Consider the following 139,107-nt stretch of genomic DNA (forward strand, 5'->3'; position numbering starts at 1 on the left):
GGGCCAGCATGGAACCCAGCCCCCACTCTTAATAAGCCTGCAGCCTGGATGCAGAAAACCAAATAAGTACACAGCCTAGTCCCCAAATGGAAGAGCCGATGGGCAGGAGCACTCAGGCCCAGGGGTCAGAACTAACCCAAAGAGAAGCAGGTGCTGTCCTGTGGGGAATGCAGGAAGCTCTGGCCAGGCCATGTCTGGCCTCATCCCAGGCTGGCTCATTGCAGGGAGGTGTAGGCCACCTTGCCATCAGGCTGTGGGGAGCACAGCAGCAGTGTCTTCCTCACACTGGTCCTTAAGCGGCCCACAGAGACCAGATCCTGCAGTGGGATGGGGTTCTCGGCAGCCCAGCACTGTACAATGTAGTGCGCGCGGCAACGCAGCAGATCACATACAGGACAGGGAGGCTCGAGAGTGTCCCATGGCAGCGGACAGGGTCGGGCTAGTATACACCCTGCCTGGCTCATTTTGCAACTCGCCACTGATACTCTGAAACCTACACCCTCACGCCAAGCTATTCCACAGCTGAAAACAAAACTCTTGATTCCTCAACTCAAACATAATACAGTTACCACTAGTGAATCTTTTGTTGTTAATATAGGGTCTCACTATGTAGCCCAGCCTGACTTCAAACTCTCGGCAATCTTACATGAATCTCCTAAATTTGGAACTCCAGGCATGTGCCACCACACCTGGCTCACACTTGGTTGCGCTGTGTCTACCCTATACCTGGAAAGCGGTGCTTGTCCTGGGGTCTGTGTGTGTTTCATGAGGACTCAGGGACAGAAGCACTGCTAGTGACAGCCTGCATGCTGCACCCATGAAGGAAAGAGCTGGACAGCCAGGAGGGCTCGTGAATCTGAGAGTCTCCAGCCTCTTAAACCCCAAGAGTTGGGAGCAGGAACACAGAGGCTTAGCCTTACAGTGAGCGACAGACTGCCAACCCATCTCATGGAAGTGCAAGGCTCATGCCACCTGCAGCTTCCCATGGCTCCTGAGTGCCCAGGGAAACTCCCCATCCAGGGTCACAGAGAAAATCCCCACTATATGCCCCAGGCTCAAACATGAAGTTATAAAGGCTGGAGCCCAGGTCATGTGAGAAAAGCTCTTGCTGTTTTATTTGCAAAGGCCAAGGCCAGAGGTGCGGCAGTGACACTCCTCTGGGACAGGGTTGTGGGGTCCAGCCACCCTAACACTGTGTCTTTGACCTGGCTGGATCCCTGCCATGTCATGGTAACACCACCCAGTCTAGTTGATGGCATACACTTTGGGGGAATCATAGTAAGCTTGGGTCATGTAGTTCTCATTCCTCAGGGGCCACCAGCGGTCAGGGTGGTAGGTGGCCTGGTAGGCATGGCTGGATGCAACTGAACAGTGCCAGGCTCCGGTCAGTGGTCTCTGAGGGTAGGCAAAACCTCAGCTTATCCAGCAGGTGGCCTGGCCAGAAGGCGTTGGGATGGGTTCGCTGGAGACCCCCATGTCTCCTCGCCTTCAGCTTCCTGGAAAAAAAGAAAGACATGAGACGTCACCTGGACAGAACAGGCTGGCTCCTTGTTATCTGTGACCTGTGGGCAGTGAGCATGGGACACTTCTCTCAGGACCACTTCCCTAGCCAGAACCCAGGGCCATGGGCCTGACCCAGCAGCTGTCTCTGAACCCCAGGCTTGAGAGTACATCCCAGATTATCACTGTGTCAGGCCACACTTACCCTGGAGCCACAGCCGTCCCATGGAGAGGCCAGAGGGTGTCATGGGATTCACCAGATTCACCCCTGCACTGAGGTTTGCACTCCTCACTCCCTCCTTCGCCTCTTGTGCTGGGCTCTGAGCCCTGTCCCCACCCCCCATCCTGATGCTGCTGCCAACCTGGTAACCTCCTGGGTCTCTTTAGAGGGTGTCCTCCTGCTGTCCAGTGGTGCCTTCCTGATGGGAAGGAAGAGGGGTACCATTAGGAGCAGGTTGGGGTGTGGAGCCCTGGGAGCAGAGATTAGGCCACCTTGCCATCAGGCTGAAGGGAGCACAGCAGTGAGTGCCCGCCTGTGCCCGAGCCTACTTCTGGCTTCAAAGGTTCTTTGCTTTCTTCTGTGACTCTTGGGTGGAACCTGGGCTGCTCAGACACCAGGTAGATGTTGCCCAGCTGCATCCTGAGCCTTGGCCTTGACTAAGCAGCCAGAGCACAGTGTCCATCCTGGACTTCACCTCTCTGTCCTCCTCAGGAGGACACAGTCCTGTCCTGGACCTGCCCACCTCCGGGTTCAAAGAACCCAGGCAGGCACCATGGCAGAGAGGTGGTCACAAGGACAGAGGCCCTTGAGTCACCACCATTGAGCACCTGCCTAGCTTTTCCAGACCAGTGCCTCCTGCCAGCGTGGACCAGCACAGGGATACAGCACATGTCCCTTATCCAGCTCTCGCTGTGCTAAGTATTACAAGGACGTGGCAGGAAAGAGCTTGATGTCACTGGCTGCATTTTATATCTGTCTCCCTTAGTACCCTCAGTTCTTTTCTTTTCTTGTTCTTTTAGTTTTGGTTTTTCAGACAGGGTTCACTTTGTAGCCCAGGCAGACCCTGAACTCACTGTGTAGCCCACACTGGCCTTGAATTCAGGTGACTCCTGCCTCAACCTCCTGAGTGCTGGGTGATGCCCAGCTCCTCCCCTGTAGTTTCTAACTCTGCCTGGTGCTCTTGATGACTCATCCCTTGTCCTATAAGTCTCTTCCACGATAGGCATCAGTGAACCTTCTCAAATCCCACCAGTGCTATTTATCCGAGGCATTGCTGAGGCCCGGGAACAGAGTGGCCTATCCATCCACCTGACACCTATGTCACGCAGCCCCATTCAGTCGCTCTATGCATTAGGAACAGGTCCAGTGGTGCTACCCACTTGGAAGATGATGATTTGGGCCAGAGGAGGGTAGTAGGGCTGGAAAGGACTATCCCCACCCACAGTTAGGACCATGACTGTGGACCTAGACTAGGGCCGGGAGCGTGGCTGTGTGTTGCTGAGGTTAGTGGCCCCGAGCTAAGACATGTGCCATGGTGGGAGGTGCTGGGGCCACCATTCCAGATGACCAGTGGGGGCAACAAGCAGATAAAGGTCGCCAAGTGGCCAGTATCCCAGCCAGAGCAGAAGGGACAGTGGTGAGTGGGCAGTGGCACTAGGACACAAGGATACTCAGCTTGTTACTCTTCTGGGGCCCCAGATTTGGGTCTTGCATCTGTTGTTTGGCCAGGTGTGGGGCCAGGGCCCTCCAGTCTGAGTAGAAGCCACCAGGCTGCCGGATGGGGCGCACTTGGGTATCCTGCAGGACGATCTTGTCCCCTGGGTACAGCAGTGCTGTGGGCATCAAGAGGACAGGCTCATTGAACCCAAGACTCTGTTCCTGGACTTTGGAGTTGGTGGGGACTGTCTTATTAATAAATTCACATTTTTGCTAAAAATATTTTTCTTCCTTATAGCTGTGAAATGTCCTTTTGGTTTTCCCTAAATTACTTTTTCAATAATAGTGTTTGTATGGATTTAAGGGGTACCGTATTCTCCCCACTCCCCCAGACAGGATCTCACTGTGTAGCCCAAGTTGGCCTGGTGATCCTCCTGCCTCAGCCTCCTGAGTGCTGGGGCGGCAGATGTGTGCCTCCACACCATGCTGCATCAGTGATTTTGGGGGCAGTTATTCCTACCAGATCAGCTTCTCAAAGACAGAGAACCAGGCCCTTAGCTACATGCTCTGGAGTGGGCTCAGGGCCCTGAGTATCTGGCCGCCTCCCTGCTTCCTCCTTACCTCGGGTGAGGACATCCTCTGTCACTGGCAGCCCTGAGGCCGCGCACTGCCTCCCACAGCGCAAGTAGAGCAGGAAGCCATCCCTGCGCGCTGCATCCAGCAGTTCCTGGCTCTCGCCAGGCACCGTGGACGGCAGGCAGTGCTGGTCCATGTGCCAGTCCCCACTGCGCACCAGGCGGCAGCTCTCCGTGTACTGGATGGAGGGGATGGGGAGCTGCGGGGAGACAAGGCGGGCTCTCAGAGGGGCTCCTCTTGGGCCTCCACCACCTCCCCTTCCTCCTTCCCTTTTGTGTGGTACTGAGGAAGCCCAGGCTTTCTACCACAGAGCTATATAGCCCTAGACTTTTCTGGTTTTAGGTTTTCATTTTCAGACAAAACTTCACTAAGAACCTCCTGCCTCAGTCTCTCAAATAGTTAGAATTACAGGCATGTGATACCATGACCAGCTCAGTTTTTTTTTTCTTTTTTAAAACAAGGACCAAAAAATCTATTTTAAAACTTCTCACACCAAATCAGCAAGGTGCAGCCTACAGGTCAAACCTTACCTGTCACATGCTCTCCTAAATCAGTTTGTATGGGATTGCAGCATTGTGGCTGTGTACATGCGGTCCACAACAGAGCCTAGCACTTGCAACAGAGACCAGGTGGCCTGCAAAGCCCGATGTTTAGTTTGGTTTTGTGCAGTTGGTGCAGGACAAACCCAGGGCTTTGAGCCAGCCCAGCCCTTCTGTGATCTGTGCACTGTGGAGCCATGTGCCAGGTTCCAGCTGTGAAAAAGGTGCAGCCCTGGTCTCAGGACAAGATGTCCTAATTAAAGAACACCAGCTAGACATGGTAGCACATGCCCATCATCCCAGCACTCAGGAGGCTGAAGCAGGAGGATCACCAAGAGTTTGAGGCCAGCCCGGGCTACATAATGAGTTTAAGGCCAACCTGAACTGCATAAGAAGCCCCTGTCTCAACCAAACCAAAAGTAGGAAAGTCCTGATTAAAGAACAGGCTGGGGAGGGGGGTGGATTCAGCACTTTCTGAGTCTGATCATCTTCCATATCCCAAACCCTGGTGGGGCCAGATGTCCCTGTCACAGGGATGCAGCCCCTCCTACGGTCCCGGCTGTCACCTTGAGCTGCCGCCTGCGCTCGCGATAGTGCTTGCCTACATCTTCCATTTCCTCCAGTGTCAGGGGCCGGGCCTCGGAGGGCACAGGGACCTCGGGCACCGTGAGTAGGTCCTTCTTGTATGGCTGCAGAGACACTGAGCTCTGTGCCTGGATGGAACCTGGAGTTGGAGGGAAGAGACACAGGCCAGAGGGACACAGGGGCAGTGGCTAGTGTTCTGTCCCGCACCTTTGGGTATGTTCCCCACCACCTGCCCCATCCATCTGGCCACCCTATCTTCCACTGGCACTTGCAGCTTCCTATCTTTGGCCTCCACAGAGTGTCCCATACACCTGGGAAGCCCTGGCCACCACCCACTACTCCTTCCATCCAGTGGTCTTCAGGAACTTTCTGCACATGAGACACCCTTGGCTTGGTACCTGCAACCAGGGGCTTTGGCCAGTTCCTGCTATGTTCCCAGTCTCCAGAAGTGTATCTGGAACATAGTGGGTACTCAACTATCTCCCAATAAGCCAGGAGTGTGGTGCATGCCTGTAATCCCAGCACTTGAGAGGCTGAGGCAGAACAATCACAAGTTTGAGCCCAACATAGGCAGTTTAGTGACATAGTGAGATCCCGTATCAAAAAACAAACAAACAAAGAAAGCATCAGAGCACACATAGTCATGCAAAGGACTCCAAAACAATACTTGGCTTTGAACTTGTGGGTTTTTGAGACAAGATCCCATTATGTAGCACAGGGTGGCCTCAAACTCACAGTGATCTCCTGTTTCAGCCTCCCAAGTGCTTGGATGAGAGGCATGGAGATTTATAGGACAAGCCATAATGAGCCTGGATGTGAAAACCTTCTGGGAAGTGGGCCAAGGGTGCTGCCTGCCTCTCCTCAGAGGCCACTCCAAGGTGATCACAGAGCTCCTGCTGGGAACCATGAGCTCCAGAGTCCTGTCTCCACTTCATTTGTGAGTGAGCCCCTCTAGCACAAGGAGCCCCTTAGGGAGGGCAAGGAGCCTCCAACAAGTCCAAGGTTAAATTCCTGTTAGTCTGACCGATGTGGGCAGAGCAACATGCATTTCATCTAGAAAAGCAAAAATGAACCAGGCGTGGTGGCACACACCTGTAATCCCAGCACTCAGGGGGCTGAGGCAGGAGGATCATTGTGAGTTCAAGACCAACCTGGGCTACAAAGTATGAACTGTATACTAAGACCTTGTCTCAAAAAGACAAAAAAAAAAAAAAAAAAAAAAGCAAAGATGTGCTTGTGCTGGGGACAGAGCTAGAATGGATGGTGAAATAGGAACGTGCTGCACCCTGTGCTGGCACTTCACCCTCAGAGCATTTGTGAGCCCATTTCTAACATGCCACTGTGCTGGGTCTGGGTAGGAGACGCTCCATAAGCACATGGCTTGCAGATGAGACTTGAGCTATGAACAACCTGTACAACGGTACACGGTAGCCCCTGTTCTTATAGACCTGACAGGAGAACACCAAGCCAGGAGGCTACAAATGCATTCCGATTCTGTCTCTGAACAGGAAATGCTTGCTAGCTCTTTATCCATAACATGTAAATTAATAGTAAGAAGGCCTCAGACCACATGCTGGGCACGTGTAGGCCAGGGCGGCAAAAGGACGCACCCTTGTATGTGGTAGGCGGTGTGCTTCTTCTCAGCTGGGCTAGAGACCACTGCTTGTAGGTGATAGCCAGTGACTCTACGGTGATTTCGTGCTGCTTCCCGAGGGAGCTCAGGTAGATCACCACATCCTCTATCTCCTGATGCTTCATGGGGACTCCCACCTGGAGAGGACAGAAACCACCAAGCCAAAGTTCCCATTTGCCCCAGGCTGGCTGTCCTGGCCCCATCTCCAGCACCCGCTTCACCCTCCACCTTTGTACTGGTAGTTCCCTTCTTCTGCCTACAAAGTCCTATCCGTCCTTCACAGCCCAGGGCAGATTTGCCGCCATCTTTACAGTCAGTCATTGGCTCTCACCCCACTGCCTACAGATCTCAGCGCTGATAAGGGTTATACCACATGTCTATCCTCTTTGCCCACAAGGAGCATCTAAACCTCCCCTACCTACAGTGAAGTATGTAGTTTCAGATAAACTCTACACTTCATTTCTCTAAGCAACTCTGAGATATATGTTTGTCAATGATACTGACCCTGAAGGAAGAAAAGCCTGCAGAGGATTGAACTGCATCCTTCTGTTTCTTTAGACCAGAATCATTGCCCCCTGGGCTTTCCCTAAGAAAGTTCAGGATTTAATATTTCATCTTGCCAGGCATGGTGGCTCATACCTGTAATCCCAGCACTCGGGAGGCTGAGGCAAGAGGATCACTGTGAGTTCGAGACTAGCCTAGGCTACAAAGTGAGCTCAAGGCCAGCCTGAACTGCATAACAAGACCCTGTCTCAAAAGGACAAAAAAAAAAAAAATTTCATCTTTTTAGCTGTGTTGGTCAAAGACTATTTTGTTGTTGTTGTTTGAAGTGTAGAGTGTTGTTCATGTCTCTAAACATCCTAAAAAGTGTGAAAACTGCTAATTTTTTCAAAGAATCATCCAGGAATATACTTATTTGTATTTGTGGTGGTGGAGATCAAACCCAGGGCCTTGCACATATTACGTAAATCCTCTACCACTGAGTTAAAACCTGCAGCCAGAAAACATGATTTAAAGTTGCAAAACACTAGGCACCAGCTTCTGAAAAAGGTTTTTAAAAGTATTTTGTATTCAAAATATATGAAACGTTAATTCATCTCAATTAGGGACTCGTAAGCTTCTTTTTTTTTTTTGAGCAGACTTTTTTTTATTTAAAGAGAAAAAAGAAAGGACATAAAAAAACAAAGCAGTAAAAGGGTACAAGTAATACAGAATTTCAAGAAAAAAAATACAGTAAGAAATCACTAGTTAATAGGTTACATATTGTCTTCCTAGAAACAGTTGTCCAAATTATAAAATTAAAGCATGTAAAGTGGACATTCATACAGTGATATTGGAGACAGTTCCGTTCAGTGATCCAACAAAAGCTCCATAATATGGTTTTCCATCCTACACACTCAAACATACCTGTGGTTATATGCCTTATTACCCTTATCCACCTTCCTTTCCTCTCTTTTTTACAATAACAATTACACTTTTTGGGTTTTATTACTCCCACAGTTCTTATTACTTTTTTTGAAGAGAATAAAACCAAACGTGACTAAGCAAAACAGAGTCAATTAGAACAGAAGAATGGGATAGTACATGATGCAAAAATAGAATACCAGGTGATAAAAGTGGTTACCATTATGCCTCTTGCTATTTTTAAATTGAGTTGCCTATATCATCAGGTCTAATATAATTGATCAAAACAGTACAGAACAAGACCAATAAAACCTACACTGGAGACCTTACAGGACTTCAAAAGAAGATAATAGTCAAACCATAATGGGCATCATAGTACATCTTATTGCCTTCAAAGTGGTTGCCTATACCCTCAAACTTGATACTATCAAACAAAATAGAATATAGAATAATCAGACGGAACAAGATGGGGAGAGCAATACTGGGGTTCAAATCAGGTTAATAGGAAAACAAAAAAGTTACTATAATATGTCCCGCTATTTTTTAATTTATCTTCCCCTTAATTAAAAAAATGAGAGAAAATAGATTAATTTTAAAAAAGGGTGGAGATTGAGATAAAAGAGGACATTGTAACAGAACAACACAAGTCAGAACCGAACATTTTAAGCATCATTGTGTTTCACCACCAGATAATCTAACATAATAGTAGTCGCCATAGTGCCTCTTTCCTTGAATTATTTGAGTGTAACTTCGTATGCTATAGCATCAAGCATATCAAGACAGTGTGAAGCCACTCAAGAGAATGAAAGAATTACAGGGTATTTAGAACCAGTTAATAGAAAACAAACAACAGTTTCTATATTATCTCTTTGCCTATAAAAATTTTGTTTATACTATTGCATATAGTGAAATAGTAAGATACAACATGTTAAAACCAGTGGAAACATATGTACCACAGCTTGATGAGACTTCAAAACAAGATGATATTAAATCAGCACTAGCTTTTATGTTGTGTTGTTTTCTTCAAAATAGCTATTCGTACTATCACAGATACTAAAATCGAACAACCCAGGTTAAAACCATTGCAATTAATGAGTGAAAACATTATATGGCTTCAAAGCAATATGACTGGGAATCATGATTACAACATACTCGTAAGCTTCTTAAATAAAAGACTATAGTGAGTATTTCAGGGTCCTTTAATTTGTATTTTTATTCATGCCTATTTGTAGTGCACAGAGATTATAGTCATCAAGAGGGAGCTGGTGTGTGGTCATAGAAATATTTTCCATTTATGAGCCATGCACTCTCCCCCTGAAGCATGAAAATAACTGCAGATAATACGAAGATGACTATGGGCTGTGTTCCAATAAAACTTTTTTTAAAAAAAAAAGAACAGGAGGCAGGTTATGCAGAGCACCTGAGATGTAGTTTGCAGACACCCCGCTGGGCCCTGGGAGAAACATTCTATACCTGTCTGGGCAAAGAGAGGCACTACTTGCCATCTGTGACTTTTCCTTGTTCTCTTTCCTGTGGTACTGGGGCTGTATGTGTGTGTGGCAAAGGGATGTGGCAGATGTGACAGCAGGGCTGGATTGCCAACTTCACTTCTCAATGGATTTACCTCATCTGGAGGAGGCAGGATAATAATGTTGTGGGCTCAGCACCAGGCCTGACACAGGTTCTGGGTCAGATGTGAGACTCCTGTGTGAGTGACCCTCAGTGACCGCCAGCACTGGTCTGAGGGGTCAAGGGGACTCCCCGGGAAGCTGAGTGGTTTTAGGGTTTGCTCTGCAAATCCAGCACTCACTGCTGTGCCGTGGATGGGGACATGCCCTGCCCAGTCCTGTGCAAAATGGTTCTGGGGTCCAATTTGGCCACAGGTCCCCCACATTTTCTAATGTATGTCACATTGGTAATCTGAGCTCTGGGTCTACTCTTTGCTGCCCCAGAAGCCAGGGAGGAGATGGAGGGACAGCGGGGTGCAGGACAGCCAGGGACAGGGTGCTCACCGCCCTCAGCGCATTGAGGAACTCCTCTCGGGAGACTCTCTGCTGTGTGCCGTGGCCCTTGGAAAACAGCTCCAGCACCTGGATCTTGCGGCCACGCAGGTAGGCATACAGGGCTGACAGGGCCGGGGGCTTGGGCAGCCGCAGCTGGGGCACCTCTCGCCAAAGGACTCCTTTCTGGAAGAGGTAGGGAGGGGTTGGTAGGGAGCAGCCACAGAGTCAGACAAAGAGATGTGGGGAAAGGCTGGCAGCTGGGAGCCCAGGATGGAGAACATAGAAGGCACTTGCATGGGTACCTATCATGGCTGCTGAGCACACAGTGCTGCCCCTTGGAGCAGGTGTTGCTCAAGGAAACAAGCCCAGAAAACTTGAGCTGACATCACACTCAGCACATCTGTCCCAGGGACCAGTAGGGCCTACAGGCCCCGGTGTCTTATGAGCCCAAGACACACCCACCCTGGAGCTCGGGAAGTCCAGCCTCCTGGCCTCTACTCGCTTTTTTTGAGACAGGGTCTTGTTTTGTAGTTTGGGGTGGTTTTGAAATCACTGTGTAACCCAGGCTGGCCTCAAACTTGAAGCAATATTTCTGCCTCAGCCTCCTGAGTGCTAGGATTGTAGATGTGTCTACCACACCCAGCCAGACCTGTGTTTAACTCAGGTTACCTTCCTCTGATGTCAGCTTTCCCAGAACAAGAGAGGTTTCAGACTTCTGCATAACAAGATGTCCCAGAAAGCTGAGGAATGGGTCCTGGCCTCTGTGACACTGTGTCTGTGGTTGGGACAAACCTTTGGTCTCCTTTGCCCTTATCCATCACAGGCAGGTCTTCCTTTTGCTCCCAGCTCCCAAACCATGATCCTCACATGGCCCAGGTGCATGACCCCTGTGCCTCACAATGCAGACTTCCAGGAATGTCTCTCCTGGGATGACTTTAAGGTTTGTCCATGGCCAGTCTGGACAGGAGGGAGCAGACCATCCTGCCCTGGAAAAGCTGTAGATGACTATGGCTCTGGGCCAACATCATAAGGCTCTGAGCCACAGTCACCCAGCTAAGCTGCTCCCAGGTTTCTAAGCCTCAGAAACAGCTGTGTGCAACAATAAATATTTGTTGCAGGGGATATAGCACAGCAGCACAAGCACCTCATTGATAAGTGTGAGGTTGTAAGTTCAATCCCCAGTACAAAAAAAAGCAAACAATAAATATTTATTGCTTTCAGTCATTATTGTGGGATATTTGGCTTTTGTTGGGGGGGTGGTATTGGGAATCAAACCCAGGACTGCACTAAGTTAAATCCCTGGCCCACTGTGGGGTATTTGTTACGCAGCAGTAGCTGACAAGTATACCTCCCTGTTCAGGCTTCCATTTGCTCCTCTGTGAAAGGGAAAGAAGCATCCCCATCCTGACCAAACCACAAGAACAAAAGGATGAAGCATGTTTAAACCTGCAGTGTGATACTTGCCCAGTGGGACCACTCACCTTGGTGGCTGTGGTGACCTCTGCCTGGCTCATGATCTGGACCTCTCGCTCCTTATGAAGCATGCGCAGGACTTTGGCCTCTAAGGGCGAGATGCTGGGCTTGTTCTCCAGCCACCGTGCCACATCATCCAGGGCCTCCAGCTCCTTCCGCAGCCTTGCCCTCTGGTGAAGCCAGGCCACTCTGTCCTCCAGTGGCCCAGGACTGTCCCCAAGGTCCAGGCCTCTGAAGCTGGGGACAGGTGGTGGGGGTGGTGGGGGCTGGGGCATTAGGTCCACAGGTGCCTGTCCCTGCCGGGGCCTGCCCTGGGCAGGCACAATGAAGATCCGCCGGCGGCTCTGTGGCAGACGGAAGTTCTGCTTGAACTGCTTGAAGCAGTGAGCAATGACAGGTTCAGGATCAAAGGTGGGGACCACACTGGCGCTGCCGTTCTCCTTCAGAGTCTCAGGCTGGCAGAACCCTTGGGAGAAGATGGGTAAGGTAAGCTCCTTCCTGGAAGAGGATGGAAAGGAGCCAGGAAGGGAAGCATTTTGGCACCAGGCTAGGCATCAGGGCCCAGTCCCCAGCTGGACTCTGTCATGGCCATCTAACATGACTGGCACTCCCAACAGTGGGCACCAAGGTAAGGGCTTTGTACATCTCCTTAATTGAATCCTCCTCACCTCCATCCCCCAGTACTTATTTTTTAAGAACTGAATCTCACTGTGTACTTCAGGCTGGCCAATCTCCTACCTCTGGCAGCTCATAGCTTGTAGTCAACTGCCTGCCTCAGTCTCCCAAGTGCTGGGATTACAGCTGAGTGCCACCATGCCTGATGCAGTCCCCAGTGCTCTTATCAGCAATCAGAAGAATCTTGTCTACTCTGTCTGATCACTCCGACAGCCCTATTCTTGGAGTGCAGAGGCTTTGGGGCCAGAAAGCTCTGCCATGAGTCCAAGCCTCCAGCTCCCCGGTTGCATGTGCTGGCTCAAGTCACTTTCCTCTCTTATGTCAGTTTCTTCATCTGTAAAGGGGACATCATGAAGGGACTTTCCTACTGGGCAGTGGGGATGTTTAGAATCAGTCAACTTATTTGTGACTTTGTATGTAAGAAATGTGCTACTGATAGCTGAGTACTGTGGCATACATACCTATAATCCCAGCACTTGTGAGGCAGAGACAGAAGGATCAGGGAGAGTTTGAAGCCAACCTGGGCTACAAGAGTGCATTCAAGGCCTGCCTGGACTACGTGGTGAGACTCTCAAAAAACCAAAACAATGAAAGTGGTTTTAAAACAAGAAGAGACATTCAACAGCACTGGTCATTCGAGAGATGCAAATTAAAACAACAGTGAGATTTCACCTCACCCCAGAAAGAATGGCTAGTATTAAGAAATCAACCAATAACAAATGCTGGAGAGACTGTGGGGGAAAAGGAACCCTTCTTTTCTGTTGGTGGGAATGCAGGCTGATGCAGCCACTGTGGAAATCAGTGTGGAGATTCCTCAAAAAACTAAGATTGGGGACTGGGGATTTAGCTCAGCGGCATAAGCGCCTGCCTTGCAAGCAGGCAGTCGTGAGTTCGATCCCTGGTACCGATAAAAATGAAAAAAAGAAAAAAAAAGATGAAAAAACTAAGATTGGAGGTCCCATTCAACCCAGCTATTCCCTTTCTGGGTATCTTCCCAAAAGAATTAAAAACATCATACCACAGTGATATATGTGCACCCATGTCTATAGCAGCAGTTTATAATAGCCAGATCTTGGAAACAACCTAAATGCCCATCCGCTGAAGAATGGATAAAATGATGTGGTGTCTTAGATACTTTTTACTCATCACTGAGACAAAATACCTGACACCCAAAGTTAGGGAAGGAAAGGTTTATTTCTTACAGTTCTTGGAGGTTTCAGGCCATACTCAGTTGGCTCTAAGGCAGTGTGGTATTGCGAGGCTGTAGTTCATGGTGGCTGCAAACAGCAAGGCAAGAACCAGAAAGAGAGAGGGACACACCTTCCTCCCACCATGGGATCCTGGCTCCACCCCTAGGTGGGTGTAGCACTCACACCACCAATCGGAGCACTAGACAATGAATCAATCACAAATGCTATATTTGGTGGAGTCTACAATTCTGAGTCTTGGAGACCCCTGACATAAACCATAAAGTGGTATTTCTATATAATGGAATACTATTTAGCCATAAAGAATGATGAACTGGACATTTTTATAGGTAAATGAATGTACTTTGAGGTCATAATTATTAGTGAAATAAATATGTCATGTATGTATACACATATTGCTTCATTAGTATGATAAGGAATAAAAGATGTATTTTGTCCCAGAGAGAATGACTTCAGCCAAGCAACAACTCAGGCCACATCTGCCTTTAACTAACCCACTGTGAACCATTTTTAATTGACTTTTGAATGTTTTTAAGAAATTTTTTGGTATGCTCCAAGGTTTGGGTTTTTTGCATGTGGATATCCAGTTGTTCCAGTATATTTACTGAGAGTACAATCTATCTCCACTTAATTGCTTTTGCTTTTGCCAGAAATCAATTGTCTGTTATGTGAGTATCTATTTTGGGACTTTGTATTGGTACTTTAGTGGTTTGTCTATCTTGACATCAATGCTGTTTTGTCATGATTGGTGTAACTTTGTGATAAGTTGTGGGGATTGGGGAGGGTTGGCGCTCTAATTTTATCAAAGTTGTTTAGACTATTGTCTTTTCTATTTTTACAGAAACTTAAGAATTAAATTTTAATCTTTATGAAAAATGATATTGGCAGTTTGATATGGGATTGTGTTTTCTGATCTTTATTATTTTCTTCTATTCATTTTTTGTTTTATTCCTTTTATTTTTAATTTCTCAAGGGAAGATATGAGGATATTTGATTACTTTCTTCTTTTCTAATAAATGTACTTGGTATTAAAAAATAAAAAGTAGACACATAGTATTGCTAGTGAAAATATCACTGTCCTTTCCATCCTAAAATCAAAGTTCTCATGCTTAAAACCCCTGTAGGTCCACAGGTGCCCCTAGAATGAGGCTCAAATTCCTGTACTGCTCCCTCACCCCTCATCCCCCCACCCCCAGTCTCACAATGCCTTGTATTCTGCTCAGGGTCAGAAGATGATGTGTGCACTCTCACTCCAGGAGTGGCCCCTCATATAACTGCAAGACATACCTTCCTACACCCACTTTAACTAACCCATGTGGCATTTGGTCTTCATCACAGCAGGGCTGGCACTGTGCAGGGTGCAGGCCCAGTCAAGGCTACGTGCTGGCCACAGTGCACTGGACAGACCAAGGGCTAGCAGGGTGACAATGTGCCTTTGGGGGTTGGGTGAGTTTCATGGAGTGGGGGATCAGTGTGGGAGTATGGTGTGGTTTTGGGGACCTTAGGGTCCCTAAGTAGCCCTGCACATTGGGAGCACTGTGGTACTGTGTGTGGTGAAGGAAGAGGTTGGTGGGAATCAGGCTGGCATCACGTCGGATGCCTGATTGAACTCCGACTAGGGTGCTCACATGAGCTGTGCTGCTCATCAGCCTTGCTGTATCCACAGGGCCTGCGAGACCCTCAGCCCATGCTCTTTTTAAATTTTTTGTTTTGAGACAGGGTCTTGGTATGTAGTCCAGGCTGGCTTTGAACTCACTATTACAGCCTCAAACTCCCAATGATCCTCTTGCTTCAGCCTTTTGATATGCCAGGATCACAGGCATGTGCCACCATGCCCAGCTTGTTGTTCTGATCCTGGCCAGAAGTCTTAAAATGTGAAATTTATCTTGTCATCATCACGCATTTGAAATCTATGGCTTCTCTGAGCTCCTAGAATGAGCTCTGCCCCCTGCCCCAGGGCCCTGGACTGTGCCCTCCCTCCACTCTGTTCCCCTCCCCCTGGCTCTAGCTCTTTCCTCCCCTTTCCTGGCTCTCAGTTTTGAATTTTCATGTTTGCTGCATCCCTAAGGACACGCTATACCTTAAGCCTCCCATGGTTGAGTACTTACTGGATGGTCTGGTGCAGGTACAGATGTCACTTGCCCACCCTCTTAGAAGGGCCCCTCCCACATACCTGCCCCCAGGTTTCCTCCCAGCTCTTCCATCCTGGGTAGCTGGCAGGAAGTGAGGTGGCTCCTATAACAACACTGGCTGCCTTCACCTGTCTGGGCACACTGAGACTCCGGTCCTGAGAAGGGGAGAGAGGCACTCAGCTTTGCTTACCCTGCTCAGGTCAGTGACTCCACCCACGATGATACTGGTGGACTTTTCTTCTCTTGTACCCCAGGGACACAGAGCTCTCTGCTTAACACTGTAGGTTCCTAGTTCTGACCCTAGACAATCTCTGGTAATACTCAGAATCTGCCCCCAAAAAACACTTGTTCTCATTTTTTGGTGACAGCCTGCAAGTGTCTGGAGTGATTCTACCATTTTTTGTTTGTTTTTTAAATCAGATCTTGTTAGGCAGTTCAGGCTGGCCTCAGTCTCCCCAGTGCTGGGCATCCACTCTTCCTTGAAACTCTGTCTCAGCTTCCAATTCCCACATCTGCCCGAGTTTCAACCCCCAGATGACCATTCCTGGGCCCCTGCTTTCCCTGGGCTTTCCAGGTCTGCACTACTACTCTCCTCTTTGCTGAGTCACCTCCTGTACTCTCATGAGGCTCGGTCTGCCTGGGATGCCATACCAGTACCTACGATGGGGGAGAGGTACCCATTTTGCACATTTAGTTGCTGCTAGAATGTTCCATTTGGAGAGTGCACAAGACCTCAAACCCAGAGTCAGTGTCAGCCACCAAGCCTGAATTCACCTCTCCCTGTGCAGCATTTGGCCCATTTTCCAGGTCTGTTTTCCATACCTGAGAAAGGTCCCAGCACCCACCAGGACCCCCCTGCTGTTGTGGGATTGCTATATCTGTGCTGCTGGTCCAAGTGGCCCCAGCTCTCTGCTGCCCTCTCAGCCAGTCACAGTGCATCTGGCCTGGGCATTGACCAGAGAGGCCCCAGTGCACCTGGGAATGCTGACCAGGGCTGTGGGGTGTCCTGCTTCTCCACTGCACACTCCAGGCTGAAGCCTTGGCCTAATCTTGCACACCTGATGTCTGACTATTTCCAATTCTGTCCTATCACTTCCACCTGCTTCTCTATCCCGTGCTTTGTAAGATCTTCCTTGATCTGACACTTCCACCCTTGAAACCTCCCTAGCACACTTCCAGCAGTCCCCTGAGTACACTAGGCCACCGCGCCGAGGCCTAAAATGCTCTATCCCCACCTCCTTTTGGCCTGGGAACTCCTTTTTTACCCTGTAAGCTGTGGTGTAAGAGTCTTTTCCAGGAAAATGGAGCTGGTCCTGCATACCCCATGCACTCGGGGCACGGCTCAGTCTTGGGCATGGCCAGCATTGCCCTTGTTGCTGAATTCTGATTATCCATTCATCTCTCCCTGTCACCCCCGAGGCTGCAGTGTGTTGACACCAGTTGGTGTGTGAGGCCTCCACCAACAGAGGGACACAGACTCCCATGTTCCCCAAACCTTTCTCTACACGGGGGATGTTTGGAAACAATGTTGTGGCTTCAAGCAAGACAATGGGCCTGGCGTGGGTATCTTAGAAGCACACATGACCTCCCCAGTTCCCTGATAACGCTTTGCCCGGAGGAAACGGCACAGTGAGAGCTCACTAGCCGCAGGGTCCCCTCTTACTTGTCCTGAACACTCTACAGTCAGGTTGGCCCGGGATCCACTGAGCAACACCAAGCACAGGTGAGTCGTAGACTTTGTAGGACTCGTCCATGGTCTGGGCAGGTGCAGGTGCTATGCATGGCCTAGGCGCCCAGAACGCAGCCCCGATCCTTGAGCCCCGGAATGCAGCGCAACTGCAGCGGGTTGCCCTGGCTACGGACGCCATGCGCTGATTGGCTGAGAGCCGATGACCTAGACCAGGGGCTGAGGTAACCTTGCCTTGAACCGCTGCGCTGGGGGACCGTGTTTTGAGATCCTGGTTTTGTGTGGACCGTGGGATTCCGCAGATCTCCACCACGCAGGCCGTGGTTTTCTTGTGCAAAGCACAGGACCCACCCCTACAGTGGCGGCTGTAGGAACCCGGACAGATGCAGGGAGCCTCAGATTGGAAGGGTAGAACTGTGAAGTTTGAAAGATTCACACCAGGCCACAGGAAGGAAGCGAGCCCAGATGCGCACAACTCAGGGTAACTTTAGAGGCAGTGCTCTGAGGGAGGGGGTGTCTGCTCCACAGTGGGGCTGAGCGCTAGACATATTAGGGTCATAGCGACATCAGCATGCGCGTGGTAAACTCTCCCATGACACCAAGCCCGCTCTACCGTGTGACCTTCAATGCTGGGGACTGAAAGAAAAAGCCTGGTGTGGTGCCGGGCACCACCTCATCAAAAACTGCCTGTGTCAACAACACTCCATAGTAAGGAGGTGGTGACTGGTCACAGTGGCCCAGTAAATTCCACACGGGGCTTCGCATGGTCCCATACCCATGATACATGCAAGAAAACAGCTGTCAGTCCTAGAACCCAGGGCAGGTGGAGAGGAAAGGGGCACCTCGGCCAGGACAGCCTAATGAGACCTGAGCTCTGGTCACAGCTCTGCTGCTGGGGCCACCTGCTGCGTACCCACGTGCGGGGCAGCCACCCCACTGGAGACACGGCCTTGTGGGTGGTCTGCTCTGTACACTTCCCTGTGTGTTCTTGTCCATCATTAACCTGGGAGTTCTCCTTCCAGTGAGTCCCCTTTGCAAAATGCTACTTGGATGCTTGCTGAATGGGGTGACAGGTGTGGAGTCAGGGTGTCTTGGGGAGGGGAGGACAGCTGTGGCATTTTCCTGTTCTCTGGAAGCTAACACTAGTTCAACAACAGAAACCATGCTGAGCCCCCACCCCTCATGCAAATTGATTTTTTCTTTACTCAGGATAAGTTTTGTTTTTGTTTGTTTCCTGGTACAGCGATTGAACTCATAATTTCAAGCTTGTCAGCAGGCACCTGTGCAGCTGAGCTAAATCCCCAGCCCTTTATTTAGGTTTTGTTTTGTTTTGTTTTGTTTTGTTTTGAGACAGGGTCTTACTATGTAGTTCAGGCTGGCCTTGAACTATGTACCCCAGACTGTCTTCCAACTGGCAGCGATCCTCCCAAGTGCTGAAACTACAGGTGTGTGCTACCACACACTGCATATGGTTTAATTTTTAAACAAAACTTTAAACTGGTGATTGGTAATTAAGACTTAATAATTTAGAATTTTTGTTTGCTGAATTCTAAGGTGTTTCAGTGCCTGATCTAGAATATCATAAAACAGGACTGTAATGTAAGTGGCATAAAACACCAGAAGAGACCCTGGTAGAGGATCACAGGTAGATACATCTTCAGCTAGATGCTGGGTCAAGCCCCAGTTCGTAAGAGACAGGGGACAACTGCCAAGGACATAAGATGTCAAAGCAATCTTATTTAGAAGTTGGCTTTAAAAAATTTTTATTGATTTCCTATTTAATCCACTTTGATTTTAAAACCTTTGATTATTCTGCACTTCAGTTTTATGAGTTCCATGAGCAAACCAGAACAGATTTTCAGTGGTTCACTAAGAAACACACTGTGGGTTTTCTTAACATGCGTTGTGGGTGGCTTTTGGTTACCAAGTGTGCTAGAACATGCTTTCTTTTTTAAAGATTTTTTTTGAGCAAGACTGGCCTTGAACTCTTGGCAATTCTCCAGCCTCAGCCTCCCAAGTACTGCAATCACAGGTGTGCACCATCATGGCTAAAGAATATATTTTGTTAAATTAAAATGGGTTGCATCCTTATGAAGGAGATGTCTGCCTTGGGGACAGGAAGGTAAAATTTTATTTTTATATTATACATTAAAATGAAGATCACTAAGTAAGACTCAGTAATTTAGGATTTTGTGATTCTAAAGGAAATCTCTCAGTATTTGAATTATACAATACCTGTAAAAAACGGCAGACTCTGGAATTCTTCATGTAAAAATTGTGTACAATAATACTGTTTTCTATCCAAAGAACAGGAAGTCTAATCTTTAGCAGGGCTGATAGAAATGTGCTCTACATTATTGGTAGTTTAGAAAAGCTTTTTACCTTTCCATCAATTTCAGTGTCAGAAAAGTAATGTGCATTTTTAGAACGGTTATTTAAATCTCAAAGAACATTCTAGAGTCTTCAATAACAGTACCATTGGCACATGGACTGAAGAAGCATGCACCGGCCCCCAGGCTGACTCAGGAAGAAGGCGGCTGGTCTGCTCCACCGAGCTCATAGAAATCAAGGTGCAAAGCAAAGCACAGAACAAGAGTCTGGGGCAGCAAAGGCTTCAGGACAGACTCAGCTTTTCATAATTTTCCCATAGCCAGTCGTGGTACTTGTTCAGCTTGTGGTCTTGAGGGTGCACCTGAAGGAATATGGGGGTCAGAGGACTTAGGTCAGCCAACTAACAATACACTTTCAAAAACTGAAATATACAATGACTTTAAGCCTGCAGGATTCCAGGATGTTTAAAGTATATTTTGCAGTGAGGCAATTGCTCACTTTACAGAGCACTTTGAAATTCAGTGCTGACCAGGCCCTGGCATGCAGGGGGGTCTGGGTTAACATGTGGTTCTGTGGAGGGAAGTTCAGGTGCCTGAGGGTGAGGGTTACTCAGGTTAGCAGGCGCTCTGGGGAAGGAGGACCAGCCCCAGGCTGGGGGCTTCAGCTAAGGAGCTGTGTACCAGCCACCTGCCGCCCTTGAACTGGGAAGAGAACTATAAGTTTTAGTCTTTTGCATCCCAGACAAACATGCTGGAAATGTCACGGCTGGGAGTGGGCCTTACCTGCTTCCACTCATTGACGCAAAAAATCCGGTAAGAGTCATTGCCATATTTGCCGATTCCGTGAAGCTCAATGGGATACTTCCAATGCTTTGTCAGGTACTCATCTGGAGAATACACACCCCACAGGGAGGTTGGCAGAGGGAGGACACCTCCCTTCATACAGTGATGGGGGCAGGATGGAGAGAGATAGGATGCCCTTTGCTATAGTTCAAACCTAGATGTCCCCAAAAAGCCTGTGGCCCTAGGTGGGGCTTTAGGGAGGTGACTGGATCACGTCCACCTACCAAAGAGTATAGAGTTAGAATGTTGTTTGGAGGAGGCATCCCTCAGGGGGCGTGGCCTGGCATGGCCCAACCTCTTTCTGCTCTGCCCTTAGCCTCTGCTTCCTATGTCCAGCACCCTACAATAGTCCTTTGTCCTGTGTCCAGCTTGGGAGCCAGCTGACTATGGCCTAAGACAGCCAAAATATTCCTCTCTTCCTCCAGTTGTGGGTGTCGAGTGCTGTATCTCAGCAACAGCAGACTAAGAGATGTTGACTGTGGTTGTGCTTTTTTCTTGGTTCCAAATACCCTGTACCCACCACTTCCTACAAGGTTTTACACTGCACTCAGCAAAGGTAACATTTTTGAAGGCTAGGCTTTCTGTTTTCCAACCTCTTTCTTACTTCTGACCCCTGGCTGGCCAACAGTGGCTGCCTGGATCAGTGGGAGACTACAGCTGGGCAAGTTGGCTACTATTACATCCCTCTGGTGGGTGAGCTGCATCACTTCTGCTAATGTGGCATCTGAGGACCTGACAGGTAAGGGTGTGGCTTTGAAATAAGAACAGCTGGGTTTTACCTGGGTGTCAAAAGCATACCTGAAAACTTGACAATGGTTTTGGCTCGGAGCTCATAGAGGCCAAGAGGTTTCAGCAGTTCAGACACGTCTCTCCAGTCTGCAGCTCGCGCGACCTCTGCGGAGGGGTACTTCTCCAGAAATTCCCAGAGTACAGGGATCGCCATCTTACCTGAGGTGCAAATGCCAAAGGATGGCAGACTCTGGAGGGCTGCACTGAAGCTGGGGCTTCTCATCTAGAATGCTCATGTGGAGGTGTGGTTTATTTAGTCACTTGGGAGAAGCCACTATTTGAACCATCAGCCACTTCCAGAGTCAGAGACCCATGCAGCACATGCATAAAGAATACTCAGTGAAAAAGGAAATGCTCTTATACAGGACAGAGCCCAGAGAAGCATTAATTAACTGACTTTCCATGAAGACTAATGCTAAAGTGAAGGAAGAGATAACTGTCAAAGTGCCCTTTACTGCTGAAGAGCTGCTGCATTCCATCTGGCTAAACACTCTCACAGGTGCAGAGTCTGAGGGAAAGAAGGCCTTTACTGAGGCCACAGACTGAAAACGACCTTGAACCCCCTCAGTGAAAAAACATCTTCATCACACATCTGGATTAACGACAGTTGAGGATCACCCACAGACCTGAAGTGCGATTCAGAAATATTGTCGCAATGAGGAGCTTCCACGGGTCATGGAACAGTGTCTCTTGGACGAGATTAAAAGGTGACCGAGGTGGGGTCCACTTCTTAAAGGCTTTGCGTCGTGGGGGGCTGAGAGCTAAATAAACACATTGCCTCAGAACTTTGCACACACACCAGACTCGTAGCCTCACCTTCTGCCCAGAAAGGTTACCTCCTCTGTTGTATTTGCTGGAGAAGTACTGGCTGGTCTTCCGCTTTTCTGTGTGTGTTCGTGGGATGCTGTCCTCTGAAAGGGAAGAGCTAAGACTGTAGCCTCTATTTTAGACTAAAGAAATACTCAGGGATGCAATGATTCTAATCATCACAATAATCCAACTACTATTGTAACACATGCAGGGCATTATTCTAAGCACCTAAGCACATTAGGGATCCATTCCATGAATGACCTGAGTGCCCTATTATTTTATCTCCAATTTATCTCCAATTGGCAGAGAAAGTAAGTAAATTGCTCAAGGTCACACAGTTAAAAAGAAAGCCAGGCAGTCTGGCCTGAATCCCTGCCCTGATCAACAAAATTATGTTCTATTCACTCTCTGTGCTTTTTGCTTGTAGTATCAACAACTTGGAAACAGTACAGAGTATTTTAAATTACATACTTGTACAATGTGGTCACTGAAATATTTTTGAGACTGTATCACCAATACTTGCCTATGATATTAATTTTGACCAAAAAAAGCAAGATTCTATATATAATCCTAATTTTATAAAAATGTATACATACATATATGTGTGTACACACATACAGAGAGATTAAGAATGAAACAAACCAAAAATGGTATTATTGGTGAGTGGTAGTTTTTCATATTTTTGTTTTTTTGAGACAAGGTCTCTTGCTCTGTAGTTCAGGCTGGGCTTGAACTCACAACAATCCTCCTGCCTCAGTTGGGATTCCAGGTATGTGCCACTATGCCCAGCTTATTTTTCATACTTCCCAAAACTTCTGCAGTGAACACTTATTTTACTGAAAAAGGGATACAAATAAAACAGAACCTGTAGGAAAGCGTAAGATCTGGACCTGGAACACCACTGCCTACTGGTACGCTGTGCCTGTTGGAAAGCTGCACTGCTAACCTGTCAAGTCTCTTGATGTTGGCAGTTACTACTCCCAGTAGCCACCCCCTCTGAATTTGAATGTCAATAATTCCTTCCACTCCATCATATGAAGTCAACTCTTTCACTTCTCATTTTAGCTTTCAATATTCTTTTTTTTTTTTCTTTTTCCTTTTTATCGGTACCGGGGATTGAACACATGACTGCCTGCTTGCAAGGCAGGTGCTTATGCTGCTGAGCTAAATCCCCAGCCCCAAATTTAAAAGTCATTCCTTTTTTTGTCTTTTTCATTTTTATTGGTACCAGGGATCGAACTCACGACCGCCTGCTTGCAAGGCAGGTGCTTACGCCACTGAGCTAAACTCCCAGCCCCCTAGCTTTCAATATTCTTAACATGAAAAGGAGGACCAGTGAGGGCTCCCATCTCTGCTTTACAGATGAAAAAACTGACTTAGAAATTAAGCAACTTTCCCCAGTGACACTGGGATTGACTGTACCTTGGGATAGGTGACCAGGTCTCCAGAGAAGCTGGTCAGTGTTTTTTGCTGCTCCAGTTTGACCAGTAAAGGCCGAAGGTAAAGACAGAAAATAAAAGAAGCTGCTTTACTAGTTATCTATAACTTTTTCTGTGGGTTCCTATAAGTATTAACTTTTTATTATTAGTTTTCCAGGTTATTAATAGGTAAGGGAACGAGAAAGACTACTATTACTTGTAACCTAAAGATCCATTTTTTTTTTTTTCAATGCTGTGGATTGAACTCAGGGCTTTGCACATGCGAGGTAAGCACTCTATCACCAGGCTATGTCCCTAGCCCTTTACATTTTTTTTTTTCAAATGTTGAAAAGTCAGGCATGGTAGTATGCCTGTAATCCTAGTATCCCAGAGGCTGAGGCACAAGGACAGAATAGAGTTAAGCCAAGCTGGACAGAAACTTGCCCTCAAACTTGAGATCCACCTGCCTCTGTCTCTTCAGTAACTGACAATACAGGTGATATGCTCCATCCTAGCAGGGTATTTCATCTTTTTGGGGGGAGGGGTGGTTTGAGGCAGGGTCTCTATGTAGTACAGTCTGACCTCGAACTCGCAGTGATCCACCGGACTCAGTCTGGGATTACAGGAATGTGCCAACATGCCTGGCCTGCAGGTACTTCATTTTGAGAACCAGACTTCTTTAAGTATAGGATGAATAGAGTACTTTCATCTTAGTTACAAAAGGATGTTTTAATATTTAATTTGCCCATTATACCAACAATATATCTACATAAACCTCAATGCTTTCTGTAAGAAGCTCAAGGACAGACTTGAACTCTTCTACAGTTCCTCAGCAAATACGGCCTTCTGTTAAAGGCAGACAGTTCAGGCAGAGAAGACGTTAAATCTTTGTGGGACTGAGAGCGGGTGTCAGGTCTAGCTCCATGCTCCACCAGTCTGTCCACACTGTTTCCCCACAAGAATTTTAAGTAAAACTGCCATCCTTATTTAAGAGTTATTCATTATATCACAGTGGCATAATGAATAATACAGGGTGCTCAAAAGATCTTTTTATCCATTATTCATCAAGGTATTAGAAAAGCAAAATTGCTATGTGCTAAACTCTGTATTAAGAGCATATTACAAATAATTGATGAACTACACGATTACACTTTTGAATTATTTAGAGCTTTTAGGCCTTTTAGAGAAGCATTACATTATAACAGAAGATAAAAACAACTGTGATATATATGAAATTCAGTTGGAAATCATATAAGCTGTAATAACAGGAGTGATATGACTATTCTCAGTTTACATATAAAAGGAAATTTCCCCAAATTTCTCACAAATTTTTAAATTTTCCCTCAAGTCTTTTGTTTTGCTTTTTTTGAGGCAGGCTCTCACTCTGTAATTCAGGCTGGCCTCAAACATCAATCCTCCTAGCTTAGCCTCTCAAGTGCTGGGATTACAGACATGTACCACCATGCCCAGCTTTTTCTTTTTCGAACAGTACAAGGGATTGAACCCAGGCTCTCTCAACTGAGCTAAACCCCCAGCTATTTTTATTTGTATTTTTTAATCCTAAAACAGGGTCTTACTAAGTCACTACAAATCACTAAATTACCTAGGTTGGACTTGAACCTACAACCCTCTTACCTTGGTCTCCCAGAGTACTGTACAACCATGCCTGGCTCCCTTGAAGCCTTAAATTACTGCTGGAAAGAGGTTGGGAAGCAAAAGTGGTGCTGCTGAGGAGACTGGCTACAGTAGCTGTCACTGGCACAGGAGCTGTCACTGGCACAAGGCTCTTCTTAGCTATAGCCAGTGAAGGCTGATGATCAGTGGAACAGCTCACACGTAAGCTAGGTATTAGAGCCAACTGGGAGCCTATATCTGATATATGACCCTATTTCTTCAGGTAATTTTCTCATTTATGTACAAGCATGAAATACAAGATTTGGGATTGAAGTTCTTTACCACATTTTCTAGCATTATGATGCATCTAATACCTGGATATATTTTCTCAGAAGTCAAGTCTTTACTGCTTTGTGAGCAGCTGCTGTCACCTTCAGAGTCACACTGTAAAATATCAGTATGCAAATGTTCCTTTCTTTCTCCATCTTCTACTTTTGCTCTGATTTCCTCTGATTCTAAAAAGGTCTCCTCATACTTCTCATGTTCCCCTTCTGTGGTTGGACATGATTTGTTTGTGATACCAGATGTTATTTGTTCAAAATAAAACTCTGATCCTGAGCTCAACGATTTTTCTTTTACACGGCTCTTTTCTTCCTCAGTCACACCAAAGGTACTGTGGGTTGTGGTGCCATCAGAAAAGCAGAAAGCTCTATCAAGCTGATTTTCTTGTGCAACAGATGCACTTGTAGCCTCTGCTTTATTAAACACAGATTCTCTTTTTGTATTACTTTGGACAGCATCTGGAAGACTGTTACTGCACTGTTTTCTGTTTCTCTTATTTTGAATTCCTTTCAAAGCAGTCACTTTTCCTTTGAATTTCCTAACCTTCCCAGAGCTAATGTCGTTAATATTTTCTTCTTCTCTCAGAAGCACATGGTTGGAATCAAGGTTAGACAGTCCTCTGCTATCTTGCAACTCCAAAGTACTATTTGGCAGAGGAGAAACATCTGTTTTTTGCCTGCTTCTAGTCCGAATGTTCCAGTTTGAAATGTTACTTTTGTTTTGCTGTTGGGTTGTCAGAGCTGCCATGGTAGAGCCCTTACATCTTGACTTGATGTTCCTTTCAGAACGAACACTAAAATCAAAATCTTCTGGCTGCAGAGCTGTGTCTCCATTTTTGAGAAGATAATTAGCAACTGAACTTTTAGATCTGAACTTCAGTCCCTGTGGGCTAGAAAATATTAAAGGAAACATTGCTAGTAAGAAGCAGTATTTTTAAAAAAGAATCAGTTTCAAATTTCTAATCAATAATCTCCAAGTATTGCCACAGGCATTTGTTATTTGAAAACAAAACAAAACACAAATGGGTATTTTCAAATAGTTTTCCCTATGACACTATAAAATAAATTTATAAATACAACAAGTGCAATTGCACTATTAACCATTCACAGTAGGAAGGACAAATACATGTAATTGTCCCCAAATCACTTGATATAACTAATCAGTGACACTGAAGGATGAATTTGTAAATAGATAAAAAAAGAAGCCAAGATTCTTGCTATGTGTTCCCAATACCTCTCTAGATAGAATTATCTGGTTATACTGTACTTTCCACCTTGCATGCTTACCTAATAAAGTATACATCAAATCTTCCTGCTGTTTTCCCAGATAGCCTCTGTTTCACAATCCTTTCCCATCCATAGAGGACAGGCTTGTGACGTTCTGTCACTGCAGCACCAGCACACTGAGAAGCAATGGGTCCCTGTAGAAGAGCATTACATTCCCTGCTTCCATTTGTCATCACCATTTGTTTTTCATTTTTTTCCACTTTTTCCAAACCTGTTGCAACATCTTCTTCACTGGGGAAACAAAGCATAGGTGATTCAGTCATTGAAACTTATTTTCTTTTGCTTATTCAATTTTGATCCTTGACAGTGCAGTAACCAAATGGAACACTCAGATCAAAATCAGAGAGACTACAGCTAGTATGAAAGAGTGACTTGTGCTATGACAAACTCTTTCTATTCTTAACAGCTACTAGTCCTCTAGCAAGCACTAAAAAGTGTTGGAAATTTCTGCACAACAAAAAGCTCAAGCTACTTGCTAGAAACTTTTTAAGTTAATCATCAAATAGGGCTACTATGAAGATTTCTGGTGCCACTTGCGCTACATTTCAGGCTATGAATTAGCAGTTCAGCTCTTGACCTGTGATCAAAAGAACTGCTTAAGGAGTCAGTGAGTCAATCCCCTTCTGCAGATAGGTGAGGTGACAATTACACATTTTTCTTGAGTGACAGTGTCTATCACCTTCATCAAATCTTGTAACTATCCAAAAGATAAATAATTTCTGCCAAAAATTTTCAAAAATTTCCTTCATTCTTGATCCTCATAACCTTGTAAGGTAGGTAGGATAAGATTTATTGAGAAGATTGAGTGACCAAAAGGTTAAATTAGTTGCAGAACTGACAGCAGAACTTAGCTCTACCAAATCTTGGTCTCATACTTTTTGCCTGGATAGGTATTGAAAACTTTCAATAAGGTATATCTTAATCATCTAACTCAACTTTTTTTTTCTTCCAGTAAGGGAAACTGAGCAAGAGACAGTGACTGACAAGAACCAGAGTCACAGTTTTCTCATAGATTTGAGATTAATTTGGGAGAGCTGTGGGGATCTTATGAATGACACCATTTACTCAGTACTTTCATAACAACAGACCAGGCTAAGATCTAGTTTCTGCCCTTCACAAACTGTGTGTCCAAGAGCAAATTACAGAAGCTATCCAGGTCGCGTTTCTGAATATGTAAAAAGCACTTAATACTTCTTTCAAACTAGGTTTCTCTTGAGGGTTAAATTTTGAAAAATAGGTAAATTACCTCGTATCTGACACAAACAGCATTATGAGCCGCACTATCCTTTTCCGGGGGGCCCCTGGCTGCAGACTCCCACTGTACGTAACCCATAGAGCGATGCCCTGGCTCCGGGGAACCAAGCCCCGACCCTCTTTGCAGATGGGGACTTTGAGGCTATAGGAGCTGTAACTGGCCAGAGATCACGCAGCGGGTATGGGGTTCGGCGCTAGGAGGAGAACCCTCCGTCGTACCTGGGACTCAGACACGCCATGCAAATCGTGGCCTGCGGCGGCGTCCGACCACAGCAGCCGGCGAAGAGGTACCTCGCCCTGGACAAAGAGAGAGGGAGGATGGGAAAACCTCAGTCCAGAGCGCTGAGCTGAATCCAAAACCTGCAGATAGTAAAAGTCCCTGACATCCAGCCCCTCAGCCACTGCAGCCATCTCCCTGGCTCCGCCAATCAAATCTTTCTTCGCAAAGAGCTCCTTCCCGTTCTGACCAATCACACGCGTAGGAATTGCGCTTTGGCCTCCTGGGCTCCCGTTCGTTTGGCGCGTTAGCTCCTTAGTGCGCCCTCCCATTTAGACATGCGCACTTGGAGCAATTGTGGTCTCTCTCATGTGCCTCACTGCGCATGTGCGTTGCCAGGGGTAACCAAAGTGGCTGTTAGCGTGGCGTCTGTTGCTGAGGCGGGAAGGAGGAGGCCGAAGCATAGCAAAAGCGGCTATGAGGGCTGTGCTGACGTGGAGAGATAAAGTGGAGCAGTGGTGAGGAAAGGGGCGGCCCGGGAGGAGAGTGGGGAGTGGGAGGCCGAACCCGGGTAGGGATGGCGGGAGTTCTTTCGGTTGCCAGTGGCAACGGGCCTGCGGCCTAGGCTAAAGGCCCCGCATCCCCAGCTGGAACTTTCGGAGGGAGACTGAGGCTGGGAGCGGAACAAGGGGATGTGCGGAGTTGTAATCACGCGTAATCACTACCCAGTTTGGCTTGCTCTTGCCAGGAATCCATCTGGGCACCTTTCTCCGCTCCACTGTTTCTGCTTGACTGTGTTTGCTCTCCCCATCCAAGTGTCAATCTTACTATTGTTTACTCAGCGTTTTCCTTTACGTTATTGTACTTATTTTCGTTTGAATAAATGACTTCATATTTTGTATCGAAAGTTAACTACTACAAGTGTGAAACGTCAATATCGTTTGCTGTAAGTGTAAAGCTTCAAGCAGAGAGAAGGAAAAGGGTGACACTAAGTTGTAGCTGGATACTGTTGCTAGGAAGTCTTTACATCTCCAAAACTAGAGATTCCCAAATGAGCAGAGAGATGCTTATGGTAGACATTAACCCAATTATTATGGTAGACAAATGAGCAGAGAGATGCTTATGGTAGACATTAACCCATTTATTATGATTCAATGTTATTTAATGTCCTGTTCCATTTTTATCACCCAAGTCTATCATGCAGTGGTGCATTTGAGTAAATGCTGACTTACTAAATTGTTCTCACTTTCAGCTTCATTGTGAAGTCTGCTTTGGCCACAGGGCAAGATACTTGTCTTTCACCCTCTTGTCTTTTGTGATGCTTTGCATAAAGCCTGCCTTTTCCCCTGGTCTCACATTGAGATCTTGAACATCCTTTAAGGCTCCCTCTGCACACAGTTGCTGACTCTGGTGCTCTGCCTGGGAGTAGCTAATGCTGTGTGCTCAGCCCTGGGCTAGAAGGCCAACCCCTTTATCTCACTGTCCCTCCTAGCAGCCCTTTAAGGCAGGTGCTGCAGTTACTTCTATTTTACAGAAGAGGGAGCTGAGGCACAGAGAGGGTGCATAGTTTTGTCCAGATCACACAGTAAGTGATAGAGCCAGACTTCAAACTGAAGTCTTCCTCATCCCAGTACTGTCAGCCACTATGTTAAATCCTTCCCTACCCCTGTGTCACACAGGTGACACACAAATGGCAGTAGGAGTGGGGCAGGTTAGTGAGACCCTGTTTCAAAAATTTAAAAAAGAGGGCTAGGGAATTAGCTCAGTGGCGTAAGCACCTGCCCTGCAAGCACAAGGTCATGAGTTTGATCCCTGCCACCAAAAACAAAAAAAACAAAAACAAAAACAAACAAAAAAACTAAGGTCTTGAAAAATAAAAAAAGACTGGGAGGTGTCTCAGTGCCAAGACCCAGGGTTCCGACCACAGTACTTTTGGTGGGGGATTTACTTCCACAGGGAATTCTCTTTTCCCTTGGAATATTCTTTTGTACCCATTTTGAAACATGTAGCCTTACAAGTATATCCTTAATTTCTACTTAAATTTCTTAAAAGTAAAAAAATATTTTTGCAGTGCTAGCTCCAGGACCTTATACCATCTCCCAGCCCCCAGCTCTGGTGATAGAATCTGAGCAGTTCTTTTCCGTGAAAGCGCTTTTCCTTTTCACTCTGTAGTGGACATGTCCAGAGCGCAAACTGGTGATACACGGTTTCAGAGAGCAGTAGGAATGGCAGAGATGGAGCTCAACAAACTGGAGTGCTTCTGCTCTGCCGGAAGGGCAGCTGCTGCTCCTTCCTGCCAAGCACCACCACACAGGAATTTGGCCTCATGTGCTGAGATCTTCCTGTTTCTACCAGAAGCTAGAAATCTGGATTTTCAGTGTGAAATGTCCTAATTTTTAAATATTAGCACTCAATTGGAAGAAATAAAGTAAAACACCACGTGGGCCAAACAAAACATTTGCTGGCCAAATGCAGCCTGATTTGCTTTGTTTTCAACCCCTGACACAGAATTTTGTTCACTCCTCTCTGTGGTACTTAAAGTCTGTCAAGTATAAAAGTTACTTTTTAATGTTTATCCCAGAAATCTGTAAAACTTTTAAAATAGTGGCCATGTCTTATTTCCAAATGCTTCTAGAGCTTTGTCAAGCCAGTGGTTGTTACTGTTTAGTGCGTGATACATTCATTAGAGATGAATGAATGAGAAGTGAAGGTTGGTTATCTGGTACAATAGAAAGCGGGAGATTCCATAAACTAGCAGTTCTCATGATGATAGGCCTGCTAGGGATTCAGGATGAAACAGAGTGAGATTTTTAAAAGCCATAAAAAATAATAAGCTAAAAAATCCCAGATGTTACCCCTAACCCGATCACTGTCTCCTGGTCTCTACTTTGACTTCCAGGCTAATGTCACAAGGGAGCAGAACTCTCTTTCTTAGGACCTGCTGCTGAAATCTTATTACTCTACTTCTCACAAACTCCTAGGGACTCCCAGTTACCCTCACATCACATTGCACATCCTGCTAGGTGGTCTGCCTGTCCCTCTCCCCTCTACACTTGCTAACATTTCAATTTATGCTTTGGAATCCAGCCAGAGGCTCCATTTTCCTTCCCAAAGATCCTCCCTAAGCACTCTCCACTCTTTTCTGAATCCCCTGCTCCATATTCATTTACTCTGTACAACAGTGCTTGAAGTTGGAATTGTTATCCCATTTACAAACGAAAAATTTGAGATTTGATGAAGCGAATAAAAGGTAATGAATTGGGTGGGAGAGTGTATGCTTGATATCCCTTCACTCTAGGAGGCTGAGGCAATTGAATCATAAGTTTGAGCCCAGCTGGGCAACTTAGTGACCTCGTGACTTAGTGAGACCCTGTCTCAGAGAAAGCAAGCAAGCAAGCAAGCAAACAAACTCTGAAGATGCAGCTCACTGTGAAGACTTTGGACTCACTACTTGTCCTTTCCTCCCAAAAGAACATTAAAGGCAATGGCTGGGGATGTATTTGATGGCAGCATGCTTACCTAGGATGTGTGAGCCCCTGGGTTCTATGCCTAGCTCTTCTCCCTCCAAGAGAAGATTATAAAGCAAGTGAATAGGTAGGACAGGCCACGTAGAGCTCTCACAGAGAGTCACTTGGGCCTTCAGTTTATGGGCAAGAGCGTGACTGAGGCTCTGTCTTCATGCTGGACTCTGATGATTGCCCTCGTGACAATGTTTTTCATAAAAGGGAATGGGAGGAGAAAGCCGACTGCCTGCCTACTTAGCCATCTGGAGGGAATTCTTGTCCAGATGGGGGCGTGAGACTACATGACAAAGTTCTTTTCAGTTTTGGGCTTCTGTGATAGAATGTACAAACGTATATTCTGTGACAGAATGTAATAAAGCCCGAGGACTTCAAGATACAATCTCAGTTGCTTGCAGTTGTGTCCTTTGTGTTTCTGGGTACCTGCCTCGCTCTGGCACTCAGACATACCACGGGAAGCATGGTCATGGCCCTGGAACTGCAGATGTGCATCATCAAGGAGACGTGGTTGAGTCTAAGGTGGGGCGGAGAGAAGGTTGTGTAACCGGAAGTGACTAGATCAGGAAGATTCTGAGAACAGTAAGAGTTTTGGTTGGGGCAAAACAGACATATGTGTTGTATTTTGAGAAGGCAAACCTTAAGAAATTCTTCTGAGAGGAGGAAAGTCAGGCTTTGCCCCGATGAGGCACACAGAAATGCTCTGGTCACCCACACAGATGACCTGGGGGGAAGAGGCCACACAGGGATCCTGCTCATGACCTCAGATGTGTCCAGGTAGACAGGGAGCTATGTACCCCATGCACCTCAGGCTCTGAGGCTGCATAGAGACTGGGGGCTCTGTGAACTATTGGGGGGTATCACTCTGCTGGTGAGGGGTCACTCTCAGGGACCCTAGTCCCCTCTACCTGTCACTCTGCTACCCTGATGTTCCTCAAGATATGAACTGTAATGAAGATGCATTTCCTCCAGATCCAGAGAAAGGAAGCATGGGATCCAGGGGCTTTGGGTCATTACCACCTGAGGGTGGTGAGGAATGCCCAGGGCCAGAGAATGCCCTGCTCTGGAGGGTATGACTGTCACCTTTCTTTCAGGCCCTCTCTGCCTCAATCTCTTTACCCATTTTTGATGTTTTTCTGAGTTAGGGTCTCAGTACAGTTCAGGATACCCTCAAACTTGCAATGATCCTCTTGCCTCAGCCTCCTAAGTGCTGGGATTGCATCTGCACACCATCACTCCCAGGCCTCTCAGTTTCCTCATCTGTAAGGATGGGTGGATGCCACCTGCCTGTTAGTCCAGTGTGAAGTCACAGAGGTTCTGTGACATCATGCAGCTTACTCTCCAGCAGCTCCTAATTGGAGTCTTTGGAGAGTTTATGTTCAGGGGAGCGGCTGTAGCCAAGGAGCCTGTGCTGTGTAGTCTCACTCAGGCAGGCTCAAAGAGTAGTGTTCAGGGATTCAGAGAAGAAAGGTGGCAAAGGCTTAGGTACGGGAAAGAGTATGTTTCAGTTATGCTAGAAAACCAAGTTTCAATGACCTTTTGCACACATGGCCACCACAGCTAATGTATTACATGTTTTTTTTTTTTTAATCTTTTTTGAGGCAGGGTTTCATTATATGGTTCAGGCTGGCCTTGAACTCACTATGTAACCCAAGCTGGCTTTGAACTTACAGTGATTCTCCTGCTTCAGCCTCCCGAGTGCTGGAATTACAAGTACATATTTCAGAATTGCTAAAAGAATAGATTAACATTCTCACTACAATACATAAGTTGCTGCTATCCAAAATAGCACATGCCTGTGATTCCAGTACTCAGAAGGCTGAGGAAGGAAGATCACCACAAGTTAAAGGCTACCATGGGTTACATAAACAAATAACCCAAAAGACAAACGAGGTAGTAGATGTATTTATTTGATTTCCATAAAATACATGTGGATCAAAATATCACATTTACCTCATAAATATATACAGTTATGATTTGTGAATTACAACTTTATATTTTTAAAAATTCTTGAGTAGGTGATGTGATGTCTTGAGTTGGTGTTAGTACTTTTCGTTTTTGTTTTTGGTATGATGTGAAAGCCTTTGCTATTACTTCGTCGCCCATAGAATATGCTAACTGCACTAGTGAAGTCACACAAAGTGTGACTTATTGTGAGGGCTTCAGAGCCTGGCTGTCTGGGTATCAATCCTGGCCCCATCTCCACTTTGTGTTCTGGCAAGTTGTTTAATTTTTCAGCCCCTTGGTTTTTCATCTGCAGAGTAGGTATAGGGCTGTTGTGAGGTTAAGTCAGTTAAAATAGCAAAGCATTTAAGCTGTACACAGCAATGAATGTGCTCAGTAAATGCTGGATGCTGTTGTCATTGAGCCTCATACATAACAGACACCATAATTCAGAGTGTAGGAGGCAGTATGGAGTTGTGGCTGATGAAGCTGAAATAAACTCTTGATCTTTTGCTTGCTGGCTGTGTGACATTGACTGAGGCACTTAACCTCTTTGTCCCGTGGATCCCTGACCTACACAACTAAGTACAAGCTAGGCATGGGGACACATGCCTGTAATCCCAGCACTCCAGGAGGCTAAAGCAGGGAGATGGCACGCCCAATTTAGGCAATTCAGCAACTTAGCAAGACCCTATTTCAAAATAAAAAATACAAAGGGCATGGAGGATAGCTCAGTGTGAAGACCCTGGATTTGATATCCAGTATTGCAAAACAACAGCACCAACAAAGCAGCTGAGTGCCTTTGTCTCCCCTGTACCCAGGGGTTTTGTCCCAGGACTCCCCATGGATGCCAGCACCCAAGATACCAAGATCCCTCACGTAACACGATATAGTGCTTGAGTAGATGATGTGAACCTGTCCTGCACATGTGGATCACGAGATGACTTCTTCTGCCTGACATGGTGTCAGAGACAGTTGTCATGCTGGACTGTCCAGGGAGCAGGGACAGTGTTTGCATGTTCACTATAGGTACAAGCTCCCCCCAGTGTGTCCAGCCCATAGTTGGTTGGGTACATAGATGCAGAGCCTGTACTCTGAACTCAGAGGGCAACTGGAGTCTCTCGTGGAATCACTGTGAGGACAAGACACTGCCGTGTGCCAAGACTTTCACGTGGCCATTGCCAGGTGGGCTCTGAGGACTGTGTGTGAATGGACCTTTAGTTGCTGATAAGCGCTGGGCTGTTTGTCTCATGTTAAGCGTACTACAGACTGTCCGGGTCATGCCACTTAACACAGCTTCCTGGTCACCTGTCAGTGACACTATGCCTGGTGGCCAAGCTTCTTTGTGATGTGACTGAGGCCCATTTCTCTAGCTGATCTCTCCCTCTGCCTGATGTGTCAGTCACATTTAGTTCTCTGTATTCCTTGCCGTCCCCATGTCCACACTTTGTGTGTTCTGTTTTCTGTGCCTGAAAAACTGCGCCTCCTGTCTCTGAGGCTACCCTCCTCACGCACTGTCTACATTGAGACGCTGTTTCTCACACTGTTCCCACCTCTGAGTATACTGCCTTGAACCTGGTAATACCGTGCACGTTTCAGGGCAGCTCCAATTATATTCTCACATTGTTTGTGTTTCACCCAAGCTGAGGTGCTTGATAAAAAAAATGCTGTTGTGTATTTAAATAAGAACGTCAACAAAGCTAAGCTGACCTGCCACCAGGTACAAGACACATTCCAAACCCAAAGACACAAATAAACATGTGCCTTAGACTCAGGATTATGTCTGGGGAAGGCAACCAGATCACACCTTCCCTGACCCTCTGGCATCTGTTGGAGCCTGACCCTGGGAGGTGTTTGGCAGTACCCATGTGGATATGCTTAGCCTGTCTAGTTCCTCTGGGGCATCCCATCTTCACCATTTTCCTGGAAGAGTTAGTTCCCTCAACTGTTGACCTTGGAACCACTTCAGGTGTCTGGCTCCTGGACAAGAAGAAAACAGGACAGAGCCGAGCCCCCCACGGGTCCTGATGGAGTAGGCTGCCGGGTGTGGTGGGTGAATGGAATCTGCCACCAGATGCAGTTTTCAGCCCAGTGCACATGTGGTGTTTCCTAATGGAAATGCAGTTTGCTTTCCTGGCCATTAGCAGACCTCATCGTGTGGGCTTCTAATTGTCTTTTTGTCTTGTCTCCTGTTTAGTATCTATGACCTTGCGTTTAAGCCCGATGGAACTCAACTGATTGTGGCTGCAGGAAACAGATTACTGGTAGGATTTTGTCTGAGTTTCCTTTTTAAGTGCTTTTTTCTCCTCCCTCCTGTAAGTACTCTGAAATTTGAGGCCCCCTCCCCTTTTTTTGAGATAAAAAAAGGCAAGGGCGGAAAAACCAGTCATTACTTTTTAATAGGGAAGGAAATAGGCTATTTAAAACAGGTAAGTAAACTGTCTGTCATCTGGGAACTTGTGAACAATGCCTTCTTTGGAGTCATTCATCTTTCCCTTTTTGCTTTTGCTCACACCCATGAAAGAGTTGAAGATAATTAATCAAAATGTCTTTGAAACAGGGCTGGTGTCAATTTGTATTTTGTCCTTCTGAAAAATGCAAGCAACAGGACTGAAGTCACCCATCCTAGAGAAGCCCCATAGCCCGACCCCAGCCTTTCAGCCCTGGCCCACCTAAGCAATCCCATATGGATGCTGGCCTATTTTTCATATTTTCAAAGGACATGAGTTCCCTCTGAACCAGTCCCAGTGTGCAGAAGTGATCTCCAGAGAACTCTTTCTGTTTGACCTAAAAACCTCTGTGATCGCCTTTCTCCACTCTGTGCCCTTCCTGCTCTCTGCTGTCTCCAGAAAGGCCTACTGCCGGATTTTGAAGGGAGGGGGGCTACATGGTCTTCACACTGCAGTTAAACTGTTCTACAGATTCTTTCCCTCCAAAGGAGTAGCCTGGACTCCCGCTGTCCTCCACAGGTCATCGTCTCCGACATTCTAATGGCTGTGGAGACTTTTGCCTGGATTTCTCAGATGGTGTGGTTTTCACATCTCTACATATTTAGGCATGTTGCACAGCTACAAAATACCCTAAATCTACTTTGCAGCTGGGTTTATACCACTTCTTCCTACTTGTGAGGACCATGGTTCAGGACTAAGACTTTCAAACCCTTAGTTGCAAATCTGAAACATCTCTATGACTTTGATGCTACGATACAGCACTAGCTCTAAAATTTAACTGTGTGGTAAACTGGCCCATTTATGTATGTGGTACTGAGTCTTGAGACCCCTGGCATGCTGGGCAAGTACTTTCTCATTGAACTACACCTCTAGCCCTTATAAAAATTTTATTTTGAAACAGATTTTCCCTAAATTGTCCAGGCTGACCTTGGGCTTATGATCCTCCTGCCACAGCCTGTTGAGTATCTGGATTATAGGTGTGTGTCATAGCTGCCAATATCTTTTTGTATGTGCTGATTTTATTTATGGCAGCCTGCCATGACTGGGCATTTATCCAAATTCATTTATCCATGGAGTGAGTAAGCAAGTCTTTCTTCTCGAGGTTTGGTGGTGTGTTCTTGGTCACACAGCACAGGATCAGGGCTTCCACGTCTTGGTTACCAACATTTAGTCTTAGTCCTTCTAGTTTTGCAGTGTGGTTTTTGATGCAGATTCAGCATGTTAACAAACATTTTGTCATAAAAATAGAAGTCATGGTAACCACCTGCAGGGATTGTATGTGACAAATACCATGGAGATGACGTGTGCTGCTGTTGCTTTATGGCAGGTTTATGAAACCTCTGATGGCACCTTGATTCAACCCCTCAAGGGACATAAAGACACAGTGTACTGCGTGGCCTATGCAAAGGATGGTAAGCAGCTGCTCTTGGTGCCAGGCTCTGCCGTGGCTTCATGACTATACTCTTTTCTCTTTAGCCAGTTCTTGATGATTGTAAAATCCAGCTTGCAGATTGGGTGGTAGCCAGTTTAGATATCAGCTCTGGCAAGTGAGTGATGCCATAGCCCTGATATATAATTCAGGATGGCCTTGAGCTCACTGTGTAGGTTAGGCTGACCTTGAACTTGCAGTGATCCTCCTAACTCAGTCTCCCAAGTACTGGGATTACAGCTGTGTGCTACCTCACATGTCTAAAAATAAAATTTTAAATAAAAAACTAAGGTCCCCCCATCTGTCCTAGGGCCCAAGTCTTTCAAAAATTGACTTTGTGTTGGGTTAATTTAATTCCTGCTTCTTCCACTTGACTCCATGAAAGCAAGGGTAGTGTATCTCACTTTATTTTTTTACTTGTTTATTTTTATGAGTCCATGTTTGCAGTGCATATTGTTTCTATTTCTTGTGTGGAGCTGGGACATGTGCATAACACATCTTAAAACATTTCTTGACCCCTTTCCTTTCCTCCTAACCCCTCCATCTCTTGGTCCCTATTGCTTTTGCAAAAGATCTATCTCCCTACTTCCTGTCATCTGTCTTTTATTTTGTTATTTATATTTTGTGTTTCTCATGTAAGAGAAACCATGAGACATTTAAGCTCGTGTGTCTGATTTATTTCACTTAACATTAAGGTCAAGGTGCATCCATTTTCCTAAAAATGATTCAAGTTCATCCTTCTTTATGGCAATATGGTACTCCACTGTGTGTGGCTACCACATTTTCTTTATCTGTCCATCAGTTGATGGACATGTAGGTCACTTCCAAGGTGTAGCTGTTGTGAGTTGGTATATCTTCATCACTACTCAGCCCTGGCATAGAACAGCACCAGACTGGTCTGGAACCCAATGTCCTGAATCTGGGGCAGGGCACATGTGCCAGTTGGAGGGAACAGAGGGTGGATGCAGCTTGGTGTGAGCTCGAGCTCAGTTTCTACCCAGGCTCATTATGCCTTACAGAACCAGTTTCCTAAGAAATACTCTTGGGAGATGCTAGCTTAAAATAAATGTGAGACTTTTTTTTTTTTAACATTTTCAGGTAAACGCTTTGCTTCTGGATCAGCCGACAAAAGTGTCATCATCTGGACATCAAAACTGGAAGGCATCCTGAAATATTCGTGAGTTTCCACTTAAGGCTTGCCCATCTGGCCCCCACTAAGTGTCATGAGAACCCCAAGTGAGGAAGCATGGAAGAGTTTTCTCTCCAGCATGGACTCAGAATTCAGTGACAGGAGTTGAGGTGGGGCAAGTCCTCTCTATCTGTGGGTTGCCAAGCTCTGGACCTTGGCCAGCAGCATCCAGTGCCCCTCCACTCTGGGTCTTAGTCACTTTCTTCTCATGGAAACATAGCACCCAGCATGTGTAATGTACAGGAAGAAGGGTTTCTTTCTTTTGCTCATGTTTTAGTCCATGGTCAGTGGCTCCCAAGCAGTGGGGCGGCAGGGTGGAGGAGAGCTACTTGTGGCAGGGCAGACCAAAAGCAGAGGGAGGAGGGGGGAGCCCAGAAGGAAGAGCCACCCTTTCAGGCCACTCCAGTGACCCCTTTTCCAGGCAGCCCTACCTCTGAACAGCCAGTCAGATACTGAACTTCTCAGTGATGATCACAGCACCCCACAATGCAGTCTCCTTCCCACATGTGACATTTGAGGGACATTTCGGATCAAACCATCACAGTGGGTCTCTGGGTGCTCCCACCACTCATGACCCTGGCATAGTGTACTTGCTCTGTGTGTCCAGCCCCTCAGCCCATGGGCAGGGAAGGATCTCCAGCACAAGGGCCTGGAACAAGTGGCATCTAAACTGGCGAGAGAAGGATACTGGTGCCTGGGCCTTCACTGGTTCTTCACAGAGGTACTCTCAGTGTATCCCAGGCTTCAGTTCACCAGGCGCCTTCACTGCAGCCTCTGTGACCCCAGTGCCTGCTTGTGGTGACCTGCATCTGTTTTCTCCCAGGCACAATGACTCCATACAGTGTGTCTCCTACAATCCTATCACCCACCAGCTGGCTTCCTGCTCCTCCAGTGACTTTGGTAGGTTCTGGTTCCTGTCCTGAAATAGCTGAGATGCTGCTGCAGATGTGGTGGCTTTGTCCTGAGCTGGATGCTGCCTCTCCTCTCCACTCAGTGGCAAAGGGATAGCTGGACCTTCAGTTTGGTAGGACATCAGGGATGACAGAAAGGGCCCAGGAAGGAAGGGGCAGGAGAGCGGGAGGTTGCAGGCTCATCTACAGAAACAAGCAGCTGTCCTTACCCTTGTGTCCACCATACCCAGTGAATGTCAGGGTCACTTTGTGCAGCATTGTCCTAGCTGTGTGGTGGCAACAGCTGTACTCCAGGGACATTTGGACCCAGAGGCAGTGTCCATTCATCTATTAGGTGTCTATCAGGTGTTAGAGATGAGTAGAAAGCTCTGAGTTTTTGCCATTCACTCCAGGTCGGTGCTGGTGACTGTGTAGAGAGACTGTGGGCCAATGGGACAGCACCTATTAGAGTTTCCATGTCATCCAGCCTCCTGGCTCCCTAGTGCAGATTGGGCAGTATACTGACAGCTGTTAGATACCTTTGATGAGCCAGGCATGTGCTCTGGGTGATGGTGACGACCCTTGTGTTCAATGTTCTGGTGAGGCGTCTAGGCATCTATGGTCCCCTGGGAAGGCTGGGGTCACTCAGCATGGCCAAGCAAGGCTAAGATACTGGGGTCCATGATGGGGAACAGTGCTAAGCATGGGTGGACATACTGGGGAGACCAGTGCTGGACTGGGGAAAAGAACCTTGTCTTGACACTATACCTGGCTGTGCAAAACCTGTGCACTGGGCACCGGTGCCACTCATGCTTCCCTGCTGGGTTGAGCAGATTTGCATGTGTCATGGACATGTGCCTGTCACTGTGGGGTGCTGGGCCAGGGAGTCAGGGTATTCCCTGGAGGGGGCCACAGCAGGTGACCAGTGTGCCACGGAAAGGCCACAGCCAGACAGATCATGTGCTGCAGTGCTAGAGAAGGGAACTGGATCCTTAGCATCATTCATCACTAAGTGCCAGGGGAACTCTGGCTGTGGTATCCTGGTTATGACAGCAAAGTTGTCATGTGTTTGAGACTCAAATCCCAGACAAGTTGGCTGCAGCTTTACCAACCTTTTTTTCCCTTGGAATAATTATAGATTCTCAGGCAGTTGCAAAGATAGTACAGGAAGTCTGTTGTACTCCTCACCTAGTTTCCCCAAGTGGGTGCGTCTTTTTTTTTTTTTTTTTTTTTTTTTTTGGCAGTGCTAGGGATTGTTCAATCCTAGGTTCCTAGGGCTTCTACACTGAGCTACAACCCCAGATCTCCTGCCTCAACCTCCCAGAGTGCTGGGATCACAGGTGTGCTCCACCCTGCCCTCTGGGTTCCATCTGCTATCCTGTTGTACGTATTGGAGACTGGCACGTGTGTGTATGTGATGTCTTGTTATCATGCGTGAAAATCACACCACAGCACCTCAGAGCTGTTCTACCACCACACAGAGTCCTGTGTCCTTCCTCCTATGGTCCCAACCCCTGGTAACCAGGAATCTGTCCCCTTCACCAGTTGGGGGGTTACCTGAATGGAATCATCATATGTCCCTTTAAGGATGGCTTCTCACTCACCCCGAGCTCCTGGAGAGCCCCAAGTCACTGTGTGCTCCCTTGGCTTCTTTCTTTTCGTTGCTGGTAGTATCTACCCCATCTTTCACTGCAGGGCTGTGGTCCCCGGAGCAGAAGTCAGTCAACAAGCACAAGGCCAGCAGTAAGGTTACCTGCTGCAGGTGAGTAGAGGGCTGAGCTTCTCCTGGCTTCACCTTCCTGTCCCCTCTAGACAGACTTGAGCACGGTGCTCCCGCAGTGAGGAGCCCTGGGTGAGCGCCCAGCCACGGCCCTCTCTTTTCTTTTCGGTGGAAAAGACCCAAAAGTACCTTGTTCCTCCAGCAGAGACCCACAGGTCTTACCTTCTTGGGTGATCCACAGCCTTCCCTGCAGTGGTCAGGCTGATCCGGTGCTGGGAAGGGAGCGCTGGCTTTGCCTGGGGAGAAAGTGCAGGCTTTGCTGCCAGACCAGGGTCCAGGCACTGTTGCTGGTGAAGTTTGTGATCTCAGGAAGGTGACTAGATCTTTGACCAGAGCTTGGAGTCCTGATAGCAGCACAGGGCAGGCAACAATGTGCAGGCATGCAGCAGGCACTCTGTAAACAGCAGCTGCTTTTGCTGCTCAGCACTGAGAAAGCTCATAAGTGGCATCTGGGAGCGTTTGCCATGTCTGTTGGCCTGTTGCTGGTAGGGGTGCTCTTGGATTGGGGCCCAGGCAGCAGTGCAGAGCTATGCAGAGAGTAGGGTGGGGTTCAGGAGGGGGGCCCCTGCGCCCTGAGCTCCCTGGGAACCCAGGCACCAGTGGAATGGTAAACCTGTCCTTCTGACTGTGTGTCAGGATTAAGCAGGAAGGATGAAACCTTGGCTGGCTGCTGCTGCCTCCAAACTGGTCTGACTCTGCTTTCCCTCCCCTGCCCTGATCAACACAGCTGGACCAACGATGGGCAGTACCTGGCTGTAGGGATGATGAACGGGGTCATCAGCATCCACAACAAGAATGGTGAGGAGAAGGTGAAGATTGAGCGGCCAGGGGGCTCTTTGTCCCCGATATGGTCCATCTGCTGGAACCCCTCCAGGTACTAGACAGATACCAGGAAGAAGCAGAGTCTTTTCCTTCTTTCCAGGGGCTCCAGAGGTTGAAAGCCTTCTTGCCCTCTTACTGGTCTTTTTGGAACCAGTTTTCCTTTTTTCAATATTGGGTTCAAATGTAAGGCCTTCACGATGAGCTGCATCCCCAGCCCTTTTTAAATTTTTTAGACGGTGTTTCACTAAGTCACCAAGACTGAGCTTGAATTTGCAATCCTTTTGTCTCAGCTTCTGAGAGTGCTGGGATTATAGGGAATGTTACCATGCCTGGCTGTTGTATTTAAGTGGAATTTTTCAAAAAGCCTGTCTTGAATTTTGGAACAAATGTCAACGTTTTAGCTAAGCAGATGAACTATGTGGGCCAAGCCCAAGGTGTGTGTGTGCGTGCCATCATGAGTATCAGTGCATGTGGTGTGCACACAAGAAGCCTGATTCTGTGTGAACTGAGGGCTGAGATCTTTTTTTTTTTTTTTGTCTTTTTCCTTTTTATCGGTACCGGGGATCGAACTCACGACTGCCTGCTTCCAAAGCAGGCGCTTATGCCGCTGAGCTAAACCTCCAGCCCAAGGGCTGAGATCTTTGCTGGGGTCTGTTTTTTGTCTTTTTCCCTTTTCAGGTGTTCCTCCCAAGTCTGGGCAGAGAATGTGCTCAGCTGTTCATATATAGCTTCTTCATGTGCCTTTTTTGTTGCCGTTGCCCAAAAGTTAAATTTAAGTCTACAAATGTCCTCCCAGCCTAGACCCCCACAGTGATTGGCATCTCCTTCTCTGACCTCACATGCATGCTCCTACCTCTACCTGTATGATTATGAGATAGATAAAAGTGCGAAAGGCTCTTTGTGTGATTCCATAACATCACTGAGCCTCAGTATCCCCACCGAGAGTCCTCAGAAGGTCAGTTAAAGGGCTTAGTCCTTTACCAGCCCAGTGTCACTGAGAAGGTGGGTGCTGTCTTATATAGGAGCTTGATGATTCTGCTGCCTTCCCACACCGGGCTATTAAACTTCTTCCTGACACATTTTGTCCAGCTCAGGCTGTACCATGCGTAGCTAATGCTGTCGAAGGCCATTAGCCCAGCCCTGAGTTCCTGCTGTTTGATTTTGTGGCCACAGATGACTCTGTGGCTACAGGCTGCTATTTCTAATTCATGAGAGACAGGATGCCCGCTGCACCTGGTGGTCGCTCTCTTCCAGGCAGGTCCTGGCTCCTTGACAGTTTTGAAGTGAGACCGTTAGTGCAGCTGTGGGGAATGTGACTGTACCCTCCCTTACTATCTGCAACCAATGGGAGAATCCCTGGATGAGCAGAGAGAGCGAGGATGCTGAGGACAGCACCGACAGCAGATATTTTCAGGAACTCTCTTCCACTCTGAAGGCAGCAGTGTATGGTATTCAGGGTAGGGAGGCAGAGGAGGAGGAGCCCACCAACAAGGATGACAACCTGTGAGTGTTCCTAGGAGCCAGACCCCGCCCTGGGAGGGCACACGCTGCTGTTGGGTCCTTGGCCGAGCCCAGCTAAATTGCATCCTGTTCTTCTTGCTTCAGTCAGCATCATAGAGTTAACCTCTTTCCAGTGACATTAGGAATCCTTAGAAAATGTGACTTTTTATGCTGGATGTGGTGGCACATGCCTATAATCTCAGCATTCTGGGAGGCTGAGGCAGGGGAATCACTGGGAGTTTGAGGCTTGCCTGGGTCACATCGTGAGTTCAAGACCAGCCTGGACTGTGTAGTAAGATGCTGTCTCAAAAGAAAAACTTGGTTTTTAATGCCTGTTTGGTATCCATCCATACTTGATTGACTACTCTTCCTTGGTGGACATCTTTCTGGGCCTGTCACCCCACAACATTTGGGACCCTGTTGGGGAGGAAGCTCTTTCCAGCTCCCCTTTTCTCCTCCCTTGCTGAGATGACAGGTGCCATCTCGCTGGGACTACCTGCCCTGTTCTGGAGTCCTGAGGTTTCTTGGAGGGCTGATGGGGTGGGAAAAAAGGTACCTCAATTGGTGCAGCCCTTTTGTTGTTGAACATGAGCTTTGGTTTTGAGAAAGTCCCCTGGCTAGGGTGGAGCAGCCAGCAGCACACATGGCTTGGGCCTGGGCTCAGTACAGTTGCACCATGGTCACCACAGGCCCCTTGCTCACAGCTGCATAATATCCTCTTCTGCGTCAGTGCCAGTGACATTGTCCAGTGCCACTGAGGGCTGCACTTTACAGCTCCTCTGCCTGGGTGTCCATGTGCCTAGAGCCACCATTAGTCACCCTGGCCGCTCTGAAGGCTGCACTTCACAGAGCTGGGCTGGCATGGTGGGTTCAGGCTGGGCATCATTGCTAGGGCCCAACTCCTAGGTGCTGCTCCCCAAAGTGCTCTATCTCAGACCATTGTTGGTTCTCAGAGAGCCCACAAGCCTCTCAAAAATCAGATGCAGCTAGTGACTCCTATAAGACCAGCCTCTTGGGAGGCTGAGGCAGGAGCCCATAGTGAGACTGGCCCAGGCAACTTAGCAAACCCCCACCTCAGAAAAATAAAAGGAAAACAATAGTGCCACTCAAAAGTCATTTCCCACTGTGCCAGGACCCAAACTGTAGGAGAATCTGGTCGTGGATGTCAGTTTTTCACTTTGGGAAAAACACAGTATGTGCCAGCTCCTCCAAGACAGGTGTCCAGGCAGTCACCCACATGTTACAGGACTATGGGGAATACACTCCTAGGCCTGCAGTTTGCTTTTCCTGTGTGTAGTGAGGGGTGCAGTCCCAGCCCCACAAACTCATGATCTGGGAGCCAGGAGACTGCAGGTCCTGAGGGCTGGACTGACTGTGTGTGTGTGGTGGGGGATGGGGGTTGGAGCTGCAGCACTTGGGACCCTGACATTCCAGTCAGGGCTTTCTCTTCCTGTTTGGAAAACCTTTGGGCTGCCCTTATCAGCCTGCAGCCTTGGCCTCTCCTGACCCCTTTTGTCTTCTGTTGATTAGAGAGGAGCACAATGACATCCTGGCTGTAGCTGACTGGGGACAGAAACTTTCCTTCTACCAGCTAAGTGGGAAGCAGGTATGTAGCTCTGCACAAACCCAGTTGCAGTCAAGTCTGTTCTGGGCTGGTTTCCTGCCTGAGATCCATTACTGATTATGCATGGTCACTGTTAGCATGCGCTTATTGAACCTCAACTGTGAGAACAGGTGCTGTGCCAAGTGCTTCCCACAGCTTGTCTCATTTAATTCTTAACAAGTCCTGTGGGGCTGAGGCTTTCATTATCTGTTTTTTATTTTAGTTTTTATTAGTGCATGTTTACATGATGATCACATTCATTGTGGAATACCTACCTTTTAGAAAAGAAGAGACAACATGATATTGGAACAGAAATAGACATGTGGATCAATGGAACAGCATTGAGGATACAGAAGCCTCCACAGATATATTCAGCCATTTGATCTTGAACAAAGGGTCCAAGAGCATAAGGAGGAGGAAAGATAGTGTTGGGGAAACTAGTTTATCTGTTTGTAGAGGGATGAAAGTGGATCCTTATCTCTCACTGTATTCTACATTAAAATCAAAGGATCCAAGATCTAAACATTAAAACATATATTAAACCTTTGGGAAGACAAACTAGGTAAAACATTTGAAGTCATAGGAGTAGGAAAGGATTTTCTAAATGGAACCTCAGTCACACAAGAAATAGCAGCAACAATCAATCAATGGAATTACATGAGACTAAAAAGCTGTATAGCAAAGCATTCAGTCAGCAGAGTGAAGAGAAAGCCCACAGAATAGGAAGAAATTTTTGCTAGCTACTTCTCAGGGGACTAATACCTAGAATATACAAAGAACTCAGAAGAATTAAACCACCTGAAATTAAAGACCCACTCAAGAAATGGGCTAAAATATGAACAGATACTCCACAGAGGAAGAAATACAAATGGCCAACAAGAATATGAAAATATGTTCAGCATTCAGTCATTAGAGAAATGCAAATTGAAACAACACTAAGATTCCATCTTACCCCAGAAAGAATGGCAATCATTAGGAAATCAATAAATGCTGGCAAGGCTGTGGTGAAAAAAGAACCTTCCTGTATTGTTGGTGAGAGTGTAAACTAGTACAACTGTTATGGAAATCAGTATGGAGATTTTTCAAATTAGAAATTCCATAAGGCCTAGATAGCCTTCAGCTAGATATCTTCCCAAAGACACTTGCATACTAATGTTTATAGCAGTACAATTTGTAATAGCCAAATCCTGGAAGCAACCTGCGTAGTTGTCAGCCTGTGACCCTATATAAGCAGAATGTGTTATCTGTATGCAATGGAATACTACTCAGCTATAAAGTATGACAGATTTGAGGTATTTGTCAAAAATAGATGTACCTGGAAAACATAATGTTGAGTGAAATAAATCAGACATTCAAGCTTAAATACCATATGGTATCCCTCATTCGAGTGAGACAGTACAAAGAAGATGATAAAATATGGCTAGAAAGGGACAAGGGGATAGATGTCACCCAGTAGGGAAATGGTCCAAGGGAGGAAGGGGAAATGAGAACTGTGCCATGTTCAGGAGCCTAATAACCCAAATCAGTGCCACGGCATGTGCTAAGACAAATACCAACATCAATAGGTATGAAAAAGGTGATTGGGGAACTAGAGGAAGAGGGAAGGGAAAGGGATAAAAATAGACTGATATATGTACCTGTAAGTACTCTCCAAGATGATTATAAACTGTGTGAATTACAAGCACATCTAATAAAATATAAAAAAAGAAATCTAGAAATAAGGAGAACAAGACCAGAGCAGGGAGAAATTGTGCCCACACAGTGGGAGCATAGAGGATACTGGGCTAAAGTCTAGCTATGACAGGGGTGGGTGCATGCCTGTAATCCCACTTGGCAGGCTGAGGCAAGAGCATCTCTGTGAGTTTGAGTCCAGCCTGAGTTACATAGTGAGTTCAAGGCCAGCCTTGACTACATAGCAAGACCCTGCCTCAAAAAAACCTAAAAAAATAATAAAGTCTAGCTGTGGGCACTGTATACCACTTGGTAGCAGAGCACTGGGCTGACATGTGAAAGGCCCTGGGTTCCATCTGGGCAACGATGCCATCAACAGTCACACACTCCAATAGTGACTTTACCTTCAGGAATTTGCTTCCACTCGTCCTCATGACACTTCTGCCACCTCAGCGTGAAAGAGCTATGGGTGCTCACAGCCTGAGGGTATGCTCTATGGCATGTGGCCTGGTGTGTTGGGGATACTGCTGCATGGGATCCCTGCGAGATCTGGTAGAGGTGACCTTGCAGTAGGGTAGCAGAAGATAGCGAGGTAATGTCTGGGCAGAGGTGACCCATGTCCAGCACAGAGGAAGGAGAGCATGTGATGTGTCATCGAATGCAATGAGGTCCCAGCACCTGTGGTGAAGGACACGGGGAGGAGCAGAGTGGGGTGAAGAGGAGCTGGTGACCCTGCAGGAGCCATGGATGGCAGGAGTGCCACCGTCAGGCCTGTTGCAGGTTCCTAGCTTCCAGGGACATAAATTGTGCTGCAAAGAGTGTGGGAGGTGGGCGTGTGGAGCAGGGAGATGCACCTGCTCTGTGGTGTCCTTTCCCTTACTGCATCTTCATTCCAAAGTCACCACACTGGGTGGAAGGTTTCTGGGACCTGGCCTCACTTTGAGGCCACTTCCTCTACAAATGCTGAGCTACTGCTCATCATTTCTTTGACCACTTTTTATTTGTTTGTGGTACTCAGGATTAAACCCAGGGCCTTTGTGCTGAGCTGTGTCTCCTTTGCACACCCCCATTTAAAATTTATTTTGGGGCAGGGTCTCACTGATGCTGAATTGCTCCGCCTGGGCCTGAACTTGCATTGTTTTGCCTCAGCCTCCCAGAGTGCTGGGATTACAGATGTACACTCATTTCCTTTCTAGCTGAAAGAAGAGAAGACACAGGTGGGTGTGGAGGGTTTACTGAGACCCTTGTTTGAATAATCTGCTATTAAGTTCCCATGGTGTCTGTGGTCATCCGCTTAGTGTGTATGCCTCATCCAGTGATAATTATTGGCATACTTATAAGCAGTGCAGGTGTTGGGTATGAGGCACAGTGTGGACAAATTGCCCGAAAGACTTCTGAGAACAAATAAGTGCACCGCACTGAGGGGCAAGGTCTCATCGCAGTAGTGGGGTTGCCAGGGAAGAGCTCTTTGTGGTGGTATGGACTATGGAAATACTTGCATGCATGTAGGCTGGAGCTTTTGAGCCTCGGTCTGTTGAGATTTAGATCCAGCTTCCCTGGGGTTAGGATGGTGTCCTGTGGCTGAATGTCATCAACTCTGGGAGGGCTTAGAATTGATTATAGGGTGGTATTTGCTAAGATGTGCTTGTGATAGTTTAAATATTGGTAGTATGTAAGAGGATCTAGTGTAGCAACGATTATGAGTGTTTATTGAGGTCCAGGTGTGGTCTTTGGTCCACTTCTCATGGTCACTCTTTAACCCTATGACAAACCCATGGGTAGTGCTGCTGTCATCACCATTCTGTGTGTAAGAAGGACGAGGGAGAGATCTCAGTCACTTGCTTCTGAACACACAGGTCAGCATGTGGCCATGCCTGGTGGGATCTCCAGCAGCTGGGGGCTAGAATCTTGTGTTAGAGTTTCTACCAGATCGGTCTTGTAATGACCACTTCAAACCTGTCATTGAGTAATTAATTTTATATTTCTGATTTTATGTGGAAAGACAGGAAATACTTATGAAGTTGCTTGGTGATGTTGGAATGTGTATGAGAGTCATTACGTTTTCATACTCAAGAGTTCAGAGGGTTTTTGAATCTATATATTTATGTCTTTCACTGAACATGGACAAATTTTTACCTCAGTTCTTCAAATGTTTTTTTCTTCTTCATCCTCTCCCTCCTTTCTGGGATGTCACATACAATGGGGACTCCTTCACGATGGCTCCTTTGTGACAGTTGTGTCCCTTCCCATGTTCTGCCAAGGCCCCCGGGAGACAGGGCTTCAGTGCAGTCTTACAGCTGGAGTTTCCTGAGTCTTTCTCCTGACTGTGCCCATCACAAGCCTGCTGTCATTGTTCCCCCCACGGTGACCACAGCTTGTGGAGACCTCCCCTAGTGCTGCCAGCAGTTGAGCCCTCTCATGTTGTTTTTTTGTTTGTTTCGTCTTGAACATGGCTGGCATCACCGTGCTTCTTGAAGCTCTGGGATTCCACACAGACTCTTCCCATCCTGTCTCCCAAAGTTACATGCAAGCAGTGTGCTTCTGCTGGGAGCTTACATTGCTCAGCTCAAAGCCCAAATTGTGTTTTTGGAGTGGGCAGCAGCTGTCACCTCTGGGAAAGGTTGTAGCTTGGCCAAGCTGTCTGATGTCTGTCACCAGAGGGAAGCTGGCAGGTCCCCAGGGATTCAGCAGAGTTTGCCAGCCTCTCTGTCCAGGGCCTCTCACCACCCTCTGCTGCTGCCTTTGTGCCCATATCCTCTGCCTGCCCAGCATGGTGCCAGTGAACCTCAGTCCTCAGGCCCAGGGCTCTCAGAGAAGACAGGATGCTGCTCCTGTGCTCATGCTCGCCACAGTGGTCACTCACAGGTGCCAGGGTTTGTGGTTGTCACTGTGGGAAAGCCGGGAGCGTGGGAATGCTGAGCTCTGGTCTTCCGTGTCATTGCTCATGAGATTTTTGGTTTCTCTGTTAGATTTCCTAGCATTGCATCAGTGCTAAGGCAACTTGGTTGTCAAGCATTTGAAATTCCTAAAAAGGAAAGGAAGATTGAATATTTAAGGGAATTAACTAAGTTGTAATGGCAGCTGATTATTTAAAGGCTTTATTAATCTGTTCAAAATTGCATTCATTAAAGTCAAAATCAATTAGTTATTCTCTTTTATTTTAGGAAAATATTTGTAAATTGAATTTTAAAACTGAAGAAACTGGGCTCCTAGAGTTTTCTTTAATAGGTTGAATATTGGTTTAATAATATGAATCATAAAGAGCCTTTTATTCTCCCATGAAAGACCCCAGAGGCAACAACAGGAGTTTGGGCTTGGGTGTGGTGTGGATGTGTGGTTGAGACCTGTACACCTAGCAAGGGAGGCATCAAGATGTTTCCTGAAGGAGGGGAGGGGACATATATAGGCCCTGGGTCTGGGACCATATAAAGAACAGACCTGGGAGTCAGGCACTTGTCATTTGCACTGGAGAGGCTGAGACAGGAGGATCACCATGAATTCAAGGGCAGCTTGGCTGCATAGAGAGTTCACAGCCAACTTGGACTAAAAGCAACACTGGAGAGAGAGAGAGAGAGAGACAGCCAGAGACAGAGAGAGAGGGGGAGAAAGAGAGAGAGAGAGAGAGAGAGAGAGAGAGAGAGAGAGAGAGAGAAATGAACCTGTGAGATCATGAGGCAGAAAGAGCACAATACCCCAGGACAGTGTGGGTTCACTGTGGCTGAGCACTAGATGGTGCAGGCAGAGCCCAGGCATGTGACTTTCCTGGTCCAAAATGGAGAAACAGAGACAGCTTGTGGCAAGGACACGTTCATAGCCACACATCTGATAAGAGTTTACATCCAGGTTAAATAAGGAACTGTCCAAATTTAGTCCTAGAACTGGGCATGGTGACACACACCTGTAATCCCAGCACTCAGAAGGCTGAGACTGGAGAATCACTGCAAATTCAAAACCAACCTGGGCTACAAAGTGAGCTCAAGGCCAGCCTGAACTACATAGGGAGACCCTGTCTTCAAAAAGACAAAAAAAAAATTTTAGTCCCAGAAGACAGACAGCCTACTTGATGAATGGGCAAAAGGATCTGTGGCCATAAACAGGAAATGATGCCCAACACCATCAGCCTAGGGAGAAATGAGCCACAGCAAGTTAGTGCTTCCCTCCACAGTGGAGAAAGTAATGTCCCCAGGAAGCTATGTGTGCATACACAGCAGTATACTCACTGAGCAAGTGTGTGGCCCCTTAGAAGTTTAAACAGGAAGTCACCACTCAGCCAGCAGCTCCTAAGGGAAGGGAATAAAGTGCTGATCTAGCTACAATATGGTAAACCACACGTGATAAGTCACATCTAGCATGGCTCTACTGCATGAGATGCCTAGAACAGGCGATCTGCAGACACAGGAAGTAGGCCAGTGGCCACCAGGAATGGTGTTAAAAAGGAATCAGGGCTGTTTGTCCATGGCTGGGATTTCTCGTGGGGCATTTTCAGTGTTCTTTGTGGTAATGATGGTTGCACAGTTATGTGACTATATTGAAAGCTATTTAACTGTCCACTGTATATGGGTGTATTATATATTATATGGCATACATCTCCAAAAAGTTATTATAAGCCAGGTCTGGTGGTGCATAAATGTAGCCACAGATGTCTGGGAAGCTGAGGCAGGAGGATTATTTGTGTGCAGGCCTTTCAGACTACCTGGGCAACACAGTGATACCCTGTCTCAAAAAGAAAAAAAAAAAAAAAGAAAGAAAGAAAGAAACTTTAAAGTTGTTGTAAAGAGAAATAGAATAGGCATGTTTTAAGAATAAAAGATAGTATTTTGGACTAAACTCAGTTTTGTTGGGAGCCGTTGAGTCATAGCCAGGACCACATGGAGAAAGACTCTCGGTCACCAGGTAGCCAAGGAGCGGAGCCCCTCCTGGGCATGGAGATGGCCAAGGGTGGCTGTGGTGTGTGTCAGTTTCAGGTGATCCAGCTGGTGCTCGGTTCCTGTCTCCAGCAGAGCGAGCCCTTGGTAGCTGGTATGTGTGATCAGGGATTCAGAGCCGTCTTCTGCCTGTCTGTTCTCTCTCTCCAGGTTGGGAAGGATCGGCTGCTGAACTTTGACCCCTGTTGCATTAGCTACTTCTCTAAAGGGGAGTATATTTTGCTGGGTGGGTCAGATCGGCAGGTGTCCCTCTTTACCAAGGATGGTGTGCGGCTTGGGACTATTGGTGAGCAGAACTCTTGGGTGTGGACCTGCAGAGAGAAGCCTGATTCCAACTATGTGGTAAGAGGATGCCCAGCTCAATTTCAGGCCACCTGTGTTCCAGACAGCAGGAGGTAGCTGATGGCCCTCTGCCTTACAGGTGACCGGTTGCCAGGATGGCACCATCGCTTTCTACCACCTGATATTCAGCACAGTCCATGGGCTCTATAAGGACCGATATGCCTACAGGGACAGCATGACTGACGTCATTGTGCAGCACCTCATCACTGAGCAGAAAGGTGAGGGATGGAGATGACACACAAGTGATAGGAAACTGTTGGGCCATCTTCTAAGTGGGAAAGGAAATGTCAGTTTCTTTGAGGATATAGTGAAACCAGTGAGGAAGATCCCAACACTATATTTTATAAATAATTTCAAGGAGTGTCTAGACTTCCTTGAGAAAGGGAGACTGACAATGGTGAGGCAGGGCAGGATGGCTGGCTCACATGGACCCTGATGCTCTTGGGTGCAGCCTTTGGAGAGATACCTGGGCCAAGGTGAGCCAGGCTGGTTGGAGGATCTGGGTTCCAAGCCTGGGTTCGAAGGGAGACAACAGTCTCCCTGTGTCACCAGAGAACCATGCTGGCTGGCAAGGAGAGCCCTTGCTTAGGCTATGAGTGCGGCGTGTAGGGGCCAGGCTGGGGTCCATTCTCATAGACTCATCCAGCTGCCTTTGGCCCCTCCTGGGAGCTCCTGTGCTGTAGATTCTGGCTGTGGCAGTGTGGCTTCTGGGATTGCTCAGCAACATCCTTGTGGGACATCTTTCCTACCTGGTCTGCAGGAAGCAGAGTCCCTGTCATTAAGCAAACAGTAGGCTGTGGTCAGAGATGACTAGGCACCCATGTGAGCTTCTGGTTACCAGTGTGCTTTCTTTGCAGAGATTTGAAATTCAGGTTCAGCAAGGGGTTGCTACACTGTTTTCTTTTCCATCCTCAGTCGTGAGCTTTGGACCATAAAGATTGTGTTGTATACAGAGAGTGTGTCGTGTACGAGACTGTGTAATGTGTAGAGATCTTATCATGGACAGAGATCCTGTTGTGTATGGAGACCCTACTGTAAACAGAGGCCCCACTGTGTACCGAATGTGTGTCATGTATAGAGTGTGTGTTGTATGGCTTTGGGCCCCCTACCCAGCCAACTTGCTTGCATATGTTAGGCACTTCATGAAGATGTTTAATGAGTGTCTCACTTTAATTGCCACAGCATTAAGCAAATGATGGCTTTTAATTTCTCCCCCTTCCACCTCACTTAACAACCTTTAGCTAGAGTCAGATTCTTTTCCTCTGACAGTTCGGATTAAATGCAAAGAGCTTGTCAAGAAAATTGCCATTTATAAGAATCGATTAGCTATCCAGCTGCCAGAGAAGATTCTCATCTATGAGCTATATTCTGATGACTTATCGGACATGCGGTACCGGCTGAAGGAGAAGATCCTCAAGAAGTTTGAGTGCAACCTGCTGGTGGTGTGTACCAACCACATCGTCCTCTGCCAGGTGGGTAGTGGTCGAAGGTCCCAGCTTAACCCATCACCTGGGAGCATACCCTTTCAACCAGACCCAGTGACTTTGGGCGGCTTTCATTTTACTGCTGTCTGGCAGAATCAGGCTCTACCAGAAAGATGTGGGCAAGAAGGAAAATGCTTTTTGTGTTGTTACCATTTTGTCCTCTTGGGATTAGATATATTTTAGTGACTAAAGCCCCACAAAATGAAGGTCGATTTTTTGAGAAGTATGTACACATAAACTATTACATCAACTCAGTAAGTAATAGAGCTTTATCTCCTGAGAGGTTTTTTTTTTTGCCCCACAGCAGGTAATGTTCTCACTGTAGAGTCCTAGGAAATTTCTAGGTCAATGTCAAGAGATGTTTGAAAAGACTGAGAAGAGGCTGGTGGAGGTAACCTGGCATCACCTAGGGCTGGTGGAAGTGACAAAATGGAATAGCTGCAGCCATGTAAAATGCTCTAAGATCTGAGAACTTGAGGGGTTGGGGGCACCACAGGTGACAGATGATGTGTGGCATGGGGTGCTAGCTGTAGCCCATGGTGTGTGGAGAGGACACAGTCATAGGAGAGCAGGCAGGTGCTTTCAGCCTCCACAGAGGAGGCCTGGGCACTCACCCTGGGGATTGCTGTCCAGGAGAAGCGGCTGCAGTGCCTGTCCTTCAGTGGTGGGAAGGAGCGTGAGTGGCAGATGGAGTCCCTCATCCGGTACATCAAGGTGATTGGTGGCCCACCAGGCAGAGAAGGGCTCCTGGTGGGCCTGAAGAACGGCCAGGTGAGTGCTTCCCTATCCCCTCACGCTCACCTGGTGATGGAGGACTGGGCTTAGGGGAGGAGGATCTAATTGCTGGAGGGCAGCCTGGTGTGTGCTTCCTTGGAGGCAGTCAGGGCAGAGGCCAGTGGCTCTTGGACCTAGGTCGTGCCCTTGTCCAGGCAGGGCTGGTGCTGCCCAGCTGCAGGGCAGTGAATTAGTGGGCTTCAGGTCCACTGAAGGTGGGAAGTTGGCTGGTGAAGCAGCTTGGATGGCTGGTGGAGATGGTGGCAGCAATCAGGACCCTGTTGGGGCAGGGAATAAGTTTAAACAACACACCTAGCATGCAACCAGTAGTGCCAGTCCTTGGGATGGCACAGATGCTTTCAGAACAGGGGCCCTAGGGCCAGGGATTTAGCTCTAGCATAAGCATCTGCCTGGCAAGCGTGAAGACATGAGTTCAATCCCCGGTAATAGGGGAAAAAAAAAAAAAAAGAACAGGGGCCCTTTGGGGATGCAGGGAATCTAGGCCACACAGCTAAATAGATTTCTGTGTACGTGGGTACATGGATGTATGTTCTTTGCTCAAAATAAGAAAAGTTGTATGTGGGCTACAGAGAAACTTAAAAGTGAAAATAGAGCTGCTTTAGCTGAGAGCCAAGCTGTGTGGCAGATGGCTCGTGGCCACAGCCATCAGGTCTTCACTGGAAAAGGAAGTTGCAGAGCCTGAGATCAGCAGGCGCCATTAGGCTACAGTGGCAGTGACAAAGTGGGGTGGGGTAGCATCTTCTTCCATGTTGCATAGAGGCTAAGATCATGGGCTTTGGGTTAAGGTCACTTAGCAGCTCATTATCTGTGTGACCCAGGCAGGCATATCACCTCTCTGAGGCTCACCAACGTCTTGACAGTGTTTGCCATCCCTCCTCCTGTGTTGTTTGTGACCCCGGTCTTTGTCAGAGGCTCTCATGACTCTACTGTGTGAACAGCATCATTAACAGGTCTACAGTTCAGAGATTGACAGGTCCCAGCACCCCGTCACTTCAGTGACCCAATGGCCATGCTCTGGTGTCTGAGGACAGCACCCACCCCTCCTCACTGCCTTCACATCCCAGTTCTCTCACTGGGCACAGCCCCTGGTGTCGGCGTCGGGGGCGTCGGTGGGAGTTGATTCTGTGGAACACACGGGGCTCCAGCAGCTTGGCGGGGCTCCAGCAGCCATTGCCATGGCAACTCTCCTTCTCTCTCTCTGACATTTCTGCAGATCCTGAAGATCTTTGTGGACAGCCTGTTTGCCATCGTCCTGCTGAAACAGGCCACGGCTGTGCGCTGCTTGGACATAAGTGCCTACCGCAACAAGCTGGCAGTGGTAGACGAGAACGACACATGCCTGGTGTACGACATCCACACCAAGGAGCTGCTGTTCCAGGTGAGGTCACATTGTGACCTCTGGCTTCTCAGGCTGCACTCTGCAAGGAATAGGGACAAGTGAGCTTGAGCTGTGTAGGCACAGCCTGCTGCACATACCCACCACTCCCACTGAGAGTCTGGACAACTTGTTGCCAGGGAGGGGCAGGTGACGCTGTCTGTGTGTTCATGAGAGCAGTAAGCAAGAACACTGTAGAGATCTGATAAATGGGCAGTGGGAAGACGCCCATTCTGCTGCCCTCCTCTTGTGAGTGATCTAGGCACAATGAGAACTCAGGAATTGGCTCAGACTTGAGGATGCTGCAGGAGTCACAAACAGGGCCCCCTTTGGGTCTGGCCCCCTCCAGATTTGTGGGGGCAGCACTGTTTCTTCTACTGGGCAAGAAGAAGTTTGTCCTGGGGCAAAGGCCCAAATTATGTGGCTAGCTCTGTCGCCTGTGGGTGTCCTGCCTGGAGTGGCTTCCCCAGAACTGAATGCTTCCTCCAGTAGTGACCCTAGTGTCATAGGCCAATTAAGCTTCTTCTCAGTCCTCCTTATCCTTGGCAGCAGAACCAGGGCCAGAGCTGTCTGGAGTGAGGAGCTCCCTCAGGCACAGGGACCACAAGCCAGAGGGGATTCATCCTGACCAGCAGATCAGAACGGTTTAAGAGAAACAGAAAGCTCAGCATCTGTCTCCCCAACCTGCCCTCATTTCTGCCATCCCCCTCTTGCTGTATGATCTCAGACTGGTATAGCTCCTTGGCTTTAGGTTATCCTTCTCACTGAAGTAGGATCAGCACGGCCCCGCACAGAACTGCTGAGACCCTGCCGCACTCAGCTCAGTGCTGGGTACAAAGTAGGGCCCTAAACATTACTTCTCTTCTGCCTCAGTGGCCCCCTAGCTATGACCTGGGCCTAAGCCTGGGTGTGAGCAGGCAGGCTGTGTCCCCTGATCCCTTCTTTGGGCCCCTTCCTTTGAAGGTTCAGACTCAAAAGTTGCTGGTCCCTCCTGTCTATACCTCTTTTCTTTTTTGTATGGCCCTTGCCCCTAAAAATGAAAGCAGCTTTTTCTTTTTAGTTATAATTCCTGCCCATTGTAGAGGATGCTGGACAGAAAGGGACATGCCCTTGCTACCCTTAAGGGCTGCAGAACCCAGGAGGAGAGCTCCTGGCAGGCCACGGTGCCTGCCACGGTATAGTAAGAATGCAAACATGACATATGAGACTCTCATTTTTATAAAGAAATCACTGTTCTTTTCTCACACACACACACACAAAAAAATAGTAGTCACGACAAAAGAAAATTCAGGCAAACAAAAATAAAGAAAATAAGAAGCTTCCACTATTCCACCCTCCCAGAGACAGCCTCTGTTAGTCCTTTGGAGTATAAGCCTTTCCCACAAGGACTTGTGTTGGTTCTTCAGTAGAAATGGATCCTTCTTTGCCGATTTCACTTTATATGGAGTGATTGCTCTGTGGTGGTCCATTTTCCAGAAGTCCCTATACCCCATCCATGTTGCCCAGGGCAGCTGGCCTCCTCTCCTCCTCTGCCTCTCTGCCTCCTACCTTCGTTGATTCTGTGACCCAGGCTTTGAGGCACACTTGGCTGACATGAAGATGGGGCCAAGGCTGAATGTGGCTCAGAACCCTGACTCTGTGTCCCACAGGAACCTAATGCCAACAGTGTGGCCTGGAACACACAATGTGAGGACATGCTCTGCTTCTCAGGCGGTGGCTACCTCAACATCAAGGCCAGCAACTTCCCTGTGCACCAGCGGAAACTTCAGGGTTTTGTGGTTGGCTACAATGGCTCCAAGATCTTCTGCCTCCATGCCTTCGCCATGTCTGCCGTGGAGGTGCCACAGGTAGCTGCATGCAGCAGGGAGACAGGGCAGATGCCAGGATGGTAAGAATGGAGGTGCTGTAGGCCTTGAGCCTGAAGATCTGCCTTGTACACACAGGCTTGTGTGTCTCTGGGCAGACAGCTCAACCCCTGAGCTTCCTGCCCCTCGACCCCTTCTGGTCAGGGCAGGGAGGGCCATGTGCTATGCCTGCAGACCCAGCAAGTGGCCACCCAGCAGGAGCCAGTGTACATAAAGAAGAGGGGGAACAGGTGTGGGTAGGGGGACATGGACCCTCTGCATCAGTCCCTGAACTTGGAGGAGGCCACATGGAGATGGGGCTGTACCCTGATTCTCCTGAGCTAGGCAGCTTGGTCCTGGCCATGGGGCCTCTGAGCTCATCACAGAGCAGGCCCCGAGTTCAGATCTGAGGAAACAGAAGGAGAAAAGGGAGGAGAGAAAGGCGGAGAAGCAGTGGGAGGAGGTGTAGGCTTCCTGTGTCCTCGTCCTCAGCTGCTCCTGGGCAGCCATCCCAAACCCCAAACCCCAAACCCAGGCTCCACATCCGCCAGAAACCCACTCTGCCTCAGTTGTGCCAATTGGGTTCTGCTTATTAGAAGTCTTTCTCCCAAGATTGCAATCTTGCCCTCAGAAAAAGTACAGTGTGCTACTCCCTGTCTTGGGCCAGCCACAAGGAGCCAGAGGGGCTAGAGGAGCCCTGGAATTCCCTTCCAGGACCTTTGAGCCAGAGTGGGAGAGCCTCTCCTGACTGCAGGGAACCCTGTTGATAGGGATGGCTGGGCCAGGGTGGGAGAGATGCTTGCTTTGTAGACACAGGCTATTTATCTGTCACCCTGCCCCCCACAGCCCTGCAGCTGGGCCTCCACTCAAGGAGTGAGCCTGACCCCGCTCTGGGGAGTCTTAATTCTCTTTCGACATCTGCCTTGTCTTGTGCAAGAGCTGGTTTGCTCACCCTGCCAAGTAGGGCAGCAGCCCTGGTTGGGGGTGCCACAGTGAAGAGGAGGAAAGCTCCCAGGGTTTCATCCATAAAACCCCTGAGTTGGCCCCTGTTGTCTGCTCCTGTGCTGCTGTCTTGTCCCCTTGCCTATCCTATCATCATGTGTGGCACAAGGTCTGTATCCTTGGTTCACTATTTGAAATCTCATTTTCTTCTCTGTAAAATGGGGTTAATTTAGTTTCATTTTTTGTGGTGGCTTCTCGCCAAGTTGCCCTGGTTGATCTTTAAGTTGTGGACTAAGGCGATCCTCCTGCCTCACTCTCCAGAGTAGCTGGGACCCTCTGCGTAAGTCCCTGAACTTGGAGAGAGCACAGGGGGTTGGACCTTGTTTCTGAGCTGGGGGGCCCAGGCTGCCATGCCGGGCTTGAAATAGGGTTAATTATACCCAGGTTTTGTCTGGCCCAATTCTTATTACGTCCTTATGACAGTCACAGAATAGCAAGAACAGGACTCATTTTAGCTCAGGAAGCTTCTGGGGAGGTGGAGCTGAGCCCAGTGAGGCCAACAAAGGCAGCAGAACAAGAAGGCTTCCTGTCAGGACCAGGATCAGTGTTGAAAAAGGCGAGGTGACGACGCTTGTGCTCCCCTTTGCCCATGCTCATCCCTCCCAAAGCTTTGCCCTCCTTCAGCTTTGCCTGTGGCTGGGCCAGACAGCTTCTGGACAGGTGACCCACTAGGAGTGGCTGAGCCAGACCTCCCCTGGGGATGGAGAGTAGGGTGGCCCTTACTAGAAGGTTTCGTTCAACACAAGCTAAAAAGGAGCTGGGAAAAGTAAAAAATCAAGATCCTAAACAGAGGAAGCAGTGTTCTAGCTCCACATTTGGGAACAGGTCGTATAAAGGTACTGACCATGTGGTCTCCGGTGGGCCCAGGACCCACTGGCTTAAGACGTGGAGGACAGGGCCCTCACCATGAGAAGGCCCATCCCTGGGTACGATCCAGGGTAAGACCTCTGCTCTGGCTGTAGGCCTTCTATCCATGAGGCCTGCATCCGCTCATCAAGAGTCAGCACCTCTGCTACATGGAGACCTCCTCATCTGGGGCCACTCCCAAGTCTCCTCTTCGGGGAGAGCTGGTGCCTGGGGCTAGAGGGCCAGGGAACCCAGAGCCAGCCCCTTGTCTCTCATCACTCAATCCCACAGATGGCCAGCGCCCCCATAGAGGGCCCCTTCCTGTGGTGTGAGAGTGTGAGGATCGGGATTTTCCAGCACTGGCGCCCTTCCGCAGTCCACAGTCTTGTAAAGGTGCTGTGTGGTCCTAAGGCAGGCCTGGGGTGCTGAGCCTGTGAGATGGGCTCTGTCCCAAAGCCCCCCACACACAGGTAGGCAAGTACAGACTCTGCCTCTGCACTGCTCAGAGCCTCATCTCTCCTCCCTGTCATGACTCCATGCTGCAGTCTGCCCCGATGTACCAGTACCTGGACAGGAAGATGTTCCGAGAAGCCCACCAGATCGCCTGCTTGGGAGTGACTGAAGCAGACTGGCGTGAACTGGCCATGGAGGCACTGGAAGGATTAGAGTTTGAGACAGCAAAGAAGGTAAGTGCCAGCTCAGCAGGAGCCGGACTCACTTTCTGGCAGTGTGGAGGAGTAGGTAGGAGCAAGAGCTAGGCCATAGGCCCTCAGTGGGCCTGGTGGGAACAGCCTTGGGAGTTATCAGATCTAAGCAGACAATACTTACAGGCCCAGGTCCTAGAGAAGCAACAGGCCGGTTCTGCTGCCACTTCTTAGCTATTATTTATGAATAGCATGTAGCTGAGACCCTGGCCTGTAACAGGCACTCCATTCCCCTCAGCTCTCACTGTGCTCAGGGGAGCTAGTCATGCTCAGGCTCTGAGGCGCTGTGGTCTTTCCCACATACCTGTGGTCCAATGCATGGGCTTGATTCATTGTATCATTTCCTGGTTTAAGCAGGCGAAGCCAGAGTGGTGGCTGGAACACTCAGCCCCATCTGGATCTGAGAGAGCTGGGTAGGTTTCTGAGTCGGTTTCTAACCAGGACTGAGGCAGGGAGAAAGGGCTTCCACCCTTCTTCATATTAAGCATGGAACCTTTGTCCACTGTGTCCAAGGCCCTGGGTTCCACCTCTAGCACCAAAGCAAACTAACCTCCTGTAAGGCTTCTTGGCACCTCAGTGTGGGGAGAGTAGAGGCAGCTCAAGGAATTTAGGGTGTGGGGATGTCTTCTTTGGAGATAGCTTCCTCCTCCTGCCCCACCCAGAAATGCCAGAAGGGATGAGAACAAAGGATTCCTAATGTGTTTTGTTTGTTTTAGCTCAGAAGGAAGTTAAAGATTCATCCGTAGATTGTCACCCCACCACCACCAAAGGCCACTTTGTGTTGTATCACAGCACTGCCCAGCCCAGTGCTGTGGCTGTGTAGGTGCTCAGCAAAGGTTGGAATGGATAAAGGGAATGGGACTCTGATCCTCACTTCTTCTTGTCCTGTATCAAAATACACTCCCTGAGGGCCAGGGGCTTAGCTTAGTGGGGCGTAAATACCTGCTTGGCAAATGTGAGGTTGTGAGTTCAATCCCTGGTACCAAAAACAAAACAAAAAAACTCGGAGAATACAAATAATTGCAGTAACTACATGGAATTTATTTAGTTGTTTTAACAGACAAATACAAATTGCATATATGGGCCACATGATGTCTAGCAAAGCTGCAGGATTTTTGACCTCCATAGGGACTCCCTGTCTCAGGCACATCCAGGTCCCTGCTTGTCCTCTAAGCCCATCACCAGTACAGCTGTACACACCCACTAGGTGGCGGAGGAGAGCCACCCAGTGCCTACCCACTGCAGCTGGCACACCACCACCACCCGCCTCCACTTCCCCCACCCCTATCACACTTGGAACTCGTGACTCTGAGCACTCTGTAGCACCCTGACTCTGCAGAACTTGAGGACTGCTTCTCCCTGAGGTTCTCAACCCAACAATCTTGATGGAGAACCCAGAAGCCTAGGGGAACCGTGATTGAAGGCTGGGAGTAGATGCAGGCACTGAGACCTGGGTCCCTCCTTCCCCTATGCCCTAAGCTGGGTCTGGACAATGGCTGGGCCTCAGCCTGGGTAGGAAGGCAGCCCGGTGACCTTCAGGGCTCCCTCTGGCACTCGGCTTCTGCGGGCCTGCCTTGCCTGGGAGCAAGGAGGCGACAATCTAGGGAAGAGGAATTAACAGCCAGGGCATAGTCTTGGCTGGTCATAGTCCAGCGTAGCTGTGGTCCTAGCCACTTGCAAAGCTGAGGCAGGAATTCAATGGATGGCAGAGTGAGAGCCTGTTTCAAATAAAACAAACAAACAAAAATCTCCACTTACCAGCTGCCTGATTGTACCAGTCTGTGATGCTTTCCTTAGTTTGCTGCCCGTCACCACCATGTGCGGACAGAGTGCCATCCAGTTCTTACAGACAGCTCTTAGCTCAGAGAGGTGTTATGTCTATTTTCTGATGTGGCCCCCAGGCTGGGGAGAGTTCAGAGACCAAGCTATATTCATGTCTAGGTTTGAGCCTCTGACAGGGCACTGGGCCATGTCGAACAAAAGACACTACTCCACCACAGTTGTCTAAGGTGGCAGAGGCCAGATGACCTGGTCGTTTACCTGTCTTTCAGGCTTTCTAGGAGAGGACACACACTAAGCAGAGGGCTGGTTTGCCAGGTTACCCTGTGCCTTAGATCCTTAGATTATAACCCTGTTTCTGGGCGAGCAGAGCTATCTCCTGCTCACGTCTGTACCACCTGACTCCTGCACAGATGCTGCTGCCAAGATCATCACCCATCCTCTGTGGATAGGGTCTCCCAGGGGGGCTCTGGCCCATCCTGCATTGTCACAGCTTTGTCTTCCTAATCCCGAAATTGTGGATGCAGCCAATGTTACTTTGCTTTCCTATGCAGACTAATCCAGGATACCGCCTGATTGGCCAAGGCAGATCAGTGTTCCCTCTCCCGTCCTGCAGCTTGCCTTCTATCCCCCATCTGTTCTTTTTTTTTTTTTTTTTGTCTTCTTCCTTTTTATCGGTACCAGGGATTGAACTCACGACTGCCTGCTTGCAAGGCAGGCGCTTATGCCGCTGAGCTAAATCTCCAGCTCCCTGTCCTCCATCTGTTCTGAGATTGAGAGGTGGCTGAACTCACTGTTCCTTCCCCACAGGCCTTTGCCAGAGTACAGGACCTGCGCTACCTGGAGCTCATCAGCAGCATCGAGGTAAAGACCAAGCTTCTGCCTTCTCCAAAAGCCAAGGCCTGGAGGACAGGAATGGCCTGGCATGTGGCCTTGTGGGCTCAGCATTGCAGGTGATAGTGCCCTGGATGGGGATGTTGAAGGATTACCTCCTGCACAGAACTGCTAGGAGGACAAAAAAGCCCCTGGCACCTGGCTGTGTCTCTGTGGCCACACCCTTTCAGGCTCCATGTTCCACAGCACATGCTCTATGTCCCATGCCTGCAAGGGGAACCATGGAGAGGCCTGTAGAGCCCCAGCTTGTGCTCCTGGCCTTGTTAGCTACCCAGCCAGCCTTGGGCAGCTGAGACGCTGGTGCTAAGTATGCCATTTGCTAGGTGACAGGAGCACTATTCTTAATTTCTGTGTATCTCAGTGCTGTCTGACTCTCTGTAAAAAGGCATACATATTTTTTCCCCTGAACAGATTTATTGTGAGGCTAACGGAATGTGAGATACATTTGAATTCCCAGATGGAAGCAGGGAGGAAATCAGCACATGTCTTGCCCTCCCTTATGCAGCTTAGGGTAACAAACACCTGTCTTAGGCCAGGCCTTGTGCCGAGCCTAGTGGGCAGAGAGCCAGGGTGGGGAGGGGCCCAGCATTGGGGACCAGGGAGGAACAGGGCAGCCTTGAGTGTGGAATCCACCCCATTCCCCTACATGGCCAATGAGGGCTCCACCCATGTCCCCACAGCTCAAAGCATGTGCCCAGTGGCTGTGTTCAGTGTCCCAGGGGTCCACAGCCTGAGATGTGCATGCTGTGGAAACCTATTCTGCCTGCTTCCCAGCCTCCTGCTGCCTTTACCCCAGCCATCTACTGCCCCGGGGTGCCACAGGGACACAGTGTCTTGTGCGGCTTTCCTAACTGCGTGGCTAAGGGTACTGTCTCCCTGCATTGCCCAGTGCCACTGCTCCAGGTCCTCACTTACACCATGGGACACAAGGTCTTTCTCTACAGCTCTTGTCATGAGACTGTCTGTTTCTGCTTATGGGTGATGAGCTAAAGGTTGGGGCACAGTCAGACTGTGGCTCTGGGTCCTCCTCATGGCTGGAGGCCTGGGCATTGCTGGGCTTGGCCTGGCTTCAGATAGCTGAATGGGCTCCAGAGGTGCCTCCCAGACTGCTGTAGAATCATTGTCCTGATGGCCACAAGGGATGCATCCCATAGGGCAGCCTGCTGTGTCCTTGGGGCACTGTGGCCAAAAACCCATGCCTAGAAAGCCTCCTTCATTGCATCTATTCATAGCCTTGAGTTGGATTAGTTGGAAGATTTGCTCAAACTATGTGAAGGATTTATTATTATTATTACTATCATTGTCATAAACATAGCTTGTTGCTTCCAGCTGTTGAAATCTTCACTAGCCTGTCTGGGAATTTGAACTAAGTCTTCTCTCCTCCAGCCTGGCACGCTTGCTAGCAAATGAGTAGAGTTGCTGCGGGGATACAGGCTGGGTGCTTTCCCATTTTTCCAAATACTCACATGCAGGTGGCTCTGCTCCATCTCACTCTGAGGTGCTGCTAATCACCTCAGAGTGCAGTTGGGCATCATTGGGCACTGTCACATGCTTCAGAGGATGGGTTCATAGGACACAGGGTAGGCCTCAGTTTGCCAGAACTGAGCCTGAGGCTCTGTCTGACCTTGACCTCATCCTCTTGAATCTGAGCCTCCTTCATGATGTCATTGTTACACAGGGCTCCCCGAGAGCAGTGAGGAGCTTGCTTGTGTACCTGGCGTGTATCTCGTGGGTAGCACATGGCACCCCTTTCATCTCTTCAGAACCAGGCGCACGGGGAGACTTATGTTTTCTGTGGCCTGCCCTGGGCAGAAACCTCAAATTTTCTCCTTGTCTGTCATTACTGGACCACCACTCCTGGCCAGGCTGGGGACTTAGGAGGTCCTGATGGCTGGGGCCGTCAGCAATTTGCAGTGCACTGTCCAAACAGTCCCCCTGCTGCCTGGAAGAACGCACAGGAAAGCGGCCTGAGGAATTTCCTTTAAGCAAACAAAGGTTTCCATCTCTTTTTATCTTCACGGGTCTGGAAAAATCTCTGCTTTTGTTGTCAGGCGTTCCCACCATAGCCGTAGGTGGGAGAAGCAACAGCCCAGGAGCCACAGTGGTTCCGTTGGAAAGCCCAGGGCCCCGCCAGAAATAGTAGCTCCAGCTCTTGGTACAGGCTGTTTCCTGCCAGGCTGAGGGGCCATTTCCTCTGCTTCTAATTTTTCCAGGAGAGGAAGAAGCGGGGAGAGACCAACAGTGACCTATTCCTGGCAGATGTGTTCTCCTACCAGGGGAAGTTTCACGAGGCTGCCAAGCTGTACAAAAGGTGCGGGCGTGAGGACCTTGCACTCGCTATGTACACTGACCTGCGCATGTTTGAGTATGCCAAGGTAATGGTGTGCCCCGGCCAACTGAATGCCACACCCAGCCTGTGCCCAGAGAGGTGATATGGATTCAACACTCTGACCTTGGGGGGCTGGCTTTTTCAGTGACAGAGGCCTGGCTATATTGCTGGTTGAGCCTGACCCAAGGCTGACCTTGAAGGCTGACTTCAGAGAGACAGAATGTGACAGTTCAGACCTTGGTCAGCAACCGGTATGGGGCCTTCTGCAAGTATCGGGGCTCCAGGATGTCTCCCACAAATTCTCCCAAGCTTTGCCAGAGACTATCAGGGGCCAGTGTCCTTGGACACGAGCGGACCCTCCAGCGCTTGGTCTTAGCATATCCAGATTCAGAGGAGGAGCCATCATTAGCACAGGGCCCATTGGGCTCCATGAGATGGACTGGTGAGGTCTCCTCTAGGGGTTGTCTGACATACATAATTAGAGGAACCTTTGTTAACCTGCCTTTGCCTGGTGGCTCAAAGTAAGTCTTTAGCCACAACCAGCTCGTGGCCATGAATGACCACTTCCTCACTCATAAGTCCAAGGTAGAAAACCTCCCCAGTTTGTTCTGCCATCTGTCCCCAACCATGGCTCTCTTTCTTTTTCTCCCCTACTTAGCTGGTGCTGGACTGCGATCCATTTCCCCTGCCCCCTTGCAGGTACCTCCGTCACATGCCTCAGGGCCTTCTGCCTGTCCCTTATTATTACCCCTTTCCTCTGCTGTGTCCCCATCACACACCTGCAAGGCTCCGTGAAGCATTTACACTTAGATCACCACACCAAGGAGCATGCCCCAAGTGGGCAGTGGTGGTATGGTCAGAAACATTTTGCGGTATCTGGAGCGCAGTGTGGCCTTGCAAGGCAGGTAAGACTGTGCACTGTGCCCTGCTGCCCCTAGACATGAGGGCTGCAGCTTGGGTCAAGTCTGAGAGGCACTGCAAGTGCAGGAAGCTGCAGGAAGAGCAAGGAGAGGTGGGGCGCACCACCACAGTGCAGGTTCCTGTGAGTCCCAGGCCCCACATCCACATCTCTTGTCCGACTCTGGGTTCACATGCTCCATCGGGTCTGTCTCTCCAAGGTAAACACACTGGGCTTGTTTGGAGTTTTAGTTTTATATCACAATTCCAAGTAGGTCAGTTCCATTTCAAACTGTCACTGCCGTAGCTGGAATGGGAGAAACTGCACACATGCCCATTATGCCAAGTAGGAGACAGTGCTTATTAACGTGCGGTGTTTTTGTTTACTTGAAAATTGCTTCCCAAGATTCAATCTGGTTTTCGGAAAATTTTTAAATTACATTCCCACGTACAAATAAATTGTATGCTTTCCGGATAAGTGACATGTTTGTATACTGATAAAGGGAGTTACAATGCTCTTAACCCCCATGTAGTGCATTCTTATCAGAATTACCCACTTGAGAACCTGGTCTGCCTCATTCATCACTCAGCACGGCCTTGTTCTGTCCACTTCAGGACAGTCTTTACCATGGCCCCAGATAGTGTGTAAATTAGCTTTGTGAAACCAGAAGGCCTTTGAAAACCCAGTTTGCAAGCTTTGAGGAGCCAGTTAGACTCAGCATCCATTAAGTCACAGCCCCCAGCTGAACTGCTGGTGGGGATCAGGTATGTGCTGGATGTGGTCCCCTGAGGAGACCACCCAAATATACACCCCCAGTCCCTGACCTTCTGCCTGCTGAACTGCCCAATGAGGGACATCTCTGATCTCAGATGAGACTGTTCCTACCACGCTGGGTCTATAGTTCACCCACAGGTAAGCAGTTACCAGCCTTGTGTGGGCACAGGGAGTACAGGCATAGTACCAGGACTGGAGTGTGTCTGAGGTAGCTCTCTGAGCCCTCTGTGCAGGCTGGAGGGAATCACAGCCAGTGAGGTGGCCCTTTCTCATACCAGGTCCTCAGCATCCGGGGAAACTGCCCTTCCTTCCCTCCCTAAAAAAATGGGTTCTCAGGCTGCCTTAACCAGTGATTTTTAGGGGCTACATAATTACTCTGGAAGCAAATGAAAAAAGAAGTATACTAATTGTTGGAGTGGGTTTTTAGCATACATTGACCATACTTTCATGCCAAATGCATGTTAATCATGCAAAGGAGTACTTTTCTATACTTGGTGAGATTGGTGTGCAGCTCTCTCTGCAGGGTCCATTGTTTCTCAGGCAAACTGTCTTCTAATACTGTGACGAGCTGTAAGCTTTTGACTCCTTTAAAAGCCCCTTCTTGCCACTGTCAATGCCCAGGCTACCTTAACCATGGTGTCCACCTCCCACAAACACCTGGTTTTGGGGGCTGCTTCTCCCATACTCAAGTGCCAATGACCCAGAGAGCCAGGCAAGCACCTGCAGCCAGCACCAACCTAGGACCTCAGGCTCCTGTCCTTCACTCCTGTCTCAAGGGACCTGTCCACAGCCTCAGTGCCCATGCTTCGGTCCTGCTCTAGGCCAGCCCTGCACACCCTACAGACCTGACCTCAGAACAGGGCACTTGCACACATTAGTCAGATCAGGTGCTGCCCAGCTGTTCCTAACTAACTTCCACCTCCAGGGTGATAATAAAGGGGAGACACCCAGGTTCAGGCCACAGAGCACTTGAGAAGTGAGACACTGCCGGGGTAGAGTGGCTGAGGGAGGGCACCAAGGCTGATCCTAGAGCCCTGTGCAGTGTAGCACTTTAAATTTAGGGTAGCAGCTGTTCAGTTTGTCTGCAGCATGTGGTCTCATCCACATTCTATGAATGACAGAGGACTGACTGTTTGAGGAAGTCACATCCACAGCAGAGGGGTGAACACCTGGTCAGAGCACCACTCTGCAGAGGAAGGAAGGAAGCACCAAGGGCCATGGTTTCCCCAGAAGCACCTGTGGGTAGCCTGAAGCTTGGTGTCCCCAGGGACTCTAGGGACTGCCCCAAGGTCCATCATGCTCTGGGCCCCACCTGCTTCCTGGCCACCACGCCTGATGTTGGCACGGGAAGTCCTGACCAGAGCACTTCTGTTTGCTTTGCTTCCACAGGATTTCCTTGGATCTGGAGACCCTAAAGAAACCAAGATGCTGATCACCAAGCAAGCGGACTGGGCCCGAAACATCAATGAGCCCAAAGCTGCGGTGGAGATGTACCTTTCTGCTGGAGAGCACATCAAAGCAGTGGAGATCAGTGGTGACCTCGGCTGGGTAGATATGTAGGTCTCACCCCTGCCCAGGAGCGCAGGGTGGTGTGTCACATCATGCCATCTCATATCATGTTATGTCAGCATGTTTTGGTAAATATTGCCTTGCCTCATTAGCCAAAACATTCAAACCAAACATACAGATGATGGATTCTCTGGGAAACGAAGTTAAACAGGTGGTTGCTGCCTTTGAGGAGCTCCAGAGTCCTGGGGAGGTTTGGTAGGGACCAGGGAGAGAACACCGGACCTCAGGCTGCCTTCTGCTGTGTGTGTTAGTCTTGGCTCTGTGCTGACCTAGCAGCGTTTGATGCCCACCCCATGGTTGGTGTTTCCACACTGATCTTGCAACTGGGGAAATTGAGGCTCACAGAACACGGATTGAAAAGGGCCACATAACTGAAAGGTGCAAGTGATTGCCAACTCCAGTCTCAGGCTTCAGCACCGGGAGTGCACACCGTGGGAACAAAGGGTAGGTGTCCTTGAGGGTCACAGGAGGAAACCTGCAGGACGTCTCTGCAGGGTCCCTGGCTGGAATGGGAGTGGGGGCCACAGTGGGCCTCCATATCATGCCCAAGCCTCTAGATTTAGTTCCTTAGCAGGCAGTGAGAACTGAGCTTTACCTTCAGGCCAAGCTAGGGAGGCAGGTTGCAGGCAGCCAGAGCAAGAGGGAATCAGGAACCAGTGCTGAGGGGGTGAGGGAGAGAAGGAGCTGGAGCCAGGCAGTGGGGAGGCAGGTGGGCAGAGGCCAGGTCTGAGCTTTATTAGGCAGATGCCACACCCCAGCCCTCCAAGTAACCTCCCTGTCTAGACAGACGGCTGCACGCAGGGCACCTGTAAGTGCATGCACACACACACACACACACACACGCACAGTGTGCCCTACACGGCAGGCAGGAGGGAAGGAGAACAGGAGCTGCTGAGGCAGGCCAAGTCTGGCCTTGGAGATGGAATTTACTCTAGAAGTAGTGCCAGGGTCCAGCAGCCACGCCAGGACCAGGCAATGGTGTGGCCCTTCACAACCTGCCACCCCTCTCCTCCTATCTGGGAATCAGGTGTTTCAGGGACCAAGACAGAAGGCACAGTGAGAGCCAGGCAGGTCTCATGCCACTCTTTCCTCTGGCTTTTCCTGTCACTTTCATTCTCAAGTGCTGTATCAGGTGACCTGGGGACACTAAACCAGTTCAGGAAGGAGACCTTCATCTGTTGTCCTTTTCCCAGGCATGCTGTGAAAGGGCCACTCCTCCAGGGACATGAGTTTAATGGGTAGGGGCTCTGCAGCTCTCAGGGTGCCTGTGCCACCTTCCCTAAAATGTGGTCTCTCTCTTTGGAACAGGATTATTTTTAGATGCCATTATTATTCCACACACAGACTGACAGGACTTTCGTGCCTGCCTGCCTCTGGGAGGATCTATCTTGGCCTCTTTCCCCTCCTCCTTCTCCCCTTCCACCACCCCACCAAACACAAGCTGGGGCTCATGCCTTGCGAGTGCTGGTTTCACTTCAAACCCCAGTTGGCCGTAGCCAATACACACATCCCCTGTGGCCCTTCCACACAAGCTTGGGAGGACCAGGCCCCCTTGGGAAGATGTAGCAGGCGGCTGGTGCCTGAGGCCACTCTGGGCCTGCACACGCCCTTTCCTCCAGGGCCCATGAGAGGGACTTGATGCCAACCTCTGCTCCTGAGTAGGTGCCTCACCTTCCACCCACTACCAGAGTATGGGATGGAAGCAGTTGCATGTACTCTTAGAGTTCCAAAGGCTCACTGGGACCTGAGAGAGCCCATGGACCCTCATCTCCATTCCTATTTCTTGCCATGTAGATTGGAGACCCCTATGACAGGTGCTGGAGGTACAGGTGCCATGGAACCTGCAGGCTTCCTTTCCTCAGGTCTTTGAGGCTCCTCTCTCTGGCCCAGGTTGATTGACATTGCCCGGAAGCTGGACAAGGCTGAGCGAGAGCCATTGCTGCTGTGTGCACGCTACTTTAAGGAGCTGGACAGCCCCGGCTATGCTGCTGAGACTTACCTGAAGCTTGGGGACCTCAAAGCCCTGGTACAGCTGCATGTGGAGACCCAGCGCTGGGATGAGGTAAGGGATTACGAGTGGCCCTGAGGCTGGTGTGGTGCAGGGCTGCCCACACACAGAGGCCGTGTTGGCCTAGCAGCCAAGGGTTCTGCCTGCATCCTGAATCCATGATGGAAGCCTTCTTTTAAAGACTATTCCTTGTTCACTCCACTATCCACAAGATCCTCATCAAGCTTCCAGCACTGGTCCAGTCTGCAACAGGCGTGGGGCTGGGAGTCTTGGCCTGAGTTCGCCTCCAAACAGCACCACAGGCTCAAAGCACCGTTATTGTAGAGACACCTGTGTGACATTTAAAACCTGCCAAGGTGCATTCTGGCAGAAAATGGCACCATAGTCTCCCGTTACTGGCATCCCAAACATGCGTGGTTCTGGGGCTGTTCTACCCGCCCTCCTCACCACAGCCTTGACTCTTGGGGGGCAGGCAAGGGAGCTGGCCACAGAGGTAACTGGGCGTGGCTGCCTGTGCCATGCAGGGTTGCACTATTTGCCTGGCCCAGGAAGTCTGTTTACAGCTCTAGCAGCTGATCTAGGTACCCACATCCTACCTTTTGTCTGCCTTCTAGGCTTCACTAGACAGTGATGAGGTCACTGACAAGAGGCAGTAGTGGCTTCTAGGATAGACATAGCAGGAACTATGTCAAGCAGCAGGAGCCAGTGCTCTGAGGACACCTAGGCCTGGCTGCAGGTCACAAGCCCTTTGTGCCTGGTTGCCCAGCTCCCACCTAACAGGTAGCCCAGGGGTTAGAAACAGCCCCAGTCCCCACATGGCACCACAGTACTGTCATCCAGCAGCTAACAAGCAGCAATGACAGTAACGTCAGCCCTGTTTCCTTAGGTGTCGCCTGCAATTAAAAGAAATCTGTTTGCAGCGCAGTGGGAGCCCACGCAGAGCCTCAAAATAAAATGTTTCCGATTCTGCACCGCCTCTGTGGTCCAGAGACAGACTGTGTTGTTATTGAATTCAGTCACTTGCATATTGCTGTTAATTGCCTTTTGTTTTCAAAGAGCAGTTTGTTTTTGTGTTGCTGGGGGGTTGGGAGGCTGTCCCTTGAGCTGTCAGGCTGGCAGTGTGACATCCCTCCTTCACAGATTCAGCCAAGTGCCATGTTTCCTGGGCTGCAGGCTCCCAGGCCATATCACTGAGAGTGAATGCTTGTGCTCCTCCAGGCCTTCGCTTTGGGCGAGAAGCACCCCGAGTTTAAGGATGACATCTACGTGCCTTATGCCCAGTGGCTGGCAGAGAATGACCGCTTTGAGGAAGCCCAGAAAGGTAGGTGCAGGGTGGTCTTGCACATCTGTGAGTCCTGGAGGGGACAACGAGACACAGTCTTGGAGCCTGAAGGCCATTCCCTTGCTTACCCGCTGCAGGCCCAGGTGGCTCTGGTTTCTACTCCCAGCCCTGTAGATGCCGAATGAAGCACTGCATCTTCTTCTGTTCCCATGACCTCTAAGGTATAGGCACTGTGCAACCATTCTCGGTGCAAACTGAGTGTGTAGCCAGGCGTGGTGGCTCATACCTGTAATCTCAGCAGTGGGTAGGCTGAAGCAGGAGGACTGTTGCAAGTTTGAGACCAGCCTGGGCTACAAAGTGAGCTCAAGGCCAGCCTGAACTACATAGCAAGACCCTGCCTAAAAAAAAAGGGGGAGAGGGGCAGAAGAATTTGCCTGAAATCTCACAGCTTGGAGGAGGCAGAGAGATCACAGAGCCAGGGTGCAGCGAACTCAAACAGTGCCTGGCACCATCCCCACCAGGGATAGGACTTGAGCATTGCCCCAGCAAGGCGGCACAGCAGCATCTCAAGTAGAAGCCAGGGCAGCTGTAGAGCTGTGACTGGTCACATGCGTCGTAATCAAAAACCCAACTCCCCTCCCTGTGGTGGGCACCTGCTGGCTGGGCATTAACCTACACAACCTTGAGTCTTGCCAGCAGCCCTGCGGGGACCTGGAGGCTAAATGTGCTGTGCGAATTTGCAGAGCTGGCAGGTACTGGGGCCAGCAGCAGGCTGACCTATCTGCCGAGGGCCCTAGTTCTTTTGGGCTGCCTGCTGCTGGGCAAGGCACACCTGCCCCACCCCACCCAATGTCTCATCTATGCTTTTGTGTGGTGTCATTGCCCCCTCAGACATAGTATGGACCACTGTTCCCTGCTAGGCCCCTCCATGAGAAGCCATGAAGGACGGCTTGTTCTCAAGCACTTCAGAGTTCGCAGCATGCCCAGCTGCTGAAGTATCTGCTTGTTTGGGCAAAACACATCAACCTCTCCGTCTGTCTATACCGCCCTTCCAAGAATCCATTGCCATAGTAACTTGGTGCTCAGACAGGAGCCTGGAGAGGGGAGTGGGACAAAGGCCAGGCTTCTTCCTCTCCGTGGCAGAGGATGTGGTTACCTGCATGTCCACTTGTGGGCAGGTGTTACAGCTGGCAGCCCCAGCAACCCAAGGAATTGGCACAGAGCAGGAAATGTCTGTAAGATGAAAGTAGCAATGATTGAGACATCTACTTACCTGTTTGTGCAGTCATCTGATCTTGAGAGTGGAGCCAACTCTCTCTGGGTTGACATCTGACAGCACTGTGGGAGGGGCACCAAGGCCTGAGCTGGCTCCTTGACCTTGGGCAAACACTGCCTGCCCGGCCACACCCAGCTCATCACATTACTACAGGGCTGGTTTTCCCTCATCCAGTCTGTCATGAGAATCCGGTGTTAGCTATGAAGTGCTGTGGAAACCACAAACTCAGTCGGGCAGATCCTGTCAGCTCGCTCAGGTCATAATGATTTGCACCTCCTGGGGTGTGGTGGCATATCCTTGTTTTTCTAGCACTTAGGAGTCTGAGGTAGGAGGATTGCAGTGAGTCTGAGGCCAGCCTAGACTACATAGTAAGACCCTAGCTAAAAATAAAAATAAACAATAAATAATTGAAGCTTTGCCCAAGGATGAGTTCTCCAAGGGAAGGGCCGGGTCCCTAGCTTCTGCTCAGCCTTTCTATAGCAAGTGACTGTTTCCCAGCCAAGAGCTGCATGCTTTATTCAGAACTCACTTTCCTCTGCTGTCTGTGCCTGGCAAGTGGCGTCCCAGCCATGTGCCACAGGTGCCCTGTGTGCGGCCTCTCTGTGGCTCCCCAGGCTGACCTATGCCTGGTGCCCTGCAGCGTTCCATAAGGCTGGGCGGCAGGGCGAGGCAGTCCAGGTGCTGGAGCAACTCACACACAATGCAGTGGTGGAGAACAGGTTCAGCGACGCTGCCTACTACTACTGGATGCTGTCCATGCAGTGCCTGGAGATCGCGCAGGGTGAGTGACACTGCCTGCGGCCGCTCTGAGATAATCGGAACAGCCTGTGCAGGGCAGGCTGGGCATATTTTCTGTTACACACACGGAGGCCTAATCTGTGTGCCATCTTTTCTGGGTCCAGAGGTGTAGTTGGGAGGATGCTGATGCCGAAGAGCCTGCTCCTACCACCCAGGCCGTAATGTGGCAAGTGATTATAGACAAAGTTAATTAACTCAAAAGGCAAAGAGGAGCTCTAGGCTCCTGTTCATCCCAGGCAGGAAAATAGGGTCTCTGATGCTTTCTCCTACCAGACTTCATGAGGTTCTGGGGTAGAGGAACAGAAGGTGGGCATAGGCTGAGGATACCTAGAGCAGAGGCAGGTTACTTGTCAGGAATCACTGTTTCCTCTTGATGTCCCTGAGTCTGTCCTGGGCATGGCCCTGCTCTCTTCTTGTAAAGTCAAGATCCCTGTGTGGCCAAAATTCTGGGGGGAGGGACACAGGAACAAGATTGACCCATAAGCTTGGCACATGCCACCCTTGGCTCAGCCCCTCCACATGGCCTTGGCCTCTTGCAAGGCTCAGGCAGCAGCCACAAGCCATGGGAGACACATCTCCTGCTCTGCCCTCCTGTGCCCAGCAGACCCCACCCAGAAGGACGCCATGCTGGACAAGTTCCATCACTTCCAGCACCTGGCCGAGCTATACCATGGCTACCACGCCATCCACAGGTTTACGGTGAGTGTGGGCAGCAGGTGTGCTGTGCATGGGGCCTGCTTGGGAGAAATGTGATCTTCCCTGGTCAGTCATTGGTTTGACATGTGGCAGACTGCAGGCCAGAGCTGGCTGGAATGTTCTGGCCTTCACAGCTTGGGCAAACTCTGGGCAAGTGATGAGGGTTTCCCTGCAGTTCTGGGAGGGTACATGGTGTACTGGGGCCTTGCCCTGTGTGTGGGCAGGCCACCCATCCTCTCCAGGCCACCTGGGGACAGCGCCCTCTTTGGGCCACACCCTGACTTGCTGCCTGCTCAGCAGTTGACTCCCCCGTTTGGCCCTCAGTTCTCTTCTCTGTAAAGCAAAACAGTCAGCTTGATCTCAGTCCACATCATTCTTTCTGGCCTCTCCCTGATGCTCTGGACAAAGACTGAATTTTATCTTCTAGTGGTGGGGACCTTGGTGGGTCATCAGCAGCTCCCCATCCTGGGTGTCTCCTCTCCTCAGGTGATGTCAATATCCTGCCACTTGTAATACCTGTCTTGGGGTCAGTACACCATGGCTGTACCATGTCTGCTCCTTCACCCGTGCCCTACTCTATAAAATGTCACATTCCCCACACTGCAGATGAAAGCTTACACTGACACTGAGTGTCACAAAACATGCCCTCTGGCTTAGCGATAGCAGACACAGGAGGTGACCTTTACGACCTCATTGCCTTAGCTGTTATGGCAGTGGGGTCACTTCCCTGGCCACTCCCTTATTGAGCATGCACTTGTGAGTGAGGTTGGGGATACAGTCCCTGTCCCACAGAGCCCACACCTTGTGTGACCTCATGGAAGAGGTCATTCCTACACCTCAAGGAGGAGAAAAATGTGGTAGCTTAGGGAATGGCCCAGAACAGCTCCGATGATTCATACACATAGGGTTGTGTGGTTGTACCAGCACAATGCTGCCTTCCCAGAGGCCAGGTGGCATCCACTCTTCCTTCTCCGAGAGACATCATGTCCTCGAGGATCCATGACCACCGAATAGGCTCCTTGTACCTGCGCGCAGAGCACCTGCGCCAAGAGCAGGATGTAGCTCAGGTGTCCTTGGCCCTTGGGGTGACAAGGACACCTGAGCTGATGTCCATGGGAATGGAGGAAAACAATCAAGTCCTCGTGGGTCCAGACAGGTAGGGTGAGCCCAGTGGCTCAGGAGGCTTTGCTGTTCACCATGCTCTGCCTGAGAGGGTGTACATGTGGTGGGCAGGCTTCTCCAGACAGCAGCCCCATCCTGTGTAGACCTAAGGACCTGCCCAGTCACTCCTGTGTGCCACTCTGGGGCCTGGCTGCTGGGCCAGGGGCTCCAGAGGTGCCTTCTGTGCATAGTCATGTCAAGTGACTTTGGGTTTCTTGCTGGACAGCCTGCTGCTGCATACACTCCAGAGCAGTGGCTGAGTCTAGGCTGCATGAAAGGATTCTCTTTGGGCTAATTAGAGAAAAACTGAGCTCAGAGAAATGGAATCATGACCGCCTGGGGCAGTGCAGCTGGGAAGAGGAATCCTGAGTTTGCCCTGGCCTGGGCATCACATTCCTGGCAGGCACAGGGAGAATGCCTACAGGACTCGGGGCAGAGGGTACAGGGTTATGAGGCCTGGGAAGATGGCAGTATGGAGGCGGCATCCTGCCCAGAACTCCAGCCCTTTGCTGTCCTCTTGCTGCAGGAGGAACCATTCAGTTCCCACCTTCCCGAGACGCTGTTCAACATCTCCAGGTTCCTGCTGAACAGCCTGACCAAAGACACGCCCCCGGGCATCTCTAAAGTGTATCCTTTCCTGCCCACCAATGTCCTAAGAAGGCCCCAGAGCACTTTCCTGGCAGTGCTGTCCACTGTCTTCCTGCGCCCCTGCTCCTAGGAAGCCCCTTGGGAGGTTGGGCCAGACCTGGTAGATGGGCATCCAGGCTCTCTGGGCCCAGTGAAGCCTGATGCTTGGCCAGGCGGCTGTGAGTAACAAGATGCACCAGGCCTTGGCTGAAAGCTGCAGCACCTGGGGGGTGTGGCCCATTAGCCCAGCCAGGCACTTGGGAGGATCTGGGCCCCAGCCTCAGGGGTAGGCCATGAGCAGCTGTAGTGTGAACTGAGCTCTGTGACCCACCAGAAGCTGCCAGAAAATGACCAAAATCTTTGCAGTCCCAAGAATTCTAAAAGTCATAATTGTCCCCCAGTACCCTTAGCCCCATCCAGTGTCACCAGCTCCTCTGTAAGAAGCCCCTGGGAGAGTCCTGAGGGGCTATGTGATCACTGGCTTCCCTAAAGGACTCTAGTCCCAAAGCTTCCTTTCAGGGCCCCCCAAATCCAGGGTGCCCCCAATGTCTGAACACATGCCTGGCAGGGTACCTTGGCCTTAGGAGCAGCTGTGACCAGCCCTGGGCTGGCCTTTCCATCACCAGTATTAGCTGGGACCTCTGCCCTGCACTCCAACCTGGCTGTCTCTGGGTTTTCAGAAATGACCCCTGACAAGTCTGACTTAGAGGGGAGAAAAATAGCAGACAGATATCCTGGGGAGCACAGTGGGGAATGCAATGTGCCCCCAGACCAGGCACAACAGGACACTGGCCAAGACCAAAGCTAGCCTGAGCCTCATACGGGGACAGCAGCGTCTTGGTCTCTGGAATAGCCCCAGGCCTGGGTCTGGGAAACACAGCTCCCACCCGTGCCTGCCCTGCCTGTCCTTAACTTGCTACCACCATCAGGAACACACTGTACACACTGGCCAAGCAGAGCAAGGCCCTGGGTGCCTACAAGCTGGCCTGGTATGCCTATGACAAGCTGCAGGGCCTGCGGATTCCTGCCAAGTTCCAGAAGTCCATTGAGCTGGGCAGCTTGACCATCCGATCCAAGCCCTTCCATGACAGTGAGGTGAGGATGCAGTGGGGCACCCCACCCTGGCTGCCCCAGCCTGCCTCACCTCTCCTGGGACCCAGATGACTCCATCCCTGACACATAGCCCCTTCAGATGCAGATGCATCAGACAGTCTGGGGTTGGACGCCCAGCCTGTTTCTCACCCACCAGGTAGGGACTCATGGTGGTTTGAAGATAAAGGGGCAGGGTTGGGGATTTAGCTCAGCGGCATAAGCACCTGCCTTGCAAGCAGGCGATCGTGAGTTCGATCCCCGGTACCGATAAAAAGGAAAAAGACAAAAAAAAAAAAAAAAAAAAAGATAAAGGGGCAACACAGGGAGGGCCCAGCCTCTGTGTATGTGTCCTAACTACAGGTCCAGGGTGTGGCTATGGCTGTTCCTATGTCCATGGCCAAGATCTTGTTTGGCCATGGACATAGCCTAGGACCCAGGGTGCCTGCTGCCCAGCAGGGACTGTGGTAGGGAAGGGGGTTGTGCTGCTGTGCTGGGTGCCCTCAGCCCACACCATTTGCAGGAGCTGGTGCCCCTGTGCTACCGCTGCTCCACCAACAACCCGCTGCTCAACAGCCTGGGCAATGTGTGTGTCAACTGCCGCCAGCCCTTCATCTTCTCCGCCTCTTCCTATGGTGAGTCCCAAAGAGGCAGAGCTGGTGACAAGGCATGGGGACCAGGGGCCCCAGCAGGGTCTGGGCAGAGGCTGGGCATCTTCCCATCTCACCCCAGAGCGGGCCCTCTGCCCCAGGAGGCCCTGGCACCCTGCTCCCAGTGTCACTTGTCCCTGTGTCCAGAGGTGCTGCATCTGGTAGAGTTCCAGCTGGAGGAGGGCATCAGTGATGAAGAAGCCGTGGCCCTCATTGACCTGGAGGCACCGCGGCACCAGCGTGAGGACAGGTGGCAGGAGGTGGCCAGCGGTGGTATCCTTCACTGGGCCAGGCTAGGTGGGGTGGGAGCCAGGGCTGTGGCACAAATTCTACCTTAACCAGGCCCCAGATTCCCAGACTCTGAGGCTGGATGAGACCATGAACCCTTCTGGGGATGATCCATTCACAGCCAAGCTGAGCTTTGAAGTGAGCCCCCCCGCCCCCGGGAGCCTGGTGCTGGCCAAAGCAATCGTGGCCCTGTGCTATAGGGAGAGGAAGACCAGGGATCTGGTCACCACCAAGGCTGCCCCAGCAGTCATAGGCCCTGTCGTCTGTCTCCCTGCAGCAGGGTGGGTCGGAGTTCGTCCCCGTGGTGGTAGGTCGTGCAGTGCTACGCTCCATGAGCCGCCGGGATGTGCTTGTCAAACGCTGGCCCCCACCCCTGCGCTGGCAGTACTTCCGTTCACTGCTGCCCGATGCCGCCATCACCATGTGCCCCTCCTGCTTTCAGGTACCCACCTGCCTCAAGGGCCCTGGGGCCCCAGAGGGCTGTGGGGGAGACCCAGTGCCCAGCCTCAGGCTTCTTGCTGCCTGTCTCTGGGCAGATGTTCCACTCCGAGGACTACGAGCTGCTTGTGCTTCAGCACAGCTGCTGTCCCTACTGTCGCCGGCGCATTGATGACCGGGCCCGAGACAGGGCTGACAGTGACCCCACTGCCTCCTGGAGATTGCCAGGAGCCAGCAACGAAGGCTGTCCTGGCGTGGCCTGTGCTCCAGCCCCTGATTGCCACAATAATGACAAATAAAGGACTACTTATTTTCCTCGGTGTCTGCATTTTAGCAGATCTTCATATTGTCTGAAACTTGATTTCCTTATGCAAAAGTGCACCTGTTTCTAATTTGATCTGAGAGGAACATTGCATTTGTGTGCTCTTAAAATTTAATCTAATTGAAACAGCATCCTGGGAGGGGTAAGGAAGTAGGGAGTTTTTGTTGTTGTTTACTTTGGCTTGATGGGGCGCTGTCTGGACAAGACAATAAGATACCTGCTCCCAAGAACATAGCAGAGAGCCGAGCACGGTGGTGCACGCCTGTAATCCCAGCGCTCAGGATGCTGAGGCACAGGGTGACCATGAGTTTAAGACCACCCTGGGCTACATAAAGAACAAAAACCATCAGACAGACCCTTGGAGGTGCCACCTGCTGAGCCCACAAGAACAGGAGGGGCAGCTGATGGGGCACTGGGTACCTCACACCTGCGGGGCTTCGGCGTTGTCTTAGCTGTGCCTCACAGCCCTGAAGTGAGCCACTGCCCGTCACACCTGCCCAACCCCACTGAAGGGTCCCCTCTCAATGACAGGTGAAGTGGGGGGCACAGAGGCCCTGCCCCCAGCTGCCCCCCCTGCCATCTCCGTGGAGACAACAGGAAGATAGAGAAGGGAGCCAGACAGTTGTGCCAACAGAACTCCTCTGCTGAGTGCTTAATTACTGACGATCATGCCTGTTCTCTCCCACTAAACAGTTATTAATGTGTTAGGATTTCCATTAGCGCGTTTCTTGAACTGAAATCATTTGCATTTGGCAGGGAAAGAGGGGCATGGAGAAGACAGCTCAGCCTCCCAACAGGCATCAATCACAGCGACAGATTAGATGGTCCCCAGTCCCCAGTTCCCTTGGGGGTAGGCAGGAGCAGTGTCCTCCAGCCCAGGGTGGCAAAAGCGGAAGCTGAGTGCTGGGGCCGCCCTGGCTGAGGAGCAGGCCGCAATCTCACTGCAGTGTGGGCTCCACCAGCAGTGCTGGCTTGCCCTGTACTCACTCGGTTTCCCCACTGTACACAGGACGCCCTCCAGCTCTCCCGCGACAGGGAGGCCGTGAGGAGTGGAACCTGACCCCAGCCACTTGTCCCTTGTTCCCACGTGGAGTGGGAAAGAGAGACAAGGGCAGGCCCTCCGCTGGCCTTGTGTCCTCAGATCTGTTTTCCATCTCACCCAGCAAGGCTGCTGAAGGCAGGAGCCCTTGTGCTGTGGCACTGACAGGCAGGTGTCAGATCCCCGGTTTGGGGCTGAGCAGCAATAAGGGGCTAGCTGGGCAGGCAAGAGTACAGCCACCTGCCCAACCCTGAGGCCAGAGCCCAACCTCAAGCTGAGGACGAGGAGGGGGACAGGACAGAGGAGGGGCTGCTGACCCAGCAGCCTGGGTGCTCTGAGCTCCAGTGGCTCAGCCCTAATCCTCTGTGGTCACTTCTCCCCTAGTACCTGTCACCCTCACTGAGGGTCAGGACTCAGAAAGTCACTCCAGCCTAGGTGTGTGGTCATGCAGGTGGGAGCACAAGACTGTGCCCATGCCTGCTGTTGGAAAACATACCAGTCATGCCACAAGCAGCAATAAACTGGACAGATGAGCGGGACGCTGGAGTGGTACCCAGGTGGCAAGAGTCCCTCAGATGAGCATGCAGTCACTCACAAACCTGGTGACAGAGGGAAAGTAGGACTCCTGGGCATTGTGGTAAAGCAGAGCCCTCTCTTGGGCACTGGGCAGGAACAGAAAGGATGAAACCAAGCTCCTCTGCTTTCCTGGGCACTGCACTGGACTTGAGACCCTTCCTGAGTCAGCAGCCAGGCCCCAGGCAGCGCACACTGGCACTGTGAAGCACAAGGCCATGCTGAGGTGTGCTGCGGTGGCCCACTCTGTCAGTTGCAGGTCTGCGTCAGAGCCACACTCCACCTTGACCTCATTAACGCAGGGCCTAATCGCTGGGCCAAGCACCATAATGACCAGAGGCCGTTTCTGGCCCATGGTACCCTTGGCCTTCAGTGGCCAAGCCCTGTGAGACCCTAAAGCTGTGGGAAGGGCAGTGGCTAAGATAGGGAGCTTCAGAGCAGAAAGCTCACAGCCCCAGCTCCCAAGACCTCCCTGTCTGGGGCTTCTGTCCCCACCTCAGAACCTTTGCATGACCAGCCCTCCGGCTCAGTTCGTGGCTGCTCCAGGTCCCCAAGCTCATTCTCAGCTCATAACTACTGCCACCCACCTGCCCCTCATCTGGGATACTGTAGGTGCTTTGCACGCACTTTAACTGGACCATGGTCACTGGAACTCCCACAGCCTCTCCAGCTTCCCTCTTCGTCCCAGGTGTCATTGAGTGCCGTCACAGACTTCCTTGCCCATGCCAAGTGCCATGGGTGTAGCAGAGACTCAGAGATCATGCACATCCCCAGCCAGCACCTGCCACTTTTTTCAGGGCTGGCTTCCGTGCAGATGGAGCCCCCCAGCCAAGCACTGGGCTGCTTGGGAGCTGACACCTGGGGTCTCTGTCTCACCTGCTCATGTCACTTGCCACACAATGCCTCCCTCTTGGGGTACTTGAGCCTGAGCTGCTGCCCCTTGATGCAGCAGGTTCTGTGGCCATTCCCATCACCTCAGCCTTTCCTGCTGTGGCTCCGAGGACTCCAAGCCAGGCAGCTCTGTCCCCACAGCCACATCCACCGTCCTGGGCAGCGTCCTCTCCCTTCCCCATGTCAGAGCCCAGGGACAGCTCATCAGTGCTTAGTGACAGCCTGAAAGAGTGAATTCTTCATCATCACTGGGCTCCCAGACAGAGGCAAGGCCAGCTCATGCCAGCTGAGTACAGACGTGGGGTCCCAAGGTCCATGGCCTGAGCTACCAGTTGGAGACAGGCAGGAACTTAGGAGCCTGGGACAGACAGGTCAAGACAGCCTCTTCCCATCCCAGCAGGATCCTGTGGAGCACCCCCCCACATGGACATCCGTCCATCCCCACAGTGTCACCTTGTCCCCCCACAAGCCAATTAGGCCCTGTGGCAGTGTGGGATTAGTATGATTATGCGCCGATCTCCCGCAGGCTGAGTCAGCGCAGCTTAGGCCCAGAAGGTCACTTCATAAGGGCCTGGGGGGGCCAGGGCCATGAGTCGTCCCTGGAGCCCCGAGCTGCACAGGCTGCGCTGTCCTTCTTGGGTGGAGCCGCCGCGCCTGCGGGGCAGACCAGACCGCAGCCATGAATGGCACGGAGGGCGAAAACTTCTACATACCCTTCTCCAATGCCACAGGCGTGGTGCGCAGCCCCTTCGAGTACCCGCAGTACTACCTGGCTGAGCCCTGGCAGTTCTCCATTCTGGCCGCCTACATGTTCATGCTCATCGTGTTGGGCTTCCCCATCAACTTCCTCACGCTCTACGTCACTGTGCAGCACAAGAAGCTGCGCACACCGCTCAACTACATCCTGCTCAACCTGGCCGTGGCCAACCTCTTCATGGTCTTAGGTGGCTTCACCACCACCCTCTACACCTCCATGAATGGATACTTCGTCTTCGGGCCCACAGGCTGCAACTTGGAGGGCTTCTTTGCCACTCTGGGTGGTAGGTGTGGGTGTTGGATGGCCGGGGTGGGGGGGTCCAGGGAGTGTGGTGGGCATGAGACAGATACAGGGAGGCTTCCCTTCAAGCCTTCTCTCCTGTCATTAGCCAAAGTTCCCACTTATTCAAACAACAAACACTTTGTGATGCTGAGGCAGGCTGCTGTTTGTGGAAGGTGGGTACTCCTACTGGTAACTCCCATCAAGCGGGTTTCTATTCAGTTTTGGAGTTTGGTTTGAGTTTGATATTTACAGCCAGTGTCACTGTATGGCACAGTCTGACTTCAAATTTGTGATGATCTTCCTGCCTCAGCCTCTCAAGTGCTGGGATTACAGGTGTGTTCCACAACTGTTGAATTTCACACCAAGGAACCTGGGTTCCAGGGCAAACAAGGGTCCTCCTGGCCCATAGGGAGAATGATCATAGCTGAGTCTAAGTCCATGTTCTAGTTGGTTGCCTGGGGCCAGAGTGGGCAGGGACAGACCCTGTCCTCTATCAATATTCTTAACTGGGCCAGGAGTGTTGGCCTTCAGTCCTGGAGCATTGGGCCCCCTCGCCAGCCTCACTGCCACCTTTGAATGCTCCTTGTGTCAGGGACCTCACCCGCTTTACAATATCACCTATCCCTAGCATGCTAGACCTGGGTGCAGATCCATAGCTTCCAAAGTCCATCTGGAAAACAGATGGTGGTGCTCACTAAGCGGGTGAAGAAACTCAAGCAAGGAGGACCTGTCTGGACAGGGACCAGAGATGCCTGATGCAGATCTAAGCACCTCTCCCAGCCACAGGAACACAGAGGTGGCAGAGCAGGTGATGAGTGGGAGCCAGCAGGGATGCTGCTGCTGTAAGGTCACAGATCTCTCTGCCACACACCTGGATCCTGCAGGGCCAGCCCCAGCTGGGGTAGGTTGGCAGCATCCCCTCCAGGGTTAGCCGTGTGACTATTTGGATGATGTGCAGGCAGGTTTCTGAGGTTGTCACCTGGGTGGTGTCACCTAGTGCATGGGTCTCTTGCCAATCCCATGTCTGTAGAGCCTTCTGTAGCTACCCAATCCTGTGAGTGGGTAGAGGGCTGACAGCTGCCATTTGCTATAGGTGAAATTGCTCTGTGGTCTCTGGTGGTGCTGGCCATTGAGCGCTATGTTGTCGTGTGCAAGCCCATGAGCAACTTCCGCTTCGGTGAAAACCATGCCATCATGGGTGTTGTCTTCACCTGGATCATGGCGCTGGCCTGCGCTGCACCACCCCTTGTCGGCTGGTCCAGGTAATGCCATCCCCAAAGCCACCGGGACAGGCACTAAGGTGCTGGTCCTCCTCCCAAGTCCCATGTCAAGGAGACTCCCAGGTTCCCCAATTCTTCACCTTGGCCGAGCTCCTAATCCTCAGCTAAGCCAGGGCCACATCCAATCCTCTTTGTCCAACCTGCACTGACCTTGGGCCATAGCAGCTTCCCAGACAGGGTGACATCAACCCCAGGAATGGGATCTTCCAGCCTCCTGGCCACTGTTTCCAAAAGAGCTGAGATGGTATCCAGAGCCTGTGTTCCTCTGGTCTGGGAAACTCACGTTTCTGCTCACCTCCTTCCACGTCACCCCAGGGCCCCTTCTCATCCTTGCTCCTGTCTTCCTTATCCTGGCTCAGCATAGCCCTGATGGTGCCGCTCATGGCTGCTCTGGGTTAGCTGAGTGACCTCAGTCCTCATCCTCAGGAGTCACAGGAACACCCTTACCCTGTGTCCTGGGCCTTATGTTCCAGGAAGCTGCTCAAAGACCCCTTCTGAGTGCCCGTGTCCATCTTCGGCCTAGAAAACACTTATACCCTGTGACTGGGAAGACCCAGCAAGGCACACGTGCTTGTCCCCTGTCCTCTGTCCCCTAGGCCTTGGCTAATAGGTCAGGGTAGCAAGGACGGCTGAGGGCTCGCCCAGTGGCAGGGACCATGCAGAGTTGTCTGAACCTGGCCAGGCAGGCAGCTCCTGGTCCTGTGGGTCTGGGCACTCATGGACATGGTCCTCAGGTACATCCCCGAGGGTATGCAGTGCTCATGTGGGATCGACTACTACACACTCAAGCCTGAGGTCAACAATGAGTCCTTTGTCATCTACATGTTCGTGGTCCACTTCACCATCCCCATGATCATCATCTTCTTTTGCTATGGACAGCTGGTCTTCACCGTCAAGGAGGTATGGGCAGGGGGGCCTTGGGGTGGTGTCCAGGTGGGTGCTGGGCAATAGTACTAAGTGACTGTGCTGGGTGCCACCATCTGGACACAGGTCCCATGTCCCCACAGGCAGCTGCACAGCAGCAGGAGTCAGCCACCACCCAGAAAGCGGAGAAGGAGGTCACCCGCATGGTCATCATCATGGTGATCGCCTTCCTGATCTGCTGGGTGCCCTATGCCAGTGTGGCCGCATACATCTTCACCCACCAGGGCTCCAACTTTGGCCCCATCTTCATGACCGTCCCAGCTTTCTTTGCCAAGAGCTCTTCTATCTACAACCCTGTCATCTACATCATGATGAACAAACAGGTGCCTGGTGTGGGTCCCCAGGGCATGGGTCCCAAGGATGGTAGGGACACAGGCTTCAAGATCCACATCCTGGGCCCCATCCTGGGTTGCTGGATCCAAATCTCAGCTGGGCCCAAAACACTGTGTTTGTCACAAGCTCTCCAGGTGAACTTGGTGTTGGTCAAGTGTGTCAGGTACCAGCTTTGAGGGCTCTGGAAGCTGGCTTGAAAGCCATCCAGTGTGGAGTATGGGAAGGGGATGGCCCCAGCTATAAAACTGGGAGGGTGGAGCTGCCCTGACAAGGCCAGGAGTCTTCTGGGGCACAGTCTCTGCAGCCAGGCATGCTGGGTTAGGCCACTGGCTCTGCCATATTCTAGCTAGGCAACATTGGGCAAGTCAACTCTCAGCTCTGGGCCTGAGTTTCCTCTACCCTAGAAAGAATGAAACCCCAAACTCTGGAATTAAATGTGAAAATTAATTACATAGTAACACAGAGCACATCATCAGTAACCAAGGCCCCTCATGCTGGGTTCCTAGTATCTCCAGGTAGTGTCATCACAGGGTCAGTTGTCCCCACACTGACCCGGCCCCTTGCCTTCCAGTTCCGGAACTGCATGCTCACCACCATCTGCTGTGGCAAGAACCCTCTGGGCGATGATGAAGCCTCCACCACTGTCTCCAAAACTGAGACCAGCCAGGTGGCCCCAGCCTAAGGCCTGCTGGGGCCCCTGCAGCCGACTGTAGGACCCCCTCCACCCCCCACAGCCACCCCACCAAGAGCACACCTGCCACAATGTGGCCATGGGTGCCCCTGAGTTTGTTTCTATTTAAATAATCAGAGAAAAATGAGGTCCCCATTCTGCAGGGACAGCCTGAGAAGGGACACTCACACAGCCCCCAATCTGGAGTCCCCCAGCTCTCAGGGGCTGGGGGGCTGCACCCCTCCCCCAGCTTGTCTTGGGAACATAAGAACTCTTGCTTTCTGGAAAGGTGCCCCACTTAGGGCTAAGCATCTAGCACATAATGGGAACACAGTAGGTGCTTGATAAATGCTAGCTGGATGAAGGAAGGAATGGGTGAAGGAAGGAATGGAGGAATGCATGAAGGGCGAATGTGTAGAAAGACACATCCATCCTCTCAGACCTCATGGCACATGGTGATGAGTCAAGCAGTGGTTCCCTACCATAGCATGGAACTCCAAAGTTCGGCCCTGGCAGCACACGGCTGCTGCAAAGACCAAATAAGATGGTGTGCCTGTTCGTGTGGGTGTGTGGGTGTGTGTGCATGTGTATTTAAGCACTTTGTAAATAGTAAGGAGCTATACAGATTGCAGTCTACATTATGAACAATATCGACTAATAGAATTAGTGAATTATCATGGTCATCTCTTCCTGACAGTCACAACTGGAGATCAAACAGGTCCCAGCATTCAGACAAAGGGGCTTCATGCATACTCTTGCAGGTTTGCAAAATCAGCCTGAGCCTCAGAGGTGGGTGGCAGGGAAAGACAGCTCCAGGGACGCAGTATCAGCCAGTAGATCAGAAAAAGCAGCTCAGGCACTGTGAAAGTCAGGCCTGAGCCTGAGTTTCTGGAAGCCATCTACTGTTCCTTCTTGGCAGTTGGACCATAGCCACCCTGTCCAAACTTAATAGAGAGCTAAGTCCCTGATGTCACTAATGCTGGAGAGCTTAGAAACCAAAAGGCACCTGGTTGATGCACCCCCACCCAGGAGCCCCTGGGTCTTGGTTTCAGCCCGCTTGTGAGACAAGTTCAGCTTCAGCAGCCACAGCCTGCCCCTCCTGCAGTCTTCTCTGAAGCCTGAAACCTGGGCCAGGATCGAGCTGTCTCGGTTATTGCCAGAGCCTGGAGTCTGAGGCCCACGGGGCATTAAAAGCTCAGCTCGGTCCTGCTGTCCGTGTTAGTAGTTTTTGTTCTCAGCCTCCTCACCCACAGGATGGACTAGCACCAGCAGCTCCAACCTGAAAATCAGCCTCGGGGAGTGGGCTGTTCAGTGGGCAGAGCCAAGTAGCTCAGTGTTGTTGGGGAATGAGAGGACCCTGGATGAGGGGGACACCTGACCTGGGGTTGCAGAGATGCAGGGACTTAAGGAATAACAGCAAGCACTGCAACTTCTGCAGACTTCCCTGAATTTGATCTTGAGGGGTTAGCAAGGTTGGGACTTCACTCTGGTGCAGTCAGAGAGAGACTCTGGCATCTCCAGGCTCAAAACTGGTCTTACTGAACACCAGCGCCCCATGGGAAGGAATGGAGACACAGTGGCTGGGAGTGCCCTGTTCTCTTGGGTGATAGGAAGCACAAGTTGCCCACCAAGATCAAGGCCCTGCCTGGAGGCTGGCAGAGGTGGTGTTAGAGACCCCAATAACTGTCCTTTACCCTCTATCTGGGTGGTAGTGGGCAGAGCACCTCTGGTGGTAAACCATGGGAAATGCAGTTCAGATGGGTCAGAGGAAAAGGGTGGCATCATTCTCCCACAGAAAGGAAAAACCCAGGGCTTGCAGGCAAGCATGTGATATGATCAGGTCTATCTTTTCCCTTCTGGCTACACTTTTTCATGTTGGCTTCATTCACAAGTCAACACTTCACAAGAGGTGGCAAAAATGGCCACCCTAGGTCCAGGGCTCAGCAAGTGGGCATCTCTTTCCCCTTAGTATAGCCAAAGTTCCACATAGGGCTTCAATTGGCAAGGCCCAGATCATGTGATCACTCTTGAGTCTGTCACTAAACCTGGACTGGGATTCATCCTCTTATTGGCCAGGCCTGAGCCACCTGATCACCCTTGAACCTATCACCTTGCTTGAACTGGATGTAGTCTCTCCTGATTGGTGAGGCCTAGTCACCCAATCATCCCTGAGCCCAAAATAGAATCAAATTACATAAGCCAGGTGGTCTACAGTTCGGAGAGGCAGATCCCCACCATGAGCCCAGTGCTAATCTAAGCCTGTGAGGCCCAGAGCACAGCTAGATCCAGTACCACCCTGGGATGTGAGGAAGATGTGCTCTCACTGTCCATTCCACAGGTAGAGTTGGCCAGGTAGCAGTGGTGGGACAGTGGTATTTGGGCCTCAGTCCTGGGAGTCCAGCCCCAGTCCACTGCCTCTGAGGAGTAGTGTCTGCCTGGCCTCACATGTCCAGGAAAAGGGACCTTGGCACTCTTCTGGAATGGATGGTGACCTGACAGCCCCTATCATCACATACACAGAACTGCTGATGGCAGCACAGGGAGGGGCCCCTTGTCACCAAACTACAGGCAGACAAAAGATCCATGGGGCACCTGCTGTGTGCAATCCAGTGGGCCAAGCCTACGGAAGCCACGCCCAGGCCAATGTATGCTGGGAACTCCAGATGGGACAGAGGACATGGCGTCTGGGTTGTGGCCTGGGCAGCCCCCAGTGCATAGTTGTCTACTCTGTGGACAGTTCTGCCGCTCACCACCTGAGGTGCCCTGAGGAGAGATTGTAGGCCAAAAGCTCCCTGGACTTTTGCAGACTTCCAGCCCCCCCAGCTGGAAAGAGGGGATCAGCCCATTCAGGGAAACAAGGGACACTTCATGTAGAGGATCTGTATGCAGTAAGTGTTCAATAAATGTGAGTCCCTCACAGAGGCATAAATGGAGTACCCTGGCATGGAGATGGGCAGGTGGATGGGAACTGGGGGGACTCAGGAAGGAAAGCAAGGGCTGCTTGCCCCAGTGTCCTCTCCTTTCCAGCATCCTCCCAAGGTCCAGCGGCATCTAGCTGTCCAACACACAGCAGCACATCTTTCACAGCTTCCCTGGCACCTATGGCCCCTGACCTTAAGGTCTGGTCACCGGAGTATCCTCAAGGTAGACAGGGACAGCTGCTGGGGCGTGTGTTTCAGAGAACAGAGGCGCCCTGCATTTCCTGTCTTCTTTCCTGCCTGCAGGCTGGAATGCCAACATGAAGGCTGGAGTTGTGGCAAGTGCGTTAGATCCTGAGATAGAGTCTGAGGACAGAGAATGGCAAAGCCTAAGAGTCACCCTTGATCCCCTGCCTGCCTCACAACTTCCCGCAGTTTCCCAAGGTCATGGCCGCCTGGCTTCTTGTTTAAGCTGTTGCCATTTTGGAGTTGTGCCTTAACTGTCACCACCGGGTCCCAGGTTGTGGGCAGGGTAACTTCACATGCAGGGACGCAAACTGGCAGCCGGTACTGTTTCTGCCACCACACGTGTTCTGGTGTGACAGGGCTAGAGTTACACAGAGTAGAAGCCCGTGGTGGCCTCAGAGGCTCAGAAGTGTGACCTTTGCCTCAGGGGGGGCCTGAGACATCCCAAGGCAGTAGGAAAAGGAAGGTTTCCAGCCCCAGCTTCAGGGGAGAAGAGGGAAGGCCACGGCCGGGCCCGGTGCCCGCCATTAGCATTTCCCAGCAAAGTGGCAAACCCCGAGGAATTTTTAGATCATGAAGCACATTTTAGAACTGCTTCCCTCTGAATGCAAAACTCAATCCTGGCACAGGCCAGGAGTAGGGCTTCGACTGACGTTCGTGGGAATGTTTACATCACAGAGCGTTTCTGTGTTTCTCAGTTCTTGGAAATGCCCCACCAATGCGATCAAAATTGCTGCCCTGTATGCGCCAACTTCCATTTGCCTCTTTGCTTTGGCCATCTCCTGCTCCCTGAAATGCGAGTGGCAGTTTCCAGGCTCCCCTCCATTTACCCAAGCTAGGCTCATAGCTGCACAGCAATTGAGTACTTACTGTATGCCTGGCACTGGGGACGCTACCAGGAATAAGAGCTCTCTTGAGGGAGAGGGACAGGGAAGGAAGAGCAGTAATTTAGGGTGCTGGAGGCTCCTGAGGAGCCATCCAGGAGCTGTATTCCCCTTAGGAGGGACCCCTAATCTTGTGAGAATCAAGGAAGGCTTCTCTGAGGAAGCATCAGGGAAAGCCTAGAGGGTGTGGGTCAGAAAGAGCTAAGGATGGCGGGAACAGCTGTGATCACACGTGGGCCTGGATGTGGGCTGGGGTGCAAGACTGAGACTATTTTGGCATTGATTTAACACTCAGGGGAAATACAAAAGGCAGTGCCCGGCACCGGCACGCAGCCACCCGTGCTCAGCGTGGTTGCACTGTGGAGCTCCAGGGTGAAAGAAGACTCTGTAAGCCCAGCTGCAGAGCTCAAACTTATAACAGGAGCACAGGGCACCATGCAGGGTGCCAAGCTGGGAGGGAGGTCTGACTGCTTTCAGGACCCTGAAGACCACCGGAGCTGCAGGAATGGCGAGTCCTCAGGAATAATCCCAGCAATAAGGAGAGAAAGAAGGGCTTTTTAACCACCCCAAGTCTTCTCTCCAGAATGACCCTGCTGTTTCTGTGGCATGAACATTTTAGATCCTCTGTGGCTTCACACATATGTGCATACACACACGTGAGCTTTGTCCTCTCTGAGTGGGACATGCTTGACTGCTGCATTCTGGTGTGTCATCTTCACAGCTGTTTACTGTTCTGTTGCTTGACCAGGACACAGCCATCCTGTACTCTTCCATTTGACAAGTATTTGGATTGCAGGGCTCAGCCTCGCTGTCAGTGGGAGTTTCTGGTCTTCTCCAAGAATGGATGGAAGGGTGGGCAATCAGGAGTCGCTGGGCTTTGCCACATGTCTTCCAGTGGCACCTGCTAGCTCCCTCCTGGTTACTGTGTATTTTGTCTATAGCCCCGACAGGGCTAATAGACACTTGAATATTTGTCATTCTGTGAGTACTAAACACAGCCTCACCCTGCTTAACCCAACACGTTAACGCACCTTGCTTAACGCAACCTTGCAGCAGGCTCCTGTAACCTCCTAAAGCTCCTGCTCCACCCCCTGCCCCCCTGCCCCCTTTCGCCCTCTTCACTCCCTGCCCCAGGGCCTCCTCAGCTGCTCCTCCTTGAGGCTGCAGAGGTGCTTGGAGGCTGGGCCTGGAGGTGTCCGTGTCTGAATGTCTCCCAGGTTCTGCCAATTCCCTAGCAGCTGCCCCAGACTGTGGCGGGCAGGGTGTGGGAGGGACCAAGCGCTTCAGCATTCAGTGATTTACGGTGTGCGAGGCCCTGGGAAGGTCAGCAGCTCACCTGTGGTGGCTCAGAGCAAGTGGCTGTGCTGGGGCAGGGGCCAAAACCCTAACCTTCCTGCCATCATCAGCATTCAGGACATCTGCTGGATGCTAATCAGGGCTGATTGGAGGGCGGGGCTGGCATGGGTACAAAAACTGGGTGGATTCTGGGAGCCTCATATGTGAACAGCGGAGGTGGTCATTTATAAGTGTCCTTCAGATGGCTCCTGGGAGCGTCACCAATTCCTCTTCTTCCTCCTCTTCCTCTTCCTCCTCTTCCACAGCAGGGCCAGCAGAGCCCCCTGAGTATGGGAAGCCAGGTGAGCAGGGGGGCACCCCATCCTTGTGACCCCATCCTTGCACCTTACAGGACTTGGGTCCTGTAACCACATCTCCACACTCCTCTGTGCCACCTCCTCCCTGAGTTGTGCCCAGTGCTCTGCAGATGCCCTCTTGGTGGAAGGACCCAGCTGAAGGTGGCCTAGTGAGGCCTGGCTGCAGATGTTGGCCATCTCCATCTGTCAGCAGTGTCCTGGGGTCAGCCTGCCCAGGATGAGCACTAGGGACAGTCCTGCCGGAGGTAGGTGATAGGGCCAGGAAACAGCTGGCCAAGGCCCACAGGGAGAGGCTGCTGCAGCTCTCAGGACTACAGGCTTTCTTCTTGAAGAACAGAGCTTGCGGGGAGGACGGTTCTCTCTACTGAAGGCCAAAGGAGGCACAGAAGGCCCCACACAGGGGCAGGGAGTGGAAAGAGAGGGTAAGGACAAAAGCAGCTGGGTCTGGGGCAGAGAAAAATCTGGATGGAGCAGACACGGGGTGGCTAAGGGATGGTGCGGCCCAGAAGATAGAGCACCCCGTTCCTGGGAGAGATGGGCAAGTCCAGGTAAGCCCCAGACCTCTGGAACACTGGGGACTGGAAGGGCTTACTAGAGACAGGCACACAGTGGGGGGGGGGCAGGGTGCTGCCTGAGCTCTGGCACAGAAGTCCAGAGACCCCATAGCTGGGAGGCTCAGATGGAGGCCTAGAGAGGGGCGTAGCCTGCCCAGCTCTGGGTACAGAGCTGGGACGTGGGCCCCATGGCCACAGTCTCTCAAGGCCACGGCCTGGGTTCTCATAACCCTGAGTGTTCAATGTCAGATGCTGCCAGGCTTAGTTGGATGAAGTCTCTGAATGATTCTTTGCTAGGCAGAGTTTCACTTTCAGAGTTTAAAACAATTTAATATAGTGCAGCCAATTGATTCTTTTTTTCAAGACTTTTATTTATTTTTGAGACAGAGTCTGGATATGTAGTCCAGGTTGGCCTTGAACTCACTGTGTAAACTAAGCTGGCCTCAAACTTGCCGCGATTTTCCTACCTCAGCCTCCTGAGTGCTGGGATTACAAGTGTGCACCACCATACCTCTGACCCTAAATTTTAAAACAGACCAGATCTCAACATTCCCAGTCCTGTGTTTTCTGCTGCATTGTGTTTTTTCTGTCATAAGCCATGTGGCCCACGCCAGTCTCTCCCTGCCCCTCCATACCTGTTCCCTGCTCCCATATGAGCTACTTACTCAAAGTGTGATGGTCTTGGTAGACTGTTGTTTCCACTGTTGGATTCAGAACATTTCCATTTCTTCAGAAAGAGTCCCTTCATAGGCACTTCCTCCCGTCCTGGCAGCCACACACCTGCTATCTGTGTCCCTGGTTTCTGTGCCAGGTGCTTCCTGTGAGTGCAGACACGGAGCGGGCTCCCAGGGCTCTGCCTGATTCTCACCTGGTATGCGTCCAAGGTCCACCTTCTCATAGCATCTGCCTTGACTTCCTCCTCCTTTTGGCTGAGTAATGTTCCTTTGTGTGCTGTATCACACTGTGTTTATCTGTTTGTCTTTAGTTGATTGTGAACATTTGGGTTGCCTCTACTTTTTGGTTATTAGGAATGGGGCTGCTATATGCGTGTATGAAATGGGGGGTACTGGGGATCAAATCCAAGGCCTTGCCCATACCAAGCACAAACTTGACTCCTAAACTACACCCTATCCCAGCCCTACAGGTGCATATCTTCATGTGGGTTTGTGTTTCAAACTTTCAGACCTATGCCTAGGGGTACAGTCTTTGTCTGTGGTCCTGGAGGTTGAATCCAGGGTCTTCATGTTGTGCTATATCCCGAGGCCTATTTTCAACTTTCAATTTTTTTATTTGTTTTTAAAAACAAGATCTTACTAAGTCGTTTCCGAGGCTGGGAAACTTGGAATCCTCCTGCCTCAGCCTTACTGACAAGCCTCTAATCATGGTATGAGCATTCATGCCCTGGTGGAGCTCTTTACTATGAGAACTTTCAACCAGCTCTAAAAGCAGAGCAGGGAATGGGTGTGTGCCCACCAGCACATCGCAGCCTGGGGCTGTCCTTTCATCTGCTGTGTCATTTACAAGCAACTGCTGGCCCTTGTTTCATCTGTGTATATCTGTCCGGTGCTTACCCTTAACAGATAAGAGCCTTGAAAAGAAACCCAGGGCAGCAGGGCAGCTCAGGAGGGTGTGTGCCTGGCATGCGTGAGGTCCCCGGTTCCGTCCCCAGCACTCCCTAAGGACAATACCTGTCATAGGTCAGCGTGAGGTACAATTAACAGCAGGCCCCTTAGCATTCTTTGCTTCCTTCCGGGCTGGTTACCTGATTGATTGCCCATCCGCTCACACTTTTGTTTTTTGTATTTGTACCAATGTGACTTCCAGGCTGGTGGGCTCAAGCCGTCCCCTGTCTTCTCCTCCTGCCTCAGCTTACTGACCAGCCAAGACCACAGGCAGAAGCTACCACATCCAGGGATCTTTTCTTTTCTTTCTTTTTGGCCATTCTGTCCTCTAGCCACGTTTGACTGTGTCTTCTAAGATCTTTCACCCATGGGTGCCTGTCTGATGTCCTGCTCTGGGTGTTTGTGTGTAAAGGGACCCACTGTGTGTCCTGTGGAGTTGCCTGGTCTGGTCGCGTGGGTGTCACTGTACCTGTCTCTCAGCACTCCTGACATCCTAAACACCAGCAGTCAGGTCCAGATGACTGGCAGGTTTTCCTCTAAAAGAATACCAGGTATGATTGACTTGTTATATTTAAAGACCTTGGCCTCACACTCCGCCCTCTCACTTTGAACACGCGTATCCCGTCCTTTTCGCCATTTCTGCAGCAGCTCTAGAGTCCTTTCCTGTCTTTAGTTGCACTGTCTTGGCTGCCTCAATGACCTGATTTAAATCAAAATGTTTCTCTGTCCTGATCTTCTTGACTTTGGGGAAGAGCCAGAAGTTGTAGGTGCGAGATCTGGTGAACAAGGTGAGGACCCAGCTTCGTGTTTTGCATCCTGCCTTTCTCCTGGATGGCACAGGGTGGCAACATTCACTGCATAAATATCACAGCTTGTGAAGATACTCGGGAAAGAGAACTCCAGAGCTGCTGCAGAAAGTGCAAGAGTGATGGGCTTAGTGCACGTAAAGTGAGGGGAAGATTTTGAGGAAGATTCAGGGAAATGTGTCTTTTACTGTAATAAATTAAAAAATTTTTTTTTCTTTCTCTCTTCCATACTGAAAATTTTTAAAAATGTAAACACACTCATAAGAGAAAGTCTGGAGCCACCATCCCTTAGAGCATATTGTGCTCAGCCCATGGACTTGGGGTGATGCCTCATTGTTCCCTACAGGCCCGACCTCCAACACGGTCATGGTGACCCGTCGCCACCCCACAGTGCTGCGCATGGTGCTGGAGGCCCTCCAGGCAGGGGAGAAGCGCCGGGGCACCTCGGTGGCAGCCATCAAGCTCTACATCCTGCACAAGTACCCCACAGTCGATGTCACCCGCTTCAAGTACCTACTGAAGCAGGCCCTTGCCACAGGCATGCGCCGTGGCCTCCTTACCAGGCCCATCAACTCCAAGGCCAGGGGTGCCACTGGCAGCTTCAAGGTGAGCCTGGGGGAGGGCGGTGCCGCTTGGTCCTCCCTGAGCCTTGACAGGGCTCCTAGGAGGGCATCTGGCTCTGCCCGCCTGTCCCAGTCCCTGTGGTGTCTCGGCAGGCCTGGGGGTTTCTGTGCCATGCTGGTTCTGGGTCCTGGTGCTCACTACTGCAGGATTCTCCCTGGGCTCCAGATTCTGTGCCCAGGATGAAGGTTGTCCTCTCCCTGAGCCCTGTCCTCCTTGTCCAATTCTGGCAATAATGTTCCAGGCAGGAATCTGTTCAAGGTCACTCACATCTGATACTGTGGTGGGATGGAATCTTACCACAGTGTCCTGGCACCTTTAGCCACCAGGTCATGGCCACTGTGATTTCTGGGTGACCCAGGGCCCCCAGGTGAATATGGTGGGGTGAGGAGAGCAGTGGGTGCTGGCCATGCATGGGTTCCTGGTCTTAGTGGGTGATAGATGTCGAGACTTGAGAGGAGCAATTCTCAGGGTGGGGCTTAAAGAGCAGGGTACCCCCTGCTTCCAACTGACACCCATCGCTTCTGTGATGGTTCCTGGAACAGAGGGGGAGACTGAGGCTGGGATGCAGCAGGTAAGCTGTATTCTGTGGGGTGAGGGGGTACAGTCAAGGTGCCATTCCTGAAAAAGAGAAGGTGTCAAGTGTCAGGGTGGCCTCCTCTTGGGGTCCAGGGTCACCAGCACCCGGAACTCCCCCAGCCATTCCCCACACTGTCCTCTTCCAGCTTGTCCCCAAGCGTCAGAAGAAGCCGAAGTGCAGCAGGAAAAGTACTCGGACAGGGCCTGCTGGCTCCAGCAAGAAAAAGATTGCAGAACCATGCGAAGCAAGAGCTCCCCGCAAACAAGCCAAAGTCCTAGAGACAGCCCCTCAGGGAGGCTGCAAGGCGAAAGGCACTGGGCCACAACAGGTTGTAGCCAAGAAGGACCCCCCAAAGTCAGCTGGGGCTTCCTCAACTGTCCACAAGCTTGGCAAGAAGCCCAAGGTCCCAGGCAGCAGGAGCAGGCAAGGTGGGTGTGTATGGCTGGGCCCAGTTGTTTGGGAGAGCAGCTTGGGTCACTAGGAGATGCTTGTGGAACTGGTGGGAGGGGGGCAAGCAGAGGCCCCAGGAAGGTTTCTGGGGAGAACAGTGTCCATGGGTCCTGGAGCAGGGTCAGGGAGGACTTCCTGGAGGGGACAGCTGGGCTCTGGCCCCTCCACCTGTCGTCCACACGAGTCCTTTTTGCTTTCCAGAAGACACAGGAGCCCCTCGGAAAACTTCAACTGCAGCCTCCAAGGTAGGCTCCTCCCTTCTCACCCCAGTAGGCTGTGAGGGTACAGACAACCCCTCTGGCCAGACCACCTTTGGCCAGGGAACAGGAAGTAAAACTTTCCTTCTGCAGAGTACTGCTCTACTCAGCTTCTCTGGGGTGGGGCCCCATCACCCCACTCCACAGCTGAGAAACGGGCTGGATGCCTGCCTCCCCAGCTGGCTTTCTCTCTCCTAGGCTGGAAAATGTGCTGCCTCCCTGAAGGGTACAAAACCCACAGTGAAGGCCGCCCCAGGGCCTGGACCCAAAGCCACTGCTGCCCCCAAAGCCGCCACTGCTTCCAAGGCTGGGGCCCCCAGGACCAGGACTCTGTCTCCAGCCAGGAAGGCTGGGGGCCCCAAGAACCCCAGGCCACTGGTCAAGAGCTCATAGTTATTGTGCTCAGAGCTCAGTAGTTATAGGCTGTGGTGGGACTGTGGGTGGCTGGGCTGGAGTTTTTATTCCTCCAAATCGTTTGCACTACTTATTTAACCCTAACTTATTTCTCAAATCATGACCTAGTTATCAATAAAGACACTGATGTATCACATGTGGGTGTGAGTGGATGCTGAGACTGGGGTCTTGCCTGTTGCCCTCCCACCCCCATCTTCCTATGCCTCCCTGCTTCATCAGCCATGCTGGATACAACTGCCCTATGAGACAGCTGATGTCCTGCGGGGACTGTGCATGGGTAAGGGTCTTGGCTCAGGAGGGCATGAACCTGGGGCCATCTCCCCCAGGAGAGGGCAGGGCTATGGCGGGGTTGCTGGTGAGGTTGCAGAGGAGGTTTATGGTTGGGGATGTGGGCATGTGGTGAGCCAGGGAGAGTCACAGGCAGCAGGGGCGACCAGTACGTGTGTTTAGGAAGAGCCTCTGTAGGAGGAGAGATTTGAGGCTCTCATCTAGGAATGTGGGTGCCCCATGCAGTGGAGAGGGGACATATTATACCCACTGCTGGGTTCTCTAGCTCCCTGGCCACTCCTGTGAGCTATGCTAGTGGACCCCTCTGCTCCAGTCAATCCTGCCTTGCCTGGCCCTGTCCTAGCTGTGAGTCTGGGAGGAGAGTTGTGATGGCTGCTGTCCTTTCGCTCTGGGCATTGGGGCCAGGTACTAGGCCCTGGGGGACATCTGGGCCTGCAGTCTAGGTCATTGTTTAGTGGCTGTGGTGTTTTTTTGTTTTGTTTTTTGTCTTTTTTGAGACAGGGTCTGTTTGGTTTAGGCTTGCCTTGGGCTCTTTGTAGCCCAGGCTGGTCTCACACTTGCAGTGATCCACCTCCCTCAGCCTCTAGAGTGCTAGGATTACAGGAGTGCACCACCATGCCCGGCTTTCAGTGGCTGTTTTGAGCTAAGGTCACAACATAACCCAGGAGGCTGGAGGTGTCACTGGGAAACAGTCCTGATGCAGTGAGGAAGCACCCTCGGCTCCTGTGGCCTTGACAGAGGACCCGGCTCAGATGTGTGACCCGCAGTGGTGAAGAAAAAGGAGGTGGGCACTGCCAGGCTTGACGCCGTATATGCTGAGAGCCATTTCTGGGGTCCAGAGAACTGGTGTGGTGAGGGTTCTGAACTTTGGATTTGTACAGTGTCCTTCTGTCCTGATGGAGTTTCTCTTCATGTGAGAAACTCACAGAAGTTCTTCATTTAAGCCAGGCCTGGCCCAGGCAGGAGGGCCTTGAGCATCTCCTTCCCCAAAAACCATGGGCTGCAGGGTGTAGCAGCCAGGAGCACTGCATGCCTTGTTCTGGAGTTGGGTGACCAGGTGGCCTGATGTCAGAACTGGTGCCACATGTGACCTTAAGATGTCACTGTGCTCTCTGCAGTTGCTTGGGGTCCAAGACCTGACTTAGCTGGCTCAGTAGGTTCTATTGGGCCCCTCCCCATGGCCCCTTGGGCCCAGTAATATCCAACAGGAACTAACTGGTCAGGGCTTGGGACAGAGTAGGGGCAGGGAAACCAAGGAAGGCCATCTAATGTGGCCACCACAGGGCCCCCTTCCTGTGCAGCTTGGCTGCTCCTTCTTATATCTCACGAGAGACCATGGCTTTTCATATTCCTCTCTTGGGTCTCTGGGTGGCTGCTGGCATGGCCCTGGGGCACAAGCAGGTGGCAGTGCCTTCCTGCTGAGGGCCTCTTCCTCTGCACTGCCACTGGGCCTGGGCTGGGATTGGTGGCGATTGCCAGGCAGGCTGTGGGCCCTTCTCTGTGACAGGACCTGTTCTGCCTTTTGGAAGTTTTGCCTGAGGTGTCCCCGTATATCTGTTACCCTTAGTAGAGGGTAAGAGTGGTCCAGGGGCCCAGACAAAGACGATAGATGACTCCCAAAGGTGGCCACCTTCAAGGTGATCTAGGAACCAGAGGGTGCCTCTGCTAGGGTTGTCTCCTGAATGGTGAGGAGCTGCATGCTAATCAAATGTCATGCTAATCAGACAGGCTGTGAAACGGCTACTGACAAAGATGTTACCACATATTGGCAAGGGAGAGGTGGGTCGCAGTTGTGGTGTGGCTCCCTGCCCGCCACCTCCAGCCCCTCCAGCTCAGTCATCTCTGGCTCCATGCCCTCTGAGGTTGTAACCCTGTGAAAATGAGGAGCAACTTATATTTCCTTTGTGCTCTTTTGTGCTCTCTGCCTTTCTCTGGGAAACATGTAGTCATTCTAGAATCACACCCTCCCCCTCAAAAAAATCTTATCACATATGCCAATAACTTAAATTAGAAAATCTGCTGCTTAATAAGAAGGAATCAAGGCTCAGAATAGAACATTTGAAAGATGAAGTCGAGCTTTTTCCCATACTGGTTTCAGAGTGTTTTTTAAAGCAGGAGATTGTTTACTTTTCCCTTGACTTGTATGCTCTCCTTAGCTCAGGTTAGACTCTGGGGGGTTTTGTTTCTGTATTATGGGATTTTTGGCCCCAGCTCTTATTCTCAGTTTTGGTTTTCTGAGATGGGATTTCACTATATAGTTCAGGCTACTCTTACACTATGTAGCCCACCTTGAAAACATGGTGATCCATGACTCAGCCTCCTGAGTGCTGGGCTGATAGGTGGGCACCACCATTCCTGGCTACCAGCTTCTCTTCTTGATAAAGGGGACACTTTTATGGTCCTGCTGAGCACTGGGAGGGGAGGGCTCTGTTGACCTGCCCCTGGGTTGTGTGAGTACTAGACGCAGCAAGTGGCCTATAGCAGGTGGTAGCCTGTATATCTGACTCATCAGTCACTGCTCAGAGCCAGTGTGAGGGGCAGCTTGTCCTGCTGGGGTGCCACCTGTGTCCTTGTCAGAAACGTGTGGTTAATGACACTTTTAAAATGAGAAATTCAGGGCAAGCATACAACAGTCAGCTTCTACCCAGTATCTCCTCTGCCCTCTTCTTTACATTTTGGTGCAGGGGGAGAACTTGAACTAGAAGCTGGAGCCCAAAGGACCTGTCCCTCCCCGACTGTGGTCCCTTGGGAAGTTCCCCAGTTTTTCCATCTGGGCTTTTCATAAACAATTCGAGGACTGGGGTGTGGTTGAGTGTGAGCCTGGCCTAGTCCATGCACAGCTTTGGCTTCCAAGCCCAGTACATCGTACACACAGACTCAATAGGGCCCACTGGGGATGCACAGTGGTGACATCTTCCTGGGGGCCCTGAGGGACCAGAGCCAGGCCCCACGTCCACTCCACAGCAGACTGGGGGAGTTAATGGCCCCATGTCCCCCGCCCCCTAGGACAAAGGCTGAGCCCCAGTAGGTTTCCTGGCAGCTTTTATTACAAAGACAGTTCCAGCGACTCCCTGCAGCTGCCCCAGCTCTGCACCATCCCGGCTGTGGGAGACAGAACTGGGTGAATTCCCCAGGTGCAGAGGGCTTGGCCAGGCCTGTGTTGGGGACAGTCACTTCCAGTGTTGCATGGAGGCCCCTGCACAGGTGGCAGCTATTCACAGTCAGCGCTTAAGTTTTTTTTTTAACATATAAAAGCTTTAAAAAAAAACAAAAGCAAAGTGGCGCTATCCTTAGGAACATTTCAAAAAGGACCGAGTAGCCCAGCTACAGCCTTGCTATGTCCAGCCCTGCTCTCTTCTGGGGGAGCAGGGTCCCTGCCCGTCTCAGCCTCCCCAAATGGCACATATGGGTGCAGCCCACACTGGGCCCAGAGCTGCGAAGTCTGGCTCTGCTCTGTGTCCATGGCAGGTGCTGTCCAAGTAGCAGGAAGGAGACAGCGTTTGATGACTGAAGCAGAACCCATGAGGGCTCTTTGCATATGGCTGAGGTAGTGCTTCCATGCCCTGCCTATGTCCCTGTCCATGCTGGCCGCTTGTGGGCAGCATTGTAGCAGCTGCCAGGGCAGCAGGGTGCATGGGGAGCTCCCTGTGGTCTGGCGGTGCCATTTGAGGCCCCTACCCGAGTCGGGCCTGGAGAGGCAGAGGGGATGGAGCCCCTGCCCTAGTCACTGCACAGCTGGAAGTTCCTAAGGTGGCCCCACGGCACAGTGGGTGGACAGTGCTGGGCTCAGGCCTCACTGTAGCACTCATAGATGTTATCTTCCATCAGGGCCACCACCTGCTCAAATTTGTGCTGTAGCTGTGTCCTCCGGGCCATGGGATTGGCCTCCAGCGCTGCAACAATCTGTAGGGTGACCAGGGCAGCCAGGCCTTAGCTCTCATGAGAATGGGCTGCCCAGCACCCACCCAGGAGCCTTGGCCTCAAAGCATCCCCACCCCAGGAAGTCCTAGAGTGCTGACTGCAGGGTGCTCACCTGTGAGCGGTACCGCTTGGCATATTTATAGATTTCTGTCAGTGCCACGTTGGTGTTGAATTCATTCTGGTACTTCTATAGGAACACGGAGGAAGAGGGCATGGTCACAGTCACAAACAGACCCATGTCGCCCTGCTCAGCCTTCCAGTAAGCAGCCAGGCCCACGCCCACAAGAGGCCCCAGAATCTATCTCCTCTCCTCCCGGGAGCACTCCAGCCAGGCCCAAGTCCCCTCTGTGCCCACCCGTGACTCCTCGGCCAGGTGGGCGTTCATCTCCTGCTCACTGAGCGGTGCCATGTCCTGGATCTGCTTGTAGTAGTGCTGCACAACCTTGCGGTACTCGGGGATCTCCTTAGCGTACAGCAGCTTGTTGGTGGGCGAGTCCTGGCCGGAGCAGGAGGGTGAGGCTGCTGTGCATCACGAGCCCCAACCCTGCTGCCACTGATGTGGCCTCACTGGGCTGTCCCTCAGTGTCCCCACGGTGCTGTCTTCTGCCCAGGTCTCTCCTGTATCACTAGCTCAGGACTACAACTGGGGTCTACTGTGGGGGTCAATGTGTTGGAGTGCCATGCCAGCCGAGTGGGGTTATGGGTCCTCGTGGCTGGGACTGCTGCAGGCCCAGTTTCTGACTTGGCTGAATGTTTCCCACCATGTGTGTCTGATATCCGGAGGTGACCCAGTGAAGACTGCCCAGTTCTGCATCCCTCTGGGGACATTCTCAAAACAGATGGCAACTTCTGCCTTCCCGGTCTCTGGCTCTGCCATTGGGTGCCCCCTCCCTGCCCCAGGGTGCAGAGTCTCTCCCACCTCAGCCTGGAAGTCCTGTAGGCCTGTGCAGCTAAGCCAGTTGGGTGCCGTGGCTCAGGTAAAGCCTCAAGTCTCGATCCTGTGTGTCACTCTCAAGGTCCCAGTCTATCTCCCCCTGACCCTGCATGGTGGCTGGTGACCTTCAAGGGCTGCTGCCCAGAGCCCATACCTACACAGGCCTGGCCCAACTCAGGCAGGTTTCCAGGTGTCTCCACCTGCAGACCCCACTCGTACCACGGTATCTGCCCTGGTCTCCTGTCCTACCCACCTTGCCCAGCTGGAGGTCAGAGATGGAGCAGGCATCAATGAAGGCTTGTGCAATGACTGACAGGCAGGCATCGATGTGGTCTGTCTTTTCAATGTCAAACACAAACTGGGGGTTCTTCAGGATGTTCACCCAGAAGCGGAGAGGCAGGCTGGGGTAGGGAGACAGACTGCATGCGCCCTGGAGACCCTGGAACCCTGCCTGCTCCTCTGGTCAGCTGAGCCTCAGCTTCCTCTTCAGGCCCCACAGTCCCCAGTTCTCAGCAGGAGGCTCAGTTGTGTCCTGGTTCTCATTAGAGCGCTGCCTGCCTGCCTGTCCCCCTCTGCACACACCCAGAAGCAAGCATCTGTAGCACAGGGCTGTGGGTCTGGATCCCAGACCTTGCTCTCAGGAGGCCCCAGGTGGCTACTGACATTCCCACCCCAACCCAGGGCCACCAGGTGACACAGCAGCCTGGGGCCATGGGACCTTCAGAGAGCTGAGAAGTTCCTGAACCACTCAGAAACCCTGGGTGCTGGAGTTCTGAGCATCAGGCAGAGGATTTCAATCCCCCAAAACTGATATGTGACTCAAGGGAGAACTGAGAACAGAGTGTGGGCTCCAGAGCACATAGGGCTGAGCCCAGCATCGCCACCCCAGGGCCCACGTCTGCCACAGGGCAGAGGGACAGTGGTGGGCAGGAAAGCTTCCACAGTTAAGGTGGAAACCATCGAGGCCCTGAGTTTATTGAGGAGAAAACAAAGTAGAAAGGGTAAAGCGCTTCCTGAGATCACAGGGCTGCAAACTGCTGGGCATCATGAAGGGCTGGGCTCCCTGCAAGTACCTGTTCGTCTTCCAGATGTGCAGCGTGTCAGGATCCGAGATGCCTCTCTTCTCCGCCTGTTCCTCCAGGAAGTCAAAGAAGTACTTGACGGCCAGCGGGGGCTTGTCTTCACGGATGCTCAGAATAGCCTTGAACAGGTCGTCGAGGAACTTCTGTAGTGTGCCCTGCAGGACGGGTGGCCACGGTCAGCCAGGGTCCTTGCACAGCCATGCCAGGTAGTTGACCTCCCTGGGCTTTGGGTTTCTGCACGGGAATCATGTCAGTGGTGGCCAGGGGCCGAGAACATGGGCTTTAAGGGTGGATTGTGGCACCCAGGCCATGTAACCTTGGCACTATTACTGACCCCTTCGTGCTGCCTGAGTCCCTGCTCCCAGCCAGGCTCATGCACAGTTGATCACTGGCAGGGGAAACCGAGGCTGGACCCACCTTGGTGGACAGCAGGCGGGTCAGGTAGATCTCAGGCAGCACCTTCTTGCGGTGGCTCTGCCGGTGTGACTTCTTGGGCTCTGCTAGCTCATCGGTGGGTAGCACCTAAGGACCGGGCAGTGGTTGGGAACTGGGCAGTGGACAGGGACCAGGCACATGCTGTCCCCAGCTGTCTAATGAGATCTCTTCAGTTTCCACTGCTGTCCCAACCTTCTGGCCTGAGAACCTTTCCTGGATGCCCAGGGGCAGGAAACCGGGCCACACCCATAGGGTTGGGTCTCAGGGGCCCAGCCAGGCACTCACCAAATGGAAATACTTCTCCGTATCCAAGTCTTTTACTGTGGGAGGAAAATGCACAATAAACAAACAGGGAGGAGAGGGTGAGACTGAAAGAAATAGAGACAAGAGGCAGAGGGGAAGGAGGGAGACAGAAATGGAAATGGAGAGGAGGCAGAGAAGACACACACACAGGAGGACAGAAAATAGCCCCAACCCCAGCAACCCAAGGCCTGGAGTCCCTGCCACCCTGGTCCTGCATGGGAGTCACGGGAGACCCCAGAGCACACAGCCCATCAGCCTGCTCTGAGCCTCAGCTTCCCCCAGCTGCATCCTGGATGCCCCAGAGTACCTCGGCCCAGAGTGTTGTCTTTCTTGTCTGTTAGGCTCATAGCCAAAGAGGCGCCTTCTGGGATCTGCCAAGAGGGAGGCAGAGGTCAGAAGCCAGGGTCTAGGTGGAGGGCGAAGGTTGGGGTGGAAGGCAAGGTGCACCTTGTAGTGAGCCAGCGTGTTCAGTTTCTTGCGGCCATCCTCCACCACTGAGGTGTCATCCAGGTCCCGCAGGATGTAGCTCTGTGTGCTTGTTGCAAACCATTCTGGAGGTGCAGGGCAGGAGGTTCATCAAGATGGGCAGGTACAGCTAGGGCCACAAAGGAGGACCCCCAATGCTGGAAGCCTCTGTCTCCTTTTTAACAGGGAGGGTCAGGGTGCAGAGCGAAGCAGCTAGGAACCCTTCCTCGCTTAATGCTAAAACTACCTAGGAAATAAAAGTCCCATGTGTGAAGAGAGCTCCCATGACTCCCCCTGATCGCAGGTAACTTGAGTGCCTGCTCTGCCCTCACGGCCTACTTAGTGTCCTCTCACTGTACCCTGCCCTGGCGTCACCTGAGGGCCCTGCCTTGGACAGAGAGCACTGTGTACTGGGATGAAACAGAGCTTGGCAAACACCTGAGGTTTGAGCACAAATCCAAGGCTCTTAGGCATCAATCTAAACTCCAGTTCCTGGGCCAGGGATATAGCTCAGTGGCACAGTGCCTACCTGGCAAGCACAAGGTTGTAAGTTCAATTCCCGGTATCAAAAAATAAACCCAATTCCTGGCTGCTGGGAAGCCTCCCTGACCACTCTGAATGCTGGGTCTCTGGCACAGCATGCTGTGCTCCGTGCTGGCCTGGGCCCCATTCTCCTGTCCCCCGAGATCCCTCCTGATGTAGCCAGCCCTATGCCAGGTGCCCACCCAGGTCCACGTCCTCGGCGCGCGGCCACTGTGAGTAGGGTACATTCTTGCAGAAGGCCTCCAAGATCTTCTCTTTCACCTGCGTCAGCGTGTCTGTGTCCATGGCACGCACGCTCAGAGAATCCATGCCACACCCTTGGAAGGACACATTCAGGTTCTGCATAGAAGAGGGGGCATCAGCAGGTAGCTAGGCCAGGGGTGGTGGTGTCAAAGTAGGGTGGCTTAGCACAGCCAAGTGCAAGTTCCCTCCTAGCACCAGAGATAATGGAGAAACTGAAGCCCAGGGATGGCCCAGGCTGGGAGGACCACCCTGCAGCCCGCCCAACCCAGTGGCATGGCTCCGTCCACCAGCCGGCTCTCACCCGAGGCTTGGCCTCGATGTTCTCACGCAACAGCCACTCCTCATTGAGTGTGTAGCGGGCCTTGCCGGTGATGGCATCGATAGAGCCCTTGTTGATTTGCTGCTTGATGGCGCACAGCAGCAGGAAGAACGGCTCCCCAACGGTCTCCTGGGGGCGAGGCAGTAAGCCAGTGGGACCCCAGCCTGCAACTGCAACTGCAGAGGCCTCATGGGACATATCAGGTGGCCCTGGAGCTCAGTGGTCCCTGCTGCTCCCCTGCAGGTACTTAGCTACCGTGTAAGTCGATGTCAGGCACTGAGACCACAGCACTCTGCTCCAGAGAGCAGTATCAGGTGCCCCACTGAGCTATGCCACAGACCGCATTCCCAAGGGGACACAAAGCCTCCACTCTCCGATAGATCCTCTAGTCGGGTCCTCAGCAGCCACTGGCCACCACTGTTGCCTCTCATCAGCAGTCCCTGGCTGTGCCTTAGTGGGTCCCATCCTGGGTCCCTCAGCTCACCCGCAGGCAGCTGTACATGCAGATGGACATCCAGTTGGTCAGCATCTTCTCCACCACTGACTCGGTGCGCCGTAACATGAGCTTGGGGTTCTTGGCGGCAGAGGCGTCGATGAGGTCCACCAGCAACTCCTTCATGATGCTGGTATAGTACTCAAGCTTGCCGTGCAGTGCAATGGTCAGCAACGATGCCAGACTGCACCTGCGGGGACACTGTGTCAGCGTGGGAACCGGGAGAGGCCATGAGGGCCAGGCCCAGCCTCACCTGTCGCGTACTGCGAAGTCCTTCTGCTGCTCCAGTGCATGCACAAAGACGATGAGAAAGTGCTTGTTGCTGAGCAGTGAAGAGAACAGGCTGACACCCTCTTCCATGCTAGATCGGCAGTTCTCAGGGACCTGTGGGCGGGAGGGGCACCGTGACTCCAGGGCCACCATGTGACAGGTGTCCCTCCGCCTGTGACCTCCTGTGACAGGGACAGAGCTCACCACCTTCCCACTGTGGCTGCCTTCTGTTTCCCTGTCTGGGAACAGTGCGGCCCAGAGATGTCACAGTCTCCCAGGTGGGGACTCCCATTTCTATGCTCTAGGCTGCAGAGGCATGGGGCATGGGCGGGGGGGGGGGGGGCCCTCTGTCATCCTCCATCTGGGCTGAGCAATCAGTGCTTGCTTTCAAGTCTGGGCAGCAGCTTGAGTGCCTCCGGGGCTGGGGGCTCACTACATTTTGGTGGCAGATGCCTTCCCTCTGAGGGTTGCGATTATAGGGCAGGCAAGCGGGAAGGTGGGGTGGGTGTCTGGGGTACTCACGTTCCACTCTCCCAGCAGAGGGTGGGTCTCCTGCACTGGCGGACCCCCCTGGGAACCCAGGGACTGCGACGGGAGCACATAGCGCTCTTCATACAGAGACGAGCACTGCAGAGGAGGAGCCCAGCCTCAGCAGGGCCGCCTGGCCCAGGGACACAGCAACAGCCCCACCCACAGAGTGAGGCATGGACATGCCCAGGCCCAGGGACACTGGGGATACAAAAGAGTGATGTCCTCAGAAGCTGCCTGGAGGGTCACAGGTTTTGGAAACAGCATTAGCCAAGGTGTGCAATGCAAGAAGGCAGGCGCAGCCTGGTGTGGAGTGGGGGAGACTGAGACAGGGGCTGAAGCTGGGAAGGGTGCTCCCCTCGGCTGCTACTTAAGAAATAGCAACGGCATGGCCACCATCACCCTGGGAAAGTAGGTACAGGGCAGTGCTCCAGGAAGGGTAGCCGGAAGTAAGGGAGGAATGGAAGGGTTGGGCAGGGTTCAGTGGACAGGAGAGGGGACATGGAGACCAAGCAAAGCCAGGCTGGGGGTGGCAAGCCTGGCACACCAGAAGAGCAGGGCTAAGATCTGGCTTCTACACGGGCAGTGAAACATCCAGTTAGCGCAGGAAAGTTGGGGTGAAACTGGGTGCTGGCCTTGGCAGGCAGCCAGGACCACCGTGGATGGGAGTATAGGTTTTGTACTACTCAAGGGGCTCATGCTATGAAAAAGTGCCATGGCGCCAGTTGCTCAAGGCACCCAAGAGCAGGTCTGAGGGGCCCAGGCTGACCTTGGGGAAGAAAGTGCGAGTCACAAAGTATTTGTATTCCAGGAAGGGAATGCCTTGGCTGCGGTTCAGCTCCTTGGTCAGATCTGTCATGTCTGTCTGTAGCTCGGCAAAGCCTGGTGGACAGGCAGACAGGGTGGGTGGATGGCCAGCTGGTTCCTAGACAGGAAGCCACTGCCTTGCCTGTCCCCACAGTCCCCGACTGCTACCTTTGCGGATCTCCTCGCGGATCTGAGATTCCATCTCCTCCATCTGCAGCAGCGTCTTCTGCCAGTAGCGCTCAGCACGGCGGCTCTTGGTACAGAAGACGAACAGGGCTGCAGGCAGAGCGGCAGGCATCAGGGGCCAGGTCCCCGTGTCCCTCAGCCCTCCCTGTCTGCGGCCCAGGGCCTGGGGCCCAGAGGATGCCCGCGTCCCCTTCTCAGCAAAGGAAATGAGTGTGGAGGGAGGTCCTAGGCAGGAATGTGGGGTGACTTCTGCTTTCTTTTTTTTCTGTTTTCCGTTCCTTTTACAGTGACCAGATGTGGCCTGTTAACAGCAGTGTCACTCTGTAACCCTCTGGAGGGGGGCAAGGGAGGTGACACAGAGGGATGCAGCATCCCTACAAATGGAGCTGGGGGGAACATGCAGCACACGGCAGTGCTCAGGCCAGGATGGGTTTTCCCCTTTCATCTTCCTCCAGGTCCCCATGTATTATTTTTACACTGTATATAATCAGTTTAAAAAAAAACAAAATAGAAAGCTGTACTACTATAGAGTGGACACTGCACGTAACCTGCATGTGTGTAGCTCAGTGGCTCCCAGGAAGGGGGTGGCCATCAGTACACATCTTAGAATACATCCCCTGTTGGGACAAGCCCTGCACCCATGACGCAGTCCTCCCTCTTTCTCTCCACTGACTGCCATGGATCCTTCCTGTCCCTCAGCTGACCTCTTTGGACACTGTCTCAATGGAATCAGACAGCACGTGGCCTTTTCTCTCCAGCATCTTTTGTTACCATCAGGTTCTCAAGATTCCTCTCTGGCACAGAACCTGTCAAAGCTTTGCTTTTTGTGGTCAGGTAACGTTCTGCCACAGGCATAGACTGCTTTTTGGGTATCTGCTTATCCATTTATCAACTCATGGCCCTCTGATTTGTTTTGATCCCTTGGTTATTGTGCATAATATTGCTGCCTACACTTGTGAGCAAGTTGGGTTTTTTTTAATTGGTACCGGGGATCAAACTCACGACCATACACTTGCAAAGCAGGCGCTTATGCCGCTGAGCTAAATCCCCAGCCCCAGCAAGTTGGGTTTTATTTTCCCCTCTACAGACACAGGTTTTTCTCTTGGGCAGATACCTAGGGGTGAAATTGCTGGGCCAGAGGGCAGTTCTGCAGCATCATCCTGAGGCTAAACATTTTCCAAGCAAGGACCCACTCTACACTCCTGATGGGGCAGGAGGATTCCGCTTCCTACTGACTGCCATGTACTACTATTATAATACACAGATTTAGCTTCCCTGGACAGCCCCAGTGAGTAGAGAGCAATATTCCAAATTGCCCTGCCTGACACTCTTGGTTCACCTTCCTGCAGGCATACTGCCCTTGCCCTGCTGCCCCCATCTCTGCGTATCTGGAAAGGTCTCCCAACAGGGGCCTCCGTACCAACCACAGACAGCAACAGCAGGACACTGCAGATGACGATGGATGCCACAATGGCCGTCTCGCTGCCCCCCAGCTGCAGCGTGGCAATGGTCTGGTTGAAGTTCCCCACCTGGACCTGGAAGAGGCAGGAAGGCGCTGTGTTCTAAGGAAGCACTGCAGCTCTTGTGTGCCTGCTGCACGGCCCTGGGAGGTTGCTAACCTGACTCACAGCACAAGATGACCACAGCTAACCCAGGATAAGTGGACCAACATGATGCCCATCAGACCTTGGTCTTGGCCTGGCCTGGCAGCTACATACCAGGCAGGGGTGGCTATGGTCAGGACCATGGAAGAACCAGAGGTGGGCAGTACCCAGGGCCTGACTGCTGGACCCAGTATCAGGGGGCCGACCTGGGATGAGAGGAGAAGACCTAGGACTGGGCCTAGGTAAAGTGTACTGTCCTGACCATGCATACAAATGGAGACAGGGCAGAAAAGGGCCCATCCCTTCCTCCTCCAGGACTCTTACGTGGTGACTGGCGTCCTGTCTAGATGGGACACTGAAAGGACATGTCAGTATATTGCTTCTGAAAGTCCAGCCCCCTTAACCCCAGATGGCCCACTCATTAACTGGGCAGGAGGTCACTGGGTTGTTGGACCTCAGTTTCCCCAGCTGTAAAGTGGAGGTATAAAGCTCTACCTTGTTTCGTTGGCCTAGGCCACCGAACTCAAGGAGGGGCAAGTTCTCTACAGAAGGACAACACAGCTCACTTGGGTGGTGGCCATGCCCAGCAAGCCTCCAGGACCACCCACTCACAGATGGCCATGCCCGGGGCACATGCCTGCCCACTCACAGTGATGGGAAGTTGTCCCTCTGCAGCATCTAGAGAGTCATTGACTGAGCAGTGGATGACTTTGTCAGAGACGATCTGGATGTCACAGGCCACCTGGCCAATCTTAACCCGGTACTCATGGCTCTCAAGCCCCAGGCCATCCTGCTCCTTCTGCAGAAACAGGTGTGGGCCGGGTTGGGGACAGGAAGAGGACAGGGAAGGGGAAAAGGGAAGGGGCAGAAGTGGGGACAGGATGAGGTGCTCACGTGGATGACAAGGGTGAGCGGCTCCCCTGGGTGGTGGCGGATCCAGCGCTCACGCCGCGCTGTAGAGAACTGTGGGTCAGGCAGGTAGTCCAGGTGGAAGCGGCCCCCACGTGGCATCTCCTCAGGGTCAGGCAGTGCCTCATGGGGCATCTCGTCTGTGTAGACCCGGCCATTGATGAAGAAGGCCACAGGTGCAGAGGCATTATACAGGGCCCCAGGCGATGGGCAGGTGATGAGCGTGGCATTGAGGACCTTGCACAGCTGGGGACAGAGGGATTGATGTGCAGGAGCCAGAGAGCATGGCAGCCCCTGCAGTCAGCCAGGGCTGCCCCACCCTTGCTTGCTGTTGTCCCTGCCGGGTCCTCACCGTGGGCTCCCGGCCGATGCGATGCACAGCCATGGACACATTCTGTACCATGTGGAAGCGCTCACCAGCCACCGTGATGGTCCTGCCGCCACTGGGAACAGCCAAGCCGTCACCACCCGTGGTCGGGCAAGGAGCGCAGGGCCAGGATCAGGGCAGGGCTGCAGGGACCTTGATCTCACCTGATGGGGCTGCGGCGCGGGCTGATGGCTGTGATGACAGGGTTCTGCATGTAGGTGAAGCTGAGGTTCCCGTGGGCACAGCCCCGGCGCTCAAAGCGCACACACACGGGCACCAGGGTGGGCAGGACACCGGTAGGCACAGTGCAGGCAATGCTAGTGTCCGAGCGCCTGGGGGAGCAGAGGGCCAGGGGCGACCTTGACCTTGCACCCTTCCACACAAGTTCCTCAGTGCCACCCTTGCTCTCCGCCCCATGCTGGCTCTGTTCTTCCTGACCACCTGCCTCTCCTGGGAAGCCTTCCTGGATCTCCTTGTCAGCTCTTCCCAGCAGTTTGTCTCACGATCCCATTCCGCCTCACCCTTGGAGGCTAGGCTAAGCCTGGCCGTGCCTGCTGATGGGGCTTGGCACACAGTCAGTGAAATTCAGACACTGGCATTCCCCATAAGGCTTCAAGCCAGTTTTGCACTAATGGCCATTCCCCGGGGCTGCAGCAGAATCTGAGTTCACTGGGTACTCACTGCAGGCACTGAGGACGCCCCTCGTAGAGCACCTGCTGTATGCACCCCCACTGTTGTCCTCACCAAGTATGAAAACTGCAGCTCAGGGAGAAGGGGCTGACAGACCCACAGGGAGATTCCCCCCAACCCTGCAGTCCTGGGGCTCACAGAAGCTCAGTGCAGAGGTCAGTGTCGTTCACCAGGACCTGCAGCTCGGAGCCCACATGGAGGTCGCTCCCGTGGATGGTGATCCGGGTGCCACCCGCCATGGGGCCCATGGCCGGCTCCAGGGAGTGGACCTGGGGTAGCTAGGAGGGGAGGCAAGCGGTCAGGTTGGGAGCTGGGCAGGCACAGTGGTGGGTGTGGCAGACAGGGTTCCTCACCACATAGGAGAAATGCTCCCGGGATGTCCCCTCCTTGGACACGTTCACAGTCACCACATCTGAGAATACCGCTGGGGCTGGCCCCGTGACACACACAATCCTAGGGGGATCAAAGGTCACAGGTCACAGCTGGAGACTGGCAGCAGTACTGCCCACTGGGGTTACCCCCCCACACACAAATTTCTGCAGCTCTAAGATGGAGGTCACAAGGCCTCTAGACACCTGCTGGGTTGGTGGTCAAGGTAACCAGTTCCCCTGCTGGTGCACCTCCTATCTCTACTTTATAGGGTGCTGATCACTGTCACCAAAGCCAGGGTGCATGGTGGAAAGGCTGGGCGGGGGTTGCAGGGCTGGGGGGACAGAGCCTTTGTTCCCCAGTGGGTAGGGTGGGGCCTGCCACCACTCACTCCTCAGACACGGTGTATCTGCTGGCCAGGAGCTCGCAGGCCACACCACCAATCCACACACCATGGGCCACGTCACTGAGCCGCCGGCCCAGGTCCTGGCCGCGGATGGTCAGCAGGGTCCCACCGTCCAGGGGGCCGCTCAAGGGCTCAATCTATCAGGGGCCAGAGAGAGCAAGTGGGGCCAGGAGGCTGGGAGGCCTGGAAACTGTCTCCCACATCCCACAGGCCACCTAGACCCAGGCTCAGAGGAGGAGGGTAGGAAATAGGTGAGTGGGCTGCCCGGAAGCCCACAGTGCCCAGGGTAGTCACCCAACCCTAGCTAAGTCTACCCAAACTCTTCTCTAGTAGTGGTTTTCTATTGTTTTGATTTTGCTTGCATATGTTGTTCTTTACTTGGTATTGAACACAGGACCCTCACACTGAGCTATACCCCCAGCCATTTTTATTTTGACATGGACTCACTACATTACTCAGGGGCTCAGGCCAGGCTCCAATGTGGGATCATCCCCTTGCCTCAGAGTGCTGGGATGACATGTGTGTGCCATCACGCCCAGTGAGTGAATTTTCTCAGAACACAGGCTGGTAATTTATGCAAGGACCCTGGGTGCTCACCAGATGGGATCTCCCTGTGCACTAGTGACTTGAAGTCCTGCACCCCCCCCCAACTTTCTATGTCTTCTCTTCCCCCACTGCACAGGGCAGGTGCTCTGCCTCCATCAGGGTGACTGCCTATGTGTGCCTGTGTGCTCACCGTTCGGATCTCGGGGGCTGGGCAGGTACCAGGTGGGGGTGGGGGTGACAGGGGCCCCCTCGGGCGGCAGCCGTCGCTCCACATACACAGATGGCCCAGGTCCTCACGGCCCAGGCACTGGGAGCAGTCGGGGCTGCCCATGGCGCAGTTGTAGACCTCGACTGGGGAGACATGTGGAGCAGGTCAGACTCGGGAGCCCAGTGCCTTCTCTAACCAGGGACCTCTCTCTGTCACCCTCTTCTGGGGTCCATAGGGCAGCCACAGACCCTGTCATTCTAGGTGAGAGGCCCAGGCCCCCAAACCTGGAGCATCAGGGCTGGATTGCACCAGGCCTGAGTGGCGCTGTCCCCATCAGCAGCTCAAACCCTGGACAGTAGCTGGAGGAGTAGGGAGGGTCTGGGGCCATCACAGTTTGCATGTGGAACCTGGGTCTAGCCCTGTGGTGTGTTGGCTTACTACATGGAAAGAATGGTTGGGTAAGTGGGTACACACTTGTCATCTCAGCATCCTGGGAGGCTGCGGTGGAAGGATCACAAGTTCAAGCCTCACCTGGGCACCTTAATGACACCCTGACTCAAGGACTAAAAAGGGCTGAGGCTCTAGCTCAGTATGAAGGCCCTGAGTTCAGTCCCCAGTACCATTAAAAAAAAAAAAAAAAAAAGCAGTAATGGTTCCTGGGTTTCAGTGCTGCAGCCAATCAACCCTGCCCCAGAGCTGTACAGGGACTGAACCTTCTTTCACTGGGGAGGGTGGGGCTCAGAGAGGACATATGCGGTTCTGAAAGTTGCACAGCCATTGATAGGTGACACTGCAGGACCTGGTGCCTGGCAGAGGCACAGGAGAACAGTGAGGGGATTGTGGGCCTGGAAGGCCAGGTCCCCAGTCATGAGAGGTGGGGTCAGGGGTCCACTCACCTGTCATGGGGTCAGGGCTGTCCAGGAACCGAAGTGGCTGTCCCTGCAGCTGAACGGTGAGCAAAAACACCTGGCTCTTCTGGGCTGTGTGCAGCTGCAGAGGACAGGAGGATGGGAAGGGCTGTGGGTCTGGGTCTCTGTGGGGAGTAGGGATGCGAGGGGAGGAGCCAGAAATAGAGGAGGGCAGGAAGGAGCATGCGGCCAGGACCAGCATCCGGGTTTTCCCTGGGAAGTCACCCCACTCACCACCACATGGCTGCAGCGGATGGCAGAGTCATTCACCCACACAGTGTTGAAGCTGTCCTCCGGCCCAAAGCTGCACCGGAGGTTTGCTCCCTGTGGAAGATTCACAGAAGAGCTGTAGGGTCAGGCAGCATCGTCCCTTCAACACCCCTGGGATGTCTCAGCTGGTTGGATGTGCCCCCGAGTGTCTTCCTGCCTTGAGTCCAGAGTTTGGGGAGGAAGAGACATCTCACCCTCCCCAGAGGCCTAAACCATAGCACATGGCTCATAGCAACCAGCTCCCCACCTCTGCCCTAGGATTCTTGCACCACTCTGCCCCAGGGCTCTCTCATCACCTCCTCAGACAACTGGTCCCCTTTCCGTCACTAGCAAGATTCAGCACAGCCCTGACTCGCTCAAACATCCTGGCCACACAAATCCTGATTCCCCTATCAAAGGGGCGCTCCCATGAGACGCTGTATCTACCTACTTGGAAGTGTGTGTCAAGAATCCTCTTGTCCCATCTCTCACCCACTGCAGTTAGAAGATCTCAAGCTGGGTTCAAGTCCCTCCTCTGTTCCTTCCTAAACTGCATGGTCTTATAAGTTACCCCACTTTGCAGAGCCTGGCTGGGACTTCCCATGCCTCTTCCCACATGTCCCCAGGCCCGGCACGCAGACCCACGTGTGACAGCCGTCACAGCAGCTCCTCGTGGGAGTGGCAGATGGCCTCCCAGAGCGGGGTGTCTGGCTCCCTGCCAGGACTCAGAGACACTTCCCACCCAGGATGCTGCGGGAGAGCGGGTGTGGGGGAAGCAAGAACCTGGCCATCTGCTCCAGCCTCAGTTTCCCTGCCAGACAGGGGCTGCTGGGCAGAGCAGAGTGTGGTGTGGGGGGGGGGGACCAGCAAGAAACATGCCTGTCTGAGTGACCCAAATCCAACCTGACTGCTGACATCCTGAGCCCCGCCCATCTCACCAGACTCCCAACTAAGGGCACCTGGACCCCACCTACTCACTCTGGGTCTAGTAGGACTCCCCTACCTTGCTGGTGTGGACCATGCCCTCCTGCTGCCTGAGCAGGAAGGGACTGGAGATCTTGGTGCCCTGGGTCAGGGTCCCTGCTGATGCGCCACCCCACCACCTTGTGCCCTCCCCTGTCCTGTGAGGGATTCCAGACGGGACCCAGCACAGGGATAAGCTGAATGCCTCATGCAGGGACTCACGTGGAAGGAGGCAGCGTTGGCCAGTGGCACAACGATGTCCTGGGTGCTGCCTGTGGGCATGGGTGCCAGCAGTGAGGGCAGGGTCTGAGGACAATCACTGGGACTCTGTGGATGGCAGGGAGGGTCAGTCACCACCCATGCTGGGTGATGTCAGGTGGGTGGCAAGGATCCCTTGGGCCAGGCTGCTGTCACATGCCTGTCCCACAGGCTCAGGTGTAAGACCTGTGTCTACTGGGCCCTGCCACCTTCCAACCTTCAAGCCCTCAGCCTACCTGTCCCAGTCACCCTGCCTTAGGCTCCAATCCTTTTCAGTCCCATTCTCTTGGCAGAGCCACCTGGGAGCCACATCCTCTCTCTTCCTAGCCCCTCTGGGGATGGGGATAGTGGGTACAGGCAGGTAACTCTTCCCAGCTCCAGGAGGCTGATGTGCCAGTGGGTCTATGTGAGCCTGGTCCCTCCAGAGCCATCTGGTACTTGGTGACTTGCTTAGTTACCCAGGCTGGGTGGAAGCTGCCTGTTCTCTGGCCCATGACCATGACCCTCAAAGACAGCCCTCCTGCCATGTAGACCTGAGGTGGGCATTCTGGCCTGGTGCTGCCTTGGAAACCCCTCCCACCTGTGAGCTTATACCTCTGTCAAAAACCAGTGCAGAAATCCCTGGGTACACAGTGGCTGTCAGTCCAAGGCCACTGAATGACACGTAATTCTAAATCTCTTTGGTCCTCCAGGTGGCCCATTTTATAGGTAGAGAAACAGGCCCAGAGAGGGTTAGGAGTCTGGCAGGGCTCACATAGTCATGAGTCATGCCTAAGACTTTTGGCCTCCCATGGGATAGCAGGACAACACCTAACTGGTTTTTGTAGTGTTTAGAAAGAAGACATAAGGACTTGGAAAGGCCATAAAATAGGATGGAGCATGGCAGTGAGGCCCTGGCCCACTGGCTTACCATGGGGTTGGGCGAGGCCTGGCACTGGGACTCGTTGGAGACACAGGTGTGCTGCTCTGTGCACCAGAAGCAGGGCCAGCGTGTAGACAGGCAGCTGGTGCAGCTGGAAGACAGGTCCTCAGACTCTGCTCCCACACTCCCCTGGCCCTGCCGGGGACCTGATCCCAGGAGGCAAGGCCACAGAGCCTGTAAGGGGTGAACTCCCCACCACCAGACCTCTGCAAGGAGCCTATAGGAAGCCACCACATTTGGTAAAGGGTTCTCTGGGGTCTGTGGAGGGCTAGTGGGCAGGTGGAAGCCAGGGATGCTGTGAAAACCCCAAGGGGCCTCCCTGGGGAGGAAACGGCGCCTGCACCCCAAGCACCCATAGGGTACCCAGCCACTCACGCCATGCTGGGGGCCACATGGGCAACACGATTGCAGTCATAGATGGTGAAGTTGGCTGAGACAATGGCGCGCCCCTGGACCCTCAGGAACATCTCCATGGTCACATGGTCTGGAGATCACAGGCAGGGACCTCAGAGGCTGAGGGTCAGCGCCCGCCCCCACTGCCCTCCGCCTTCCACCCCTCACTCACCCTGGTGGGGTGGGAAGGCCGGGAAGTACTCCCGGGGCAGGAGGTTGCAGTAGGCAATCTGGTGGCCATCAGCGGGGCCTGGAACTCGGGCCACTGTGCGGATGCCGTTTCCATAGTCACAGACCATATCCAGGCCACTGAGGCTAGGCAGGCTGCCTGAGACCTGCAGGATCATGCCCTGGGGATAGGGGACCTTAGTGTGGGATATACAACTTGGCCATAGCTGCCCTGCCTGTGCACGCCCTGGGGGAGGGTGGCAGTGACCAGCACTCAGGACTGAGGGCTGCGTACTGCATGTAACCCTGGGGCCTCAGGTTCCCCCGGCAGAAACACACTGTGCTCACTTGCACTGTCAAGGAGGCCCAGTGTCATCTGGCCCTGAGACCTCTTCATCCCCTCAGCCTTGGTGCCTCATTCCCACACCTGTGCACTGTGGTACTCAGCCAGGGCCACGTGGCTTACCTCCCTCTTCTTGCTCAAATGTCACTTCTGCCACTTCCCAGCCCTGACCAGTCTGAAACATCCACCCTTCTATCCTCCCACACTAGGCACTCTCTTTTTCTGCCCTCTGTATCACTTACTTACTTACTTAATTTATTTTCCAGACTTGCTATGTAATTCAGGCTGTCCTTGAACTCACAGCATCCTTCCTGCCTCAGCCTCCCAAGTGCTGGGATGACTGGCACACAACACCATGCAAGGCTCCTTCACATCTTACTCTGTTCATGGCTATGTTCCCCGAGTCTAGAGTGTGCCTGGCACATAGCAGGTGCCTGACAATGCATGTGCAAGGGGGCTGGGATTTTCCCTTCTGTGAATCTGGCTGTGCTATGCACGCACACTGGGTCACCGAACAGCAGGGATCTTGTGGCAACTCACTGGGTGATCCTGGTGCACATTGATCTCAGCTGGCAGCATGGCCATGGCAGGGCAGCGGCCTGGACCCTCGCTGGCACTGGTCCAGAAGTACGGCTGGCTGGAGTTGGCACAGTCCTGTTGCATGGTGCACCTGGGGGTGGTATGGGTCAGGTTCCAGGCAGCTGCTGACTGCCACCCACTATCACCACAGCGCAGGGCTTACCGGGTCTCTAGTGTACACCAGCCGCAGTAGGCATCTGCTGCACCCACGCAGTCCCCACAGGTGGCATAGGCCTCGCAGGCTGCAACCTTCAGACGGGCCATCTAGAGGCAGAAGTGGGCCCTGATCATGGGCTGGGAAAACTGAGGCCCAATGCTCTCTAAGGGGGAAAGGGTGTCTGGCTGTGCACAGCGTGGGGGCTGTAGGCACATGGGTAGGGGCTCAGCCTCACCTGGTGAGATGTCATCAAGTAGAGGTAACTGGGGTCCGTGGGGTCAAATTGCATGACAGGGTGCACAGGCTCCCCGTAGGCCACTGTCACCACATGCTGGCTGACCACCTGCATGGTCTCATTCAGGCTGAGCTGGGGAGGTGGGGGTTTCAGGCAGTGCCCAGCAGCAGCTCCTGCCCATCTTGCCCTTGCACCCCGTGTGTCCCAAATCACTCTGGGACTTAGGGCATGGTGGCCAAGCGTGAAGACCTGAGTCTGAATTCTGTGCAAATATGCATGTTGTACAAGTCACCTCCTCTCCAGCCCTACAGGATAAAGGTGCACAGAGAAGCCACCAACCAACCTTCTCATCCTTCCTCTCCCACCCACTTCATACAGGGGAAAATGAGCCCCAGAGAGCCCTGTTTTGCCAGGTTATGGCCCTGCCGCATGAAAGCCCTGTGACAGCTTCCAACCTTCCACAGATGAGAAAACTGAGGCTCAGCTCATACAGCTGGCCTGTGGCAGAGCCCAGATACCCAGGTACAGGTCTGTCCAGCTTCAGAACTCCATGCAACCATCCTACCTTGAGGAGCCTCCCTGTGGTTGTGCCCAGGAAGACAGCCGTGTAGTTGTTGGCGCTGGCCACGGCCACAGCGGTAAGGCCCAGGGCACGGAACACAGGTGTGGCCTTCAGTGGCTGCAGGATGGTCAGCGGGTGCTGCAGGTGGGCTGCACCACAATCCAGCTGCTCTGGCTGCAGCTGTAAGAGATGTACATGTTGGCCCAACTCCAGAACCTTCCATGGCTCCTGGCTGCCCCTTGGGACCCAGGGTCTTAGAACTTGGTGCCCCAGGTATAGACACTGGCAGGACCTGTCCCCACCCCAAAGTAGCACTGACCTGGGGTCCACACAGAGATGGCTCAGACTGGTGGGGACCAGACCAGTCTGACTTCAGAGGCTGTAGGAGCACAGTGGCCCCAGATACCCAGGAGCCTGAGGCAGGGGCCAAGTCAAGAGTTCAGGACCAGCCCAGCCAAATAATTAATCAATTAATTAATTTTTGTGGTACTGGGGATCAAACCCAGGGCCCTTGTGCATGCAAAGCAAGAGCTCTACCACTAAGCCACATCCCCAACCCCTAGCCCAGGCAATTTAGAGACCCTGCCAAAAACTTAAGAGGTTGGGAGTGGCCCAGGAGTAGAGAAGTCCTGGGGCCAGTCTCTGGGTGGGAAGCAGGGAGGTGGGGACAGAGCACCCTGCCCTATGGCTGCTACTACTGGCCCAACAGAGGCCATGCCTGCCTCAGTCTTACTCAGTCACCCAACAGGATTCCTCCTGCCTAATCCCTGAACCTGGGTTGGTTCCACCTCTTCCCACATGGCGCCCATCTCAGCTAGGACCCCAGGCCCTACCTAACAGTTTGACTTGGCCTCTCCTCACAGGAGAGGGCAGTAGCAGAGGGCACCAGGCCCCTGAGCCTTGGAGGACTCCCAAAGGTGCCAGTGTAGGCAGTGGTTCAGGAGAGCTGGGTATCCCCAGGTCTGATGGGAGGGCATTCTCCCCACCACCTCAGTGAACCCCCTGCTAGATGCGAGGATGCCATGTGTACAGTGCTGGCCTGTGCCATGTACTGTCACTCTGAACCCTGGAACCTCTGTGAGGTCTGGGCTCAGGAAACTGAGGTGCAGAAGACTGCCAGCTGCTGTGTCAAAACACTCCCACCCATGGACCCCTGCTTCTGCACAGGGCCAAGGAGCCCCAGAGTGCAGCGCCCCAGCAGTCTTCAGGAAGGAAGCTGCTCCGTGGGGTTTACTTGGTGTCCTGTGGTGCTATCTATCTGTGAGTCTGAGTACATGCCCTGCCATGTACTCTCAAGGTGTCAGCACAGTGGGCATCCAGACTGAGTCTTGCAGCTGTGGGTGACCTGGGCCACCTTGAGTCTCTGGATCCCAGTTTACCCAGTGCAAGTGGGCACATCAGTCATCAGGTGACACGTGTGGTGCCAAGGGCCCAGGGAGTGCCTCAGCCAATGTGCCTGGCTTCCAACATGGCTATTGCTAACACTATCATAAAACAGAACTGGGTCGAAGCTCAGTGTGCGGGTGGCTGGCAGACCCTATGCCCAGAACAGTAAGAACCAGGTCCTCTCCTTAGCCATCCTACGGTTCCCAAGACCCTCAGAACAACACTGAATCTGAAGTCCTCCCTGCCTAAGATCCAAGCCCCTTCATCCCTAGTCCATGCTCTCCACGCCAACCACTCATGGGCACCTACCTGGCCAAGCCCCAGGGCTTTGGCCCTTTCTTCTCAATTCTGCTTGGGCACCATTCCCAGACGACAGTCTCCTCATCCCTGGGGACATCCAGAGATCCCAAGGAAACCAGGGTGGTGCCTAAACCTATACATACTGCATCTCCTCCCAGCACCCACACTGGAGGTAGGCTCTGACTTATATACAGAGCACCAGAAGGGAAGGACAGTAAGGGTAGCGCAACTGAGACAAAGCACCATTCAGGCAGCTGGGCGAATGTTCTCTTTCCCTGTCACCTCAGCGACCTCAGCACACAATTTCTGTTCTAATGATGTAAAAAGCATCAGCGTGCACTGAAAGGAAGTGCTGTTGGTTTCTCTCTGTGTCTCTGGAGTCGTTGTTCCTGGGCTTTGGGAGCTGATATTAGGGGAATCCAAAGGGTCAGACACAGCCCTGCACCCAGGGACGCCTGGAGTGGTGGCTTGGTGAGGCCTTGCTGGCAGGCAAGGGAAGGCTCCCCTCAGGGCAACCACAAGGGGGCCCAGGGTGGAGCAATTGAAAACGGGTGGCCTGCTGGCTTCTGGAATTTTCCACTGAATGCTGTGGGCCTCAGCTGGCCTAGGGGAGCTGGCACTGGGAGTGGACCACAGCTGGGGCAGCCCTGCAGTCTCCTTCTCTCTAGGCCCCGGCTGCGGGTGGGCAAAGGTTATGTAACTGTCTATGAATATGGATCACTCCGTCATTAGGGAATGGGGGAGGGGACACTGGCCGGGTCCTGTGAGCCCCGCAGAGCTGAGACTGACCCAGGAGTGACCTGTGGGCCCCCAGAGGCACGGGTTGGGACCCAGCTCTGTTGCCTGCCCTGACGTTCACAAGCCATTAATTCTGCACCAAAGGAATTTTCTAAAAGCCTTCCCCCAGCTTTTTTTTTCTTATCCTAAAAATAAAGTCTATAAAAAAAAAATTTTTTTAAAGGAGAAGCCACCAGCTGTTCTGAGCCATAGTTCTGGTCTCAAGCTGGCCAGGACGGGACTGTGGGCCAGGAAGGGGACAGGTGTGAGGACAGCATCCAGCATGCCCCAACAGCCCTGGCCAGACCTCAGTGCACTGGGATCCCACTCTGCTCCAACCCTCCGGTCCCCACGGTCCCTCAAACACCTCCCATCTCTCAGCTCCCACCTGTGTCTGAACCTTTGCAAATGTCCCCTCCAAAGCCAGTGTCCAAGATGCACTCGGAGCCTTTCACTAGTCACTCTGTTCTGATCCACGATGCCTTCCTCCCAGGAGCCTGGTCAGTGTCTAGCCAGCCTCTAGGAAGCGACCGTAGAGAAACACTTCTTTTCTCTCGATGCCACAGTGCTGGCAACACAATCCTGAGTCTTCCAGGCATAGAGACTGAGCTCTGGGGTGAGTGTTTACTAAAGAAGGGGGACTACTTCTGACTGAAGTGTGAATGACTGTATTTGGCGGCTTCCGTTACGAGAGGAATGACTGAGAGCAACAGAACTGTGCTGGTGCCAGGATGCCAAAGGAGGTGTGTGACTCAACTACACAATGACTGCATGTAGCAACAGCACAGGTTCCAGCTCCTCAGAACCTCAGGCCCTTGGAGTGGGATGCAGAGTGGCCAGGTCTGTGGCCAGTGGCTTCCTTCCCAGGGCTGGCGACCTCCTGGCCCCTGGCCTCCAATACAGCGAGGACTATCAACCCTGCAGCCTTAACTGTCCCTATCCTCTCTCCCAGGGAGCCAGCTCAGCAGAGCTCCCGTTCCCGGGGGCCTGGCCATCCTAAGCAGGACTGTGGCCTCGGCTCCGTAGGGGACCTCCCTCCCCGCCTGTGTGCTGGGTGCTAAGTCACAGAGGCACAGTGCCCGAGCCCAGACCACTCTCAGCCCTAGCCCAGCAGGCACTGACCACAGAGTTGCATCCCCAGTCCTAGGGGACTTTTAAGGCAGTGGTGCCCAGAAGGCGACACAGGCCTTGAGAAGGAGGAGGGTGTCTGTAATGTGAGTCTCAGGTAGTGGAGAATCACGTTTAAAAGCTGGTTTCTTCGTTTTGACAAATGTGGTGTGGTAACGCGATGGGGGCAGGGGAGCCAGGGGAGGGTACGCAGGAACTGCCTGTGCTATCTTTGTAACTTTCCTGTAAATCTAAAATTATCTCCAAATAAAAATGTTTATTTAAAAAAACCTTCCAAAGTCGTGGCCCCTTTACAGCTCAACGGCTTTCAATGGCTCCCTAGTGCTCTCCCTTAAAACCCACTCTTGGCTCCCGGGCCTGCGCCTGGCCAGCGCTGACCTCTGGGTATCTCTCTCAGGACCCTTGTCCAGGCCCACTGCTCTGTCAGTGGTGGGTCCCAAAGGGGACCAAGACCTGAGGGAATATGATCCTGTCTCCACTGGGCAGGACCAGGAAACGGGGGGGGGGGGGGGGGGGGGCTAGGCCAGGTCCAGGTCAGGACCATCACACCTAAACTCTGCCTCCCATCTCAGCACATGCTGCTCCTAGTACACCCTGGCTCCTAAAGGTAAACTGAGGCACAGGAGAGCTGGTCGTACTACCCTGGAGAAGGCAGGATGGGTGCAGCTCTGGGGACTCATGCCAGGGTTAAGCAGCACCTCCCATGGTGCTCAACACACCTCTGTCTTCATCCCTCCCCCTCCCTCCTCGGCTCCTCCCCTACAAGCGACACCACAGGGACACTTCACTCCCCTCCATGCTAGATCATGTCGGCTCAACTCTGTCTCCTGTTCCTACCGGGTCCCAGAGCCATCTACAGCCTTATGGGCACAGGCAAGGTGGACACAGCAGTCTGAAGACCTCAGGGAACAGGGACAGGGAGGTGACACACAGGTCCTGCTCTCCAGGGTGCTACCTGACAGTAAGGAGGCCGAGGCACAGGCATGGGAAAGTGAAGCCACACTTCATGGCCATGGGAGGCCACACCATGGTGTGACCATGGGAGGGCCACCCACCCTGCCTAAGGCTCAGGCACCTGCACCATAGAGACCTGGGCTACAAGCAGAGGGAACTGCAGCCAGCTCCCTGTCTGGCCTCTACCCCAAGGCCATCGCCCCATTATTCACCGATCAGATCAGAGCGCAGCACTCAGCGCCCTAATGGAGTTGCAGCGTCCTCTCCTTTGCAGGCCTGATTTATGGTGTCAGTGCGGTGGCACAGGGCCAGGGCTGCCTGGGGCTCTGTCCTGGTCCAAGATGGGCCCATCACCTCCAGCTGCCCCCTGGGCAGCGCTATCAGGAGCCAGGGGGTAAAGGTGACAGGTACAGCCTGTTTCACCCCAGCAGGTCCTTTAACTCCCTGGGCCTCTGCTGTGTCCCACAGGTTACCTGTCTCATTTGCTCTCCAGGGGCTGGAAGACTGCAGGTACAGAGAGCTTCAAAGAGCCTGTAGGTCACACAGATCAAACAGTGGTGACAAGGACAGTGGTCTGGGCCTTCACTCTGCTCTGTTCCCCTGAAGCCACCACGACTCAGGACACAGATGGGATATGGAGCCAAGGGATCTGTGAGCTACCAAGGTTTCTGCTAGGAAGGTGCTCTGTGTGTGTGTGTGTGTGTGTGTGTGTGTGTGTGTGTGTGTATCCCGAGGCTAGGAGGCGCTGCAGGACCCTGCTGTGGGTGTACAAAAGGTTTTGACCGCCCCACCCACCCCAACAGTTGCACACTCATGGGGCCAGGACACTAGCTCCCTCCTGGGATCTCAGAGACAGTGGTCATGTGGCCCTTCGAGCCTCCAACTTTCTCAGGAAGCTGCAGCAGCCCAGTCCAACATGAAGGGGCTCCAAGTCACCATAGCTTAGCCCAAAACCACTCGAGGAGGAGCAGCCTAGAATCAGGCCTAGCCAGGGATCAACCTCCAAGGACTGCTGGTATAGACTCCAGCTAATCTGTGACTTCCCTTACACAACTGTATGGCCGTGGGCAAGCCTGTCCCCCTCTCTTGGCCTCAGTTTCCCCACCATGGGATGTGCATCAGCCCTGACTGTCCCAAAACTCCCCCAGGGGTCTCTGCCAGCATCAGGGAGTTTCCTCAGGGAATTTCCTCCCAGCCCCATCCCGGAGCCCAGCACAAAGCCATTCTGCAAGTTCCCCCTCCCCCACCTGGCATTTCAGACCCTAAACTGGTACAGAAAACAGCTTCCCGCCACGCGCCCACCCACCCACCACATGCCAGAGAGAGCTACTGCGGAGCTTGCCACCTTTGCTATAAAAAGATACCTTGCAGGGTGGCACTGGCATCTGTGTCTCTTCTCCTAGTCTACTTAAGGACACTGGGGGATGAGAGTCATACACGGCCTGCCCCCATGGCACTGGGTGATCACGTGCCACTGCCTTCATTTTACAGATGAGGAAACTGAGGTGCAGAGTGATCCTGTTGCTGGCCTGAGGTCACAGCCAGGAAGTGGCAGTGGGATCTGAACCCGGGCAAAGCCTGAGCGACAGCAATGGTCACCCCCAGTGGGACTCCCACCCGTGCACTGGAGAGGCACAGAGCCTCTGGGCCCATGGAGGGGCAGGCACTCAAGGAGAGCTGAGCAGTGGCCACATCTGTGTGGCCTTGGGGTGAGGAGGAGGAGGAGGCCTTGGCTGCCATCCTGGGCTGCGTCTGTCCCTCGAGAGGCCCTACCCCGGGGAGAAAACTTAACTGCCTTTTGCAGCATGAGTCACTGCAGGGGCCAGGGAGGGGACTGACAGAGGGACGAACCGTGGGAACCAGGACAGCTCTTGCCAGGGGGGGAGGGGAGGCAGCCTTGGAGGAGTGGCAGGGAGGCTCCCTCCCATTCAGGCTTGCTGGGGTCCCCTGGCAGCCTCAACCCAGCCTCTCCTCCTCTCACCCATGTCTCCAGCCCCAGACTCCCACCCCAGCTTCCTGGTGGTTGGCCCTGCCCTGTCCTTGCCTACAGAGCCCTGACTGCCCCCTGCCCAGGGGGAGGGGCACTCTCAGGCTGTCTGCCTATCACCCACCCAACCTTTATTTTCAGTGCCCCCCACCCCCGCAGGAGAAGGAATGTGCTTCCCAAGCTGGGCAGGGCCATGGAGGAATTAATCTCCACAGCCTGGGACCTCAGAGAGGGTCAGGCTGGCTTTGTATTCTGCTGAATATGGGCATCATCTGGAGTTCAGAGAAGAAAATGGGGAGCCACTGGGAGGCATAACCGCTGGCTGGGGACTCCCGCACCCCTCTGTCATGTTGTCCAAGGTCAACACAAGGCCTCCTGCCCCTGCCCAACCCAGCTTGGGACAGCCGAGCCCCTTACCCACTGGGCTCCTCACTAACCCTGCACCAGCCCACTGCCCTCCCTCCTAGCTGCCCACCAGCACCCCAGGCTCCCCAGCGCACAAATCCCAACACACATGCACTCGAACATATGCAACTCAGCCTGGAGAAGACAACCTCAGCACAGCACGGAGGCTGAGGCGGACAGCCGTCTCCAAGCCCCGGCTGCCATTGCAACTGTGTGATCTTGGGTGAGGCACCTCCCTGCCACGCCTGGGTTGGGGACAGAAGGCTGCTGTGATCACTGAGACCTGTGACATGTCCTGTGTGTGACAGGCACTCCACAGATGCTACGGTTTCCCCCACCTCCGACATGCCTGGTGTGGACTAAACACTAGTAAACATCTGCTAAAAGAATGAATAAAAGTTGGCCTTAGCCAGGTGTGGTGGCACATACCATAATCCCAACAATCAGGAGGCTGAGGCAGGACGATCACTGTGAACTGGAGGGCAGTCTGTACTACACAGAGAGTTCAAGGCCAGACTACATAGTGAGGTCTTATCTAAAAAACAAACTTGATTTTGATACACACCTTTCTGCCAACCATGGCCTCCTCCAGTACTTACTCATTTCCTAACCCATGTCCTCTGCAGGGCCCTGGTCAGTAGCACACCGACCTGACCTGTCACGAGCCTCCCTCAGTCTTCAGAGCTATCCTGCAGCCCTATGGCCTCCTGCAAGCCTACCACACAGCGCACCTCTCTGCCACTGCCCCCTAGAGCGCACCCCACACACTTGTGCCAGTCCCTCCCGTACCCTGGACCCTGTACACACCCCTCTCTCTGCGCCACTTGCCCTGTACCAACCTGGAGATTGCGCTTGTGCTCACAGGCCGGGCCTGTCCCCTGAACCACGCTGTCCAGCACAGCCACCACACCGGCAGCGGGCTCCACGAAGCAGGCGGTGCGCGCTCCGCGAATGGCGGCCTGCACGTCGGCGAAACGGAAGGCGCAGAGTGCAGCGGGAGTGGGGGCTAAGCGGGACGCTGGAGTCGCCGGGGGTCGCTCGAAGACGCCAAAGAGGCGCTCACGCGCAGGGAACACAGACACCAGGCGGCTGTACAGATCGCCGCGGCCCATGCCGCCCGCACACTGCAGGCCCAGCTCGATGTAGGACTCAGTGAGCTTCTTGGCGTCGCCGCGCGGCAGGCAGATGCGCGCCAGCAGGCTCCGTGTCTGGCCGTCCTTGTCGCCTGCGCGCGCCTCGCTGGTAAACGCCAGGTAGGCGTAGGGCTGTGCGCCCGGCGGGTGCAAAAAAGCGCTCACGAAGCGCAGCCGGTGCCGCTCCTTGGCGCCCTGCTTGATTTTGAGCACATTGTCGTCCGACGGGTTCAAGTCAAAGGTGAAGAGCCGCGCCGGGTCGCCGCGCGCGTCCAGCGAGCGGATGGCCACCTCTGGCGTGTTCTCAAAGCGGTGGTCCTCCAGGCTGCGGTTGCGCGGGAAGAAGGCACTGCCGAAGCCCGTGTACGTAGCGCCCACGAGAAGTCGGCTGCCCCGCGCGCCCGCGGCGGGCGGCAGCACGAGCGCCACGGTGGAAGCGTCGGCGTGGTTGGCGGCCACGTTGAGCATGCTGGGGAACACCGCCACGGGCGCGGCGGGAGGTGCGGCGGGCGGGAAGCGCACGGCCAGCGCCGAGATGTTGCCGCGGCGCCGCAGCTGGCAAAAGCCTTGGAATACCGAGCCGCACGCCACCACCAAGCCCTGGCGTGCGTCCAGCTGCAGGATCTTGTTGTGGTTGTCAGTGAGGCGCCGCGGGTGTTCGCACGAGGCCTGCGGCAGCTGCGGCGCGTGGCACAGCGGGCTGTCGTGCACCGGGCCCACGGCCGCCTCGGCCTGCAGGCTCAGGTCATCGCCCGACAGCTGGTACAGGCGATTCACGGCCGCCAGGTACACGGTGCCCGCCGCGCCGTCCAGCGCGAAGTTGTTGGTAGGCGTGGGCGAGGCGAAGCGGCGCTGCACCTCGAGCCCGCCGGCTGGCGCGGCGAGCAGGAGCAGGAGCAGGAGCAGCAGCGCCCCCGGCCGGGCGAGCCCCGCGCGCGGCGACGGCGAACAGGGCGAGAGCGCCGGGGCTCGGGCCGCGGGCGCCCGGTCGCGGCGAGCCATCCGGGAGCGCGGGCGGCGCGGCGAGTGCGCGGGGCGCGGCGCGGCCCGGAGCCGGAGCCCGAGCCTGAGTCGGAGCCGGGGGCGGGCGCGGGACGCGCGGGGCGGGAGGGGCGGGGGCGGGGGCGGGGGGCGGGCCGGACAGCTAGAGCTTCCTGCCCTCGCCAGCCGCCCCCGGCCCCGGCGCCCGGCGGACTCGGAGAGCCGCTTAGCCGGAGGCGGGCGGGGCTGCCCCCCCAGCAGGAGGACACGCCCCGTCGCGAGGCGTGCGCACCGCCCTTGGCCCCCAGCACCTCGGGCCCCGCCCCCGCCCCGCCTCCTGCCCCTCCTCGCTGCTCGCCCGCCCCCAGGACTCCGAGCCCCGCCCCTCCTGCTCGTGGTCCCCCTTCCTGCTCCCCACCTATCTCGCGTTACCCGTCCGAGCTCGCTGGGCGCGATCCCTGTCCCCTTCCTCTCCCTTGCGCGGTCTATCTTAACTCTATGCCTTCTACCTCCCCTAGAAAACCAACCCCTGTACAGCACCCCAAGGCCACCAGACTGGGACCCCGGGCCTTTCAGGACGGGTTTGCAAGGGGCGGAGCCCAGGGCTCCAGGATCTGCTCGCTAGGACGCGTCTGGGTTCCCAGAGATGTGTCCCATTGGCACCATCCGAGAACTGAGGGGACCCACGGCAAGGACGGGCACCCAGACTCCCTCTTAAACCGCGATGTTGCTGTCCCAACTCGCAGATGAGGAAACTGAGACCCAGGGTTAGAGGGCAGTGCCCCAGTGTCTGAGGGGCCTGACAACTCCTGCCCACTGGTCCCCGCCCTACGGGAAGGACAGAACTCCCCTGTACCCAGCACCCAAGGCTCCCTGCATTGGCCGGAAGCCCTCGCACCACCGGGAGGCGTCATGCGCTGCGATGCCACCTGTGCCCCTCCCCCTACTCCTTCTCTGCGCCCCAGTTCTGTATCTCCTCCGCCCGCTTCCCTTCCCCTCCTCCTTCCTTCCTTCCTCTCCCTCCGATCCTGCAGCTCCCCCCACAGAGCCCTGAGGAGAATGCGCTGCGCGCACCACAGCCATTGTCTGGCCCTGGACGACTTCCTGCCGCTAATCAAGACTGGGGCCTCCCAGGGGTGTCCGGTTGGATTGGACTCCAGGGTGCCTTGTTGCACAGACTGCAGAGAGGAGGTGCTGTGTGGCCATAGCCAGGCCTGCAGTCCTGTAAGGTGGGGACCATCCTGCCAGGCAAGGTGATGCACACCTGTTGTCCCAGCACTCAGGAGGCTGAAGCAGGAGGGCCACCGAGTTCAATCAAAACCAACCTAGACCACACAGCAAGATCCTGTCTCAAAGGAAAAGAAGGAAAGAAGCACATCCTGATGCCATTCTCACCCCTGGAAAGCCTCCTGAGGAATGACCCTAAAAGAGAATATGCAGCCCAAATGTCATGGGCACTCAGCAAGCTCCAGTTCAGTAGAGGCCAAAGCCCAGGACAGCAGGGCTACTCCCTCTGTGCCAGCCCAGCAGGGTCAGGTCTTTGAGCCTTTTCCTGGGTTGGGGACAGAGAGCACTAGTAGAGGAGAACTAGAATGCAGACCTGGGGCTCCTGATGGGGCAGGGTACAGAGGAGGGAGTGCACCCCAGGTCTTGGTCATGCTGGATGGTGCCAACTCCAAGCAGGTGATCTGTGGCTTTGGGTAGTGGCAGTGGTGGCTAACATCTGTCACTGTCCCTGTTCAGTGGGAAGAACTCATACGCTTCATTCCATGTACACAGCATAGGGAATTTCCTCAGAACCAGGCTCAGGGCATGGTACCACGAGCAAGGCCAAGGTGACAGCAGTGTGGGAGACGTCCCTGTCCAGGCTCAGGCTTGGTCAGTGGGCCATCCCCACACCCCCTCCCTGGCCCTGCTCCCTCGGTGCTCTGGCCATCCTGGCTGTCTGGGATGGGGGAGGGGGAGGAGGTGGAAATGTTTTTCTTCTTCCACTGGAAAAAACAACAGTGGGCTGAGCTGGCCTGCGCCCTGTCCCCTGTCCCCGCCTTCCGCCCGCCCCGCCTGCAGGAAATGCTCCTGACAAGCAGTTCCTCCCTGTGCCTCTTGGGCAGGAAGGCGCTGAAGACAATGCCAGGACGTAGCCAGGGGCTCCCCACTCACCTGCCCCGGCCCTTTCCATGACTCTGAGCCCTGGTGGTGAGCAAAGTGTGGTGCTTGTCTGTGACCCTCAGTTTCTGTGATTATGCCCCAGGGCTGCTGGGCCTGCCAAGCAATGCAGAGGCACAGAGAGGCCGTGGGGCCTGCCCAAGGTCACACCATGCCCATCCCCTCCTGTGACAATCACTCATCACATACATTCCTCTCTGGCCACAGCTCCATGATTGGTTTCTCTCTTGTGTCCTGGGTGCCCCCAGGTGCCAGAGTGCCCTCCTACTGCCCCTGGGGTGCAGGAAATGGTTCTCATTCTTGGGTGCCAGTGTGTCCTCTGACACTTGTGTCCTTGCCCTCTGAGGCCAAGGGACGCACGCCCACGGCAGGCGCCTGGCTTGAGCCCCAGCCTGTGTGCTCTGTGAGGGGACAATGGGCAGCATTCTCAGATGCCCCGTCATGGCTGCTCTACTGGACCACAGCTCCACAGTGAGGCTTCTGTCCAGCGCCATGGTGAGGGCACCCAGCCCCACCCGTGACCTAGCTCTGAGACAGGAGTAGGACTGGAGGGAGGTCTGGGGTATGTAGTCCTACTCTGTGTAGCCACTTCTCAGCCAGGCCTCGCAGAGTACTAGGGCCGCCGGCTGCTAATGGGTAAACTGAGTCCTGGCTGGGCATGTGCTCAGGACCAGTTGTGCTGGCCTGAGGCACTGTGATCATACCTCATAGCTCTATCCAGCCACAGGGCCTTCCTGTCATGGAGCTAAGCCCTGACCCTCTGCAGAGGGACATGGAGGCCACGGAAAGAGTAAATGCAGGTGACAGAGGCTCCTGAACCCTGGAGGCACCCAGGCCTGAGTGCCTGGAACAGGTTAGTTTATTTAGATCTGCAGTTGGCTTCCCATGGTGACCTTATGCCCCCCATTTATGGGCAGGGAAACTGGGGGGCGTGATTTGCCCATGCCCACCAGCTGGCAGGTGGCAAACCCTTGCTTTCCTGTTTTTGCCACACCTGGGAGGGGACACAGAGCCTGATGTCACTGGCAAGCACTGACCCTGGGAGGTCTCTGAGCCCTGGTCAGCACACACTCCCCTCCTTGCCTCGTGAATGTTGGAGAAACCTTTCCTCCCTTAGAGCTGCCGGGCAGCCATGGAGACAGAGCTGCCGCCCCATCATCAGGCCATCCTGATGACACTACAAGGACCCACTTGAGCTCTGGGTCTGCAAAGGGAAAGAGAGGGCAAGAGCTGAGTGCTCACATGGGGTCAGTGAGAGCCTGGCATGGACTGGCAGGGCCCAGGTCTGCCTCAGGCTCCCTCATCAGCTCTTTTCTTGCGTCAGAGTGAACTTGTGTGTCTCCAAGGCCTAGGACACAGGTCCCCTCCCAGGGAAAGTGAACTCCAAGGCATCCCTCAAAGCCTTGTATAAATGGTCCGTGTTTAGAGTTTTCTTGTCTTGGAATCTGGTGCAGTGTGGGGAGTCCTTCACCAGTCACCCTTTCCATCAAGCTGCTGTCACCAACAGGGAGACACATCTTCCCAGGAGCTGGTGGATCTGCCACAGTGGGACACAGACACCTACCCTAGGACACACACACCTGCAGACCAGACAGTGGTGTTTGGGGCGGGAGACCCTGCCCAAGCTGAGCCACTGGCCACACAGCCCCAGGGACCATGGGATACAGAAGCAGAGTTAGGAAGGGGCAAAGAGGGCCATGGCATGGGAGTAGGGAAGATGCAGGTCCATGGGTGCCCAGGTGTGCACACCTGTGCAGGATGCTTGCACTTCAGGCTGGGGAGTGGGCTCCACTGCCCCTGGGACCAGGGCTGTTGGACTCCATTGAGGCCTCCTGCTCCAAGACCCTGGCTGCTCCGGCTGTCCCAGAACTCCAGGGGCTTAGGAACTGTCGGTCACCTGACCTCTCCTCAGAGGAGTTCTGTGTGACCTTGGGCAACACTCCTGCTGGCCTGGGGTGTGCCAGCCCTTGATTCTGGATGAGGCTGGGGATGTGACCCCCTGACCTCAGTAGTCTGGCCCCTGACCTTGGATTGTCTAACCCCTAACCTTGAATAGTCCAGCTCTGGCTTAGATGGCCCAGCCTCTGACCTTCAGTTACCCACTCCTGACTGTGACCTTGACTGCTGGCTCTTGCGTGGTCCAGCCATGGCCTTGGGAGGCTCAGCAGCCCAGCCTGGCTTCCCCTGGCAAAGTAGGCCTGCTGAGGAACTTGGAAGTGGTTCCTTAGGGACTTTTGGGTGACATCACCACTCCTTACTCAAAAGCAGCCCTGCTGACCACAGCCAGCTGTCCTGGGATGAACCCCATCCCCGGCCTGTACTTCCCCATCCCCCTGGCTGAGCCACAGCGTCCCCAGGTCTAGACTCCCCAGCCCCAGCACTCTCACTTCCCTGTGCTCCACCAGGGACAGCGGTCTTGTAGTGGCTCTCCTGGGCCATGCAGGGGTTACCTGTGTCCTCTGTCACTGAGCAGGGGCTAGGTCACCCAGGCTCACCAGGAAAATGTGTGGTGACTTCCTTAACATGCTCCAGGCTTCACCTGTCACTTGCCACTGGCTGGGGACGACTCAGGCCTCTGCTTGCAGGCTCCCTGAGGGGCAGTGGCTTGGCTAGTGGCATCCGCATATCACATGTTGTGCCCGCATCGCCCAGTGCAGATTGCAGAGATGGGTATCTCCTCCTGGTACATGGCAGGAGCCAGGCCTGTGGGCTGGGCTGGGGAAGCCCGTTCATTTGGACTGAACCTCCAGTGTGTGCACAGTGGCTGCCTGGACAGTGTGTGTGTGGCGATGTGTGGTTTAGGCCAAGGGTGAGGCCCTGCCACGTGGTGCTAGGCAGGCACTCAGGAGCCCTGGGGAGGTATGCAGAGGCAGGGGGCCTCATGCCCATGCTGCTGGCCCTTGGCCTTTGCTCTCAGTAAGTCTGGGGAGGTCGAGGGAGTCTGGGGACTCTCAGGGCCTGGGAAGATGCTGCACACCTGGCTCTGACTTTGTTGTCCCTGCCAGCTTCTTCCAGGCGAAAAGTGCCCTGTGTCCTATGCCTGGCCCAAATGACTGTCCCCTGGGTGACCAACACAGCTGGAGCTCCAGCCTGTGTGTCCCCGGTTCCTCATATCCCCAGGTCCCCAGCACTCAGGAGCCCGGATATCCTGTCCCTTCCCCATCCGCTGTCACTCTAGCCAGATGCCATTTCCCGGGGAGCCTTTTCTGTCCACTTTCTGCAAGCTCAGCCCCAAAGCCAACTCAGGAAAAGCGGCGGGTGATGCTCCTTCATCCGGGCTCTGTGTGCCTTGTGGTCTTGGGGAGCTGTGCATGGGAATGATGTCTGTGGTGTGATCTGTGATGGATGTCTGCAGAGGGTACAAGGCTCCCGGCCAGGCCCTCCATGCCTGTGCCTTGCTCTGTGGGGTGATGGAGCCCTGAGCCAGCCCAGCCCCCCTCAAGCGCAAGCAGGAAGCAGTGCTCCCGAGGTGCTACAGATGTGCCTGGATTGAAGGCGACACCACTGCAGGAAGGAGGCCTGGGCAGGGTGGGACGCAAAGCCGGTGAGGTCAGCATCATTGTCCTCCCCACCCGAGGCCTGTGGTTGTCACTCTCACCCCCACGAGCAAAGGGGTTCCTGGGCCCACCACAGCAGCCAGGGCCAGCCTAGGTCACCAGGGATTCCACAACTGTGGAGACCACGAGGGAGTGTGGGTGGTGACTGTGACAGCTGCAGGGCCTGATGTCACCCTTGAGCCCGGATCTCCTGTCCTGCTGGCCAGGTGGAGCTCTAGGAAGGGCAGGGGCCATTTCTCCTAAACCCTGGGGTGGCTGGGCCGGGTGCACCGGCCAATGTGCTGTGTGCAGCTGGCAGAGGGTGGGTGGTGTGGACACTTCCACTTCCTCTGGGCTGGGCGCTCCATGTTCTTCTCTGGCCTCACTTCCCCTTTTCCTTGGGCTGGGCATCACTTCCAAGGGTGAGGACACTGGGTCCCTGGGGGCACCCCCGGACATGTTCAGGAAAGGCAATAAGAAAACCCAGACACATGACCTGTGGGTGGGGGTGGGTTTGTATGAATTTTCTAGGTTTCCAAGAATTATTTGTGTTAAAATTAAATGTAAGCTGAGTGTGGTCCCAGAATTTGGGAGGCTGAAGCAGAAGGATCAATGTGAGTTCACAACCAGATTGGACTAAAAAGTCTAAGAAACAAACAAACAAACAAACCTAGAGAAGAAGCTATGAAGTGGGCACTTGCACTTCTCCAGAGGGAGAGACCAAGGTGTGGATAGGGGTCCAGGGAGCCTGGGTCGTGGGAACATGGGCTGCAGCCTGTTACTTTCCCCAAAGCCTGAGGACAGATGAGAGGGAAGCGGGGTCACCCCTGCCCCTCCATTGTTACAGCTGCCAAGAGGACACCAGCAGAGCACCCCGTCTACAGCTCCCCTCCAGCTTCTGCCTTGGCTGGTACCTGTTTCTGTGGTTGTTGGGAAGCATTGTTGAGGCACCACGTGAGTGTTAGCTGCTCTCTGGTGAACACTGGCCTTGGGGACAAGCATGTGCTGAGGTCAGGGCCAGGAGAGGGACACAAGGCCTAGGTGGTAGCCCTGCAATCCCTCTCTGTCCTCATCAGCCACTATGGGCTGGGCTCAGGACACCTGTATGAGGCCTGGACCTGCAGTGCCCACCCATGCTGTGGTGTGGCTTGGGTCCCTGCAGGGGCTGCTGTGGGGTGGAGTACGGCCTGTGGCAGGGGTCCCGCCTTACCCCTCTGTGGATGCTCTGTGGTAGCTCGGCCAGGTGGCACTGCTGTCTTCCCTCTCTGTGAGACAGAGACAGGCCCAGGGTCACAGACTCCAGCTCTGGCCTCCATCTGAATCTGCCTACCCTCCACTTTCTCTCCAATGCCCCTGCCTCAAATCATGAACCCTTGGTGACAGAGGCCCCTGAGTCCTATGTAGGCAACGCTTGCAATGCCTTGTGTAGCCTCACCCAGAGGCCAGGTCAGCACGAGTGCCCTGGTGGGTGGACACAGGGTAGAAGTCTCCTCCTCGCCACCTCCCCTCACTGTGTGCAGGCCGGAAGGAAGCCCAGGCGGGAGTCTGGCCCTGGCTCCCAGATGAGGAAAACCCACTCAGAAGGAAGATAACATCAGTGCTATTGTCTAGGCTCCAAGTCCTGCCTGAAACAAAGCCAAGCCCATTGCAGCTGGGGCTTCCTCCTTGGCAAAGCCTCAGCCTGTGGACGGTGGATGGGATGGGACAGTGGGCCTGTGTGGACCTGCAGGGAGGGGAAAGGTTAGCACCCATGGTGGAGAACCCCCACCCACCCCATAGAGCCAAGCCGCTGCCCCAAGGGTTGCAGGGGAGGCCGGGGAGGTGGCAGGCACATCTGACTACTGCTGTGCATGGCTCTCAAATTTCAGACTCCTTCCTCTCCTCGGTGTGAAGTGTCCACTCCTAGATCCACTGGGGAGCAGAGGGGCAGGAGGCTCAGAATGAAGGGACCAGGAGGTGACCCATGGGCCTCAGCTGCCTGACAGGAGGCTCTCAGGGCTTTCCGTCCTGCTCTCGCCCCTGGGGTGCCTGGCCAGGTGTGAACCCAGAACCGCTTCTGAGATCCATGTCCAGGACCTGTGTCCAGGAAGGGCTTGGGTGTGTGGCAGGGGCTGCCATGCTGTGCCCTCCTTGACCCCTGCACTGTGGCCCTACAGGAAGCAGAGCACCTCACTTGCCTGAGTGCTATCTGCTCTCTGGGTACAGGGTGGAATCCAATGGGGACCAAGCCCATGGTGCTGTGCTGGTGGCTAGAGGTGTCTGGACTCCAGGACCTTGGGACCCTGGGATCCTGGGACCCTGGGACCCCAGGACAGGCCTGTAAGGTAAGGCCCCTCTTCCACCCACTTTTTTTCCAGTGACCCCAGTGGGTGCTGACCCCAGGGGCTTTGCCAGCACTGAGACGGGAAGGGCTGGCCCAAGTGTTGGTTCAGGCCTTTGAGCCCCTGGCCGGCCAGACAGAAACAGGCACAAGATGTTTGTCCAGGCACAGGAAAGAGGAAGGCGGGAGGAGAAGGCAGGGCCAGAGTGGACAGAAGCCCAGTTAGCAGCCAGCTGCACCCTCTGCACCCACCTGCAGCACAGCATGACTGAGCCATGCAGGGCCCTGGCCTGCACAGAGGCACCGGGACACTGGGGAGGTGTCCATCTGTAGCATCTAGAGGGCTGCAGCCTCTAGAGTGAGGAGAAGAGATTTCTGTGGCCACACTGCTAGCTGGTGGCACTTGTCACAGCAACCACCTGACCCCAGAACCCCTCTACCTGTGGAGCAAGTGGCCAGCATCCTCCAACAGAGCCTATTCCTTCTCCTCAGGGTACTACCCAGGGCTGTGGGGAGCGGGGCAGGTAGCCTATAGTCCCAGAACTCTGGGAAGCTGAGGCAAAATTGAGCCTGCCAGGGCAATTTAGTAACTTGATAGGACTTATCAAAACAAAACAGAATAGGGGCTGGGGATTTAGCTCAGCAGCATAAGCACCTGCCTTGCAAGCAGGCGGTCGTGGGTTCAATCCCCGGTACCGATAAAAATGAAAAAGACAAAACAACAACAACAACAAAACCCCTAGAATAAATAGACTGATGTAGCTCGGTAAAGGACCTGGGTCCCTTGCCTACATGGAACACACACAGAGCCTCCCTGGCCAAGGCGTCATCTGGCTGTCATTATGCCCCACTGGGTAACACCTGGGGCCAGAGAAGCACACAGGTGTACAGGAAGACCTGGTAGAGGCAGCGGGTAGCTGAAGCTGTGCTCTGACCTCCTCACCATCTGCCTGGCAGTGACCTCTGCAGCCTGTCTGAGAGGGAGGCTGGGCAGCCACACCGGTGGTACCCAGGAGGACCAAACTGTGTGACAGGCTCAGCAATCCCTGAACCAGACCACCCACGACAAGATGCCATCAGGAGGGATCACTTCAGGGACTTGGTGCCCCAGGCTAGGCAGAGTAGTCCTGAGCTGCCTGTCAACCGGACCACACTTGACCAGGGCCGCCAGCCCTGCCAACAGTCACCCTCATCTCTGCTTCTATCCCCTTTGCCATAAGGTCCTGGTGGTGGCCGGGGAGGCAGAACTCGGCCTCTTCTCCAACTTTCCCCTTGTGACAAGTGCCATTAGCTAGCAGTGTGGCCACAGAAATCTCTTCTCCTCACTCTAGCTCTCTGGCTGGGCGTCGTCACTTGTAACCCCGCAGCAGGGCTCTGCCCTGTAACTTCAGTTGGATCGTGTGCGTGCCTCAGGCTCCTCTGGGGAGTGGGGGAGACTTGGGATAACTGGGCCCCCAGGGGGAGAGCTCCAGAGTTCACACCAGACACATGGGTGGCATAAAAGGGACATGGCCAAGGCTGGGCAGCTGTTCTGGAAAACCACTGGTTCTATTGCAGAGGTAGGTAACTTAGGTCACCCAGCACATGATGGCCACACACCTTGCTGGGCTCGGCCACCCCCTCTGGCCATGTCCAGAATGTGGACACTTGTGGAACACCAGGGGAAGGCACAATTCTGAGGATAGGAAACATGGCGGCCTGGGCCAGGCTGGGCATTGGGTACTGACACCTCTTGGGAACCAGGGAAGTCCTGTACATTCTGGAAACTTTATGGGGATGTGAGCACCAAACAATTCACCAGACTCCACATTTGAGAGTTGTGCATTTCCCTCTGTGTGTGAAACACGAGCATTCCAGCTGGGCATGGTGGCCCAAGCTTTTAATACCAGCACTCTGAAGACTGAGGCAGGAGGATCGAAAATTGGAGCTTGGGCAACTTAGTGATTTAGCAAGACCCTGTCTTACAGCAAATAATAGTTTTGAAAAAGGACTGGAGTTGCAGCTCTGGGCAGAGGTCCTGGTTTCAAGCTCAAAACACAACACAACGTCTTTCATGCTAGCCAAGCCACAGCAAGCCTCCAGCAGTGCGGGGAGGACACTCCTAGGGCTCCTGGGCTCTAGGAAAGGGTTGGGGAACTAGAGAAGGCAGGAGCCCACACCTCCCGTGGCCCCAGGCCCTCTGCTTGAAAATCGCCTGTGATTCAGATGCCCCTGGGCCCTGGGGACACTGCTGCCTTGCAGGGTGCTTGAGTCCACAGTGGGAGCTTCAGGGACTAAGGGTAGGAGCTGTGGGTTGAAAAGCTGCCTGGCTTCAGCTTACCCACATGGAGGGCAGGGCCCTGGCATGAGTGTGGTTTTTGTTGTGGCCACTAGGCGGCGACAGAGACCGTGCTGTACCAAGTCCACAAGCCCAAGGCATCTCCCAGACCGTGGGGACTCAGCACTGGATCAGGGACACAGCCCCAGCTCTGCACTGCTGGGGGTGGTGGTGGGGGCGGGGGGGGGAAGCGGTGTGTGCCACCTCCCTGTCCCTTGTCACTTGATTCACATTCAGGGATGGGACCCAACCAGAGTACCCACCACCACTCCATACTCACTCCTCTTTACTGTGATTTTGAGGCAGTCTTACTGTGTGGCCCAGGCTATGTGCTCTAACTTGAGATCCTCCTGCCTCAGCTTCCTGAGTAGCTGGCATCATAGGTGTGTACCTGGCACCTGATTCCTTATTTATTTTTAATTTATTTATTTTGAGCCTAGGTCTCACTGAAGAGATTCTAAGTGATCTTCTTGCTTCAGCCTCTAGAGTTACTGGGATGACAGGTACATACCACTGTGTCCCGCACCTTTTTAACTGTTTTCATTTGGTTTGCAGTGTGGGGACAGAAGCCAGTCTGCTAGGCAAGTGTTTGCCACTGCACTTGGCCCCAGCCCCTCCCCTCTGTTTTTTTTTTACTCATCTTTGTTTTAGTTGTAGTTTATTCAGTAAGGTTTGCATCTGGCTGGGTGAGTGGCGTGGTGTCTGCAGAGAATCCCAGATCTGGGGTCCTGGGCAGCACAGGTGTGGCAATGGCAGGGGCGTGGGATGGTAACCCAGGGCCAAGGCTGCCTTTGTAGGTGCAGAGCAGACTGCTGCTTGGACATGTGCGTGATGTGTAGAGGGGATATGACCCGGTGGGGGCTTTTCCACCCTGCCCTCGCCCTCCTCATCCAGCCTGCCTGGGTGCTCCTGGGCTGCAGAGACCCCCTGTCATGGCGCTACAAGCAGGGACCAGGCAACTTCTCCCCATCCTCTTCCTCTCCTGGATACAGGGACGAGTGTGTACCCCCCCCCCCTGCTGGCAGAGCCACTGCTCCTACCTGGCACACTGTGGCTCCACAGGCTCCCTGGGTAGCAGGCCCGGTTGCTGGTTGGCTCTGGGGACAAGGGTGGCTGAGAGAAACCTGGGCTGAGCTGTCGAAGGGCTGTGACTTTCTGGCATAATGGAAACAAAAGTTAGGCCTAGGTGAAGTGTTGGTGGGACTTTGACACTGACCCGGCCCTGCCTCCTCTTCCGGCCTCCTCCACCCTGTCAGTGTCTCTCCCTGCCACCCTCTCTCACGAT

The 139,107-nt window shown here is 52.7% G+C and overlaps 6 protein-coding genes across 13 annotated transcripts; 3 read left to right on the forward strand and 3 right to left on the reverse strand.

Moving 5' to 3' along the window:
* Window positions 1-1,088: 1,088 nt before the first annotated feature.
* Window positions 1,089-18,676, reverse strand: Efcab12 (EF-hand calcium binding domain 12). Its single transcript, XM_013145007.3, is given in 11 exon segments — window positions 1,089-1,354; window positions 1,356-1,496; window positions 1,863-1,919; window positions 3,177-3,333; window positions 3,779-3,992; window positions 4,899-5,056; window positions 6,528-6,687; window positions 9,967-10,140; window positions 11,439-11,896; window positions 15,487-15,600; window positions 17,109-18,676. Coding segments are annotated over 11 exon segments (1,947 nt in total). The 5' UTR covers window positions 17,314-18,676; the 3' UTR covers window positions 1,089-1,245.
* Window positions 18,677-18,878: 202 nt separating this feature from the next.
* On the reverse strand, window positions 18,879-28,265 carry Mbd4 (methyl-CpG binding domain 4, DNA glycosylase). The gene is made up of 8 exons (XM_003463176.5): window positions 28,038-28,265; window positions 26,565-26,795; window positions 25,311-26,167; window positions 21,931-22,005; window positions 21,721-21,855; window positions 21,104-21,253; window positions 20,246-20,349; window positions 18,879-19,824 (listed from the first exon to the last, which is right to left on the reverse strand). Exons 1-8 carry the CDS (start codon window positions 28,055-28,057, stop codon window positions 19,747-19,749), a joined length of 1,650 nt encoding a protein of 549 aa, XP_003463224.3. The 5' UTR covers window positions 28,058-28,265; the 3' UTR covers window positions 18,879-19,746.
* Window positions 28,266-28,348: 83 nt separating this feature from the next.
* On the forward strand, window positions 28,349-79,019 carry Ift122 (intraflagellar transport 122). Of its 8 annotated transcripts, none has more exons than XM_063237763.1 (30): window positions 28,349-28,553; window positions 35,695-35,761; window positions 37,275-37,359; window positions 38,475-38,553; window positions 39,389-39,465; window positions 41,151-41,217; window positions 41,963-42,109; window positions 45,088-45,163; window positions 51,907-52,098; window positions 52,178-52,316; window positions 53,368-53,570; window positions 54,213-54,353; window positions 55,591-55,755; window positions 57,402-57,599; window positions 59,990-60,130; window positions 62,738-62,791; window positions 65,035-65,196; window positions 68,212-68,378; window positions 70,282-70,453; window positions 71,618-71,720; window positions 73,598-73,738; window positions 74,360-74,454; window positions 76,139-76,239; window positions 77,169-77,334; window positions 77,432-77,488; window positions 77,852-77,963; window positions 78,126-78,251; window positions 78,328-78,404; window positions 78,547-78,708; window positions 78,803-79,019. In XM_063237763.1, the coding sequence occupies exons 1-30, from the start codon at window positions 28,513-28,515 to the stop codon at window positions 79,001-79,003; spliced, it is 3,714 nt and encodes a 1,237-aa protein (XP_063093833.1). In that variant the 5' UTR covers window positions 28,349-28,512; the 3' UTR covers window positions 79,004-79,019. The 8 variants fall into 8 exon arrangements, with proteins under 8 accessions (XP_063093833.1, XP_063093834.1, XP_063093835.1 ...); XM_063237765.1 differs by lacking the exon at window positions 77,432-77,488 and adding an exon at window positions 43,399-43,560 and having other exon boundaries at window positions 28,350-28,553; window positions 54,216-54,353; window positions 78,544-78,708; XM_063237761.1 differs by having other exon boundaries at window positions 28,350-28,553; window positions 78,544-78,708.
* A 3,111-nt stretch (window positions 79,020-82,130) lies between these two features.
* Window positions 82,131-87,915, forward strand: Rho (rhodopsin). The gene is given in 5 exon segments (NM_001173085.1): window positions 82,131-82,569; window positions 83,662-83,830; window positions 84,583-84,748; window positions 84,856-85,095; window positions 85,677-87,915. Coding segments are annotated over 5 exon segments (1,047 nt in total). The 5' UTR covers window positions 82,131-82,208; the 3' UTR covers window positions 85,788-87,915.
* A 3,386-nt stretch (window positions 87,916-91,301) lies between these two features.
* On the forward strand, window positions 91,302-96,915 carry LOC106026066 (histone H1.8). Its single transcript, XM_013145009.3, has 5 exons — window positions 91,302-91,460; window positions 94,804-95,063; window positions 95,804-96,086; window positions 96,310-96,353; window positions 96,564-96,915. The coding sequence occupies exons 1-5, from the start codon at window positions 91,361-91,363 to the stop codon at window positions 96,756-96,758; spliced, it is 882 nt and encodes a 293-aa protein (XP_013000463.2). The 5' UTR covers window positions 91,302-91,360; the 3' UTR covers window positions 96,759-96,915.
* A 3,177-nt stretch (window positions 96,916-100,092) lies between these two features.
* On the reverse strand, window positions 100,093-127,790 carry Plxnd1 (plexin D1). The gene is made up of 36 exons (XM_005008353.3): window positions 126,209-127,790; window positions 118,436-118,612; window positions 117,871-118,002; window positions 117,642-117,742; window positions 117,440-117,569; window positions 116,561-116,738; window positions 116,371-116,479; window positions 115,984-116,086; window positions 115,038-115,142; window positions 113,838-113,927; window positions 113,592-113,685; window positions 112,678-112,838; window positions 111,927-112,078; window positions 111,520-111,619; window positions 111,305-111,444; window positions 110,641-110,808; window positions 110,462-110,552; window positions 110,095-110,355; window positions 109,850-109,999; window positions 109,017-109,131; window positions 107,579-107,686; window positions 107,373-107,485; window positions 106,598-106,702; window positions 106,059-106,189; window positions 105,797-105,995; window positions 105,295-105,441; window positions 104,933-105,089; window positions 104,190-104,293; window positions 104,050-104,113; window positions 103,725-103,759; window positions 103,422-103,526; window positions 102,996-103,159; window positions 102,176-102,323; window positions 101,344-101,484; window positions 101,101-101,175; window positions 100,093-100,970 (listed from the first exon to the last, which is right to left on the reverse strand). Exons 1-36 carry the CDS (start codon window positions 127,502-127,504, stop codon window positions 100,854-100,856), a joined length of 5,766 nt encoding a protein of 1,921 aa, XP_005008410.2. The 5' UTR covers window positions 127,505-127,790; the 3' UTR covers window positions 100,093-100,853.
* Between the last annotated feature and the right edge of the window lie 11,317 nt (window positions 127,791-139,107).

The sequence above is a fragment of the Cavia porcellus genome, unplaced genomic scaffold (genome assembly GCF_034190915.1).
Source record: "Cavia porcellus strain 051 isolate PalLab524CR breed Dunkin Hartley unplaced genomic scaffold, mCavPor4.1 scaffold_27, whole genome shotgun sequence".
NCBI classification, from domain to species: domain Eukaryota; kingdom Metazoa; phylum Chordata; class Mammalia; order Rodentia; family Caviidae; genus Cavia; species Cavia porcellus.

Bases quoted from the DNA above. Each gene is read 5' to 3' on its own strand.
- Mbd4 (XM_003463176.5), bottom strand. From the start codon at position 28,057: ATGGCGTGTCTGAGTCCCAG. The intron at 22,006-25,310 runs GTATTAGATGCA...CTTCCCTTTCAG, and splicing joins TTCTGAGAAAATATATCCAG to AGGACAGCATCCCACGAACA. The intron at 21,856-21,930 runs GTAACCTTTCTG...GTGTTTATTTAG, and splicing joins CAGCAAATACAACAGAGGAG to CTCTCAGCCCCCCACGACGC.
- Ift122 (XM_063237765.1), top strand. From the start codon at position 28,513: ATGAGGGCTGTGCTGACGTGGAGAGATAAAGTGGAGCAGTG. The intron at 37,360-38,474 runs GTAAGCAGCTGC...TAACATTTTCAG, and splicing joins CGTGGCCTATGCAAAGGATG to GTAAACGCTTTGCTTCTGGA. The intron at 76,240-77,168 runs GTATCCTTTCCT...TACCACCATCAG, and splicing joins CCCCCGGGCATCTCTAAAGT to GAACACACTGTACACACTGG.
- LOC106026066 (XM_013145009.3), top strand. From the start codon at position 91,361: ATGGCTCCTGGGAGCGTCACCAATTCCTCTTCTTCCTCCTCTTCCTCT. The intron at 91,461-94,803 runs GTGAGCAGGGGG...TGTTCCCTACAG, and splicing joins CCCTGAGTATGGGAAGCCAG to GCCCGACCTCCAACACGGTC. The intron at 96,087-96,309 runs GTGGGTGTGTAT...TTTGCTTTCCAG, and splicing joins AGGCAGCAGGAGCAGGCAAG to AAGACACAGGAGCCCCTCGG.
- Plxnd1 (XM_005008353.3), bottom strand. From the start codon at position 127,504: ATGGCTCGCCGCGACCGGGCGCCCGCGGCCCGAGCCCCGGCGCTCTCG. The intron at 113,686-113,837 runs GTGAGTGGGGTG...TGTCCTCTGCAG, and splicing joins TCCGCTGCAGCCATGTGGTG to CTGCACACAGCCCAGAAGAG. The intron at 101,485-102,175 runs GTGGGTAGGACA...TGCTCCGGCCAG, and splicing joins CTGACCTCCAGCTGGGCAAG to GACTCGCCCACCAACAAGCT.